General features: G+C 35.8%; 3 protein-coding genes across 4 annotated transcripts; 2 read left to right on the top strand and 1 right to left on the bottom strand.

Moving 5' to 3' along the window:
• Window positions 1–26849: 26849 nt before the first annotated feature.
• On the top strand, window positions 26850–100768 carry LOC131164878 (uncharacterized). The gene is made up of 10 exons (XM_058122402.1): window positions 26850–27386; window positions 42390–42455; window positions 69890–70070; window positions 83918–84114; window positions 84271–84321; window positions 97050–97141; window positions 97253–97317; window positions 98333–98424; window positions 100039–100143; window positions 100290–100768. The coding sequence occupies exons 1-10, from the start codon at window positions 27093–27095 to the stop codon at window positions 100425–100427; spliced, it is 1281 nt and encodes a 426-aa protein (XP_057978385.1). The 5' UTR covers window positions 26850–27092; the 3' UTR covers window positions 100428–100768.
• On the bottom strand, window positions 59381–61047 carry LOC131164879 (uncharacterized). The gene is made up of 3 exons (XM_058122403.1): window positions 60360–61047; window positions 60150–60268; window positions 59381–60046 (listed from the first exon to the last, which is right to left on the bottom strand). Exons 1-3 carry the CDS (start codon window positions 60997–60999, stop codon window positions 59543–59545), a joined length of 1263 nt encoding a protein of 420 aa, XP_057978386.1. The 5' UTR covers window positions 61000–61047; the 3' UTR covers window positions 59381–59542.
• An 8849-nt stretch (window positions 100769–109617) lies between the features above and the next one.
• On the top strand, window positions 109618–115743 carry LOC131164877 (serine carboxypeptidase-like 18). 2 transcript variants are annotated; one of them, XM_058122401.1, is made up of 15 exons: window positions 109620–109908; window positions 110010–110146; window positions 110476–110552; window positions 110669–110791; window positions 111178–111280; window positions 111396–111433; window positions 111557–111658; window positions 111844–111930; window positions 112034–112186; window positions 112356–112427; window positions 112521–112639; window positions 112806–112919; window positions 113024–113078; window positions 113174–113232; window positions 115363–115743. In XM_058122401.1, exons 1-15 carry the CDS (start codon window positions 109754–109756, stop codon window positions 115376–115378), a joined length of 1410 nt encoding a protein of 469 aa, XP_057978384.1. In that variant the 5' UTR covers window positions 109620–109753; the 3' UTR covers window positions 115379–115743. The 2 variants fall into 2 exon arrangements, with proteins under 2 accessions (XP_057978382.1, XP_057978384.1); XM_058122399.1 differs by lacking the exon at window positions 115363–115743 and having other exon boundaries at window positions 109618–109908; window positions 113174–113502.
• The last annotated feature ends 19562 nt before the right edge of the window (window positions 115744–135305 follow it).

Genomic DNA, 135305 nt, shown 5'->3' with positions numbered 1-135305 from the left:
AAGAGTAGAGGCCATTTGTTGAAATGGACCATCCATGGGTTTCCTAGGAGCTGGAGGTGGTGCATTTTGTTGAGTAGGAACTAAATATTGAGGTGCACCAACTCTGGAATGTGCTGAATTTGTGGGATGATCATTTCTCCAGTTGAAGTTAAGATGATTTCTTTAACCTGCATTATAAGTGTCAGGATATTGTGTAGAAAATGTCTCAAAAATCATATTAACGGGGTAAGAAGAATCAGAAAAATATTCCTTAAAAGTTGGAATAGTGGGGCATTGGGATGTCACATGGCCATCCTCTTCAGAAATATTACCCTTTTTTTTTACTTTGAAATACCCTGAATTGCATGCACTTTATTTAACTCAATTGCCTCTAATTTCTTTCATAATAAAGCAAATTTAGCATGCAAATCATCTTCCTGATTCAAAGTATACTTACCTCCCCCACTTATGGTCCTCAATGGTTCACCTCGATCATAAGCACAAGAGGTGTCCCATGATTGAGCATTCTCAGCCAAATAATCAAAGTAGGTGAATGCTTCTTTAGGTTTCTTCTTAAAAAAATTCTCCATTACACATGGTTTTGACAAATAAGCGTATCTTAGGTTTCAAAGCTTCATAGAAAAAACTAATAATACGCCAATCCTTGTAACCATGGTGTGGGCAAGCATTTAAAAGGTCTTTGAACATTTCCCAACATTGATAAAAGGTTTCGGTTTCATTTTGAGCAAAATTCATGATTTGTCTCTTTAAAGCATTGGTTCGCTGCATTAGGAAAATCTTTTTCAAAAATTTAGTTTGCATTTCTTGCCATGTGCCAATCGATCTTGGTCTCAGTGCATTTAACCATGTTTTTGCTTTATTCTTAATAGAAAAAAGAAACAATTTCAATCTAAACATCTTCTCTATGCAATTTTAATCCAAAAATGTATAACACACTTCCTCAAATTCCTTAAGATGTAAATAAGGATTTTTAGATTCCATCTTATGAAAATAGGGCAACAATGGTATCATGTTAGGTTTAAAATTGAAATTATGAGCATTCAGCGGTGTAATGATGCATAATGGGGTGGGGATGCTAATGGGATGCAAATATTCTCTAAGTGTTCTATTCGGATTACCCCCCCTACATGTTCTAATTCCTGTCCATGATGCTACAAGTTTCGGATGAATGTTTAGATGTTGAATCCAAAAATACCAATGCTAACTCAAATGATAAATCAAAAAATATAAAAATTAGTGTCTGCAACGTATTGATTTCGAGCCAAATGACCAAAATTATTCTGAAACCAGACAAACATAAACAGTAGCAACAATCATATGAAATGGTAAGAATCAAAAACTAAAACAAAAATAGAAAAGAAAAAGGAAAACAGAGAAAAAAAAAGGATTAGATGTCATCAAATCTGTGAAGAGGTTCATAGTATTAACACTTTGACTTCTTTAATTAAACAAATAATGCATCATAAAACGCCAATTGTCCCCGGCAACGGCGAGAAAAACTTGACCAGCTAATGTTATTGACTTCCAAGCGCAGAAACTATCAAAGTAATATACAAGGGTGAGTCCCAGGTTCGAATTCACAGGGATAATGGGAAATATGTAAGCATTAAGGTTTCAATTATACCACATGAAATCAAAATTATTATTTATGGTGACAGAAATTCCAAAAACAAATAATTAGTTAACGGGTTAAAACAATAATCAGGAAAACGAAAGATAAAAATAATTAGGTTTACGCACAAATAGGATTTGAAGGTGATAATGAGTCTAAGAATCTAAAATTCCACTAGCTAAGCAATTCAAAGGGAACACGTAGAAATTAAATTGCAATTGTAAAAGACAATTAATTAAACACTTGAGACACAAGTTTCGTCCATTTTCGATTTGGTAATGAATGTTCCTCTAATTCCCTCTTCTCTCAATCACTTTCTCATTCCGAGAGATTATGACCGGATAATATAACATTCAGCTCACAATTTTAGTACAATCCAAAACACTCAACAGGTTGTATAAATAATCTAAACAATAAAAGAAAACCATCGAAATCTTACCACAAGTTCAAGCATCAACTGTGCCTTAGTGTCTACAATTAATCATCAAGATCAAGAACATAGAATTTTAATCTTTTCTAAATATAAAATGGAATACAACCCAGAAAGTTAAACATTAAAGTTCTAGGGCAAGGAGGAAAATCCAACCCAAAATGGTCATGGGTTACTCCTGGAATCTCAAGATAAAATTTAGCCTAACATGTTTGCAATCCGAAATTTTTGAAACAAATTAAACCAAAAATAAATCATTGACAACAATAAAAATAAATGAAAATAAAGATAAAGGAAGAGAAGGAAAGAAGAAAAGAGGGAGAAAATTCAAGTCGTTGTTTCACAGTTGGTTGCCCTATGCTGTACAAACCACAACTTCACGCATGGCCTCCGAGCTCCTGGCCGAATATCACCCTCCAAAAATCCTCCTTTACGACTGCTCTTTTTTTGGCTTTTTATATCCCAAAAAGAAACCTAAAAATCTCCAAAGTGCTGGTCCAATCAATTCATCATGCTGCCCCTGGCCGAATGCATGCTTTATTCCTTTGCATGTTGCTTTTTGGCCCCACTCACGACTGCCGCATGTATACATGTTGCTTTTTGTTCCCTCCTTATTGCTGCCCTAGCCCATGACCCACTTGCAACAAGTTGTTTTTCTTCTTAATATCCCCATAAGTTGTTGTATTTGCCTGTGGTCGAGTGCTTCACGCACGACCCAATTAATCCTTTTTTAATGGCCCAATTTAATTCTTGTTGTTTTCTTTTTAGCCCATCATTCTGCATTACCCTTTTAATTTTGCTCTTTGATCAATTTGTTATCATCCAAAAATTACCTTGCAATAATTAAACACAAGTGCTCATAAATTTATGGACAAAAATGGAATAATGGTCATAATATTATTAATTGAGCTTCATTGCTAAAATAATGTGCATAACTAGGCTTTTAATCCAAATTGAAATAACCAATAAGCATATTTAAATACCAAATTATGCAATTTTGACACTTAATTAGACCCCCCAACTAGAGTTTTGCTAGTCTCTAGCAAATAAAGTGAAAGAACTCAAACAAGGGGAAGTATCAACTACAATTCCAGTATATTCGAAAATCACATGTCATGAAATAGACTTGTTGAGTTTAGGAACATTGGAAATAGATTAATTTGAATTTAGTATCAACTAAGAGATTTATATACCATTTAGTTAATCAACCAAGGTAATTGCATGTAATAAACACTACAAGAAATAAGGTTATTAGTGACCATTTTTAGCCGTCACTAATAATCAAAAAATTGCCACTAATACTACTAGTCATGGTTCTCTAAGTATTAGCAACAGTTCTAACTTTAACAGCATATCTACGTATACTATTACTTATTAGTGACGATATCTTTGAATTGTCACTAATAGTGGAGTATTAGTGACGGGAAAAAAAATCATCACTAATAGTTTACAACTATCACTATAAATTATACATGTGGTCAGTTCAAATTCGTCACTAAAGCGCTTATATTAGTGACGGATCTAATAACCATCACTAATCGTACGTTTTGGTGACAGTTATTAAAACCATCACTAATAATTAAGTATTAGTAACAATTGTAAAACCATCACCAATATTTGGCATTTAGTGACGATTTTGGCTCTATAATGTTGATTCTATAGTGACAGTTTCTAAACCGTCACTAATACTTCATCTATCATACATAAAATGAAACCGGAATTACTCACACATTCATAAATTATTTAAATTTAAAATACAAATCGTTCAAAATTAAAATACATACAAGTACAAATTCAAATTAAAATATACAAATTAATTATGTTCACTTAATAAGAAATATAGGAAAAGCAAAAACTTGCACGCATTCGACCCGACTATAGTGTCTGGCATCGTTGTAGTATTCTGATAGCCGCAAACCCGACAAAATAATAATTTCACAAGAAATTAGCTAGCTAGTATACAATATTTGAACATAAATGTACATACTATATTAAGGCATGATTTTTTGTTCATAACCAAGAAGAATCCATATTTAATCATAAAGCTTTAAGAGCCAGATACGATCTTCAGGGTTTTTGGAAGAGCCTTAATATTCAAAAAGCAACGCACGTGATGCAAATGGGTTCTTTATGCTCTTTTTCTAAGAATGGTGCTCAGCTCCTCTGTATATGTTTTTATGCATGCATTTTCAATTTAGGATGAAGATCAATTTTCATTTAGCAATCACTCATCCTTTCAATAACAATTTAACCATGCATCATATTATAAACATTTAATATTTGATTTTTTGGCTTTGATTATTTTGGGAAAAATTTTAACAAAATTTAGGCATCATGTCGTTTGTAAATAGAACATTTCTCTAATCTATAAATCAAAGAGAGTATACTAGATAGCCTAACAGTTTTCTATAGCATACAAAACATAAATCGCTGCATCAGCCATGTAGGTGGCATTCCAAATAAGGCATGCAATCTAGTAGCTCAAATAATAGTTCATACAAAATATAAACCATCCATCAAAGAAATTTAATCATTCACTCGGTTTGCAAAAATGAGACACAATTGTTCACTTGCTTATTTGAGTGGTCATCCAAGAACGCGTCTGAACTCTACAAGAACTTATGGGGCAGACGAGTTGAGGATTTTTCTCTCTTCCAATGCAAACCTCTTGTGCAGTCACTTATGATGATCTACAAACTCCACGAATAAATCCCTTAGCTCCTTAGCTATCTTATATTCTGCAGTTCCTGAATGACAGAGCTTTAATTCTTCACCAATTATAGCATTTGTGCTATGTAATTCCAGCTGCAAGATGAGAATCATAAAATCAATTATGCAATTCCACAATAAAGCTCCAACAGTAGCACAAAATCTCACTTTTATAGTTGATGATATTTCCTCAAAAAATATCAAAAATAAAAATGAAAGTACTTGTCAGGGACTTCTGTTTTAGGTTCCCAATTAACGGTTAAAACAATCTATGCCTTGGTATCTTTTCAGTTATCACCCACGGCTTGTAGAAATTGAACAAAATAATGAAAGCTAAATGACAAGGGAAATATAAGTTCTAATGAAAGCAATTACTCCAAATCCAATATAATTCAATATAGAACTAGAAGAAAAAGAGGACACTGTACAATCAATAATAATAATGCATTAAGTTGATACCTTCATGTTGAAGATGTTCTGATGTGATTTGGATTCTCTAAAAATTTCCATAATTTCTCCAGGTTTTCTTTAGAATCCAGCACAATGATTCCCCTCATATATGTCTCTGAAGACAAGCTTAGGAAAATGACGACTTGTGTTGATATGGTAGTCTGCTTATGTATGAATTCAACAACTATTCTTGGGGACAAGTTTTTCTCAAAATTTTCAACTAACACGAAATGGTCATAGTCAGTGATTCTATTCATAAATGAAGTTTTCCCTTCCATATCTAAATCTTGCTCTATAAAGTGAGACAAGCTTGACTTGTTCTTGACATTTGAACTAAATATCCTCATGGCAGGCAGCACTTCCAACACTAGAATCACCACCTTCTCTTGAATCTGAACCAAAAGCTAGTAGGGCAGTAGGCCAGTTCTCAATTGTTAAATTGTGTCTAAGAAATATATGTCCAACTCTTAACAAAGTAAAGTACATTAGTTCATAAACCGAAAAAAGAAGTCAACCTCCATACAAAATAATAAGGAGTTAATTTGTAGTTTCATTTTGACCACTAAACCCCCTTTACAAGAATATACAAAAAAGAACATCCATTATTTTTTGTTTACAAGATGTGCTGAAAAGATAAAAAACATTCACAAAAGCAATTAATCAAAGTAAGATATTAATTTATTGGATTATTATCACAAATTTTGAGACTTCATTAACCCCTACTCAGCTTAAAGCACATCCTCATCACATTTGATGAGACCATTAGTGACATTTTAATTGTCCACATTCCATCAACCAATGTAGTTTTAGTGTATTTTGGATCCTTTAGTTCAACTTACTAACATTGTACAGTAAGGGGAACAAATTGTACATTTATTTTAAACAGCTACTAATAAAAAAATTATTTATATATATATATATATATATATATATATATATATATATGACAATAATAATCATAGTACATGTTTTGGGCACCTTGAATCTCCTCCCTAATTTCTTTGCTTGCGCGCATAGGTGGGTTGCTCGTGAAGATGACTACATTTTAGTAGGGGCAAATGAAAACAATTCCTGATATTATCCTGGAAGCAAAACTGGATATATATCAGGTGATATATTGGCTAACCTCGCTAGTGTGTTTGACACCACATATAAGAATCTGGATGAATTGAAAAATAAAATAGAATGAGCAACCCATGCCCTTTTAAGTAGAATGCTTAAAGAGAAAGACCATCACTAGTAGTATTATATTAGTGATGGTTTTTACAACCGTCACTAACAATGCATTTGTTGACGGGGAAAAAAGTCTAAGAAAAAAGTCTAATAGGTTACCAAGTATAGAGGACTCGCACGCAGGCAATCTCATTGAAAAAAAATTATTCACTAGCTTCACCTTTATAAGTCAACTCAAGATCCCCCAAAGGGTGGATTATTAGTGTCGGTTTTACAAACTGTCACTAATATAGTGAATTATTAGTGATAGTTTTTTAAAACCATCGCTAATAATGCTCGTTAACGAAAAAACAATCTGTGTTAGGTGTTTGGGCGCTTGTGAGCTAGTTGGAATAGGTTGTGTAGCAAAGTATCTGCCACATCGGGTGATTATGCAATTCGAAATGCATCAATAACTTCCAGGCAAGGTTGACTTCTTGCCTGTCTCACAATGATCATTCAAAGCAGAGGTTTCCATTAGGTACTACAATTGGTGGAAGAGTCATATGTTGACTCGAGCAAATTGTAATGAAGTATGTATTTATAAAGATGAGTAATCCTAAGACTTCACAATCTAATCAAGCAAGAATGCACAGGGAAGTTTGCAATTCCTCTACATTGAGGAATCCTAGCAATCGTAGTGAAGAACCTTTGAAGATCAAGGTAGAGACGGTAAGTGAATGGAGCAATAAGGAGGATGATTTCCCTCCGGATACGAAGGTTCAACCCAGTGATGCAAGTGAAAATAATGTCGAATCAAAAGTGGCACCAATGGTTCTACCCGGAAAGGATGAAAGCAGTTGTCGAATGAGGCCTTGGGGTTGATTGTGGACAGTTGCATGTCATTCAAGGTGCTTAAGCTGTTTGGGTGCGCTCAGGTATGTTCTCTAGGAGGATGGAATGTTTCTAGAATTGGAGCCAACTTCAATCCAAGAAATTTTCACTTGCTTATTTAGGTGGCCATCCAAGAACACGTCTGAACTCTGCAACACAAAGCCAGCAAGCTCTATGAGACCTTATCCTTTTAACATCTGGCACATAAATTGGACCCTTGATCTAATGGTGTTTTCAAATTTTAATATTGTATCAAATGATTGATCAACAGTAGTATAGAGAATGTTGAATCAAGTGTAATCCCAAAAGGGGGGTGAATTGGGTATTTAAAAATTCTTTGACACTTATTTATCACTTAAATTTTTCTTATATATTTACCAATGAAATCTTGTTACTTTATTACTTATGTGCAAGGATATCCAACCTATACATGCAATATAAACAATTTAAATGCAGTGCTGAAAGTAAAGAGTAAAGGAAAGAAAGAAGACAAACACGGTTTTTACGAGGTTCAGCCGACTTGGCCTACGTCCTCGCCTTGAGCAACCACTCAAGGATTTCACTAAATCCCTGCTCCTTAAATTGGGATGGAGCTTCCCTTACAATCCGCTGCTTACAAGAGGCACAACTCCCTCCAACTCCACTGCTTATAAAAGATACAACTCTCTCCTCACACACCAGTTCACACACTGAATCGTGTATACAATAGAATCTAAAAGACAACACTCAAAAAATGCTTCTAACAAAAGCTTGTGAGTACAATTCAAATTCCTAACACATTAACATATGATATAACTTGAAGCTCATGAATGTATGAAAACAATACAATCGTTTTATGTATGATATGCTTCAACACACAAAACCTTCTTTATCAAAAACTCCCAAGTAAAGAAATATTTGAAATGCTTTGGAGTATATTAGGGTTCTAGTTCACTTTGTAAAGATGCACAAATATGTATAATGTGAACTTGTTAAAAGCTTTATCTTGAATGTTTTATCAATCTATATCAAAAATCTTTTTATCAAATATTTAATCACAACCCAATCTTTGTAATATGTAAATATATACGATATGTAATTCAAAGATCAAAATACTGAGTATATGGTTTTCAAAACAAAATATCCTTCAATAAGATAAATATTTATGAATACCAAAGATATATATTCAAGTGTTTTAATATATCCAAAATATGAATCGTTTAACTTAATACACACTTGAATCAAACCATTCAATCAATCACACAACCTTAATCAAGTAATGATCTTGTTAAAAAACAAATATGTATATGTATATGCACATCCAAGATCAACCTTTTAATACTTAATCAAAAATAGATTTTTCAATAATAAGCTCTATGAACACTATATATATATATATATATATATATACTCTTGAATCAAAAACCAATCAAACAAAAGCTAAACAACTTTCTCAAGTAATGATCTTTTCAAAAACAATTTTTATATGTATGTGCACACTCAAGATCAAACTTTTGTAATTATGTTCAATAACAAGTAACGAGATGAGAAGTTCTTGAAAATAATAACTTGAATGATCAAACCTCAATACTAGAATGAAAATTCATATGAATAAACAAGTTCCCTTCAAGATTCTGAGTTGATGTGCCCAAGTTTGATGATTAGAAATTGAAACATAGGCAATCGTATAGCAATAGGAGCAAGTTTTCCAATATTCTTTTAACAAGATGTGTTCTTCTCTTTCTTGTGTGTCTTAGTTTCGTTCAAGGGTTTAGATATTCAGTATATATAGTGTCTTACCCTTAGGATTGATCTCAACCGTTGGATCAAAGAAATAGCTCGCGAGTTCGTGTAATAAAAATTCAAATTTTAAGTTTCCTGCAGGTTCAGGCGCCTGAGGGTGAATGCCTTGGCGACCGAAGTCCCTTGACCCTTCGAAAAATTAACTTGGGATGCAGGGTCAGGCGCCTAAAGATAGGGTCAAGCGCCTGAAGTTCCAAGGTCAGGCAACCGAAGTGTCTCGGCCAACTTGCTGTGTTTCCCATTAATTCTTTAGGCTACTGAACTTAATCTTCAAGCTCCTAAAGAAATTCTTCAGGCTACTGAGGGTGAGTTCAGACTACTGAAGTCCACTTTTTCTCAAATTTCATTTTCTAATTTAAAAATCTGCTTTGCTCTTTTTCTTGGATCTTTTATAAAACATATTTTCCATGATTTTAAAAGTATTTCTAAGTCTATGAAAGTCCCCTAATGATATACATGAAATGCATGAATCCTAAAATCATTCTAAGTTTTATTGAGCCTCAAATTAAATCATATGAAAATGTAAGTACATGAGTTCTAAATACCCATTCCCAAGATGTTCTTGAACTTTGCCGCTTGCATCTTGATTCTCGTACTCTTTGAGTTCTATGGATCTTGCCAAGACATGTTAGCTTTACTTTGTCACTTCCATGACTCGTTATCCTTCCGTGCATACTTAATATAGTTCCTGTTCACAAACTCAATGCACAGATCAAATACCAAGTGATTTGTCATTATCAAAATAGGATTGGACTCGTAGAGTCAACAGAGAACAAAGTGCGCTAGGTGCCACAAGAAACATTGGTGCAGCTGTCCACAATCAACCACAAGAAACCTAAGTGCACCAAAACAGCTTAAGCATCTTCAGTGAAATGCAACACACAATCAACCCCAAGGCCTCTTTCGAAAACTGCTTTCACCCTTTTTGGGTGGAACCATTGGGGTCACTTTTGATTTGACATTATTTTCACTTGCATCACTGGGTTGAACCTCCATATCCGGCGGGAAATCTTCCTACTCGTTGCTCCATTCACTTACCGCCTCTACCTTCATCTTGGAAGGTCCTTCACTACGATTGCTAAGATTCCTCGATGCAGAGGAATTGCTACATCTCCCTGTGCATTCTTGCTTGATCAGATGGTGAAGTATTAAGCTTACTCACCTTCATAAACACACACTTCATTACAATTTGCTCGAGTCAACATATGACTCTTCTACCAGTTGCATAGCCACCCAATTTGGAAGATACTTCGCCACACAACCTATTCCAACTAGCTCACAAGTACCCAAGCACCTAATGAAAGATCGTAGCTCGTCGTCTAAACTTAACCAATCAAACACAAATTGTTCTTTCATTAATGTGCATTATTAGCGATAGTTTTAAAAAATTGTCACTAATAATCCACAATATTTGTGACGGTTTGTAAAACTGACACTAAGTATCCCCCCTTTGGGGGATCTTGAGTCAACTTATAAAGGTGAAGCTAGCGGATAATTTCTTCTCGGTGAGACTACCCTCGTGTGTGTCTTCTATACTTGGTAACCTATTGAACTTTTTTCCCCGTTAACAAATGCATTATTAGTGACGGTGGTAAAAACCATCACTAATATAAGACTCCTAGTGACGGTCTCTCTCTTCAGGCATTCTACTTAAAAGGACATGGGTTGCTCAATCTATTTTATCGTCAACTCATCCAGGTTGTCATATGTGGTGTCAAGCACACTGGCGAGATTTGCCAATATATCACCTAATATATATCCGGTTTTCCTTCCACGGATAATATCAAGAATTATTTTCATCTACCCACTACTACAAAAGTAGTCTCCTAATGACCATGCTTAAATGTAGTCATCTTTACGAGCAACCCACCCACTGCTCTTGAGGTACCTTTATTAATCCTTTCCATATTCACATCTTCTTAATTTTGATGTCTTGTGTAATTAGGTGTTCTTTAAAAGATGCCTCATTTATTTGGAACTCAAACTATCCTTATACGCCCAATATCTTTGTACTACACACCCGATATGGGATCCTTACACAAAGATCCTATATGTAAAACAACTCTTATAGGTTCATATAGTAAGTTTTTGATGCTAAATTGTTAAATGAACTCCATGAAAACTATCTACATTAGACAATTCAAGAATGGTTGAAATACAAACATCATTTTCAAAAATATTTTAGAATGCAGTATAGCATACTCATTTTAGCACATGGTTTATGGACATTTGATTATTTTGAGAAAATTCTAACAAAATTTAGACAGCTTGCTGTTTGTAAATAAAACATTTTTCCATAAAGACTACGCTCCAAAAACCTAGTTGTTTACAGCAAGTAATTCAGATTAAGCATGCGAGAACCTAAAAATATCTACCAATATGCAATACACAAGTCACTGCATCAGTCATGCAGGTGGCATTCAGTTCATTTAGCATGCACTCCTATTATCACCTATCAGCATACATTTTACAATACTACATCAGCCATGCAGTTGACATTCTAGACAAATAGGCAATCCATGATATTTAAGCGATTCAGAATAGTCCAATATAGTTCATGTGAAAATATAAACTATCCATCAAAGAGATATAATTATTTAATACAATATGGATAGTAGGTTGTCGTGCTAATATCATAAGGCATATAGGAACAGAAAGTCATAATGAATATCTCTTTAGGTTTGCTTTGAACCATTTGGAGGAATGATATGACAAATGTGGAGACTAACGTCCCATTCTTAATTAGTATGCCAAAGGTGTATAGTGAATGCATAAATCAAGATTTGCCATTTTAGGCACAAACAACTTTCTAAGCCTTTTAGTCATCACTACCCCTAATCTTAAGAACTAAGCAAGGATTAAGCAATTATGTAATTCAAATCGAAATACAAAAAAGTCAGCAAGTGTTTTATGTTTATGCAAATAGTAAACAAAATGGGAAGTACTTAAGAAAATATTAAGCATCAATCGAAATTCATGTAAAATTAATTGATGGAAATCCTATATTAAATCAAGGTTTTGTTGTGCCTAACATCAACAACAAAACAAGAAATAAGAGCAATCGATTTATCAATGATGTCTTCAATTTCCGATTTTAGCCAAATAAAAGTTTAATAATAACATTGAAGGAAACCTAATAAATCATGGAAAGCAATCGACATTGAACCACAACCCAAGTTGTAGAACATAGCCAATCATGTTCGCAACCCAAAATTTTCGGATCAAATTAATCCCACAATAAATCATTCAAAAACAATAAACTATATGGATACTAAAATTAAGGGAACAAACTAAATCACCAACAAACTATTGCAGCAATAAAATAAAAGACAAAAAGTGCATGAAACAAACCTGCATTCCACACTCACCTTGTATCAACAAAAGTCAACTCAAATAAATTCATGCTTCCAAAAATGAAATATCAGCTTCCTGCCTTTCAACATAACAACAATCCTACGTATTTGGTTACGTAGACAATATAAATTTATATAAATCTTGAAAAAATATAGTACAAAATTATATCTTCTATTTTAAAATTTTGCATAAATTTTAATTCAACTTTCAAAATCTATACTTCCAAATATATAAGGTTCCATTTGAAAGCATGAATTTTAGACTTTCAATTCAGATTTAGGTGACTTTAGACAAATTTCAATATAATTTTATATTACATCTTAGTCAAATCCATCACATTTTCAAACATAGAAAATTAGAATTTTGAATGACAATCTGTGAATTTAAGAAGGGTATTTTAGACTTAATAGAGCAAACTAAATGAATTTTAAAAACACACAAATATGAATGTAATGATTTTTATAAATGATAGTTTTGAAAGTTAGGATTTATTTAGATCAAGAATTTTAGTTGATGAAAAGAAAGAAAAGGAAAATAATGAGGACAGTCACACACTCACACACATGCACACACACTCAGAATGTCACAAACACACTCACACGCACACTGTCAAACACACACTGACGCACACACACTCACGCTCACACACACTGTCACACAAGTACTCACACATGCATAGAAAATTGCATAAGAAGAAGAAGAAGAAGAAGAAGAAGAAGAAGAAGATGAAGAAGAAGAAGAAGAAGAAGAAGAAGAAGAAGAAGAAGAAAAAGAACCTGCAAGGGAGGAGGGAGGATCGACGGCAACGGTGGCGGCAACGGTGGCGGCAGAGGGAGTAGCTCACTGTGTCGGTGGAGGTAGCAGTTGATGGCGTCAACGGTGGCTGCGGCAGGAGGAACAAACAGTGGGGGTGTCCAAAGAGGACGGGCGCAGGGAGGAGGAAATTTAGAGGGAGATCGAGAATATGGGGGAAAATTTGGGGGAAATAAGCACGAGCTAGGGTTTTAAGATTTTTGGGTATTAGTGACGATTTAAAACCGTCACTAATACTCCAAAAACCATCACTAAAAGTTCATAAAATTTTTATATATTTTTTAATAAAAAATCGATCACTATTAGTAACGGTTTATAAACCGTCGCTAATAATAGACTATTAGTAACGGTTTTGGAGAACCCGTCATTAATAGTCTATTATTAGTGACGATTTCTAAAACACCGTCACTAATATTCTACCTATGTTTCTCTTTTTTTAATATTTGTCCACTTTTTTATTTCAATAATAAATAGATGATAACATTATTTTTATGTTATCTTGTCATTTTATCTCATAACTGTCAACAACTACTCTAGATCGTCACTTGGAACATTTATTTAGCCTTAATTTAGATTATATTTTTTGTTCGAGGAAGAAAAGAAGAAAAATAACAAGGACAAATAGATTGAGGTTACTTCTATTAGGAAAAAAGTGAGAAATAATCTTCAGGATTTGATTTATTGAAGAAGTTAAAAATGAGAAATACTTCGGTGAAGCCTTTGCGCAATATATACTACAAAGTCTATCTCAAAGAAACTGGAAAAATATTCCGCAGAAGATGAAAATGGGACTTCCTTAAATAGAATGCTTAAAGAGAAAGACCTGTTGGGTTGAGTTTCCCTCCTAAGTGAGGATGGTCCAAACTTACCCAGTACGGGCCTATGTGTGGAGAGGGCCATTTGGGAGAATAGGGTTAAACCCTATCCTTTGTTACTACAAAGAGTGGTGCACAATTAGAAAATAAGAAAGAAAAAGGAGAGAGATTCGTGACCGCCACAGAGAGAGAGAGAGAGAGAGCTGTCCAATCTTGATCAACTGCTCCGATCAACAAGCATTCGTGGTCCGAATTGAGCTGAAAATTTACAAAGATGTTCATGACATGTGAATTTCATTGTGAACGGTGGAGATTGGATTATGAGCATCTAGTGTTGGTTTTCAGCCCATGAACAGTAGCCTCGTTTTTTTTCACCACCACAAAGAGAGAAAGTTATCCAATCTTGATCAACTACTCCGATCAAAGAGCATTCGTGGTCCGATCGAGCTAAAATTTATAGGGATGTTCATGACATGTGAAAATGCATTGTGAATGGTGGAGATTGGATTCTAAGCATTCGGTGTTGGTTATCAGCCCATGAACAGTAGCCTCATTTTTTTCTGCCACCATAGAGAGAGAAAGTTATCCAGTCTTGATCAACTGCTCCGATCAATGAGCATTCATGGTTGATTGAGCTAAAAATTTATAGTGATATTCATGACACATGAATATTCATTGTGAACGGTGGAGATTGGATTCTGAACATTCATTATTATTATTATTATTTTCAGCTTGTAAACAGTAGCCTCTATTTTTGTGAGATCTTTCTTTAATTCTTGTAGAAGTTGATTTATGCCAATGAATTTTCTTGAAGATAGTTGTTGATTGTATATGTCTAGTTGAGACTAGAGAAGACTCATGTATTCCAATTATCGATAATGGAATTGTTTGAGTGGACTACGGTCCCATGACTTTTCCTTCTCATATCGAGAAGGTTTTCCACGTAAAAATCATATGTCATGTGCTTGTGGTGTTTGGATATATATTTTTCGCATATATATTGCTCTATTTTATGATCATAGCAGATTCACAAAAAGAGCGAGTTTGAGTATTGTCGTTTCTCCCAACAAGACCATCACTAGTAATCTTATATTAGTGATAGCTTTAGAGTACTCATTATGCGATTGGGTCATGACAACTGTTTTCATCCTTTTCTGGTAGAACCATTGGTGCTACTTTTGATTTCACATTAGAGTCACCCTAGCACTGGGTTGAACCTCCGTATCCATAGGGAAATCTTCCTTCTCATTGCTTTATTCACTTATCGACTCTACCTTGATCTTAGAATGTCTTGACTAGGATTGCTACGATTTCTCGATACAAAGGCATTGCAACCTTTCATGTGCATTCTTGTTTTATCAGATGGTAAAATCTTAGGATTACTCATCTTCATAAACATATACTTTATTACATTTGCTCGACTCAACATATGACTCTTCCACTAGTTGTAGTACCTAATGCAAACTCCAGCTTGGAATGATATTTGCGGGACAAACAAGAATTCAACCTTCTCCCAGCTAAATTCAAGTTAGAAAAATTGCCCAGAAGTTCTTGATCCATTCTGAATTATTTTTCATTTTAGTTTTTCAAAAACATACAAAAACATAAACTAGCTAATTTTGCATTTTTATAACATTTATGAGATAAATAAATAACAATAAATAATTTTCACACTATATGCTTATGAAAATAATTTTATTTTTTCATTTTTCTTAGTTGTTGAAAATAGTTTTTGTCTCGAAATTTTCAAATTTATATATAAAATTTAGAAAATGTTTTTTAATTATTTTATAGATTTCTAACTCTTACATTGTGAATGGGACTATGAAGTTCAAATTTTGGATTTTAATTATATTGACCATATGTAAAGCTTTTTCTAATACAAAAATTCAAATCCAAATTCCAAAATAAATGATTTCAAAATTTTATTTTATATAAATTTAAAAAAATTGAAAACAAGTTATTTTTTTTGTAATTATATTGAAATCTATAAATAAATTTTTTTAAAAAAATATTCTACGCATTTAACCAAGCTATTGATTTTCTAAATATTTAATAAGAATCTTTAAAAAAAAATTTAATCAAAAACACTATTAGTGACGATTTTCATAAACCGTCGCTAATAACAAAGTATTAGTGACGGTTTTTTTTAAACCATTACTAATGTAGTTAAATAAATTCTTTTTATATTTTTTAAATAAAAAACACTACTAGTGATGATTTCGTAAACCGTCACTAATAATAGAGTATTAGTGACAGCTTTTATAAACCGTCACTAATAATAAACTATTAATGATGATTTTCATAAACCGCCACTAATATAGTTAAATAAATTATTTTTATATTTTTAAAATAAAAAACACTATTAGTGACTGTTTGGAAAATTCGTCACTAAGAATAGACTATTAGTAATGGTTTAAAAGAACTGTTACTAATAATGCATTATTAGTGACAGTTTCTATGAACCGTTACTTATATTGTTGACTTTGTCTATTAATACAATATTATTAGTGATAGTTAACTAACCGTTACTAATAAGTGTCTTTTAGTGACGACTTGAAATCGTCACTAATATCCCAAGAAACGTCGCTCATATTTTCCTGGGATAGTTTCCACGCGAAAAGTGGTTTCCCGCGATAGTTTGAGTAGGAAAACTAGTTTTTAGTGACAAATGTATTAGTGACAATTTTAAAACTGTCACTAGTAATGTTGTATTAGAAAAGACCCTAGGTCCTAGCACTTAGCATACATAGTCCCCATTATCACTTATCACATCAAGGGAGTTAATTGAAGCAAAAATTTGGACTTAATTGAAAATATTAAGAGAGGTCAGGCGACTGAACCCCAAGTGTTCAAAACACCTCGGGCGCCCGAACCACTGAGAAGTCAGTGAGTTGACCAGGTTTCGGGCGATCGAACTTATAATAAACATATCTCCCCCAGGCGACCAAACCCATGTCAGAATACTTTTCACCAACCCGGGCGCCCAAACCTTCGCGTTCAAAATGCCCTTAGGTGACCGAACTTAGGTTCGAGCACCCGAACTGCGGACAAAAATATTCTATCTTTTGTTCAGCCTACCGAACCTAACTTCGGGCACCTGAACCTTTAAAAACTGATTTTCTGATTGAGTCTATTCAGGCACCCGAACCTCAGATCGGGCACCCGAATATCGTGGGATAATTACTTTTTGTCGGGGTTAAAATTAAGTAAACTGGGTTAATTTTCTTAATGGTTTTTAAAACAAATTTAATAATACCCATGGTGTCCCCAACGGTCATAATTTTGCCTATGCCTATATATATCTCTTCATTTGCAAAATTAAGGCAAGATTAGCAAATAAGATTAAGCCAAAATTCTCTGAAAAATTCCAAATCCTATTTTCTCCTACTAAGTCCATAACTCTCAAATACCCCCATTCCTTTGATAAATCATACTTTGTGAGTGTTTATTTATTGTTTGTTATTGTTAGATACTCTCAGCACATTGATTGTTGCTTGATTTTCAAAGTGAGAGTAAAGCAAAGATTTTTCCCCCAATTTCATTTAATAAATCTGGGTGCGGGAAAAATCTTATAGTCTAGTGAGTCTTTACATTATTATTGTAAGACTCATTGAGCTTATATTTTTGTGTGCAAAAATATTTTTACAAGCATATTTTCAAACATCTCTTATACTAACATCTTGAGAAAATATTGGTTGAAATTGTTTGATTATACTTGCTAAAAATCTTTGAAACCCTAGATTGTTATTGAGAAATATTTTGTATACAAAGTTTCAAAGATTAGCTTATTGATTCACTCTTGTGCTTGATTGTTTATAGACATAACCTTGAGTGTTGATTGCACACGTAGAGCACCGAGTTTATAGTTCATACATATTGATGTGCATTGATTAATTTGTGCTGAATCGGTACATATTAGCTTGTGTAAGAAGCATTTGTTTGTACAAAAAAATTTTACATCTGTTGTATTCCAGGCATGGGCCTGAAGAAGGAGACTAGCCCTATTGAATAGTCCCGGACTGGCTTAGACCCGGCTAGAAAAGCTAGGTGCACCATCCTAGTAAGGCATGTTGGTTGACGTCAGCCCCGTTAATTGACCTGGTTGTAACCGGTGCCGCTCCACCCATTAAGTGAGCAATAGTAGAATCCTTGTGCTAATGTAGCCAAGGTAGGGATGTAGGCAGTATTGGCTGAATCCCGATAACATATTGTGTGTCTGTTTATATTTCCGCACTTTATATTTACTGCACGTGTATGTTATAGTGTTAATGATGCGCATGATTTAAATTTTGCATATTATACTTATCTGCGAATTTGGGCAGACAGACCCTAGGTTGTATAATACTACAAATGTCTGGTTAAACCTAGGAAGAAGTTTAAAATTCTAATTCACCCCCCCTCTTGGGAATACACCAAAGCTAACAAGGCGACTCCGCCTATTAAAGGAGGGTTTGTAAAAGGTTGCTCCGCCTATTGAAAGAGAGAGAGATCTCTTCGCCTACTGAAGGAGGGATAGTGAATCCTCTTAGTGGGTTGCTTGAAGTAAGGAGGTAGGCATAGTAGCCAAACTGTAACGCCCCGACCTGGCACGTTGGCCCAGGGTGCTACTTTAGTGACGTCTGAGTACCTAATACCATCATATCATACACGATATGCAGCAAAATAAATGAGGCAATCTTAACATACTATTACCGGAGTCTAAATCAACATATATATCAAGGTTTTGTATATACACATATTACATCCCAAAAATGAGTTCACATACTCAGTCCATATGACCAGCGATACAAGCATGAAGGCATACTACAATAACTACTCACAAAAAGTAACTAAACTAGTCTCTACCCCCTAGATCCCGCTAAACTCGATCTCTGGGATTCCCTAAAAAGATATGTTGTACAACGGGGTGTGACACCTCTCAGTAAGGAAGATTAAGTTAATGACGGTGCATGACAACATGCTTTTAAGTGTATACTAGAATCATACTTCTCTCTTTTATTGAACATAGTATGCCTACTCATTTCTCATAACATAAATCAATACTAGAAAACATTTACATCATTACATAAATATACAGATATGCATAAAAGATACACCTTGGAACTACTCACCATGTATAAACCTTCGTGGTTAGGGTTGTGCGGCCCCAAGGCTGGAAAAAAACCTGGGGATCAACCCAACCCAAGTCAACTCCCTACTATATACGTTAGCAGGCTTCCGCAAGCTCTCTTATGGGTCCGATTGCATTTCGGTCAATTGGCTAGGACCACACAACACCACATGCTCGTAGATGTGGGCGCACGCGATCAAATGGTGAAACTCTCTCTAGAAACTGTACCGCGCTTGCAATATTGGGTTCACAAGTTTCGTAAAGCATATCGTGCAATTTAAGTAAATAAAACTGTACTTTAAAACTCATTTCATATAACCCGGCCACTCGCCGATTAACACCACTTGGACCTCTTCCCTCTCATAAAGTACACATTTTGGGTCTCAGCCCCTCTATTATAACTCGGCTATTTAATACAAACTCTAGCCTCAAAATAAACTCTATTATTTATGAAACTCGACCTCAGTCATTTAATACAAACTCGACCTCGACCCTCTCATAAGTTCCTGCATTGCTCAAAACAATTCTAGTATTTTCGCAAACAGTTTAGTATTACACAGACATAACCATCCTGGTATTTCCATCATTCTAAAACTCATATCCACATGCCACACAATTTTCTATATTTAAAACATAGCCCGTAGGCAACCATGGAAAATACTGAATATATAGTTTGTAGGATCAAACCGAACTTTCCAGCGTTCATTTCTACTCAAATTATCATATCGTATATCCTAAGTTTAAAAATAAGCTTTTTTGAACGATTGGTTTTTAGAAGAACAGCTGAAAACATAAACATACTCACACCATAAACATTTTCACTAGTCAAAAACGATAAAACACTGCATTAAACCTAATCCTCTTACTTGATTTCGAAATAGAAACCAAAACGCTTGAAAACCAAATCCCGACCTTTATCACTAAACCAAAAATATAATTGAATAGAACTGTAGATTCTAGCTCCTTGATCCTCGTAGTAACTTTCGATTGTCGAAACAAGTGATGAACGACGAAGAACAGGAGAGAGAGAGAGAGTGAACTCGCCGGTTCTAGAGAAGAGAAAGAGAGAGAGCTTTTGGGATTTCTTAACCTTTAAGTAATGAAAAATGATATTTATAAGTCTTTTGATTCGGTCAAACTCGTCAACGAATTGGTCCCTCATCGACGAGCCATAGAAGGTTGTTTGTCGCCGAACCTCCTCCTTTGTCGACGAAACCAAGCTTGATATTTTTACTGTAGGTTGGGATCTCTGCATCGACGAAGACTCTGAATTTCGGCAACGAAGCACTGAAGAGCATTCATCGATGAGAACAATGAATTCATTGACAAAGCCTGCAAAAATCCCCTTTTTATCATTTTTCTTATTTTTTACGGGTTTGAGTCTCTATACGAACCTTGTAAAAATATGGTCTCACTTTCTACCTTATCTCTTTCATATTTCTAAGCATTTTATTTTGAAATATAATTGATGTGAATGCTGTAAATATTTTACTATCTTTGTATTGTTGGATTAATTGTTGGAATCATTACAACAACCTGCTACTGTAGTTAAGAATATTTTTATTGATAAGAATCTGTTGTAGTTAAGCATATTTTTATTGATTGAAATATGTTGTGAATACTACTGTTTTTTATAAGCTTAATTACTCTTCTAAATCATAGCATAAACCTGTTTATGTTCAAAGCATATTTTGATATACTCATTTGTTGAGAACACTGCTGTTAAAAAGTTAGATTGTGTGTGAAATAATAGCTAAAATCCATTAAGCTTCCGCATAAATTTGTAAAATACCCAATTTACCCCCTCTTAGGATCACACCTCGACTTTCAATTGGTATATCAGAGCTAGGTTGCAATAAATCCCAACAAGTAGCTGCATAAAGATCTAATGACAAACCTAGGTGTATCCCCATTTGGTGAGGGTCAATCCTCAACATGGCCTCTGATTTTCTGTGATGTTAATTACACCTTTTGGAAACAAAGGATGAGAAATTTTATTTAAACAATGGATTGGAGGGCTTGGAGAGTTATTGTCCAAGACAATTATGTGCTTACAAAATTCATTAATAATAAGGAAGTGTCTAAAACGAAGAATGAGATGAATGAAGCTGACATGAAGTTAATGCAAATTAACTCAAGTGACATAAATGCCCTACACTATGTTAGACACACATGAATGTAATAGGATAATGGCCTGTAAGAGTGCTAAAGAAATTCGGGAGAAGTCAGAATTAACTTATGAAGGAACCTTAGACGTTAGGGATAATCATATAGACGTGCTCACCAGTGAGTATGAAGCCTTTAGAATGACCCATGATGAATCTATATCTCGCATGTATACTAGGTTCACTCACATCATAAATTCTCTAAATATACTTGCAAAAACCTACCCCACATATGAGATGATTAGGAAAATTCTTAGGAAAATAAGAATTTCCTATTTGGTGATTTTAAAAAAATTATGGTCTATTTTCAATGAGTTACAAGGGAAAAAAGAATAATCTTTTGGTTGGCTAGGATTAGGGCAAAATGGCTCGGAACAAGCCGAAATAGCTCGAATAAAACCAAAATGGCTCGAGTATAGCCAAAATAACACGGGTTTAGCCAAAAGACTCAACCAATCTTCCGCCTTGCTTGATAAAAAGGTAAAAAAAGAAAAAAAGGTTGCTTGCATCTAGTCATAAGTCAAGAAAAGTAATTCCTCAGTTCTAGAGTGGGGGACAACTAATGAGTCACAAAATGTTGTCCTAAATCAAGGGACAATAATGAGGTCATTGCACAATTTCAGTTGATGCTAACAAGGGTATGAAATTAAAAACTCTTAAAGGATTTAATAAAATATTTATAACCTTCTAATAAAAGTTAGGTTAAAAGGCTAATAAAATCTTGTGTAACTCCTAGAATAAAAGGCTATAACTCCCATACAACTCCTCCATAAATGGGACAAAGATCATTAATGGGAGGGAGACTTAAACTGAAAGTTAAGGAGTTGTACCAAGAGGGGGGTGAATTAGATTATTAAAATTTCTTTTAATTCTTTTTATGAATTCTTTGACCTCTTGTTAAATCATCAAACCCTCAGCAAAGAACTTAGTTTCTTATTCAATCCACAAACCAATCACAACACAACTCAAGTAAATCAAAGCTCAAATAAGCAATCAATCAATTTAATAACTCAAATTAATCCAATCAGGAATACCCAATCAACAACAATTTGCAGCACTTGCGAAATTTCAGCTTTTGAGAATTTTTGCTTTGTTAGCAGCCCTGTGAATTTATGTAAGCCCTGTGGTTAATGGATTTGATTTCTCAATTTGCTACACAAACAACACTATTTCCAAAAGCTTAGAATTTAAATAAACTTTTAGTTAAAGAGTCTTTGGGTGTTAACTAATCAACGTACTACCTTATGGTTTCTGCAAATTATTGATCAACCAACGTACTCCCTTTCAGTTTTTGCAACCCCAAAAATATATTAAACTTCCATTTATTTGATTTCCAAACTATGTAGTATTTATGATCATAAAATTTAAAACATATATGCAGTTTATAAGTATGTTGGAATTTAAAGAGAATAGGGAAAGATAGTGACATCACATTTTTTACGAGGTTTGACTTATCCCTAGCCTACGTCCTCGCCTTTGGCCAATACCACCAAAGGATTCCACTATACCGTTCTTTTTCGGGTGGAACAAACTTTTTACATACTCCTTCAATAGGCTAGAGCAACCCCTCTTTAAGTGATAACCCACACTCGGTTACTCCTTCAATAGGCTAGAGCTACACCTCTCCAAGCGATTCCCCATGATCGATCACTTCTTCAATAGGCTAGAGCAAGACCTCTCCAAGCGATACCCTACGCTGGGTCAACAATCCAACAACCTGGAATCGTCAAGAAACAAGAAATACTAGTTCTATATAATGACACTCTCATAAAGAGCAGACTAGTACAGTTTCAAACACTATGTACTTCAATAATTAAACATCAATATGAAATACAATTGAAGCTCAAGTAAGAATTTCACCAAGTTCTTTCTAGATGAGATTTATCAACTCAAAACTCAGAGGTAGGATGGATCAGTAACTCAGAAATTCAGCAATTCGGTTGTGCGAAGCTTTAAGTAGTGGTAATCTTTAAAAGAAATTGCAAGTAGAGTGCTTGAATGCTGATTGTATGCTTGGTGATTTAATTCATTGGGTTAAAGGAGTATTTATAGAGTTTTTAGAGTGAGTTTCCTTGTTTCTCAATTTGCTTGGAGTGTCCCCCAAGTTTTTATAACGTTTAGATTTGAAAAACTAATTTTTGAAATTTTTCTGTTAAAATTCAAAATTTAGAACCTTCGCAGGTCAGTCGGCTGAGTCACTCAATTGGGCCTGTTTTGTATAGGGTCATTCGGTTGGCCAGTTGGCTGAGTCCATTCTTTTTGTCCATAAATTTCAAGGATTAATTGTCAGTTGACTGAATGAACACAGTTCCTTTAGGTCAGTCGGTTGGACAGTCCAATTAAAAGATTTAATTGTCAGTTGGCTGAGCGAACACAGTTCATTCAGGTCAGTCGGCTGGACAATCCATTTTTTTAAAACTTTCATTTTTTTGAGACTTTGATCCCTTGTTATTTGAAAAACTCAAATGTGATTTTTCGAATCATTTTCCAAGTTTTCAAAAATTGGTCTCTAAGTCTATATTGTATCCCAAAGAGCTTTAAAGTATTTCATAAGATATTTGAACATGAAGTACTTACATAAATACTTCTTAAGATTTTGACATTCTAAACACTTAAAGCCTTCATGTTTGCTTTGTCTTCAAGCTTTAATATACTTTGAGCTTTCTTTTTAATATCCCTGCTCTCATAATTTTCAAGCTTTAATATATCATATTGGAATCCATGTCTTTAATCTTCTTTTGATCATATTTCTTTGGATTTTAAGCTTTCAATAGATCATTGTGAACACTTGGCCTTACTTTCTCATAGTTGAGTCATGAAATGTCATCACTTAACCAAATATGTTAAGTTCTTCTTATTTGTTGTCATCAAAATAAGATGTTAAGTCTTGTAAGGCCAACATAAACAACTATAATAAGAGGACCTTAGGAAAAGGTAAAGCATCATACAAACACCCAATTCATGTACTATAGTCATTCCATGCTTACCTTTCTAATTCTTGACTTAAGCATTGGAGTGATCCTGCAGAGTACGCCCCGAGTCCTCCAAACCTTTTCTCTTTTCTTTTTCAAGGGATCAAGATTGTTATCAAGCTAACAAATCGTGGTTTAGATTTTAGCTACAACACCAAGTCAGTTAATATAATTTATTTGTCATCCACATAAACAACAAAGATACAAATTCAAATGTACATCAATTTTATGCACCACTTAAGCATTCAAGTTTTTATACCTTTTCTAAAATATTACCAAAATCTCATACAAGGAAATTGGAAGTGCATTCACCAATAAAACAATTATGTGGCTAAAAGTGATTAGATTTTTGCTTAACACATTTGTAATGAAAAAGTAGATTGACCCAAAAAACTAAAACATACTACTACACATGCATTGCTCATGTCATATAACTTGTTCCAAATGTTTTAATTTTTTTGGAAATAAAAATTAAATATAACATTTATTGATTGAAATTATTTAATTTAAATATTTTTACTAAAAAATAATAAGTTACCTTAGGAAAAGAAAAATGTAGTTTGTTTTAATTATAATGCAATGAAACCATCTGAAAAACATTAACTATTATTAACAAACGGATTATATCACCTCCTATTATTCTAAGACAATATTAATTTAATTTTTTTTAAAAAAAGAAAAATATTTTTTTATTTTTATTTACATTATAAAATAAATAACAATAATATTATAAAAAATAATTCCTTACATAGAATTAAGATTAAAGCTTTCACTTGTGGCTAGAAGAAGTTAGGAAATGTGTATAAAGACCCAAAAAAGGCATGTCAACACTTGAAATTCATCCACAAAATTGGGAACTCAACAACGAATAGGTTAGAAAATGATAAAATAGATCACGATAGTACTACTATTTTTTAAAGAATAAATCTCATAAAAAATTATAAGTGAATGGTCTCCAACAAAGGAAATAGGACAAAAATTGAAAACCCAAAAGTATAAAACTAAGGAATGCATTAATTTGACTTAAGGAAATGGAAATTTACAAAAAAAATTTAGAGAAACAAAATTTGAAAGTAGCTATCACAAAAAGAAACTATTGTATAGAGCAAAATTTATCAGATGGGAGAAAAAGAATAAATCGGAGTAGAGGCTACCATCACTTTACCTCGTCTAAAATAGTACAATCATAGCTTCCCATTACATCATGTCTATTGGACATCAGATTTAGTAAACACTATAATAAAGCCCTAGAATTAAAATACGCGCATGCGAGCGTTTATTCATTCATGTACATGTGTAGTTTCTTAGTAGCAAATGCTTGAAGACAAACAACAATATGATTGTTGAGAGTTGTTGAGAGGCAAAAAAAAATTGTAAGGGGAAAGATCAATCTTAAAATGATAAAAAAAAAAAAAAGCACAATTCCTAATCAATGGTTGGGTAAAATCCATTACCATTGCATTTCATGTATTACTTCTTGGGTCTTCATGAAGACAAATAGGGAAGGGAAGGTGACCTTGAACATCATTGAATGGATTATTGTTGATATAGTGGAAGATCAGAAGAGGATTTGTAGCGCATAGCTTTCCCCTCACACTTGCATGTGAATCTTATAGTACTTTTTATGTGGTTGACTTATGTATTTGATTGCTGATCACTTGAGAGATCTGAACAAAGAGAATGTTCAATTTGAGTTATTGTACTTTGACCATCACCTCCATACCTCAATAGAGAGAGGTATGCCAGTTTGAGTTTGATTTTTTAAAATTATAACATACTTTTTGGGAGAATATATGGGATAGAGAGATTGTGCAAATAGATTGGGAGGAAATATATTATACATTTATGTAATTAATTTTTTATAAATAAATATATGAATCAGGTTATAAGAATTATATATTATAATTACTAATTTAGTTAATACAACTCATATATTTCTTAATCAAATTAATAATTATCGCCAATAAATTTATAATCAACATAATTTGCACTTAATTTGAATCTCTTATAATTGTAATTAATTTATTAAAAATGTGTAAATGAGACTAGCACGATTTATTTTTGGATGAAATATGTGTAAATTTAGTTAAATTTCACTTTTTATCATAAATGGGAGTAGCTAAATATTGCTTATCATACAAGTTAAATAATAGTGGGATAAAATGGGTCAACAATTTTCTAAATTATGAACCTCTCCTACTTGTTCCACTTCAAAGTATCACATCAATCCTCAATTTCAAACTATTAACATAATTTCAATTTCCTTCTATCATTTCTTTTAATTAGAGATTTTGGATGGAGCACATACAACTAAATTGCACTAATAGTTCTCAAATTATTAATTAAATTTCATATTTGCTTCTAAATTATTGACTAGGTTTTATACAATTTCAAAATAAGGGGTTTGTAGAACTTAGTCGTTGGTGCAATTGTTTAGAGTTAGATTCTATTTTTTAAATTTTGGAATTGTTGGTGAGATGAATTGAAATTCTCATAGGACCAAGTAGTGTTATTTACGCTGATCACTGCTTATTTCCTTGCACAAACTCAAAGTAATTATGACAGGACGGTTCAAACTTTTGGCACCTGGATTCGGGTCAATTGAATTGGTTCAACTTCAAGAGTCGCTCACAGACTGTTGGCCCGGTGGTTCCAAATTTTCTCCCCCCATGGGCCGAGTCCCAGCCGGACAACTGCCCATTGCGCTCAACCTTCCGCAGGGTTTAAACCTCATATAGGGTTTAAGCATCGAACCGACCAGTGTTTCCATTTTCCAGTACTCGCCCTCTGCAGTCGCTCCCTGCACCTCCATCACTCCTCTGACATTGAAGATGGCCACCAAGCTCTTCGTTTCAAAAACTTCAGCCAAGACCCTTCACCAACTCGTTCAACTTCAACCCCGGCTCCAAAACTCCCCACTGTCTGCTCGTTCTTTGCTCTCTCAGTCGCTCGGACACCTCCATACGTTCCTTTCCCGGGAATTTGAGTCCTCCAATTTTAGGAAACTTAATTCCAGGGGCATGGCTTCTGAGCCTACCTACAATCTAGAAGATGCTGCGGCCGCTCTCAACCTTGATAATCGTGTGCCGGCCACCGTAGTCACTGGTTTCCTGGGTTCTGGGAAGGTTGGCTTTTTATTTTTTTTATTTTTTTGTGTTGCAATTGTGTTTGTTAATTTTTATCCAGGTTTGGATGGAATTCAATATTTTGATTTTGATAATTCTTTTTGGTTTCCGGAAAGCTGAAATAAAAATTTATGTCTTTTATTTTTCTTTCCTTGGCCTTTCTAGTACATACTAGCTTATTTTTTAGGTTGTTTGTTGCACCTGAGGCTTTGAAAGTGAATAATGTTGATTAAATATGAGTATGCTATCAAATTTTGTAAATGAATATGTTTTATCAAAATGTAGAAGTAAAGTTATATATTAATACAATAAAATGTGATTTAAGTACAGCATAAGTTATTAGCATGTAAGTTGAACAAGATTCTTTATACTAAAATCATTGTTGAAATAGAAATGTAGTTATGAATTTAAGCTTCATAAATTCATGAAAAGTAGAAACAACTAGTAAGTTTACTAGATTGAAGATTTTCTCCATAGCTTTGCCTCTGATGGTGAAATATTGAGTTGATCTTTATAACTTTGCTGCTTTTGGCTCTTTCAATAGCAGTTCATCTTTAATGAAATCCTCACTCAGATAAATTGATTAGGGTTCATGATCCACACACTTCACTTGCTTTTGATCTACATCAAAAGGACTCCATTTCAATTTGAATGGAGCGGCCCCAATTAGAATTAATTGAGGAGGCCAATTAGGAAAGAGTGGCCATTTGGTTGTCTGCTCTGCTAACTTGTTATATTTCAAAACTTCTAAAAAGCTTCACCAACTCTTTGAATTTTTATGAGTACATGACATGACTATTCCAAGAGCTTCAAACTCTTCCCGAACTTATCCCATCACCAATGGGAATTATTGCACTCTGTCACCCAAAATGCTTTGACTTTGAGTAACAGTCTCAGTCTTGAGATTAGGGTGTCATATTCTGCTTGTTGTTTCTCCCTATAAACTCCAGTGTTGGAGCAAAGCTGACCTTTGCTTATCTTCTTGGAGAGATCAAGATCAATCTGGCTTCACTCTTGCAGTGCCAGACGATGTGTCTGTATATAAAGTCCACCACGACTCTTGACTAATTCTTCTTGTATGTCTCCTAGTTGGTGTGCAATCTGATATCCAATAGAGCTCATTAGTTAAAATTTTAACAATAAAGTCTAGACTTTTAATCACTAAGCAAGATTGGTATTGGTTTTCAAGCCCTCTTAGCTTAACTGACCATTTGATGGTCCCCTTAACAATAAGATTTGCTTAATTGGTTAGGCAATGTGGACTACTATTTGATGTGCGTGAAAATAATTGTGGAATTTCCTTGTAGTAGTGACCAAGGTCAAGGTGTAAGCTACTTTCTCTAGCTGAGGTAATTTTGATTGGCCCTCACAAGATTTTGCAGGTGTATCCATTTTCCTCATTGTAACCTCCCTCGCCAAAATTGGGCTAATTGCTATGTCCGACTTTACCTAGTACAAGAATAGGTCATTCCTTGGTGTCACAGGTCGAATATTTCACATCTTTGCGAAAGGACCATGCGGTGCTAGCTAAAGCCCTCTTGTTTAACTTGCCAACCTAGCGTTTACCACAATTCACCAATAGAACACTTTCATTGTCATTCAAGAAAATATAAGCGGAAACAATAAGTAACTTATGAAAGTAATGACACTTAAACAGTAAACATTGAAGTGACATAATTAATTATCAACACCTCCATTAACAATTTGTGTCTAGCGAGGGAGGCAAGTAGGCTAAGCACGTTGACAATAGCTAGTGAGTATTCAAGTTGATGAACACTCACCCTCCCCTAAAAAACGTTCTATGCTATTCTTACTTTGGCACTCAGAAACATCAATATGACCAAGGAGTTATACTCCCTTTTTTAGCTTAGGGAAAAACTATCTCTGAAAAATAACCTTACACTAGTATTTACATGATGGAATCCCATCCCAAACGCATGAAACAAGCTGTCACAGGCAAGTATAATGCCCTGAACAAGCTTGGCTTGTGATGCTCCCGCACTTATGTGGTCGACGTCCTTATAGACTTTGATGCTAAGTATACTTCAACTTTGTTCACGAACGGTTGCATATATTCTCCAGAAATCCAGCTGATTTCTTTGTCGCCAAGGCCTTTCCACTTCACTAAAAACTCCCGCCGCTTCTTCCTTGAGGATGTGAACTCTTTGTCTGCAAGGATGTCTTCAAATTCTCGTTTGTCGGGTTGCACTATCTTCCATTCTGTTTTGGTTGACTGAGTTCTGCTTGGAACATCGGTGTTGGTGTTGAATGGTTTGAGGCAGTTGACGTGAAACATAGGATGCACTTTCATCCAAGCCGAAGGGTCAATTCTGTAAGAGGCCTTCCCGAATTTGGCCAAGATGGGGACTAGTCCTTCATATTTATGAAGTAGCCTCCTATCTCGTCTCCATAGTGACCTGATTTGTTCAGGATTGAGCTTAACAAGCACCAAGTCACCTACGTCAAAGTGTTGCGGTCTTCTTCCCTGATCTACCCACTTTTTCATCCGCTTAGAAGCTTTCTCTAGGTAGGCTTAGGCAATCTCTGCATTCTGTCTCCATTCTTGAAAAATCACTTCTTCCAAAACATATTTTTTTATTGAAACTCTTCTTGCCTCCTCACTATCCGAGAGAATAACCTCCTCTTTCCTATGCAAGAAAACTAACGCGCCCAAAGGGCTTGAGTTTCTAATTCTAACATCTCAAATGCTTCCTTGTTCCAAATTTTTTGTTTCTCCTTCAAACATTTCAATTTACTCATGAATCTAAAACCTCCCCAGCCTCTCTCCAATTCCTTTCACCAAGAATCTCCAACCAAAGGCTTAAACGTTACATGGCCCAACCACATATTCTCAAACGCAAAAGTAGTAGAACCCCATGACACCTTACTAGATTCCAACAAAATAGAGAAGTGATTAGTAGCCCTAGAAAGACCAATTTGGGAAAGGTTATGAAATTCATCCTCCCACTCACTACAAAATAGGAATCTGTCCAGTCTACTAGCCATTGCTCTAGCCCCCTCCACAGACCAAGTAAAAGAAGTGTCTTCCAAGGGGAGTCAAAATCAAGCATACTCATGGTAGTTCTACCTCCTACCCCCCCTTGCTTTTCTTCTCTTTGGGAAACCTAACCACATTAAAATCACCACCCACGATCCACCTAGGAGAGCAAAAACCAAAAATAGAACTTAGTTATTCCCAAAAAGAGTTCCTACGAGTAGGTCCAAAGGGCCCATAGAGTAAAGAAACTCACCATTGCCCCCCTCCTTCTAACTTCAATAATACAGAAAGAGAAAAAAACCTCGTCATAGTTTCTAGTCTAGAAATAGATCGAGAATCCCATAAGACAAGGATACCCCCTGAGGCACCATTGGAAGATAAAAATTCCCTATCCTTATAGTGACTACTCCCCCATCTATCGATTCCATCTTAGTTTTCTGGTTAAAGGATGATATGAGGGGAATTCTTGTCCAAGACCTCCTTATATCAAACTCCTCTTTCTCATGCCTCCTAACCCTCTAACATTCCAACTGATTATCTTCATCATTTGACACGGTTACCACCCTTACAAAACCTTTTCCAACTCCTATTTTTAACCGTTGAAACCATATTTTTAAGCTCTTTCTAGACTTCCTTCTTCCTTCTATTGTATGTCCTATGGCTCAAACCCATCCTCAACACATTCACAGCAGGGTCACAAATTCCAATCCTAGGTCTCCAAGGAGTTTTTGCATATCTATGCGGTCTCTCTCTCACCTCCTGTGGAGCTTAACCACAACTGTTCCCCCTAGTAAAATCCTGCCTATGGCATATTGTTTCCAGAGAAAGGTAGGAAGGGGAAGGATACTATTACTACTTTTAGATGAAGAAGGATCCTCTATAGGAGAATCAACTTTTTAGAATGTTCCCCTCCCTCCCCCCCGCCCCCCCAAAAAAAAAGCAGCACCATGAGAAGGAACAACTGAATTAATTGCAAGGTAAGAATTGAGCCCATGACCAAGGTTAAAATACAAAGATCCATCAACATTTATAGCTTTAACTCGGTCACAATTGTGATTAAAAAAATATATACCTGCTTGTGCAAAGTTTGAATCCAAATGAGGACTATCTCTCTCCAACTTCTGTGAGCTCATTAGTTGTTTCCGAAATATCGATTTTTCTGAACCATCCTCTTCAAGATCCACACAAAAGCCTTCAAACATCTCGAACAAACATTCCTTCTAAAAATTGGCTCTCATTTGGTCAACCAAAAGCCCCTTCTTTGAATTGCACATACTTCTTTTGAATCATAAATTAGCTAATCTTCTATATCCCCTTTTGATATCTTGTTTGTCTTTTGTTTTGGAGCTGAGATTAAAGGAGTAGCTTGGTTGTAGATAGCAAATTGCTTCTTGCTATTCGTAGGAGTCTCTTTAAAGTGTTTGCCTCTAATTCTTTTGGACTCATGCTGTCATATGAATTTTGCCTGGCCAAAATATCCAAACTAACTTGTTTTGGTCGAGCCTCCTCCAAATCTTCTGTAGGCCTTTGTTGCTGCAATTCTAGATTTGAACTCTTTACATCTACCTCTCCTTGGTTTGGGCTCTTACTTTTAATGATCCATGCCACCTTGGTTTTCTTCTACCCAAATGATTTGGGCCTCTCAATTATCACCCTTGCTTTAGCCAAGCCTAATATCCTGCAGCAAATTTGGTAACTTTCCTTATATCCCCATCCTTATGTGTCATGGGGCATAGTATTAATCATCGGTGCGTAATTGCTATTACAAACATTACATGACGATGGGTGGATTCTGAGGCTGTTACATGACAATATCTTGGAGTTGCAACGATTCACAACTGTAATGCCTGTTATGGTCTGTTATGGGCCATTATAGTGCCAAATTTGTGAATGACTAAAACGGGTTTTTAAGTCCTTTTTTAGCATTTTCCCCTTTCTTTTCCCTTTTTTGAAGCTTAGAAACTCAATTTTAAGTTGGTTTATTTAGTTGGTGATTTTTTTAATTTAAAAAATTCACTTTTTGGGTTTATTTTCTTTGACATTTGGTATGCATTTTGTGCTACCATTAAAATAAATCCAACTTTTTCTATCATTTAAATTACATTTGTTCATGTTCTAAATTCTCTCAATTTTATTTTTTCTGTTTTTCTTACACCTAGTTTGGAGGCTAAATATGTTCTACTGTATACATTTTTGTTCTTGTTTAGCATATGAACATTCTATATTTTATTTTTTGGATGACAAAAATTCCATTAAGGACTAAAAGAGTAGGAAAGATGGCATTCTATATTTATATTTATTCATATTTTTGATTTCCTAGTTTGAATTTCACTTATGATCAATAAAGTAGTGAAAAGTAGTCAATGCATGCTTCTCTCGCCAGTAGAACCTAAAACAACCAAGATGAAATCCCATACTTGTAGTATGTGTTATGTTTAAATTGATTAAAATTTACTAAAAATCATTTAAAGAATTAGCATATCGGATTTTAAGAAGTTTGCTAATGCAAAAAATGAATTCACAGATGTGGTGACCATTCCCCATTATGTAACATCCATGATGGCTACGACCATTGCACTGTGACCATTATTGTTACACGAACTGTTACTATTATTTAAAACCATGGCAATGGGAATTAGGGCTTGTATTATACAAGCGTCCTTCTCAATCCTTATGATTACGAGATATTTCCTTCTCTGCTTCCAGTGTCATCACTGGAGCTCGTCTTATCATGTCAGCGTAGGAGGAGTGCGTTGATAGCCACTGAAACATGCCAGTCCTCTTGCTTTTCTACTCTGCTCTTTGAATGTTCAAAGAACCGCAGCCGGAACATCGCCAACTATCGCTATTGGATTTGGAAGGCTCATTCGTGGTTGACAATAACTCCAAGAGCGCAACAAAGAAGTCTCTCTACCCTTCTTTTGGTCTTCGTCAGGAATATGTACGCCAAGGAAATTCTTGCTGTAGTCCTTCTTCAAGTATATAAACCTGCCTCTGCCATTTTCAAGAATCTTCAAAGACACTATTCTCTGCTTTTCTGAAATTAACTCCCCAATAGCACACTGTTAACCCATCATTAGCATCACATAACACCCTCGTCAACTTCAAAACCCACACATGCTCTTCCTTCTCCACAACGATGTAGGAAATGAGTTTATATGCAAATTTTGTGATGTGATGTGCCAATGCATCCAATTGGTTAACTGTAAGCACTTTCCTATTAGCTTTGAAAGTTCCTTCTCCTACTATACCTGCTTTGAGTACAAGCAAGATGACAGAGGTTGCGATGGGCCAAGAAAACGAGAGAGAGAGAGAGGGAGTCGGTAAAGTTGGTACAGGAGCTAAATGATTTTGGTAAATGAAGAAAGATTTCTGATTAACTGGGGGTTATTGACGGAAGAATTATTAATCACTTCTATTGCGGGCTTTGGTAGAAGGAAGGATAGGGCAGCTTTGTGGAAATGTAGCAAGTATGCAGTTTTATAGGGTATTTGGTTGTAACATAATGCACATATTTTTTTTTCAGGAAGAAGTTGAATTGTATTTTGTGTGGGAAAAGAGTCAATTCTTGACATCTTTATGGTGTATCGGGTTTGGAACTCTTAGAGAAGCTAGCTTGTAGGATTTAAATAAGGATTGGAAAAATTGGCTGAATTGATTTTTGTTTTTTGGTGTTTTAGTTTTTCTGGTTTGTTCTAGATTTTTTGGGAGATGCCTTTTCTCCCCGCTTTTAAATTCTCTTCCTATTATCGAATTTCTTTTACCATCAAAGAAAAAAATTGATGCTTCTCGTGACCTATCTAATGATCGAAGATAGGATTGCGCTGTGGGTGAAGGTAGTATGATGGTGTTAGGTATGCTGCTCAATTCAATTTTTGAAATAGAAGGATTTCCAGTGATTGAAGAGGAGAATTCTTTGATGAGCGATGTTTGAATAAGGTATCTTTGTGTCCAAGAGAAGAGTTCAATGAGAAGTGATGGTGGAGTAAGGAAAGTTGGTGTTTAATAGAAAATAGGAATCCATTTCAGTGATGGGATCTGCAAGAAGAGGCAATATCTGGTGGGGGGGGGGGGGTAATTAGAGGGAGGTAGTGGATAGGGGTTGGGATGGGTGTCACCATGCTCGAGGACGAGAGATGCTGAGAGAAAGAAATCATTGCCTTGGAGCCTAGAGAATTGTGGTTGATACAAGTTATAACTATATTTATGTTTTTCAATTTAAGTTTTTTATGGCAACTTTGAAGTAATAGTGACTTCGGAGTGTAAACTACTATGCGTATGATAATTTATTTGGAAAGAGATCTTTGCTCTAAAATCAACTTAAGAAAATCAATGTCAACTTCAATTGTGAAGTGATATTAGGTTTAAAATCAATTTTTAATTCCAAAAATGTGATTTACTGACCAAATTATTAAAGGCTAACCTAAAAATAAGTTGGTACCATAAAATTATGTTGATTAAAACTGTCCCAAACAGGAATTACATAGCTTAGCTAACAGAGTGGTTATTTGCTGAGTAGTTTAATTAGGACCAAACAAATAACAAATTTCAGACTCTTTGACTAAAATATTGACAATAATGAATAATGTGTTCATTGATAGTTGTACAAATGTAAATACTGCTTATTGTGAGCCACTTTTAGTTTAGTTTTTTTTGAAGGCATTCATTTTGTGTTTGCTTCATGAAATTGAGGTTAAATACTAGAGAAAAACTTAAATGAAATGTGCGCACATAGGATTTTCTATGCTGTTAATCTCGTTATTTTGTATTAGCATTTTTCGTGCTTTTGAAGGAGAATGCGGGACCTACGTTTGTTTCATAATTGTACTTACTTAAGCACCGTGAAAGAATTGATGGAAATTGGAGAATTCCCAATGGTTGCAGTGAAGGAAGAAGATCAAGCATTTTTACCCGACTCTACAACTTCTTGTGTTTACTGTTATGTCAAAAGTATACCCCCAAAAGCAATGAAACTATGGTCTTAGGGCATAGTTGAGTTATTGGAGCATGGTCTTTATTTTAAGAGTTTTTCTCTGTTTTTCTCTTTTTGTTTTTGTCCAATCCATTAATGATAAGTGTAAGTGCTGCTTGTTCTTTTCTTGTTTCTTCTTGCACAATGGTTGTTTTGTCAATTTTGTATCCCTTTTTTAACTCCTTTCAATCGTCAATTGTAATACATTTCCTCTGCTTATAAGTCATGCTTGTGATTTATGCAATATTAAAATGATATTTAAATTACATGATAAAATTTTATATCCTTAATTTAAGTTATTTCACCTCCCCATCATTGGAGGCTTCTTTGCGTGGTCTAACTCAAGGGAGAGTTTCACTCTCACTCAAGAATTGACAAGTTCCTTATTTCCTTTGATTGGGATGAACATTTTTCGAAAGCTACACAATCCTTACTCCCTTGGCACATTTTGGATCACTTTTCTATCTTACTTGGTACAGGATTAATCAAATGCGAACCCCTTCAGTTTTGAAAACATGTGGCTTAATCATGAAGGTTTTGGTGATATGGTCAAGAATTGGTGGCGAGTCTTGCAGATTAAAGGGAATGCCAACTATGTGGCTGCCTCAAAATTAAAATTTCTAAAAGAGACATTGAAATGTGGGAGAAAAATATCTTTGGCAGTATCACTCTAGAAAAGAATTAGATCCTGTTTCCTGAATGACATAAAGGAGTTGGATGACCAGGAGCTTAGAGGGAGCTTGAATGAGTTAGCCTAAAAAAGGCCCTTACCGAGATCATCACTTTGGAGAAAACAGCATGGAGACAAAAATCTAGGGCCCTTTGGTTGAAGGCAGGGGACAGCAACACTAGTTTATTCCGCTGAGCTGCTAATGTGCATCGTAGATATAGTTTGATGACGAATGTTGAAGTGGAGGGTGTGCTCCTTGTGGAGGAGGGAGATACAAAACCGGGAATTCACAATTTCTACAGAAATCTGTATACTAAGTGGGAATTTTTGAGACCAATTGTAAATGGTATCTTTTTCAAATAATTGAACTTCTCCATAGCTTGGTGGCTCAAGAGATCCTTTAAGAAAGAGGAAATTGTTTAAGCTGTCAAGAGCTGCAATGTGGACAAAGCCCAGGATCTAACGAATTTAACATGGCATTCTTCCAAAGGAATGGGGACTTTCTTGACCTAAATATAGTTGGAGTCTTCAAAGACTTCCACATCTTAGGCAGATTTGTGGCTAGCATCGATAAACCTTTGTTTACCTTGATTCCTAAAAGAGTGAGGGCTTTAAACATTAAATGCTTTCGTCCCATTAGCTTGGTTGGTAGCTTGTATAAGCTCCTCTCTAAAGTTCTAGTAGCCAGGCTCAAATTAGCAATATCAGAAGTTGTTGGGAAGCATCAACATGCCTCTGTTGCCAGCAGATAAATCATGGATGCTGTCCTTACTGCGAATGAGGTTGTGGATGTCAACAGAACAACAAACAGCAAAGCAAAAGATTTCTTTCCTTACTTCAGCCCACATTTATTTTCTTATATTTCAATTCATTATTTTGTACAGTTAGCATATATTTAGTTTACATGTATAGGGCTTGACAGATTAGAGTTTACTTGTATAGGGCTAGAATCATGCTAGACCTTATTTACTTTCCATGTATAGCATTCTTGTAAAGTCTATATATAATATACAAAACTCAAGGCCAATTCATTTGGCCATTCACAAAATATTTGACATGGTATCAGAGCCAGCTGACTGCTAGGTTTTTTTTTCCCTTTGATTTTTTTGTCTTCTCAGTTTCGTGTCTGTTGTGGTTTTATTTTCTCTTCTGGAACTTTTCTATGTTCTTTCGGTACATCTGTGGCTTCATGACTGTCGGCACAGCAGGTTTCCAGGTTGCTATTTATTCCTCCAGTTTATGTCCTTGTGATTCTCAGCAATCCGGCAACAGTTTTCTGTTGCTGTTTGTGACTTTCGGCAAGCAGGCACAGCAGGTTTCTGGTTTGCCACTTATTTCTCCAGTTTCTGTTGCTGTTTGTGACTCTCGGCAAGCAGGCAACAACTTTCTGTCACTGTTTCTGGCACTTATCTTCTCGGCACAGTGGGTTTTTGGTTCAAGATTTAATTTTTTAGTGCAGGGAGGTTGTTCTTGGTTTTTCTTTGTACCTGCGTTGTTTATTTTGGGCTTCTAGATTTTCTAATGGTCTGTTTCTTTCGGCACAGTCTATTTTTTTTGGGCTTCTCAATTTTCTCCATTATTTAGCATGGACTCCACACCTGTGTATGCCAAGTTTACGGGCAACAATTATTCTACATAGGCTTTTCAGTTTGAACTTTTCCTGAAGGGAAAAGATCCAAGGTCATATTGATGGCACGGATTGTGCACCCAATCTTGATAAATCCAAGGAGTCTGCAGCTTGTCCTTCATGGACTGTGCATGATGCTCGGATTTTGTCTTGGCTTCTTGGCTTCTTGCTAATGCAAAAAAATGAATTTAGGGATGTGGTGTCCGTTTCCTATTACACCACGACTTTTATCGGTACACGGACTATTAATATTATTTAAAATTATGACTGTAGTATAGATTTCTTTGATTGAGATGCGAAGAGATTGGAGGGCTACTCTTATGTATAGTTAGCTCCTTATAAATAATATTCTCGTTGAAAGTTAAAATCATTCCTTGAAAGTGAATCTTATTTACAAGGATTATAATTTGCAAAGTAAAGTCCTTCCTTTTATTTTGCATCAATTGTATATTGTGTTAGATTACCACATTACCAAAGAGCTTAACCTCTAAGGTTGTGTACCAGCAATGTGTGTCAAGTCTTAAGACTTGCCTCGTTAGTGCAGCCTGATGGCATGTGGAGAGGTAAACAATCAATAAATAAGGCTCGTTATGAGAAAATAAGAAAATTTTGACAAATTGATGATAAATGGACACAAATAGACTTCATGACCTTGAGGAAACTAGATACCATGTTAGATTGCCACCTTACCTAAAAGCATAAGCTGTTAGGTTGTAGGTCATCAATGCATATGAAGCCTTAATGTATTGTGTTTTCATTTTTTTATGTTATTGATTTTTTATTTTTATAAATTTTTTAAGTTGGATTACTTACATGTATCCTTAATGCAGTCTAGTTGTGTCTTTCATGTATGAAAATTGAAGTATGACTTTTTAAGATCCTAATTATCTCCTTGAACTAACAGTTATAATTATTATTGTTGAATTTGTGAGCTATTTTTCTCTACAAACCCCTTCATTTAACTATGTCATGACTTAGTAGGTGTCTTCCAAGTTTAGTCTTCTGTTCTACCTCCTAAATATCTTTTGGTGACTAGGCATCTCTTTGATGGGTTTCTTTTTGGCAAATTAATGGACTATACAACTTTACAAATATATTATATTTTGTTTTTTTTTTTATATTAAGTATATTGAATCTTATTTGTAAGTGTTGTACTTCATCGAGTAGAAGTATCCATTCTATTTTGCATTGTCCATATATTGCATATGTTTTTTTTTTTTTTTTTCAATCGGGTATAAAAAGGCAGCCCGGTGCACAAAGCACCCACGTATGCGGGGTCTGGGGAAGGGGCGTGTTGACTTTTTGAGTCCGATCCCTGTTTTGATGCTGACAAAATACAAGTATCTCATGTGTGCATTTAGTGTTTTTGAATAGGTTCATGATTCAGCACACACATGAGGTAAAGGACATGAAAGCCTGGAGGAACATAAATATCATATTTTTTGGTGTATTCCATGAAGACTAAAGAGCAAAAGATGAAGACATTCATTTTAATTTGTATATGCATTTAATTTTTATATAATGCATGCATCTGCATGATATGTCTTGTATGCTTAGATAGGCCTTAGATTGACCATAGGGAGCCACAGAACCTTAGGGATCGGTCGATCGATGCCGGATTTTTTAGGGTATATGCTCAAAAGATCTAGATTGTCCTTAGGACTCCTTATACTTCATAAAAATGTGCCCTATTAAAATTAAGTTAATCATCATATAAATAGAGACAACATTATAAAGAGAAAATGACCGAAAATGCCTAAAGTGGCATGTTCGGTCGACCACACTCAGTTATACTGAGATCTTCGGTCGACCGAACTCCCACTGGGTCAACATTTTGACCGCTCGGTCGACCGACCAGATATATATAGGGAAGCCCTGGTCGACCGAACCTCCCCGGGTCAACAAATTGACCGCTCAATCGACCGACCATTATTATATGGGCAACAATCTGGTCGACCAACGCCCACGTGGGAAATGCCAACCACCTGGTCGATCGAATCTTGTAGTTCAAATTGACCCGATCGACCGAACCACGTGGATTTGGAAAATCGCCCTTGAACCCTTCAAGTCCGGTCGACCATCCTTCTAGTTCAAATTTCTCCTGGTCGACCGAACCCAGTCACTCGGTCAACCGAACCTTAAGTTCGGGTGACCAACCTTCTCGGGTTGGCGAATTTTACTGAGGTTAAAATCACTGTTAAATTTTATTAACCTCACTTAAACCTTTTCTAAAATGACTAATATGTTCCTGACAGTCATATTTTCTAAAAAATCTATAAATACCCATTCCATAACTCTGATTAGCAACTTTGATTAATTCCAAATTCTCTCTAACCCCTTTGTTAATCAAAGTTCTCCCAAACCATTCTTATTGCAAAATTTTTCATTCATTTCAAAATCATTTTGTGAAAGAGTATATTTGTTATGGGCATTTATTTTTGTATTCACATGCTATTATCTCACATACTATTTATTTTTGAAAATCATTTTTGAGAATATAGCTTGGGTTTCTCCCGATTATTTTCATGATAAATATTTTTCAGGAGAAATTATTTATTGCACAAACATTTTCTTGGACTTAAAATCCTAGATTCTCCAAACACTTTTATTTGCAAAAATCTTTGTTGAAGAACATATTTCTCATTTATATATATATATATTCATATATATTTTTTGTGCAAAAATTATTGAAAGAGCAAAATCCTAAGTTCTCCTATATTATTATTGAAATATCTTTTTGGAGAAAATTTTTTATTCGACTTTAAATGTAATTAAGCATCCTTACTACTGAACATATTTCATATCATATTAGAGTGCATGTATTTTGAGTTTTATTGTGTACATTTCTGCTTGTATTTTAGAAACATTATTATATGTACAAAAATGTTTTTATTGAAACGGTTGGGTTCAACTCGGAATTGAACTGGGGAGTCTCTGCCCCGTAAGTGAGACCGGTTTGGTTCAGCTCGGAAATTGAATTGGGGTTTTCCTCATCCCGTAAGGAGAGGATGTAAAATGCTTTTACTCCACCCGTTTAAGTGAGTAGGGTTAGTGGAATCCTTGGGGGGTATGCCCAAGGCGGGGATGTAGGCAGTATTGGCCGAACCTCGTTAACAAATCTGTGTGTCATTCACTCTCTATTTTATTTAAATTCCTGCACTTAAATTTCAGCATGTGTATGAATGTTTAATGTCATAATTATTTGCATACACGCATTTGATTTAAATAAGATATACTACGCACGTGTATGTTTATTTTCACTGTTAAAATTATTTTACATACATGTGTGTACATTGAATGGGACTTGATATGTGGTGAATCAGCGTAAATGTTTAATTTAGTTGAAAAGTTTCTAAAACCCAATTCATCCCCCCTCTTGGGATCACACCAATTCCAACAGGGTGAACCACAATCATTGAGTGAAATACTCCTACTCTTTATTGTCCATATATTGTATATATATTTTTTTAATTGGATATCTTATATTTATTGTTAATAACATGATCTTTCTGTAACTTTCATGCCTTAAAAAAGGTGATTTTTTAAAGCTCCTAATATCAACTTGGATTACAGATCCTAATTAATATGGTTCGAATTTTCACAAGTCATTCTTTTTTTCTTAACTCTTTAGTTCAACAACTTAATCTTGTCTTTCGATTTTAGCCTACCAATTTACCTCCTAAAAGTCCTTTGGTGACTTTGTCTCTTTTTGGGGAATTTTTGAAAATTAGAAGAATACATTAATGTCCAACATGTATAGTGTTTTCTGTATTTTAACAAAGTCAGCGTTCTCATTGCTGATACTACAAAAATAACTTCTAAAAATTATTAGTTGATATTAGGATTTATTAATTATAAGTTGTCTTGCAAACTTGGTTTCTGAAAATATTATTATTTATTAGGAGTTATTTCATTGTAGAGTGTAATTTCTTGTAGGGACCACTGTAGCTTTCTTTTCACCTTTGCTTTTGTTTTTGGTGGAGAATTTCTTCTTCTCTGTTGTGTTCACTGCCTAATAAATCTTCTTCCTTTATCCAGAGAAATTATGGAATATATGGATGTCAAATTCCTTCTCTTCTCCTTTCATACATATCCTCTGCAGCCAAACATATTGTTAATCTCTGGGTCAATGATTGCAGGATTATATGTGTTGGATTGAATGTTAACTTATTATTTAGGTACTTGTTAATCACTGCATTGTTTTTTCACTGACTAGTCTTCTTCAATGGAAAGTATTTTGTGAGACGTCTTTCTGCAATTTTTTTGTTCAATTCTCCATTCGTGACAATGAATATTCTAATGTGAAGCATGTGAATGCAATATCAAGTTTTTTCAGTTAGCTTTGGAAAAAGTTTTTCTTACACTATATTTTGAAAAGGGAAACTTTTTTTGTTTTTTTCATCCAAACTGATGAAACCTTAGGAACTTCATTGGTAAATGGTCCATTTTTTGTAGCTGGAAAGGCCAGAGATTTTGATTCTTGGTCTGGTTTGAAACCCAAGGGGAATTGTTGAAGGCAAATCATAATATCATAGAATAATTGTGTACTTTTTTGGTGTGCCAGAGGGGAATCTCTGTCGTGTTAGAATCAGTAGCTCAATTTTGCTTTGGCTATCACATTAGAACTGAAATGGTTTTCCATTTTAATTTTTCATTCTCGAACTTTTTGCATCATTGTTTTTGCTTTTCCAGATTTCTTTATATTTATTTGTTTATTTGATTTTTGACAATGGCAGACCACCCTTCTCAATCATATTCTTTCTGCTCAACATGGGAAGCGAATTGCTGTCATAGAAAATGAGGTACTAAAGTTATTTGTGAAAATTTTGCTTGTATCCTGTTCTTGTTGCTATCCTTATTTTGTACATCATATGATATTATATTTTGATATATCTAATTCAATCATTAGGTGGCTTCTTCTATAATTTTATTTTCTCAAATTAAAATAAAATCATTTATAAATGTCTAAATTATGATTAGGCTCTCAAATTTGTAGCTGATTCTTTTGTATATATATATAGATATACTTTTTTTTTTTTTCATAAAAAATGAAGCCATATTAGGTAGGAAGGTTAGAGGATACAATGAGTTAGGGTAATGAGTCCACCAAATAAAACAAAAAAGAACCTCTAAAGAAAAAAATAAAAAATAGAAACTCCCTCCAAACCGTCTGATGGGCATGGATGAACATATGATAAATTCCCTATTTTTTCACAATCATTCGAAACATACCCATATTGTTTTGGGATTTCATCTAAGAACAACCCCCCACCACCGTCTAACTCACTAATATCATCACTTTTGAATCTGAAAAGTTCCCCCACTTCTTTCCTTCCTTTTCTTTACTTGCCCCATTACTACATCCAACCTCCTTCTTAGCATGAAAATCTTCCGCCATGTTAAGCTCTTCTTTAGAATCCCTCCTTAATAGCTTTGCCACTGTGATATGAGATTTTTTTTGTCTTTTCACCTTCCTCATCTTAGCACCCATAAGAGCCACCTTGCGACGAGCATAAACGTTGTTTCACTCAAATCTATTATTATTTCGACCAAAACCATTAGTTTTTCCCCGCAAGGCTTCTTATTATTATTTATTCTTTTCCATATCACCTTTTAATCCCTCTACAAAAAATGTCGCATTTTTACTCCCGTGTACTTGTTTTGAATCTGGTCTGCTAATATTCTAAGCTTGTTCCAAAACTTGATAAGTTTGACTACTAACTTGGAGAGCAATAGACTGGGAATGGATTTTGCTATCAAAGGGACTAGGGTCCTGCTTCCTAGTACTCGTTCTTTGTGTTCTAGATAAGTATTTTGGGCCTGCCCATTTTTGGTTTCCAGCAAGTAAGTGCTTGGATCACTCTTACACAAACAACAATCATGATTACCACCAAGGCCCATCTGCATAGAGCCCAAAGGCTAAGCTCCCTTTGACTCTAAATTAAGATCCAAATCAGACTTTCCTGAACATTGGGCCTGTTAAAATAAGTGGCCCAATTTGTTAAAAAAGACAAGCCTCCTTTTTAATAATTTGGGCCAGGTCCAACACAAGAAATATGCCCCCTTGGCCCAGTCCGCTTCACAATCTCCTCCCTAAATGCAACTCTAGCTGCATTTGAGAGAAGTGTAACTCCCGTTGGAACCCTAGCTTCCTTCACCTTTTGATTAATTGATGTCGATTGGTCTGTGATGTAACCTGACTTCAAAACCTTTGATCCTTCAGTTGCATCACACTTGTTAATGGTTATTTAGTCATTTAGCATTATTATTATGTGTTAAAGTTATGTTAGTAAGTGTGAGTGGGTTATTATGGTCATTGGTATTGTAGTTGACATATATTATAAATAGAGGCAGACACCTATCATTGATTCACATGTGCACACTTCAGAAGATACTAGTTTTCTTCTACTGTGGTTTGGTGTGCAGCTTGTATAGGATTGGCTGGTTCTGGGACCGAAGAGTTGAATCTTGAAGGGAAAGTTGTGGTTTAGTTTTATTGATTCACAAGTGCACTTTCTTTTATTGGAAGATCTAAGAGTCTTACAGTAATTGGGATTTGAAGTGCTCCAGTTCTCTCAATCGCCTTTGCAGCAATTACTTTCCCCTCCTGATTCCATCGATTGAGCTTCTAATCTTCAATTGGGTCTTGTTCAATCTTTCCAAGGATTCAAAATACTTTATTGCAATTCTTCATCGCTATTGAAACAAGAATTTCACTATTTCGATTCTGCTAGTCCTTGGGAACAGCTTAGCAACGGATAATTCCATATTGAAGATCACAAACTTGATATTCATCCTTCCATTTCAATTCCTTTCTGACAAGATCAACCTCCTCACAGATCCTTTAATTTGAACTGTTCATATCATCTTGATCTTCCTTTGATTTGCGATCATTTCTACTTTCACGAATCAACTTTCGAAATCTTTTCCTCAAGTGCTTTAACACAATGGAAGACGCTATCTTGTTCAAAGAAGAGATCGAATTGTAGATGAAACCCCTTGGCCCTCATCTGCCTGTAGTCTTGAGCTTCTTTGTATGTCTGAATTCCTGCCCTCAGAAACTCCATATCTGCATCGCTGTTTGTTCTGAATGCGTCGATCTGTACAGTTTGTGAGTTAGATGTTTCTCATTGCGATTCAGCCCTAAAATCATGAAAAAGCAATAAAGATTTTATGTGTTGAGGATGTTTCTTCAATACTCTTGGATTTAAATCTTAAATTTAGTTTGAAAAATTCTTGCAATCCCATGTTGCTTAAATATTTTTCGATTGATTTTCGTTAGCAACATCAAATTTCCTGTGCCAAGGGGTACTTACAATAATATTTTTCAGGCTATTGTCAATGTGTCATTACCTTTTTAGTTTTAGCCAAATGGTGAGATCTTCTCCTCTCTTGTTATTGCTTTTCTTATTACTATTATTATTTTTCCCAATAGCTGGTTAATAGTGGAGATTTTGCTTTTATGATTTGTAGGCTTAATATATGCATTTTAATGTTTTTGTGTTTTTCATTTGCTAGTCTTGGAATGTACAAAATTTTTCAAAAAGTACTATTGCATGACTTTTTTTTTTAATTTTAGTTTAGCTTGGATTTACACGCAAAATTGTATGCATTAAATTTTTTTTAATGCATTGTATTGTATGTGTTGTTTCTATTAGTTGTGGGGTGTGATTTAGAAAATTGTCTATGTGAAATAAGTTTGCAAAAAAAAAAAAAAAAAAAAGAAAAAAAAGAAAAAAGAAAAGAAAACTCAAACATGTACTTCGCCTGTGTAACACAAATTCTTGTACACATAGTCGGTCCCAAGTCTGGATAAAGGAGCAGGGTTGTGTTGGGTAGCTGATTGCTAGCATAAAACTTTGTCAGATTTTATTATCATGAATTCTTACCAAATTCACCTAGGTCAAGGGAATCGACTGGGTTAGTATATTCTTGGGAGAGGGTTAGTAAGTTAGCACAAGAAATTAAGACTAGATTAGCAACTTGGAATAGCGACTCTTGCCGACAAAAGTATGGAAATAGTGGAAATAATATTTAGAAGAAAAATTAACTTAATTTGCCTTCAAGAAACGAGATGGGTAGGAGAGATAACGAGAGAAATTGAAAATTCAAGATTTGAATTTTGGCACACTAGTAAAGAGAAGCATTAAAATGAGGTGGGAATTATTGTGTACAAAGAACTAAAAGATAATGTAGTAGATGTTAAAAGATTAGGGGATAGGATCATTAAAATCAGGACAACTTTAGGCCTGGAGATAGTGAACATCATTAGTGTGTATGCTCCCCAAATAGCCTTAGCAGAAAATCTTAAAAGACAATTTTGGGAAGATATGGATGGTATTTTATTAGAGATACCAATTTTTGAAATGACATTCATAGGAGTTGGTTTGAATGGTCACATTGGAATGGACAATATATGATATGAGAGGATACATGGAGGCCATGGATATGGAGATAAAAATGAGGCCGTTGATACAGTCTTTAGATTTTGCAATGTCTTACAAATTGGTTGTATTGAAAACTTGCTTTATAAAAAGAGAAGAACACTTAATAACCGACAAGAGTGGGTATAATAAAGCCAAATAGATTTCTTCTTAATTAGGAACGGGGATCGTCTATCTTTCAAGGGTTGTAAAGTTATCCAACTGAAAGTTTGGCTACACAACATAGAGTCTTAGTATTAGATATACATATTAAAAAATGGAAGAGGATGAGTGACATAAATCAACACGAGAGGACTAGATGGTGGAACTTGAAGGGAGATAATATTGTAAAATTCAAAGATAAAATGATCAAAGAGTGTGATTGGACATTTGGGGATAAGGTAGATACAAATACTGTTAGGACTAAATGGCTAATTCTATCCTAAGGATAGCAAAAAAGGTTTTAGGTGAGTTCAAAGGAAGATACTCGGGTATTAAAGAAAGTTGGTGGTTGGATCAAGAAGTCCAAAAAGCCATAAAGACAAAAATAAATTGGTATAAAATATAAAAAAAATTCTAGAAATAAAGAAAATCTTGAAAAATATAAAGAAATGAGGAAAAATGCAAAAATGACTATTAGTGAAGCCAAACACAGAGCTTATGATTCTTTGTCAACTAAACTAGATTCAAAAGAGGGAGAAAAAGACATTTATAAACTTGCTAGAGCTAGAAAAAGAAAATGCAAAGATTTAGGTGATGTAAAATGTATAAAGGACGAAAATGATAATGTCCTTAATTAGAGAAGAAGACATAAAAGAGAGGTGGCGAAGATACTTTGATAAGTTGTTTAATGAAAACCAAAATGAAAGGTTAAACTTGGAAGTGACAAATGAGGAGAAGAGTAAAAGTAAGAGATTTATTCGCAAAATTAGAGTCTTTGAAGTTAAGGTGACATTAAAAAAGATGAAAAGTGGGAAATCTATAAGACCAAATAAAATACCAATTGAAGTTTGGAAATGTTTAGGGGATAAAGGAAATATTTGGTTAACTAATCTATCCAACACTATTATAAAAACCAAGAAAATGCTAGAAGAATGGAGGAAAAGTACTTTAGTACCTTTGTACAAAAACAAAGACAATATTCAAAATTGTAACAACTATTGTGGAATAAAGATTATGAGTTGTACGATGAAATTATGGGAAAGGTAATTGAAAATAGAATACGACTAGAAACGAAGATTTTAGAAAATAAATTTGGTTTTATTCCTAGGAGATCAACAAAAGAAGCTATTTATATTTTAAGAAGTTTAATGGAAAAGTTTAGCGAAAAGAAGAGGGACTTGCATATCGTTTTTATTGACCTAGAGAAAGCATATGATAGACTACCTAAGGAAGTTCTTTGGTGGGTTGTAGAAACGAAGGGGGTTTGTAGTAGATATACTGAGATTTTTAAGGATATGTATGGTAAAGTAGTGACTCTCGTTAGGACAGTAGGAGGGGAATTTAGAGATTTTCCAATCATAATAGGTGTACATCAAGTTCTACTTTGAGTCCATATATTTTTCACTTTAGTAATTGATGAACTTACTAGGAATATTTAAAATGAGATCACTTGGTGTATGTTGCTTGCAAATGATATCGTGTTGATTGATAATAGTAGGAGTGGAGTGGAATCTAAGCTAGAACTTTATAGAGCCACATTAGAATCTAAAGGGTTTAGGATAAATAGGAATAGGACAATATATGAAATGTAATTTCAGTAATGTAAGGAATAATGATGAGAAGATTAAACTTGATAATCAAGAGATTAATAGCACTAATAGATTTAGAGATCTTGGATCTATTATGCAAGTTGAAGGGGAAAATGAAGAAGATGGAGTACATGGAATTAAAATAGGTTGGGTGAAATGGAGGAGCGCATCAGGTATGTTGTGTGATCATAGAATACTCTTTAAAATTAAAAGGAAAGTTTTATAAGATGGTTATAAGGCCAGCTATGCTTTATGGTTTAGAATGTTGGACAACTAAGAAACACGTACAAAAAGTAAAAGTTTCTAAAATGCGAATGTTTAAAGTGGATGAGTGGTTTAACATTAAAAGATAAAGTAAGAAACAAGCATATACGCAATAATTTAGGCATAGCATCAGTTGAAAACGAGATAAGTGAGGGGTGGCTTAGATGGTTTGGGCATTTGAAACGCAGACCTAGTAGAGCACCTGTGAGGAGGAGTGAATTAATTATTTTTTTTGGCATGAAAAGAGGTAGGGGTAGGCCTAAAATAACTTGGAATGAGATAACGAGGTATCAGAGCATAATTTTGAAACCTGAACCCTAATTGTTACAACCACCATCAAAACCGAAGACTAAAACACTAAATCTGCTGCATGTCTACCATCATAGAAGAATTTCAAGCAAGACTATAGCCCTAGAAAACAGCCAGCAGCTGCCAGCCGGCAGACCCATCGCTGGAAATTTCCTGGGCAATACTGCCAGTTTAGGAACTACTATCGATTTTGCAAAAGCAACAGCATAGTCATCCATAGACACTGCCGATTTGCGCCCCACTGAAATCCCATCGTCAGGCAGTGCCCCACATGCCCTCATGCACCGGTCGAAGGCTGCCAGGGCTGACACCATGCGCCAGCGTGTGAAGCTATTTTCAGGCATGTTTTTGACTTGAAATCATCCAGCAGTGATCAAATCCCTTAATAAACATATTAATGGAGTCTTTCATAATGTTTTTTGTCTGAAGATTTTACCTTTTTTTAATTTCTTATGTGCAGCACCCAAGGAATGGTTGTTTGATGCTTTGTGAAGCTGTTTGTCAATGGTTGTTGAGTTTATTGGGTCTTAAACAGTGGGATTTGCTGTGTTTTTGATTCAATGTTCGAATTCCTTCCATAGATCAAAATATCAAGCTGTTGGGCATGTGTTTTGCTCAAAGATCCAATCTTTGTTTTGGCCATGCACTCGTGGTAATTCGTTAGTTGTTGTTCGGCATTAGTAAAGGTCATTGGTGACTCTCTTGGAGCAGTGGTAGTGTTCATAAGCTGTTTTTGCAAGGCTGTGGCTGTGTTATATAAGTTGGTGATTTTTCCGTGTTAGTGTTATAGATTCACCTCTCCAATTGTTCCAGTGTTGTGTGTTCGTTTCTTGGTGCTGTGGGAGCCTCGTACTGATTTATTTTTGTCTCGTTCATGGTGGGTCACCTTGTTCGTGATTGTTTTGATTGTTCCATCAATTAATCTTGTTGTCATTGGTTCTAAGTTTGTGTTGGGATGGAGTTTGCAAATCCCAAAAGTATGGTTCCCTCATAAGTCACTTGTTTTAGTGAACTGCATACTATGCCTATATTAGAGGAGTATTCATGGTTTCTACAATATCAATTGTCTCAACAAGCATCTTATCACATTGCATCCTTTGCCCCAGATTGGTAACCCTATAGTCTCTATGTCATTTGATATCTTTCCCACTAGCCCTTGGGTTATCGATTCTGCTGCCACTAACCATATAGTAGGTGCAATCAACTTCTTTTATGCTCTCCAGTGCCCTAAAAATATACCTCAAGTTACTCTTGCTGATGGGTCCACTTTTGTTATTAAGGGCATAGGAACAATAAATCCTACTCATCCAATCTCTCTTTCCTTTGTTTTAAATATTGCTAAATCCGCTTTCAATCTCATGTAAGTTAGTAAGCCTACAAAGGGTCACTAAATTGTTCTATCACTTACTTTCTTGATTTTGTGGTTCTTTAGGATTTGAAGATGAGGAAGATAATTGGCACAGGACATGAGGTTCGTGGGCTTTATTACTTTGAGTAACTTTCTCCTCCCATTGCTTGCACAGCTGCAGCTACATCACTTCAAATCCATTGTCGCCTTGGTCATCCATCCTTGGACAAGTTGAAATAGCTAGTTCCCATATTGAGTTTTCTGTCTAATATTGAATGTGACTATTGTCAATTGAGAAAGCATCATTGTGTTCCCTTTGCTTCCCGGGTCGACAAATGGATGGTTAGTCCTTTAATGCTAGTTCATTTCAATATTTAGGGTCCTAGCTGTGTGTCACGGGCTAAGCTTGTTCAGGGCATTATGCTTGCCTATGACCGCTTATCTTGTGTGTTTGGGATGGGTTCCCATCATGTAAATACTAGTGTAGGGTTATTTTCTAGTATTTATTTCATTGTAAGCCAAATAAGGCAGTATGACTCCTCGGTCACTTTGATGTTTCCTAGTGACAGAGTGAGAATGGTCTAGAAAGCTCTTTAGGAGAGGGTGAGTGTTCATCAATCATTGTAAAACTCACTAGCAATTGTCAACGTGCTTAGCCTACTTGCCTCCCTCGCTAAGTACAATAGGTCAACGGAGGATTTGTTAATGAATTACGTTTGCTTCAATTACTGCTTGGTTGCCACGGCTTTCATGAATTGATTATTATTTCCGCTGCTATCTGATTGAATGTTAATGAAAGTGCTTCGTGGATGAATGTTGGTTAACAAAAGGCTGGCTAGTTAAGCAAGAGTGCTTTAGCTAGCGCCGCACGGCCCTTCACAACGGTGTGAAAAAGGCGGACCGTGACACTGTGTCACGTTGAATTTGGGGTTTCGGTAATTTGTTATATTTGTTGATGGCTACTCCAAGATCACTTGGTTATATTTAATGAAAGACTTTTATGAGTTGTTTAATTCTTTATGTCTACTGTTCTCAAATAAAGACTCAATTTGATACGCTAGTCAGGATACTTTGTAGTGATAATGCTGAGGAGTACCTCTATACCCAATTCACTACCTATATGACTAATTCTGCTATGATCCTCGTAGTCCTCTTGTGCCCACACTCCATTACAAAATGGAGTTGTAGAGCAGAAAAACAAACATATTGTTGAAGTCACTCGCACCTTATTATATCAAATGAATGCCCCAAGGTTTTTGGCGTGATGCTATCCTCACAGCTTGTTCCCTTGTTAATAAAATGCCATCCCCTGTCCTTTGTGGTAAAATCCCATATTCAGTCATCTTCCCTAAGGCTCCTTATTTCTCCTTTCGTTCTCGTATATTCGGTTATGTCATGTGTGTCCTTTGTCCATCAGTTAACTCCAGGAACGAGTAAATTGGATCATTGTGCTATCAAATGTATTTTTCTGGGCTATTCCTATACTTAAAAGGGATACAGATGTTATACATATACTTTACATCGATTCTTTGTTTCTGTTGATGTCACCTTTTTTGGGTTTACACCATACTAGTCTAATTCCTTGAGTTATGTTGACCTTGATGAGTCCCTTCCTTTGCATTGCCTTCCAGATCCCAACCTATTATCTGTGCCCAATCCTCCTACGTCTTCATCTAGTTTGAGTCCTTCTCATTGCTAGGGTCATCCCAATTTGCAAGTATACACATGACAACTCAAGGGAGGAGAGCCTCCTTTAGCTTCTACTACTACACCTGTAGTTCCCTCGTCAGATGATTTTATTTCCCATGATGTTGATCTTCCTATAGCTATTCGGAAAGGTAAACGCATTTGTACCCAACATCCAATCTCTATTTTTATTTATTATGATTTCGTCACCCTCGTATTATTGTTTTTTTTAGTACTCAGTCTTCTGCTGCTTTTCCAAAATCAATTTCTGAAGCCCTATCCCATTTTGGGTGGATTGCAATGGTTGAAACGATGTGTGTGTTGCATGATAATGATACTTGGGATTCAGAACCTTTCCATCCTGATAAGTCAGTAGTTCGTTATCGTTAAGTGTACAATGTGAAAGTCAATCTTGATGGTTCTATGGCTCCTTTGAAGGCTTGCCTTGTTGCCAAGGGATATACTCAGGTGTACTGTTTGGATTATTTAGACACATTCTCTCCGGTCGCTAAACTTGCCTCAGTACATTTGTTCATCTCTTTAGTCTCTACTTGTCATCGGTCTCTACAACAATTAGATGTGAAGAATGCTGTCCTACATGGTGATCTTCATAAGGAGGTATATATAGAGCAACCACCTGGGTTTGTTGCTTAGGGGGAGCTAGGCTTAGTGTGTCAGGTTAAGAAATCATTATATGAATTAAGGCAATCTCCCAAAGCATGATTTTGGCTGATTCATTGTGGTAGTACTTGAGTTTGGCCTCTAACGGTGTGTAGTAGATCATTTGTATTTTATCGTTATACTCCATATTGCAGGATTTTGCTTATTGTGTATGTGGACTAGTGACGATGATTGAGGCATCGAGGGCTTAAAGATTTTCTTATAAAGTAAGTTTCAGACCAAATACTTGGGACACCATTAAAGTACTCCTTAGGCATAAAAGTATCAAGATCTTGGAAGGGAATTGTCTTGTCAAAGAAGAAGTATGTTCTTGATCTTTTAGATGAGATGGGGCTGTTAGAATCCAAGCTTGTTGATACACCCATGGATCCCAATAGTAAGTTAGTGCGATATATGGGTGATTCGTTGCCTTACCTAGGTAGGTATTGGAGACTTGTTGGACAGTTGAATTATCTTAGTCATTCGACCAGATATATCCTTCACACTAGATATTGTGAGTTAGTTTCTCGATTACTTGAGAACAAGTCACTGGGATGCAGTAATTCACATTTTGAGATATCTTAAAAGTGCACCAGAGAGAGCTCTTTTATATTAGGATCAGGGGCACACTTATATTTATGAATATACAAATGCAGATTGGGCCGGGTCGTTTTCTGATTGAAGACCCACAACTGGGTACTGTATCTTTGTCGGTAGTAATTTGGTGTCTTGGAAAAGTAAGCAACAAATTGTGATGGTCAGGTCAAGTACGAAGTTAGAATGTAAAATTAGGACGCACACTACATGTGAACTTGTATGGTTGAAGAACATATTGAAAGAATTAGGTTTTCCACATTCTTAGCCAATGGAGTTGATGTGTGATAATCGAGCTGTTGTTCATATTGCCTTGCCTCCAACTTGATCTTCCATGAGCAGACAAAGCACATTGAAATTGATTGCCTTTTTATTCAGGAGAAACTTGTACAAAAGCTGATAACAACCACTCATGTGAAGTTTGAGTTTCAGCTTGTTGATTTGTTCACCAAAGCCTTGGGAGGTGCGCATATGAAATTCATTTGTAACAAGTAGGAGCATATGATATGTACGCTTTAGCTTGAGAAGGGGGGGGGGGGGGAAGTGTTAATGGTTATTTAGTCATGTAGCATTATTATTATGTGTTAGAGTTATGTTAGTATGGGTTAGTAAGGGTATTATGGTCATTGGTATTGTACTTGACATGTATTATAAATAGAGGGCCATTGAAGTTAGGTCTTCCATTTTACCCAATTATTCGACAATTCCTTCACATAGACAATGTTTTTCTTCTCTCCTAGCCATCATACCTAGATTTCGAGAAAGAGATTGATTACTGTGATCCACACCTTTGTTTTTTTTGTCTTCCGACACCACTTGACTCCACGACCTAGAACGTGAAGGTCATCTGCAATTGGACCAACAGAGCCCTTCCAAAAGTCCTTAGAAATCTCGCAAAAATTGTTTGCAAAATTTCTCCACCGTGGCCTTTGCACTGCTAGAAATGAATTTTGTAAATTTCCTTCCTTTCCACCCTAACCCTAACTCCGAAAACTTTCCCATCTTGGTCCACCTAATTGAATGCTCTAATGACCCCTTTCTATCTAGCTAAAGACCAACAACACATCAACGAACTAGAATGTTGCCTCCTTAGACAACCTAACCCATTTGTTTTGAGCAACATTAGTTTCAACTAGGAGCAAAGAAGAAATCTCCTTGATATTTTCTAAACGCAGATCAAAGGATTTTCCTTCAATCTGAATCGAATGATTCACCATAGTCTATGGCATAAGGTTCCTTAGCTTCTTATGCATGAGCTAAAGAGAGGATCAGATCACAAGAAGGAAAGAGAGAGGGAGGTGGGAGAGAGAAAGAGCGAGAATTTTTGCTAGGGGGATAGAATATGTTATTTTGGTTAGGCACTCAAGAGAAGGGGTGAGCATAATTCGGTGAAAACCGAATTAACCGGATTAACCGGCCGAAATTGGTCGGTTCGGTTTGGGAAAAAAACCCGGTTCGGTCGGTTTGGTTAGAATTCTACAAATTTTTGGTTAATCAGTTTCGGTTCGGTTAACGATAAAAAAAATATTGGTTAACTGATTAATCGAATTACTAATAGTTTGCATTTTTAATGTAATATATAATAGGGGCGGGCAGTGATTCAGTGAACGCACTGAACGCCGAACGGCAGTCGGGCTTGGGGCCTGGGGGGAAAAAGGTCTTCGTTCGCAGTGGGGATTGGGGAATAGAGTTAGGGCTAGGTTTCTCACTTTCTCTGCGCTCTGCCGATCTGCCCCGTAGGCTCGCAGCTTTCCATCGGACCACCTCTCGCCTCTCGGAGTCGACAAATCCCCTCTAGCCTCTAGCCTCTTCGAGTCTTCGACAGCTCGGCTCTCCAGAGTCCAGCCTCTCGGCCCTCAGCGTCTCAGCCACCAGCTTGCCGTGCAAACCCAGACCCCATCACCCCAGTAACTCTTCCCCTTCTCCTCCTCCTCCTCGTCCTCTTCTTCTTCTTCTTCCACCCCGTAAAATATCATTTTTATTAATAAAATTAATAAATAAGGTATATAATTAAGCTGGATTTGGTTTTTTAATTTTTTTTATAATAATCAATTTTAAATAATTTCGGTTAAATCGGTCGGGTTCGGTTCGGTTTCCTCCTCCAATTCGGTCGGTTCGGTTAATGGTATTATTTAACCGAATTTTTTGGTTAATTACCCGAATTTGGTCGAACCGACCGTTTGCTCACCCCTACTCAAGAGGGGGGGGGGGGGTGAATCAGGTGATTTTCAAAACTCAAAATTGATTCAAATATTGTTGTTTATTTGCAACAATGACAATTAACTTGAACTCATCCAGGGCAAGTCAAGATAAATTAGATGTGAGTTTAAGTAAAGTGATTATGACAAGTATGATTTTGGCCAATTAAGGAATTAAAGAAATTAGAGAGGATAATCAAAACATGAAAGAGAGAAGGAGATGAGAGTGCCGCACAAGGTTTATTGTGGTACAGTCACTTGACCTATGTCCACTCCTTAAACTAACTTGTTTGAGTATTTCTACTATGATTAATACTAGTACACTTAGTAAAATTGATAGGTTCTTGTTTTCTAATGAGTGGGAGAAGAAGTTTCCTAATCTTTCTCAAGTAGTATTAGCTAGATCCATGTCTGATCATTTCCCTATACTATTGGAATCTAGGAAAGTTACTTGGGGCCCCACCCCATTTAGGTTCCAAAATATGTGGTTAGACCATGGCTCTTTTCAATCCTTGGTTAGGGATTCATGGAGTGAGGACGTGGAAAGGGGTTTTGGGGGGGGGGGGGGGTTTACATTTATGAAGAAGTTGAAGAGGTTGAAAGATAAACTAAAAGTATGGAATAGGGATGTGTTCAGAGATATTAGGGTTAAAAAGTCAACTATTATAGGAGATTTGGAAGAGTTAGACAGAAAGGAAGAAGGAGTGACACTTTTAAGGGAAGAAGAGGCTAAAAAGGTTTCTCTAAAAAATGAATTGGAAGAGCTGATCTTTAAGGAAATAAGAAGTTAGAGGAAAAATATGAAGTATGAGTGGGTAGAGCTGATCTGTAAGGAAATAAGAAGTTGGAGGCAAAAGATGAAGTTTGAGTGGGTTAGAGATGGAGATTGTAATTTTAAATTTTTTTCATAGGATGACTAATGGAAAAATGAGAAAGGGAGATAGAGGTGGATTGTTTATGATCACGAATTCTAATAGAATTGCTTCGGTGATCACAAATTTTTTTATTATAATCTATATTTTGAGGAGGATGATAGTAGACCGATGGTGGAAGGATTAGAGTCAGATCCTTTGCCTGATGATAAGATAGCATGGTTAGTGAGACTTTTGAAGAAGAGGGATAAAGCTCCTAGGCCGAATGACTTTAATTTAGCTTTTTATAAAGATTGTGGGCTAGTGGTGAAGAACGACCATATGAAGGTTTTTAATGAATTTTATTGGAATGGGGTGTTCTTAGCAAGAGTACTAATTTACTTATATTGCTTTGGTGCCTAAGAAAAATAGGTCCATCAAGATTTCTGATTATATACCAATTAGCTCAGTTTCTAGTGTTTATAAAATAATCACCAAAGTGCTAGCTAATAGGTTATATGTGCTTGATAAGACTATGTCTAAGGCCTAGAGTGCATTTGTGGGGGGAAGAAAGATTGTGGATGCAATTTTGATTGCTAATGAAACCATTGAGGATATCAAGAGAAGGAAGAAGAAGGAGCTTGTTTTTAAATTGGATTTTGAAAAAGCTTATGATAGAATGAGTTGGAATTTTTTAGATACGATTTTAATGCGGAAACGGTTTGGAGAAAGATGGCGTTAATAGATGTGAGGGTATATGCCTAATGTGAATTTTGCGGTGATAGTGAATGGTGAGCCTAAATCTTGGTTTAGGGACATGAGGGAGATTAGTCAAAGGGATCCCCTTTCTCCATTTTTGTTTGTGTTGATGGTAGATGTTTTGAGTAGGTTGGTTAATAGGGTGGTGGATAGAGGTTTAGTGAAAGGTCTTAAAGTGGGCAGGAAGGAGATTATGGTTTCTCACCTTCAGTTTGCGGCTTGTACTATTTATTTCCTGAGGACCATGAGTCTTCTGTTCTAAATATAGTGGGTTTTTTTTTGAATTTTTGAAAAGGTATTAGAGTTGAAGATTAATTTGGGAAAGAGTGGAATTGTGACCATTAACATGTCTATAGAGAGTGTTAGGGAATTAGCCTTGGAAGTTGGGTGCGCAGAGTTGGCATGGCATGTTCTATTTAGGGGTTCCTTTGGATGGCAATCCTAGAGTAACTAATTTTTGGATCCGATGGTGGAGAGAGTGTCCAAGTAGTTAGACAGGTGGAAGGGAGCTCCTTTTTTCTCAAGGAGGGAGGATTACTCTAACTCAGGCATGTGTTTCTAGTATTTCGTTGTATTTTCTGTCTATTTTTATAACCCAAGGGAGTTTCTAGTAAATTGAAAGAATTATGAGAGATTTTTTGTGGTCAAGGGTAGGTGGTTTTAAGGATCACTTAGTGAATTGGGAAGTGGTATGTAAGACTAAGAAAGAGGATGGTTTGGGTCTTTGAAATTTGGTGTCCAAGAACATAACTCTGTTGGCCTATTGGCTTTGGTGGTGCCTGTTAGAGGTTTCCTCTTGGTGGCATGAAGTTATCAGAAGTAAAATTGGACTTGATGGGAATGGGTGGGATATACTAATTTAGGCTCTAGATATTCTTCGGAAAACTTGTGAAAAGCTATTTCCTAGATTTGTCCTCTCTTTATTCCCCACACCAAATTTGAGATGGGTAAGGGTTGCAACATACATTTTTGGAAAGACATATGATTGGGGAATGTTTTCTTGGCCACCTCTTTTCCTCAGTTAGTTCATTTGAGCTCTGGGCAAAATGATCTCATTGCTTCTTTTATTGTAGATTCGAGCAGTCTTCTACCTTGGGATTTTTGTTTTAGGAGAGCCTTGAATGTTAAGGAAACCATTGAGTTATCTTGTTTGTTGGTTATCTGAACAATTGTAGGATGCAGTTCGAGGATGATAGTTGATCTTGGTTGGATTCCTCGGGTGTTTTTTCAAATCTCTCTTTGATTTCTTTGTCAGTACTAATCATTCCTTTCCACTCTACAAAGCATTTTGGAAGGTCAAAATCCCCCATAAAATCAAAGCGTTTCTTTGGTTGGTTGTGCTTAATAGAATAAATACTAATGACTTGCTGCAGATGAGGAGACCATTAAATGCTTTATCCCCTGATGTATGTATGTTTTGTTTTGATTGTTCAGAATCTTTTTCTTATCTTTTCTTGCATTGTGGTTTTGCATGGAAGGTTTGGAATAAGTTATTTAATTATTTTGGAGAAAGCTGGGTTTGTCTGAGAACAGTGGAGGAGTTCTTGGAAATATCTTTTGTGGGGTTTGGAAGGAGGAAGGAAGGTATTGCTTTATGGAATTGTGCTTTATTTACGTAATCTATGCATTTTTTTAGGGAAGAAGATTCCATATTGGTTGGTGTGGGAGAAAGTGCTTTTTATGGCTTCTTTGTGGTGTGTGGGCAATGGAAATTTTAAGGGGATGTTTTTCATAGATGTTCAGTGGGATTGGAAGTCCCTTCTAAGGGCTTGCTGATTTGAGTTTGCTGTTTTTGTGTTTTCCTTCTTATTTTTCTGGGGATTCTCAGATTTTGTTGAGGAGATGTCTTCTCCCCTGATTGCACATTCTTTCTTTATTTGATGAATTTCTTTTTCTACTGGAAAAAAAACAAAAAAAAAAAGTAGAACACCTAACATCTATCAACCAGGATGCGCGTCCTAATGTTGTTGGGCAACACAACCAACAACTCATGCCTTAGTACCAGGGACAACACAGCTCTAACAGAGACAACACAACCCTCACCTTTTAAGGACAAAACAGCCCCCATGGGGACAATAGAACCCTATCAGGATTGCACCCTATAACAAGAAATAACAAGAACAATAAAACCTCCAAGGTCTTTGCTAGCTCACATAGAGTGAAATTCAGAATTCGTGAGCTTAGAAAGACTTAATGAAGTCCCAACCTATTAGGAAGATGTATCAATGAAGAACATTTTGAGAAATACAATGACAGTTAGCTCAACTAGGATGGTAGTCAAAGCTCCTTCAAGATGTGTATTTCGATTGATTTTCTTCAAGCAGGTTGTGCTCAATTTATAGATGATGCAGAGCCTTCTTCGATTCGCAACTTTGAACTTGCAATAAATGTCCAATGGTTAGAAGGTTCCATGTTTATGAAAAACTTGCTTTCATGGATTTAATCATCTATGAATATGGAACCTCCAATTTGTCAAATCCTTCTTGTCTTCTTCATTCAAAATATGAACGCTTAATATCGTTGTCAAGGAGCAATCACAGTTTATATTTAAGAGGAAATAAATCAAACGGATTAGTGAGTTGTAGTAGCGTGTTGCAGTGTTCGCCAGTGCATCTGCAAGTGTGTTTGCAATCACATCTGTAAGCTTATCTCTGATTGCGTTTACAAAATCATTTGTAAACTCACCCTCTTATTTTGTTGTGAGCATAGTAGTCAGAGGCGCGAGGCGAGCCGAGGCGCAAAGGGTCTTTGAAGCCGAGGCGCGAGGCGCGAGGCGAAGGCGCGCGCCTCACGAAGGTGAGGCGCACAATTATTAAAATGGTGTAAAATATCTATTTGGGGTAATTTATATATGAACATGTGAATATCTAGTCATATTAGAATTTAAAATGTCAAAACATTCAATAAAAAAATTGGAAATTTAATAAAATTGCCAAGACAAAACCCAAAAGCCTCAACAATTCAACATAGTTCAACATCAAAAGAAAAGAGTACAATAAAAGATTTCAAAATATAAAATCTAAAAATCCTCCTCAATCATCACTCATCACTCATCATCAACTAGGTCGGTGAAGATATCATCATCTTCCTCTTCATCATTAGAACTGTTTTCTCCAACATCTTTTTCCTCTTCCGTCTCCTCTGCATTATCCACTTGGATTTCATCCTCATCTACAAGTTCCAACATTGTGGTCCGACCCCTAGCAGTGGTTGCACTACTAGATGAAGCTCTTCCTCTTCCTTTAGACGATGATGGCATATTTGTACTTATTCTTGATCTAGTGTGATGCGGGGGGTTATTTAGTCCAGCGGCTCTAGCAACAGAATCCCAAGTCAAATTATCATCTTCAAACACAAGTTCATCATCCTCATCAGAATCACCATCCATCCTACCAATCAACCACTCATTACTATCATCAATGTCCTTCAGGAGGATGGGATCAATGGTGTCACGTTTGTCGTATCGACGCCTCAGAGTTCGATTATATTTCACAAATACCAAATCATTCAAGCGTTGCTGGGATAGCCTATTTCTCCTTTTGCTATGAAGCTGCAAAAAGTTTACAGTAATATGGTTAATAATGATTCTAAAAAGCAGTAGATTGGTAGTTCTTGTTCTTTAATAATTAATCCATGATATACTAATGACTTACATGTTGGAATATGCTCCAATTTCTTTCGCAGCCAGTAGCACTACACGTGAGGCTAAGAATTTTCATAGCAAACTTTTGCAAGTTTGGAGTTGTTGATCCATATGCCATCCACCATTGCGCTGTTATAAAATAAATTTTAAATGAATACCTACTAGGTAAATAGCAAAAATAATTTTCAAAAATGAAGAGGTAGTACAAATGCCACTTTACCTGGTGCTTTTGTCTTCCTTTGTCTCACTGCCAAACTAATTCCAAAGACGCCACTAGCGGCATTGTATTTTTCCAACTCATTTGAAACTTTATCTTGCATTTCAATAGTTGGCAGTAACCTTCCAACACATTTGTACAAACCCGACATAATTTCTTCATCTTGCAAAATGTTGGGGTTTGAATAGAAAAATTCTGGATTCAAGTAGTGTGCAGCTGCATGCAACGGTTGATGGAGTTGGCATCCCCACCTCGTATCAATAATTTCAAATGCCTCCTTGAATTTATCCTCTCTCTCACCAAAAGCCTTAGCTATGGCTTCCTTAGCCCTATCCATTGCTTCATAAATATATCCCATTGCAGGCTTCTTTTCCCCATCAACCAAACGGAGTACACGAACAAGTGGACCTGTTAACTTAAGAGCATAAACGATGGTACTCCAAAAAGTAGGCATCAAAACAATAGCAGCTGCTCTTTTGCCAGCCGCCTCCTTTGCCCATTTAGTAGTATTCCAATCTTCAGAAGTAAACATCTTCCTCAAGTTATTCTTTTGAAGATGGATTGAACGAAGAGTGATGAAGGCAGTTGCAAATCTTGTAACTGCAGGTCTTAGCAACTCCTTTCCTCCAGTGAATTGTCTCATCAAGTTGACAACGCCAACACGATTATAGATATAGCCATTCAAAAAAATTGCCCTTTTCAAAGTTGCATGAATCGAAGACATCTTCCCAATATCCTCCAAAATTAAATCAATGCAATGAGCAGCACACGGTGTCCAATATAAATGTGGCCTCTTTGCTTCCAACAATCTCCCTGTTGAAAAATCAAGGAATGAAGCCATTAAAATATTAAAATAAACAATATATACACTATAGAAAGTAGTTCTAAAAATAAGTTCTTACCTGCTGCAACATAGTTTGACGCATTGTCAGTTACCACTTGAATCACATTTGATTCTCCAATTTCTTCGACCATCTCATCAAGTAATCTATACATTCTATCTGCATTCTTGACAATATTAGAAGCATCAATAGACTTGATGAATACTGATCCCCTTGGAGAGTTCACTAAAAAGTTGATTATGTCTTTATTAGCAACTGAATCTCTCCAACCATCAGACATAATTGAGCAGCCATATTTTGTCCATTCCTCCTTATGGACCTTCAACAACTCTTTCATTCGACTGACTTCCTCCTTTAGGTAAGGAACTCTCACTTCATGATAGCTAAGTGGCTTTATTCCAGGACCATATTGTCCAATCGATTCAAGTGCCACTGCAAAGCTGCTCAAACGTACAGCATTAAATGGTATCCCAGCATCATACATCCACCTAGCAAAATCTCCCATTGCCTTTTTTCTAAGTTCTTTTTTGCACGCTTCATTTATTGATGTTTGCTTCATCTTCCCTTCTTTCCTAGCTTGAATCGCTTTCTTTGGATCGGGAGTAAAAAACAAGTCTATAGGCCCCTTCTGTTTTGGTTTCTTCAAGTTGGATTGGTATGATCTTTTACTTCCATCACTAGTAAACACTCTCTTGCCACGAATGTCAATTTCTTGAACTTCATCTTCTTCATTTTCACCGTAATGATCTATATCATCAAAGTCGGGCAATAACTCATTTTCCTCCTTTTCCATATCTTTCTTCAACATATACTCTTTAATCTCCTCACGTACATGAGTAGGGCACTTAGAGCATTCTTTCACATTTCGAAATCCTCCGACAATGTGTTGTTTTGCTCGAAATATTCCTCCCCTTGTGACTTTAGCACAAAAATTGCAAGTCAAATTATTTCTATTTTTTTGATCCTCCAAATGTGCATACTTCCATGCGGGATCTTTCTTTGACGAGGCCTCACATCCAGAACTAGAATCCATTTAAGATTTTAGACTTGGTATCCCGTATCCTAACTGAAAAAACAATGCATCATATATTTATAATTTAAGACTTACATAATGCATTTCCAAATAAATTAAAAAACAGTACCTAAATTTCAATAAAAAGAATAAATATAATGTATTAGTTATAATTTATAAACTTACATTAATTAAACTAAATATTATAAATTAAAAAACAGTAGCTAAATTTCTGTAAAAAAAATAAATATTATGTATTAGTTATAATTTGTAAGCTTACATTAATTAAATTTAATATTATAAATTAAAAAATAGTAGCTAAATTTCTGTAAAAAATATACATATTATGTATTAGTTATAAATTGTAAGCTTACATTAATTGAAGTTAATATTATAAATTAAAAAACAGTAGCTAAATTTCTGTGAAAAAAATAAATATTATGTTATTAGTTATAATTTATAAGCTTACATTAATTAAACTAAATATTAAAAATTAAAAAACAGTAAGCTTACATATAAAGAAGAAGAAGAAGAAAAAAAGCAGGCAGCCGTCAGCAGCACGCAGCAAGCATGCAGCAGGAAGAAGAAGAAGAAGAAGAAGAAGAGAAGCAGCAACAGAAGAAGAAGAAGAAGAAGAAGAGAAGAGAAGCAGCAGGCAGCGGGACGCAAGCAACAGCAGCAGCAGAAGAAGAAGAAGAAGAAGAAGAAGAAGAAGAAGACTTACAAAGGTTCGAAGTGTTGAAGGCGACGTGACGAACTCACGTCGTGCTCGAAGGCAGTCAGACGAACTCACGACTGCTTCGAAGGCAGGCAGACGAACTCGCGAGGGCTCCGGCTGGTTCGAAACGAAGTTGCGCAGGTCGTGCTTCTTCAAAATGTCGAAGATGAACTCACGATCCTGGTCGAAGCTCGAAGACGAAGTCGCGAAGGCTTCCGGCTGGTTCAAAGGCTCGCAAACGAACTCACGAAGGGCTTCGAAGGGTCGAAAGGGGCTAGGGCTCTGTTCGTTTGTCTCCTTTAAATGGCTTAAAAATACCCAAGGCGCGCCTCACTGCGCCTCGCGCTTCACTGCGCCTCGTCTCGCCTCGTCTCGCCTCTTGCAGGTCGCCTCGCCTCACCTGATATGAGGCGGCGAACTCATCGCCTCACTGCGCCTTGCGCCTGAGGCGCGCTTTTAACTACTATGGTTGTGAGATAAGTAGAAGCTCATTTTCTAAGCATTGGACCTTCCAAGACAAATGAACTTCCAAAAATATAGTAATTCCAATGTCAAACCAGCTTTGGTTTAATTTCCATGTCCAAAAAAATCCTTCAAGATATGGAATCCTAGAGTTCACTGAATTCCAAGGATTTGATCTTTCGTGAATATAGTAACTTCAATAATGTCAAGTCAAACCAAAATTTAAATTTGAATTGTATTCATTAAAGCTGTTGTCATTAGCTTAATAAGAAATCTAATTGAGATTGTAATCAAGTTATAATATAGGAAATATATTCAAATCAATCTAAATACAATAAATTTATTATAATCGTGTGTTTAAAATGGACATCTGTTGATTCATCTGTAAATGTATCTGTTGATGCATCTGTCATTGCATCCGTCAATGCATCTTTAAATACCTCTGTCAAAGCATCTGCAGGTTTGTCTGTCCGAGCATCTGTAATTACAACTGTTAAATCATCATGCATTAGTCAAACATATAAGTTTTGACACTTGCCAATACCTAACATGAACATTCTCCCCCTTTTAATGATGGCAAGAGCTTTTTATGCATTATGCTCTCCTTTACAATATGCAGTGGATATACGAATCTCCTCCTTACAACCATTTCATAGTAGGACGTCACATAATTGGAAAGTTTCCAAATTTATCCAGTCAACTGTCCTTGATTTTAGGAGAAATTTCTATAATTATGTAAATATTCTTAGGAGATATTCTAGGATATATTTGTAGGAGATATTCTAGGATATTTGTTAGCAATTGTCATTCTTTCCATGTTATTCTTTCCTTTATTATTCTTTCCTTTTAGATTATACTTGTAGTCTATAAGACATTCAGATTGTACCTTATTTTAAAATAATAAGAAATACTATTTCGATTCTTCTCCACTTCTGGATGGTATCAGAACCTGGTTTTCTTTTCCTTTTGGCAGTCATAGCCTCTAAAACCTAGGCCTTATTGCCTTAACCCTATTCAGCCACCATTATGTCTGAAATTTCTGAAACTTCTACCATGGCCAGACTTGAACCTGTGGTCAACACCAAAACTGAAACCAAAGTAGCCCATACTGAATCCCATTCAGTCCAAATCACAAATATCCATCTCAATGAAGCCAACTTCTTGAGGTGGTCTTAGTAAGTTCGAATGTATATCCACGGGAGAGGTAAGATTGGGTACCTTACTGGTGAAACCAAGGCCCCTGACAGAGCAGACCCATCATATGCTATATGGGATGCTGAAAATTCCATGATTATGGCTTGGCTTGTGAATGCAATGGATGAAGATATTAGTGCTAATTACATGTGCTATCCTACTGCAAAAGAACTTTGAGATAATGTTAGTCAGATGTATTCTGACCTGGAAAATTATTCTTTGATTTATGAATTGCAGCAAAAAATTGGCATGACCCAACAAGGGGAAGATAGTGTGACTAAGTATTTTAATGTCCCTAAAGGAACTGTGGCAGGACTTGAATCTATTCAATGATTATGAATGGAAGAGCCCTGGTGATTGCAACTACAACAAGAAGATGGTGGAAAATGCTAGAATTTTTAAATTCTTGGTTGGACTCAAAGATGAGTTTGATGAGGTCAAGGGGAGGATTCTTAGTAGACAACCTTTGCCTCCAATCGGAGAGGTATTTCTGAAGTGAGATGTGAAGATTGTTGTCGGAATGTTATGCTAAAGAAAAAAAGGGCTGATGCTGCTAATCCTACTATTTTGGTTGTTGCTAATCGTACTATTTTGGTTGTTGCTTATGCCTTTGTACAATGATCATATCCCAATCAAAAATCTCAAGTATGGTGTGACTATTGTAAGAAGCCACACCATACCCGAGAAACCTGCTAGAAACTACATGGAAAACCAGCAAATTGGAAGAGCAACAAACTTGGACCTGGAAACAACCAAGTGATTCCTAGAGCAAATGAAGCCCAGACCAATGTTCTAAGTTCAGAGCAGATGGATCAACTTCTTCAATTGCTGAAATCCAATCCGATATCCGGTACTTCTATTGGTTCCTTGGCCCAAATAGGTAATATGCCGAGTGCCTATTCCAGTTTTTTAGCCTTTGCACAATGGATTATTGATTCAGGTGCATCCGACCTTATGACCAGTATATCTCAATTGTTTCAATCTTATCATCCTTGTTCGGATAATAAAAAGGTTAGGATTGCAGATGGGAGTCTTTCATCCATTGCAGGAGTAGGTTCAATTAGAATTTATTGGAAAATAGAATTAAAATCTGTCCTTCATGTTCCTAAACTCACTTGCAATTTTCTGTTTGTTGGTAGATTTTCCTATGATTCTAGCTGTCGTATCATATTCTTTGATTCTCACTGTGAATTTCAGGACCAGAACTCGGGGGCGATGATTGGTATTGCTAGGATGATCGATGGCCTTTATTATTTTGATGATACCCTATTTAGCAATAAACAAGTTTAGGGCTTGAGTGGTAGTACTAGTTCAATCCCCGTGCGTGATAATGCTTTGGCATCTTAGATTAGGGCATGCTATTCTAACTGCTTGTTACCTTATTAATAGAATGCCTACCCATGTGCTGTAGTATATCACTCCTTCGGCATGCCTAAAAAATCCTTTCCTGATAATAGGGTAATTTCTGGTCTACCTCTAAAGGTATTTGGATGCATTGTTTTTGTTCATATTCCAGCTCATCTTAGATCTAAACTTGATCCTAGGGCTGAAAAATGTGTGTTTCTTGGATATGCTCTCAAGAAGAGAGGGTACAAATGTTTGAACCCAAAAACAAAAAAAATTCACATCAGTATGGATGTCGTTTTTGTTTAAAATTAGTCATACTTTAACCAAACTTATCTTTAGGGGGTGAAAGAGAGTAGTGAAGATCAGTTTTGGCAAACTTCTATACCAACGCCTAATGTTTTCCTTGACCTTGACATCCCTTTGCAAAACATTCAAGGAACTGAAATTTTAAATAGTTCAAAAATGGAAATCCCAATCTGCCTGTACAATGGATAAGGGAATCACAAACAGGGGGAGAATTGCTACAGAATAAAACCTCATCTGAGCTTCGTGTTTATACTAGAGGCAGGTATCGTTCTAATACTAAGGATCATCCCACAATTTCAGAGCAGAATCAATCATCACCTCCAAAAACTGGTCATTTGAAAATCCTAGGTAATCCTTCTACTACACTTCTAGGTTGATCAATCTACTGACCTTGATGTACCTATAGCCATTAGGAAAGGAGTTAGAAACTGTTCCCCACACCTCATTGCCAAATATTTATCATACCATAGACTCTTTCATAATCATAAGGCCTTTACATCCAATATTTCTCACCTATTTGTTCCAAGGACCATTCAGGAAGCTATGGATCATCCGGATTGGAAGTTAGCAGTTCTTGAAGAGATGAATGCACTACAGGACACAGTACTTGGGAAATTGTTGATTTACCAAAATAGACTATCAAGAAACTTTTGCTCCAGTGACCAAGATAAACTCAATCCAAGTGTTACTCTTCTTAGCTGTACATTCTAACTGGCCCTTACACCAGTTGGATGTAAAGAATGCTTTTTTAAATGGAGATCTAGAAGTGTTTATGGAATTACCACCAGGTTTTTGAAAGTAATCTTGGCTGAGATAAGGTGTGTAAATTGAAAAAATCATTGTATAGGCTCAAGCAATCTCTGAGAGCTTGGTTTGAAAGCTTTGGGAAGGCTATAAAGGGTCATGATTACAGCCAAGGTCAAGCTGCTCACACCATGTTCTATAAGCACTCAAGTGAAGGGAAGGTTGCTATTCTAATTGTCTATGTTGACAATATTATTTTGACATGTAATGACAGCAAGGAACTTGAGAAATTAAAACAGATGCTTGCTAATGAATTTGAGATTAAAGACTTGGGTGACTTGAAGTATTTTCTCGGTATGGAATTTGCAAGGTTAAGAGAAGGTAATTTTGTTTCACAGAGAAAATATGTGCTTGAATTGCTTGGAGAAACAAGTTTACTGGGGTGTAAAGCAGCTGAGACATGTATAGAGCCTAATCTTAAACTACAACCTGCCAAGCCTGAAGAAGTAACCAATAGAGACCAGTACCAAAGATTGGTTGGAAGGCTACTTTATCTATCACATACACGTTTTTACATAGCCTTCGCTGTCAGTATGGTAAGCCAATTCATGCACTCACCAGGACCTGACCACTTTGATGCAGTTTATAGAATCCTGAGATATTTAAAGGGAACTCCTGGAAAAGGTCTATTGTTTGAAGACCATAGACATTTACAAGTTGAGAGGTATACACTGATGCAGATTGGGCTGGGAGTATAACTGATAGAAGATCAACTTCTGGTTATTTTGCCTTTGTTGGTGGAAATATGGTTACATGGCGAAGCAAAAAACAAAATGCGGTAGCTAGGAGTAGTGCAGAAGCAGAATATAGAGCAGTTGCTCATGGAATTTGTTAAGTGTTGTGGATTAAAAAATTATTGGAATAATTGAAAGTCACTAATCCACTACCTATGAGACTGTATTGCGATAAAAAATCTGCCATAGCCATTGCTCACAATCCAGTGCTTCATGATAAAACAAAACATGTTGAGGTTGACAAGCATTTTATAAAGGAGAAGCTGGATAGTGGACTGATTTGTTTACCCTATATCTCTACTATTGAACAAGCAGCAGATATACTTAACAGGAGGACTAAGAAAGAAGCAATTTGAAAATTTGATTGGCAAGCTGTCTATGGAAGACATCTTCAAACCAGGTTGAGGGGGAGTGTTGGAAAGTTTCCAAATTTATCCAGTCAATTCTCATTGATCATAGGAGAAATTTCTATAATTATGTAAATATTCTTAGGAGATATTCTATGATATATTCTTAGGAGATATTCTAGGAGATTTGTTAGCAATTGTCAATCCTTCCTTTTTTTATTCTTTCCTTTTAGATTATCCTTGTAGTCTATAAGACATTCAGATTGTACCTTATTTTTTTTTAAAAAGAAATACTATTTCAATTCTTCTCCACTTCTAGACACATATAGCATAATCACAAAATATCAGAGCGCAAAGGAGAACAACACAAACATAATTTAATGATTATCTCAATTAAGCACATGATATATGTTTTGTCATTCATCATGTCTCACACATGTTCTGTCAATCATCAAAATCCAATTCCAACATAATATTATTCTGGCATTGACGAATCCATGCTCCTGATTCTTTTAAATATCTATGCCTTTATATGCAAGATGGGATCAACATGGCCTTTCTTTGTTTTTTGTTTTTTGTTTTTTTTTTTTTGTTTTCTTTAATTGTTTTTGGTGGGGGGGGGGGTGTTGTTTAATATTCTCTGATTCTGTCTGGGTCAATCAGATATATTGTTCCTGCTTTTGGATAGTTGGCATGGATGATTAGTAATGGATATTTACTGCCATCTAAGGAGTAAAACATCCCTTTTAATACTGGTTGAGCATAGCCCTGTAGCTCAGTCCACAGGGAGGACCAGTGTTTGACATCCCTTATGCCCAAAGGGAAGGGATGCATGTGCATGTGGTTTTGGAGTTTGTGCGTGTTTCCTAATAAAAAATATTTGGTTGCCGAAAGTTCTTATGCATTATATTTATAAACTATAAATTTCCTTGGATGGCTTTCATGTGTGATAACACTGATGATTGTTATTTGAGGCAATGAAATGGGCCACTTAAAGTTCCTACAGTGACAGAGTGCCAAAAAGGATGCATATCTGGCAGTGAGAAAAGATGGGATATTTTTTGTTCTGTATTCCAATGGTTAAGATATCAATGAATAGAGTACTGTAAAAAAAATATCAATGAATGGAGTAGAATGGTTAAACATATTTCTATATATTAAATAGGATTGACATTCTGTACATAAATTGAGTCTTTATTTCTTTTAAATATTTCTAATTTTTGTCTCTAGATATTGATTGTATGACCATGAATCAACACAAATCAGGACTCAAATTGTGCATTGATGCTTAGTTGTTCCATCTTTGCAAGTTGTACAGTTGTACCTCAACTTGTGTGCAGATTCTGTTTCAACTTTGCAAGTGGGTTTGTTTGTGTGTGCGTTTTCCTGTTTGTACATATTTTCATAAATGTGCTTTTGTATAGGAATTATTTTAATTTTTATTTAATAAACTGGCTCTGCTTAACCAACAATAGTTGAGACATCATTAAGGTGAATTCTAGTAAACAATGGCTGATAGGCACAAGATTTGGTATATGGTGACTGCATTTGCTGAAACTTGCAAATTAATCTATATTTTCTCATTTCAGACATGTTCATTCTTTATATTGTTGGCCAGCATGACATGAAGAACGCACATTGAAGCTCTTGATGATTGATCTGTGTAATCCTTATCTATTAGTTTATTGAAGCATTGTTGCTTTTTCATTACAATGCTTATAGCTTTTTTAACATTTATTTACTAATACTTTCATTCATGTTTGGCAGTTTGGTGAGGTGGATATTGATGGTTCATTGGTTGCTGATCATTCTTCTGTCAGTGGGGAAATTGTAATGGTCAATAATGGTTGCCTGTGTTGTACTGTGAGGGGAGATCTGGTCAAAATGCTGTTGGAGTTGGTTAAGAAAAAGCGAGACAAATTCGATCATATAGTAATAGAAACCACAGGTTCATTTTCAAAGTCTGAAGCTCTGACATCAAGATTTTTCTGTTGTAACATTTGTGTTCTTTCTACTGTGAAATCCTACATTGTGAATCAAATAAGCTTATTATATCTGAACATAGATTTAAATCCCAAGTTAATCATTTGGTGTAGCTGCAGGGTGGCCCTTGAATTATGAGTATGGGTTGGCTTGCCAAGGATGGTGGGAGGATAGTTCTGCAAATAAAAAGATTCTATTAACAGCCTGGAAAACTAATCTTGGCCTTTTACTAAAAGTTAATTAAAATTTAACAGAGAAGACTAAAAATTCTCACTCATTTGTTGTACATTAATGCAAATAACACCGTGGTAATATGAAAGTAACATGCTTCTGCCCATTTCAGTCCCATCATGGCTGTAGCACTATCCCATATGACTCTGGACCAGCTGCAGCTGATTAACAAATGATGCACTGACTCTACTTGCTCTTACACAAAAAATAGCGAGAAATTGCATAGATCCCCCTCTTTTGCTTATTATCAAGAGTCAAGATTCTTTTTGAAGCATCTTGCTAGCCAATGAAAGCAATTTTGGGAGGTGCAAATGTCTTCCAAACAGCTTTCCAAGGAATATAGATCTCAACCTGTCCTAAAGAGTCATTGCTGCATATCTGATAGTTGGATCTGACTTCAAAATCCTTTTTCTTGGTTTTAATCTCTCTCACCACATTATTCCACCACTTATGCAACTCCTATGCCAAGCCAAAAAAAGGGAAAAATGCGTGAAAAAAAAAAAAAAAAAATCCCAACTCCTGATCAATGGCTCTTCTCCTGAATATCACCTCCCAGACAGCCCCCCCAGGTCCCATCAACCACTGAGAAGTTGGAACTGAACAAGACTTCCTTGTTTAATGGTTGAATAAATCTGGAAACTGCCTTAAAAATTTAAAAAGGGATTTCCCTGCACCACTGTCCAAAAAAAAAAAATCTAGAACCCCCCCCCCCCCCCACCTCAAATATGATCTGATCAAAGAGAAAAAATCCTAGTATTTCCTAATGTATTTCCACATCCCAACTTATGCTCCCATTGGCTGCTTCATGATCCAACCATTATGCTTCAGTGTGATTTTTTGTGTAATCCCAAGGAGAGAGGGGGGGGGGGGGGGGGTGAATTGGAGATTTTAAAAATTCTAGGTCAAACTAAGATCAAGATCAGTATTTCCCAACCTAAAGTCTTTCTAATCCAAACACAAAATCAACAGTTATATGAATGTCAAAATAATCTAAGCAAATATAACAGTATCAGTATTTCCCAATCAAACTCAAATTAATAGTTAAGTGCACAAGCAGTAATATCAACAAGTAAAATAAGCAAGCAAGTGCAGGAATGTAAAGAGTATAAGGAAAGAGTGACACAGGGTTTTTATAGAGGTTCGGCAAATAGTGCCTTCGTCCCCACCTCAAGCCTATCCACTTGAGGATTCACTATATGCTCACTTAACGGGCGGAGCAACGCCGTTTACAACTTCTCCTTACGGGGCGGAGGCTCCCCAGCCCACTTACGTAGTGGGGCTAAACCTACACCTTACAGGACCATGCTTCCTAGCTTGGTTACTTGAGCCACACTGGTGTACCTTATAGGTTAGTGCCTTCCTCTTCCGACCACATGTTGGGAATACAAAGATGAAAATTTTTGTGTACACGTATAATGCTTCTACAACAAGCAAATGATGTACAAAATGAAGCTCAATGCACTTTTGTATGATGGGAGTTTAATCTTAATAGAGTTTATATGAAATCTTTCTAAAAAGTTTATATATGTAAGAGAATGTGTGAGAGTACTATAAAATGATCTTTGATTCAAGATATATAATGTGCACTAAGTGTATTATCAAAAGATCCCACGAACCCAAAAAATATCTCAAAATATTTTTCAAATAAGAATTGTGAGAGATATTAGGGTTTAGCTTGCCAAAATTTTTTTTTCCAATAGGACATAATTCAAGCCTTTGAATCTTGCAATAACAATGCAAAGATTCACAAGCTATGGAGAGTCTTCCCAAAAATATTTATGAATCAAATAATATGGGAAGAACTCAAGCTTACTCTCTGAAAAGTAATTTCGAAGATGAATGCATGAGTGAGAGTACAAGCTTTGAAATGAATGTGAAATGCTCTCTAGAATCAGTACTCAACCTCTCTTCAAGTTGTAATCAATATGCAAGTGAAGGAGATGAGTTTAATGCTCTTTTTCAAAATGGATTTTGCAAACAAGTATGAGAAAGAGAGTGAAATGAATGCTTCGATTTTGCAAGAAATTTTTTAATCCCTTTCTTATTTCAATATCATCCTTATTAAACTTTTTAGAGAAGGGATTGGACTCATCAAACACTACATGGATGGACTCTATAACAGTCAATGTTCTCTTATTATACACCTTGTAGGCTTTACTAACTAATGCATAAACTAGAAAGATTCCCTCATCAGATTTCGAATCAAAGTTTCCTAGGTTCTCATTATCTCTTAGAACAAAACATTTACAGCCAAAAACGTGGAAGTAGGAAATATTAGGTCTATGGCCATTCCACAATTTGTAAGGGGTTTTGTTGAGAGTGGACCTGATCAAAACTCTATTCATTACGTAGCAAGTAGTGCTCACTGCTTCAGCTTAGAAATATTTGGGTAATTTATGTCCATTAAGCATTGTTTAACCCATTTCCTGTAAAGATCTATTCTTTCTCTCAACTTCTCCGTTCTGTTGGGGAGTCCTAGGTGGTGAGAAGTTATGGGAATTACCAAGATAATCACAAAATTCTTCCATATCCCTATTTTTAAATTCTTCTCCTCTATCACTCTAGATATGTGAGATTTTATACCCTTTATCATTTTGAATTTTTCTACATAATCTAGCAAGATTTTCACATGCTTCATCTTTGTGTCCTAGGAATAATGCCCATGTGAATCTAGAATAGTCATCAACAATTACAAAAAACATATGATTTTCCTCCTATACTCTGAATTTGATTAGGACCAAACAAATCTAGATGCAGCAGTTGAAGTGGCCTAGTAGTGGAGATGATTTTTTTTTTCTTAAAGCTAGATTTAGTTTGCTTACCCAATTGACATGCATCACAAATTTTATATTTCACAAACCGTGTCTTTGGGTAGCCTTTGACTAATTCATTTTTGACTAGTTTTGATAACAAATCAGTGCTGGCATGCCCTAGTCTCCTATGTCAAAGCCAACTAGCCTTATTTATAGCGGAAAAACATTTCACATGCTGAGAAGCTAAATGATCAAAGCTAGTAGTATACACTTTTTCATATCATTTAGCAGTAAATAGCACTTTATTTTCTAACATGTTTTCTACTAGACATTTATCATGCTCAAAGGACACCCTATATCCTGTATCACATAATTGACTTATACTCATTAGATTATGTTTCAAACCATCTACGAGTAGAACATTATCTACAACAATAGAAGGTTCCTTACCTATCTTACCTACTTTGATGATCTTGCCCTTTGCATTGTCCCCGAAGGTCACGAATCCTCCATCTTTGGGTGTAATGGAAGCGAACCTGGCCTTATCACCCGTCATGTGTTGTGAGCAGCCGCTGTCCATGTGCCACTTGTCCTTGGTGGAGGATGACCTCAAGCACACTTGCAAAAAGCATTCGAGTGACTACTGTTGGTACCCAATTTCTCTTGGGCCCATAGGGATTAGTGAGTGAATCTCCCTTAACTCTCTAGACCTTCTTAGTTTTAACATTTCTATTCTTAAATGGACAATCAAATCGTATATGGCATTTTCTTTTACATTTGAAACACGTTGTATGACTATAGGAGTTTTTAGATGGAATAAATGATCTTGATTCTTTTACAAAATATCCCATATAAAGATTTTTCTGCCTCCTATTTTCTTTTCCATTAAACCCAAGGCCTTCTTTTTCTAGAGAATTTCTTTGGGACCCAAGGAGTTTTTCAAAGTTGTTTTGGCCCTTCGTGAATTTATCAATTATTTTGGTGTTATCTTCCAATTTTCTCTTTAGACTGACAATTTTCAAATTTTTTCTTTCAATAGAGAGGACCAAGGTTTCTTTTCTTTTTCAAATGCATTTGACAAATATTTATATTTGATTTTCAAATCATCATTTTTCTTAGTCATTTTATTAAGCAATTTATGAACACAAATATACTCAAGTTGCAATTCTTCATATGTAGGCATGCTATCAACATCAGAATTATCACTAGAATAATAAGACAATAAAGAGCATGAAGAATGTACCTCGTGGTCACTGTGTGCCATTAAACATAAGTTTGTGACTTCAGTGTCGCTGGTTTCTGTGTCTGAGCCACTGGTACAACGTCTATCCCAAGACGTGCCGGCCTTCATTGCCATCTTCTTCTTTTTCAAGTCCTTTTTTAGTAGCGGGCAATCTGATCTAATATGTCCGGTTTCATTACAATTGTAACAAATGAGAGGATCTGATTTTTGCTTTCTTCTGCTTGACTCTCCCTTTTCAGATTTTGAGCTCGGAAACTTTCGGGATGATTTCCTGTTTTTCTTAAAGAACTTGTTGAACTTCTTGGTTAGCAATGCCATGTCCTCTTCTGACTCCTCATCACTATCTTCACTGGAGCTGCTGGTAGAAACTTTTAGAGCAGTCACTTTCTTTGCTTTGTTGTGCTCGCTTAACCTCTCATTTACTGTCATTTCATATGTGATGATCGATCCAATAAGCTCATCCAATGTCATTGCCTTTAGGTTTCTCCCCTCAGCTATAGTAGTGGCTTTTGCCTCCCAGATTGGCGGTAGACCCCTAAGAATTTTCGTAATCATTTCATAAGTTGGGTAAGTCTTACCAAGTGCATGCAAAGAGTTGGTGATATGTGTGAACCGAGTGTACATGCTTTGTATGGATTCACTAGAGTTCATTTTAAATGCCTTATATGCACTAGTTAACATGTCAATGCGACTATCCTTAACATCTCTAGTGCCTTCATACGTAACCTCTAGTTTATCCCATATTTCTTTCGCAGATGTACATGTCATAACCCTATTAAATTCATTAACATCTAGAACTTTGTATAGGGCATTCATTGCAGTAGCATTTACATTAACTCCCTTCATATCATCATCAGTTTATTCATCTTTAGTTTTAGGTTCACTCTTACCCTCTACAGTTTCCATTGGGACAAAATCTCCTTTGGTGACAACCCTCCACACCTTCCAATCAATATTTTGAAGAAAAATGCGCATTCTTTGTTTCCAAAAGGTGTAATTAATGCCAATGACAATTGGAGGACGTGTGGAAGACTGTCCCTCACCAAAAGGGGTTACACTAGTATGAGCCATTGCGATCTTTTACAAAAATGTTTAAGTCTATGCAGCGAGACTCTGATACCAAATGTGATTTTTGGTGTAATCCCAAGAGGGGGGGGGGTGAATTGGAGCTTTTAAAACCTCTAGGTCAAACTAAGATCAAGATCTGTATTTCCCAACGTAGAGTCTTTCTAATCCAAACACAAAACGAACAATTATATGAATGTCAAAATAATCTAAGCAAATATAACAGTATCAGTATTTCCCAATCAAACTCAAATTAACAGTTAAGTGTACAAGCAGTAATATCAACAAGTAAAATAAGCAAGTGTAAGAATGTAAAGAGTACAAGGAAAGAGTGACACTGGGTTTTTATCGAGGTTCGGAAAACAGTGTCTACGTCCCTGCCTCAAGTGAATCCACTTGAGGATTCACTAAATGCTTACTTAACGGGCGGAGCAACGCCGTTTACAACCTCTCCCTACGAGGTGGAGACACCCCAGCCCACTTACCGGGTGGGCTTCCTAGCTCACCTAATCGGGCTTAAGCCACACCGGTGCACTTTACAGGTTAGTGTCTTCCTCTTCGGACCACACGTCGGGAATACAAAGATGAAAGTTTTTGTGTACAAGTATAATGCTTCTACAACAAGCAAATGATGTATAAAATGAATCTCAATGCACTCTTGTATGATGGGAGTTTAAACTCAATAGAGTTTATATGAAATCTCTCAAAAAATGTATATATGTAAGAGAATGTGTGAGAGTATTATAAAATGATCTTTGATTCAAGATATATAATGTTCACCGAGTGTATTATCAAAAGATCTCACGAACCCAAAAAAATCTCAAAATATTTTTCAAATAAGAAGTGTGAGAGATATTAGGGTTTTGCTTGCCAAATATATTTTTCCAATAGAACACAATACAAGCCTTTGAATCTTGCAATAAGAATGCAAAGATTCACAAGCTACGGAGAGTCTTCCCAAAAATATTTATGAATCAAATAACATGGGAAGAACTCAAGCTTACTCTTTAAAAAATAATTTCGAAGATGTCTGTATGAGTGAGAGTACAAGCTTTGAAATGAATGTAAAATGCTCTCTAGAATGAGTACTCAACCTCTCTTCAAGTTGCAATCAATATGCAAGTGAAGGAGATGAGTTTAATGCTCTCTTTCAAAATGGATTTTGCAAACAAGTATGAGAAAGAGAGTGAAATGAATGCTTGTATGTGAGAGTATAACAAGAATAGCACAAAATATGTTGAGAGAATTTTTCAAGCTAATCAAAAGTGCTAATCAAGCTTTGTAATGGGGTATATATAGAGTTCTCAAAAATTATAACTGTTAGGGACACAGTGGGATATTTGGAAAAGTTTAATTAGAAATTTAAACATATTTTTGTGCTGAAAATATTGGACAACCCAAGAGGGTTGGTTGAGTGTGCAAAGCATCGGTCGATTGAGCTAGGTCAAATTTTGAATTCTCTTATGGTTCGGTCAACTGAGAAAGAGGCCGGTTTGCTGGCCATAGGCGATTTCCAAAGTTACAATACTTAGGTTGACTGAGCCTTATAAACGGTCAGTTGAGCATGAAGGTCGGTCGGTCGAGGCTAAATTTAGTTCATTTAGCACGGTTGACTGAGCATTAGATTTGCCAAGATTTTTATGGTCGGTCGACTGTCCATTTATGTTTATTTTTGGGCCAGTTGGTTGACCTTGAACAAAGTTACTATTTTTCCCTTAAGGCATGGTCGGTCAGTTAAGCTATTTTGAGCCTGAAAGGTTTGGTCGACCGAGGTCAGTGAAAAACCAAGATTTTTCCCTTGATTTTGACTTTAAAGATTTCACCCCTATATGTATGAGTATGGTTTTTTAGTTAGGGGGTTTTTTGTGAAAGGTTTTAGGACCTAAGGTCAGTCTATGGCCTTTGTTGAGCTGTCAATCCCATCATGCATGAATGCATTATTATAGACCAAACTTTAATGCAATTTACAATACAAGAATAGAAATGTCTTCAACTCTTGCTCTTCATTTTGTTAAGCCATACGCTAGATGAAGTTATCTTTTAGTTCCTCATGGCTTTGGTCGTACCTCAACTCTACGTGCCTTCAAGAGAATTACTTGTTCAAGCACTAGATGCACAAGTCAGATACCTTGGATTTGTCATAATCAAAACTGGATAGGACTTATAAAGTCAACATTCAAACCATATTTACCTCTATAACTTCCTCCAGTTCTGTTGTTTCTCCACCATGAAACTTCAGAGCCACTTACCTAGCAAAGCCTTGTTGAAAATTATCCTAATTCTCCTTGATTTCCTGGTTTTTCCACTGATTACCACCAATTCACCAAGGGAAGATTAACCTGCCCGAAGGAATATATTCTCTATAAACTTCTACTATGTTGCCAGTATACAAGGAATGGGCAGGAGAGACAAATAGTAAACTAGTAGATTAGAGTAGGTGTTCTTAGTAACATTCAACCTATCCCCTTTCAGATTTTTCCAACCCATAAGCTTCCTATCTAATCTCTCCCCCACTGGATCCTAGTTATTTTGTCCTTGAACTTCACTCCTAGAGGAAGACCTGAGTACTGGGTTCGTAGATTCCCTACCTTACAACACAATACTTCTACTAAAAAATCACATCCCAACCCTAGCTCAACGGGGATGAGCTCACTCTTACCCAAGTTTACCTTCAACTCAGAAGCTGCTTCAATTGGATCTCAGATTCACAATCTTCTCCAAGTTTGCCCTACGGAAAACAATTGTATTGACAGTGAAAGGGAGATGTCAGATTCTCCTATCAAGCTTACTGCCCTTGATTTTGAATCCATAGATCTAACTGCTTTCTTCTGTTCTAGTCAACATCTCATTGAGCACTTCCAACACCAAGATAAACAGAAAAGGCAAGAGAGGATCTCCTTGCCTTAGTATTCTTAAGGCATTGTTGAACAACAATAACAATAACTAAATCCCACTATGTGGGGTCAGTTATATGAATCCTTTTCCGCCAATTCATGTGATTGAGAGCATTTTCTTCGCCTAAATTAAGAGCCTATTAAATCCTTCCTCACTACCTCATTCCAAGTTAGTAAGAATGGAGGACTTTGGGTCTTTTTCCTTCTCCATTAAGCTCTCAAATTGCCACTTCAGCCTACCTTTCGTTGAAGGGAGCCACTAACCACCTTGCCTTTTTCTCCCCAATTCCACATCTAGGCCCTCCAGTAAAGATCTCCAATCCTCCACCTTCGAATGAAGGTTCTTGTAAAAATTACAAATTGCTTTCTTCATAATTGGCTCCTCAACTTCCTCTTATCCATTGGTACCCTATTAATCAAATAGCTTTTACAGTGGTACTTGGTTAGTGTGTTGAAAGACTTGGTGTTTCTGCCTCCTTCCATGAGCCAAAGAGCTCTAGCCTTTTCCCTCTAGATTATATTTTTCATTCCAATAATGTTGGACACTCGCCAATTCCTTCTTTACCTTAAATCTCCTCCCTCACTTCTGAAAGGATCCCACCAAAAGTATCCTTCACATCCAAATCCTTCATCAACTTGATTAGACTTTCCTTCCTTACCTTTATATCTCCAAGTGCATCACAGTTCCATATTTTCAATATTTCCTTCAATCCTTCTATTTTGGAAGACACAACAAAATTGGTATAACCCTCAACCCTAATTTCTCCTCTATTGCCTAACAAGGTCCCTCAAACCATCTGCTTTTAATCATGTGTTTTTGAATCATGTCTAACATGATGGGTTGTGGATGGAATTAGGCCTAGGAAGGAATTCTAGATAGTGTTTAGAAAGTGCTCCTCCCACTCCATAGACACTGAGAAACAATCCAATTTGGACATGATTAGTTCCTCAAATTAGACGAAATGGAACTCCATACCGAGAAAGAAAGATCCGTGAAAGTGTTCTTGCACACAAATTCTTTGAATTCCTCCATATCTCTAGTCTCTCTTCTACCTCCAGTGTTTTGTTTACCGATATAAGACAGTGTTGAAAACCCCTCAAATAACCCAAGTACACTCCCCGGATCCCTTAGCTGCCGACAACTCTTCCCGCAAAGAAGACGATGCTTCTAAAGAAGAACTGAAGGTAAAATATGGAATTTTCTACCCAATCTAGTTCAAGAATCTGTTGAGAAAGACATTCAAACTCAAAATTTGTTGGATAGCTTGGGTCTTACTTTGTTTGATCATGGAGGAAATGAAGTTGGGTTTGATGGTGGTAAATCTAAAATGAATTAGGGTTAGAAGGAATTAGTGAATTTGAAGTGTTGGTGAACCATGATGGGAAGGGATTAGTGAGGGGCTTTAATGGATAAGTTCAACTTTTTTATTTTAGTTTTATTTTTTTAGATAATAAAAGAAGGTATATTAGATTGAGAGAGAGAGAGAGAGAAGTTACAAACTAAAGGGACAAGAAGTCCATCTGACAAAAAATAAAATAAAATAAAAATAGAAAAAACAAAAAAAATAAAAATAAAAAATAAACGAAGAAACTAAAAAACAATAGACAGAAAGAACAATTAACCAAGGAAACCCCTCTTCAATCCCTTCCCATCGTAATTCACTGAGCACTTCAGATTTGCTAGCTTCCTTTGACCTTTCTTGGCTTTGAACTTACCCCCAATAAAAGGCAGTTCCATTCCTCAAGCATTACTCATTTTCAAATCCAATTTATCCATTTTTTCTTGGGCTTCTAAATCCATCCTTAAAAATCACTTCCTCTGGTGTAGGTAAAATACCATCAATGCACGGCATTTTGTTATCCAACCCCTTACTATCAAAAATCGAAACCCCCTCCAATCCTTCCAATGATGCTGGATGAACATATGAAAGATCCACAAGATCATCAGAGGATTCAGACACATCCATATTGTTCCCGAATCTCCTACAACAACAAACGCCCACTGTTAAAAAATCTCCCCATTTCTTTACCTTATTTTCTTTGCTAATTCGATTACTTCCTATACCCTTCATCCTAGCGAGTGCATCTTCCATGATACTCAAATCACCTGCAGAATCTCTCCTTAAAATTTTTGGCCTTGTCTCTCCAGAATGCTCTCTCTTCGCTTCATATACTTCCCTCATTTTTGCCCCAATTAGAGCTGCCTTTCATTGAGCATAAACCTTTGGGCCCTTAGATTTTTCTGAGTTAAAAACTGAAGCATAAGATTTTGTACCCATGCCAGCTTCTTTTTAACTATTACTCCTGTATATACCAGCCTCTAAACCCTTCTACAAAAACAAAATCAACAACCGATCTAATGCGATTTTTTGTTAGTGGGGGAGAAAGCTAGAGAAATTGATAAATCAGGATTAAAACTTTGGTACATTGGAAAAGAAAAACATAAGAATGGAGTAGACATTATTATAGATAAAAACTTAAAAGATAGTATTGTCGATGTAACTAGAGTCGGGGATAAAATTATAAAAATCAAAATGGTGTTAGGACAAGAGATAATAAATATCATTAGTGCTTATGCTCCTGAAGTCGGCTTAGTAGAAAATCTTAAGAGACAATTTTGGGAAGATATGGATAGTATTATACAAGACATACTAGGGATTGAGAAAATATTTATAGGAGGAGATCTGAATGGACACATTGGAAGAGATAATAAAAATTATGAGATGATACATATGGAGACAAAAATGAGTCTGAGGAGATGATCTTAGACTTTGCTATGTCATATGATTTTAGTATAATGAATACTTGTTTTAAGAAGAGAGAAGAACACTTAATAACCTTTAAAAGTGGACAAAATAGAAGTCAAATAGATTTTTTTCTAACTAGGAGGGTTGATCATTTATCATGCAAGGGTTGTAAAGTTATTCCAGGTGAAAGTCTAACCACACAACATAGAGTCTTAGTGTTAGATATATGTATAAAAAAATGGAAGAAAAATGATAAAATAAACTAGTGTAAGAGAACTAGATGGTGGAACCTAAAAGGAAAAAATATAATAAAATTTAAAGATAAAATGATCAAAGATGGGGATTGGACCATAGAGGATGTGATAGATACAAATATTCTTTGGAATAAATTAGCTAGCTCTATTAAAAAGATAGCAAAAAAGATTTTAGGTGAATCAAGGGTAAAATTCTCGAATAGCAAAGAGAGTTGGTGGTGGGATAAAGATGTACAAAAAATCATAAAGACTAAAAGAACTTGTTATAAAACGTGGCAAAAATGTAGAAATAGAGATAAATTTGAAAAATATAAGGAGGCAAGAAAAGATGCAAAAAAGGCCATTAGTGAAGCTAAATATAGATCATTTAATAGTTTGTATGATAGATTAGGTACAAAAGAAGGGGAAAGCGATATATTTAAACTTGCTAAAACTAGAGAAAGGAAGAGTAAGGACTTAGGAAATGTAAAATGTATAAAAAATGAGGATGATATTGTCTTGGTTAAGGACGAAGACATTAAAGAAAGATGACGAAGTTATTTTAGTAAGTTGTTTAATGAAAATCAAATAGAAGGTTTAAACTTAGAATTGTCAAATGAGGAAAAGACTAAAAATATGAGATTTATTTGCAAAATTAGAGTTAACGAAGTTAAGTTTGCACTAAAAAAGATGAAAAATGGGAAAGTTATGGGACTAGATAACATCCCAATTGAAGTTTGGAAATGCTTAGGTGATAACGGAATTATATGGTTAACTAAGTTATTTAATACAATTGTAAAAACTAAGAAAATGCCAGATGAATGGAAGAAAAGTACTTTAATACTTATATACAAAAATAAAGAAGATATTGAAAATTGTAATAACTATCGTGGAATTAAACTTATGAGTCATACGATGAAACTATGGGAAAGGATAGTTGAACAAAGATTAAGGTTAGAAATGAAGGTCTCAGAAAATCATTTTGGTTTTATGCCTGGGAGATCTACCATAGAAGCTATTTATCTTTTAAGAAAATTAATGGAAAAATTTAGGAAAAAGAAGAGAGACTTGCATATGATTATTGACCTTGAGAAAGCATATGATAGGATACCTAGGCAAGTTCTATGGTGGGTTTTAGAAAAAAAAGGTGTATGTAGTAGGTATATCGATGTCATTAAAGATATGTACGATGGAGTAATGACTAGTGTAAGGACTATAGATGGAGAAATTAGAGAATTTCCAATCACCATAGATGTATATCAAGGATCTGCTTTGAGTCCTTATCTTTTTGCTTTAGTGATGGACCAATTGACTAAGAGTATTCAAAATGAGGTCCCATGGTGTATGTTGTTTGTAGATGATATTGTATAAATTGACGAAACTAGGGACGGAGTAGAGGCTGAGTTAGAATTATGGAGAGAAGCTTTGGAATCTAGAGGCTTAAGGATAAGTAGAAATAAGACAGAATATATGAAATGTAATTTTAGTAATGATAGGCGGAATATTGGAGACAAAGTTAAACTTGATGATGAAGAAATAAATGACACTTGTAGATTTCGATACCTTGGATCTATTATGCAAGTTGAAGGAGAAATCGAAGATGATGTAATGCATAGAGTTAAAGTAGGTTGGGTAAAATGGAGAAGTGCTTCAAGTGTGCTATGTGATCATAGAATACCCTTAAAATTGAAAGGGAAGTTTATAGGACAGCTATAAGACCAACTATGTTATATGGATCGGAATGTTGGGCAATGAAGAAACATAATATCCAAAAAGTAAAAGTTGCCGAGATGAGAATGCTTAGATGGATGAGTGGTATAACATTGAAAGATAAATTAAGGAATGAACATATTCGTGGTAAGTTAGGTGTAGCTCCTATAGAAGATAAGATAAGGGAGGGACGACTCAAATGGTATGGACACTTGCAACAAGGGCCACATGGTGCACCTGTGAGGAAGAGTGACATAGTTACTGTAGGGGGTAGTAGAAGGGGTAGGGGTAGACCTAAAATAACTTTGGAAGGGATAGTAAGGATATAATATCCTTGAATCAATCAAAAGAAATGATCCATGATCTCATAAATTGGCGGAAAAAGATTCATATAGCCGACCCCACCTAGTGGGATTAAGGCTTGGTTTTGTTGTTGTCGTGTTGTTGTTGTTGTTTTCCTCATTTTCTTCCTGAATGGTTTTCGAAACCAAACTAAAATAGTCCTGATAGCACACTGAATGTTTATCCACTCTTGGTTTGTCTTGTCTAACTTAAGAGAGGTCTTGGACTTTGTTAGCAACTGTCTGATGGCCCCATCGTCCTTTTTTGGCTTCTGTGAATTTTGGCCCAGGAAATGGACCTGTTCACTAGTGGGATCAGGTATGGATGAGCCTGGTCGCCCATACCTTCACTATTGGCCTTCTTATAAACAAGACCCTACTGAGAAAACCCCTGTTGAGGAGAAACCTCTTTAGAACCCAGAGAAAGGCCCTATGAATTTTTATTTTATTTTTTATTATTTTATTTTTTCCTTTTGTTCTTCGCTGCTGTTTTTATTTTTCTTTTAGGATTTATATCCGCACTTTGATTGTACATTTTCTTTCTTTATATTTCTTCTTTTATTATAATTTTTTTTCTTGGTCGTCTCTTGTCCAGGCCTTGCTAAACCTGCTCCTGTTATTGAAACATTTTGTAGTGATGAACTAGTTTCACGTTATGTAAAACTTGATGGAGTTGTTACGTTGGTTGACTCTAAGCATGCCATGCAACATTTGAATGAAGTGAAACCTAGATTTATTGTGAATGAGGCTGTAGAACAAGTTGCTTATGCAGACCGTATTATTATAAACAAGGTAAATTTTGTTCTTGCTTTAAATGTGATAGTGATTTATTTTTTTCTAGTAATTTCTGTGTCATTTATTCCCTTCAAATTTGTTTTATCTCAGCCACCCATTTTGAAAATTAAGGATGTCTTTCTATTTACGAGCTTCTTCCTTTTGTTTTGGCAGATAGATTTGGTGACTCAGGCTGAATTGGAAAGATTGACTAAGAGAATTAAGGTAGGTCTTTTCAGTATGTGAAGAAAGTTTTCCCATGTTTGTGATAAATTAGAGGCTAACCTGGATTTAGTTTTTAGTGTGAACTTTGACATGTTTGAACAACGGATAAGATATGATAACCTGTCAGGCTTTCTGAAACCTGAGAAATAACTTGGGCATGCTTGAGCTTCCAAACTCATTGAAAATTATGCTGCTTAGGATCAACTGAAAATCTTTGTTTGGCTAGATGATGTGTCTAGGTAACCTTTAATTTCTCTTCTAATCCATAATTTGTGATTTTTCTGACTATTCAAAACATAAAATTTTTGCTTTTGCACTTTCTACTTTAAAAATTTTCTGCTCGTTTCTGCTAGGAGCAGAGATGATCTTTTAACTGAAATGGCGTTTGATAGAGAAAAATTGCAGAAAAGAACTCATGCTGCATATCAAATAGCAGTTATGGTTAAGCCTTAGTGAAGTTTGAGTTTCTTGAGATTATGTTATTACACAGTAAATGAGATTAGAATCCAAAAGTGATGTATCACAGTAGAATCTTTTTCACCAGTTCGAATATAGGTGAAGTGCATTAGTATCCATGTTCAAAGTGCTCATTTGATTAAATTGTTTGGTAAGACCTAACTCTCTCTCTCTCTCTAGTGTAAACAACTAAACAAACTGTTGGTGTTCAGTTGGGTAATTTGGCTATAGACTGTAGAATTGATTTTTCTTTGCAAAAGTGCAAACTGACACAACAATGGGCAGCAAGATGCTGTCCAGTTTTTTTTAGTAGCAATAAAAGAGAAAAAGAATAGCCAAGGAATGCGGTGGAATTGTAGAGAAAACAGGGATGATTGAGTTTCTGGGGTTTACAACCCAATAGGGAACTCATGTACGAAATTTTATTAAATTAACTTTGCGAAAGCTGGTACAACCGTACAAGAGCCTCAATAAGTGTGCATTATGATAAATGTGTGGAGAACCCTACAGCCCCAGTCCTCTATCGGGAAAAGCTTTATCTTATCCCTCTATGAGAAGACGACAACAGTTCATGTGACTTGTAAAGAAGACTAGGACAAATTAATGCAAATAAAAGAAAAATAGATGAAGTAGCCCCGAGGTGGATATGCTTTAATTAGCATGAATAGTACCTCTGCTACATGAACTGTAAAATGGCTATAGTATCATGAAGAGCATATCTTGGGTCTAATTGGACTTTATTCAGACTTGAATTCTCTTGCATCGTATTCCTTTAGTTTGACGCACAATAGAAAAAAAAAAAAAATTGTCCTTGAGTTTGAATTGATCTTCCTGTGATTAATGTGCTTTCTCACTAATCCATGCGATCTTTTTCTTCTTTGGTCTATAAAAGCAATTCTATCTGCTTCTAGGTAGTGTGAAAAGGATTATCAGCCACCACTTAGACTTGTTGAAAGTTAGACGTCAAACACCGACTCCTTGTTAGATCAAATCCCAAATAAGATGGGGGAAGTAATTGATGACAAGAGATTAGGAAATAATGATCAATGGCAATACAATCTTTGGGGAGGGGGGGGGGGGGGGAGGTGGTAAAACTTGCCAGAACAAAGTCCAAATTGGAAAATCAATAAGTTGGCTCTTAATAAACATTGATATTTCATAGACGCTTGAAAGAACATCTTAAAGTAGCATTGATATCTCAACCATTAGCACTCAACCCAAACTTACTTCTAATAACTCTATGCCAAAAGGAAGAATCTTCTAGGGAAAACGCCATACGTTTAGCCTAAAAAGCGGTGTTTCTAGGCATCAACTTACCAAGGCCCTGCTCTCCCACCTCTCCCCCCCCCCCCTCCCCCCTTTTTTTCTTTTTTTCCCTATGACCACCCACACCAAGCCACAAGAGATCTCTCATAATTCTATCATGCTTGCTAGTAATCTCCATTGGAATCTTAAAAACAGATAAGCAATACAATGTAATACTAAACAGACAAGCCTAAATAATAGAGTTTCTACCCCTAAGAGAGAGAAGAGTCCCCTTCCAACCATCTAATCGCTTCGTCACCTTTTCCACTAACAGATTCCGAAAATCTATCTAGGTTAAACACCGCATAAGCAAAGGGAATGCTAAATGAGTCAAAGGCCAATACAGTAAACCGCACCTCACATTAGAAGTTGACGCGCTCAACCGGCACACTAATATCTATTAAACCACTTTTCCTATATTATTTTTTAGCCTAGAAACTGTTGGGAATAAAGAACAAATTCCCGAAACCTGTGAGAAACAAAATAGAGGAAAAATAACGCCAAAGAAAAATCAATCACACGCACAAGACAATATTTACGTGGTTCGGCAATTTTGCCTACGTCCACGGAGTTGCAGGGATTTCAATATTATCTGGAAGAAAACACAGAGAGTGCGGTGATACAATGCTCTCCCTCTCGCTCTCTCGCAGGTACAACCACGCCAACCCTAATCACCTGAAAGCAATCCTTCGCTCCATAGACTAAGCCTTAGGATAGAAATCTCTAATTAAATAGAGGTCAGGTCGTCATCCAAATTAAAACACAACTAGGCTCCACAAAAGCCCAACAGAAACCCTCTTAAAAACTTGGAAAATACCCAAAATTATCCTAAAAGAAGGGCTATAATCATCTAAAAGTAAAAACTATCATCAACGAACTGAAGATGAGAAACCACCACTGCCTCTCTCCTCACTTCAAACCTTGTCACTAACCCACTCTCCATAGCCCTATCCACATAAAGGATTTCCTTGTCTAATACCCCTCAAGGCATTAAACATGGACTTGGGTTCACCATTCACAATTACCAAGAACAACACCTTCGACAAACAACCCATAATCCACTGATGCCAATGTTCAACAAAACCCTTCCTCACAAAGATTTTATCCAGGAAGCTCAGCTAACTTTATCGTATGGTTTCTCAAAACCCAATTTGAAAATGAACCTCTTCTTATTCCCACAGACATCCTCCACCACCTTATTAATCACCAAATACCATTCACTATTTGCCTCCCCCTCACAAATGCACTTTGAGTACTAAAGATAGCCTTACAAACACCACACTCAACCTATTTGCTAATACCTTATTGATAATCTTATAAACACTAGAGAAAAGATAATTGCTTTGAGATCGTCTACCTTGATTGATCTAGATTTCTTAGGCACCAAAGTGATAAAGGAGGAATTAATACTCTTGCTTAAAATTCCATTCACATAAAAATTGATAAAATATTTAAACAAATCACCCTTAATAACATTTTGATAATCTTGGGAGAAAGCAATATTAAATCCGTTTGGTCCTGGGGCCTTATCCCTTTCCATCCCAAAAACTACCCCCCTCACTCATCAAAAGGTCTCTCTAACTATTGACATTTGGTCTTCAAATAGTGGGTTCCACTCTAACTCCTCTTTCATCAGTCTATAAAAGACCTCCTCTGAATACAAGTTATGAAAGAAATAAGAATCATAGAGGCGACCCAACTAGGGTTAGTGATAACTCTCCCAGCCCTCGCATCTTGCTCCTTAATCAACCTCCTAATATATATAGAAAAATAAATAATTTAAGAACTAAAATTAATGAAATCACAAATAACTTCTTTTTAAATAAGAAAAAACTTATATGCTTAAGTTAAAAACAAACCCCCCACAAAAATGATCCTAATTAATTATTCCCGAGGTTATGTTTGGTCTGCAAGATGTCTATTCTTAGGAATAGAGTGTTACAATAAAAGAATTAGATGGTTACATAAAAAATATGTTATTATTGTACAGAAAATAGCAATGCAAAAATTTTGTGTATGCATGGGAATGTCTATTCCTTTCCTATTCCATGTTAGATGGAATAACACAAACTTTTGCACTAGTCATTTCTTTCAAAATTATTGCATTACTTGTATACATAATTTTCATTACATTCCCGTTGTATTCCATCCTAATCCTAGGAATAAGTATTCTGTGAACCAAATGTAACCTGAATATATTGCCTTGAGGGCCTAATAATTCCTTCGTTCAATTCTTTTGGATTGGACTTGAACAACCTATGTTCTGGCTTCTTATTCTGCATCAAATCTTCACTGGCAGCTCCTAGTGCATGAGGTGCGTGTGTTTTCTGGTGACTTGAAGTGCCAAATTTTGGCGTTGTAGCAAGTCAGAGGGTGCAAATACGGCAGTCATGATGATGCACTCAAGAAATTTTTGGCAAGATGCACAGTAAAGAAGAGGAGTGGCAGGAGGAACTTGTAGCAGCACATAATGATACTTGGGGTGGTCTGTCATAACAAACTTCAGCATGGGTATAAGTGATTTCTGTTGTTGAAGGTGGTTATAGTGTTTGCAGTTGATGATTTAAAGTGATAAAAAGGAAATTGGGCAGTGGCAGTTATGGGTTGCTGATGCTTTATTTCTTTCTTATTTTTTTATTTTGACAGGTAATGTAGGGACATTTAATGTTGAGGCCAGAGATAGAGAAGAAAGAACGAGTGATGAGCAAAGGGCCTATGATAGATATTTTGTTATGTTCCATGATGGAACTTTCTTAGGAGAACTCATCATGGTTAAGGGAGGTTGAGACAAGACTGAAAATTAAAACAAGAGAGTGAGGAATTGGAAGAATGACAGTAGGGAATATGGAAATGTGAAGGAATAGAAGAGGGAACAAGGGGAATCGAGTTTCTAGGGATTGTAATCCCAATAGCGAAATCAAATCTAAATTTTTATTGAAATGAGTGAAGCTTAAGAGGATTTTGTAATAGTGTAGAAAACTCTGCAATCTGTTAGGATCCCCAAATCAAGTGGGATTTATAGTTGATGCATTAGGATTCCCAAATCAATTGAGATTTCTGTCTAGTGTTATGATTTCCAAATCAATTGGGAATTTATTTAATTTCTTAGATTCCCGAATAAATTAGGATCGAGTCCATTAAGGACTTGGATTGGAATATTTTACATTCCTAATAGGAGTAGGGTTCCTTATCCTATATATGTAACTGGGCGGGACTTTATCATTCAAGCAATAACATAATTTATAGCCTTTGGCTAATTTGGAAGCAAATCCCCTTGAAGTGATCAACCCTATTTCTCTTTCTATTTTCTATCCTTTCAATTTCCAATTTCTCTGATAAAACCTTAGCATCTAATCATTTGGTATTAAAGTCAGTATTCTTGTGGATGTGGTTAACTTGCCGACAAAAGCAAGATCAGAATTCTTGATCTTCACTAATACACAATGGCCTAAAAAAATTCAGCAGTCCTAGATTGAAGTTAGACTAAAGGTTGAACTTAGCTATATGTTTAAGCCTCAATTTGAAGAGATCCAAGCATTGCTATTCATTACATCTTCCCACAGAGGGAAGATGATGCCTCTATGTCAGCTAATCATAGGGAGCGGCCATATGGGCATAAAGGAGGTTACCAAGGACAGAGTGATCATGGTCCTTCTTTTATGAAGGTTGAATTTCCTTGATGGGATGGTGATGGCTCTATTAATTAGGTTTCTAGGTCTGAAAAATACTTTCGGTTTCATTGCACTCAATAAACATCTAAAATTGAGATTGCTACTATTACCGTGGATGGCGATGCTATTCAATATGTCACAAGTTGAGCATTTCACATCTTGTGAAGGACTATGTGGCATTAGCTAAAGAATGCTTGCTTGACTATTCCGTGAAAGATTACTGTGGTTCACCACCAGAACACATTCACAGTAGTTGAATGAAATGTAAGTTGAAGTAATAAGCAATTCATGAAAGTAAATGGCAAGCAAGCAATAAACATCGAAGCAATGTAATTCATGAAGCAACACTTCCGTAAGCAACGTGTGTCTAGCAAGGGAGGCAAGTAGGCCACACAAGCTTATAATGACCCTAGAGAGCTTTATATGCTATTTTAGCTTTGGCACCAAGAAACATCAAAATGTCTGAAGAGTCATACTCTCATTTTTACACTAGGACAAAAATATCCTTAAAGCAATAATCCTATACTAGTATTTATATGATGGTATCCCATCCAACGCACATGAGACAAGTAGACACAAACAAGCATAATGCGCTGAACAAACTTGGCTTGTAACACTCCTCCACTTATGCTATCAACATCCTTATAGACCTTGATGCTATGTACTCTTCAGCTTTGTCCATGAATGGTTGCATGTCCTTTGCTAAAATCCATATGATATCTTCGTCTACAAGGCCTTTCCACTTATCAAGAACTTGTGTCGCTTCTTCCTTGATGATATGAACTCTGTCTACAAGGACGACTTCAACTTCCCCTTTGTTAGGTTCTGCTGTCTTAATTGGTGCTCTAGTTGACTGGCTTCTACATGGATCTTTAGTGTCAACATTGAATGTATTGAGGCAATTGACATGAAACATAAGATGCACTTTCATCCAAGCCGGAGGATCAACCGTGTAAAACAGCTTCTCGATTTTAGCCAAGATGAGGACTGATCCTTCATATTTGTGAACTAGTTTCCTTTATTGACCTTGTAGTGACTTGATTTGTTCAAGATTAAGCTTAAAAAGCACCAAGTCACCCACGTTGAAGTGCAATGGTCTTCTTTCTTGATTTGCTTTCTTTATCCACTAAAGCTTTCTCCAGGTATGCTCGAGCTATCTCTGCATTCTATCTCCATTCTTTGGTGAAGATGTATGTATTGGGACTCTTTCCTCTTTATAGATCATCCACTGTGTGAGGTATCAATGGCTGCTGGTATTTAACAAACTTAAAAGGACTCTTGTTGGTTGTTGAGCTCCTATGGGCATTGAAACAAACTTGAACCACATCAAGTAGTTGCACCCAATTCTTTGATTGGCATTGACGAAATGGCACAAATGATTTTATAGTAGCCCTTTGAATCTCTCTGTGTGTCCATTTGTCTGCATGTGGTAACTCGAAGAGATGTCAAGCTGTGAATCAAGGATTTTGAAAAGTTTTGTTTAGAATTTGCCAGTGAATCTTGAGTCTTAGTCACTGATGATGTCTTAAGGAACACCCAATGTTTCACAATATGTTTAAAAAACAATTGTATCGTTCGAACACCCTCCCATGGTTTGTTTGGTACTAGTAGGGGCTCCAGCAACCTTGCAATCTTCTTTCACTCCACCTTATCTTGTTGGCAGGTGAGACAAGTTCGGGTATAATCGATCACATCATCATGCATGTTTGGATAATAATACCTTTGCTTCAACAATGCCAAAGTGTGTTGTCATCCTAGATTTCTTGCTCATATGGTGTCATAACAATCTCTCAGCAGTGTCTTCTTAGATCTCCAGCTTGTGGCATAAAGAGCCGGCTACCCTGTGTCATCAGCAATCCACCTTCTGTTCAAAATTGGCGTGTTTTGCCCACTCATTTTAGTTTTATGAGGTTTTGGGCAATTGGATCTTTGGCAAGGTTCTCCTTGATTTGCTCCTGCATAGTCTTGGTAATTATACTTATCGTTAAGTGTGTTACCATTTGTAAGGCCACTGACTTGGCCTTCTGGCTTAATGCATTTGCAACTTAGTTCATCCACCTTACTTTATGCTCAAACAAGAAACCTAATTCCGTTAGGAATTCTTGCCAATGGCCCTTCAAACTTTGGTTGTGTAAAGAAGTGACTGATAGTTGAGTTATCTAGTTTCACCACAAACTTTGACCTAACTAGCATCTCATTCTCTTGAGTTATGTACCTACATTCAGCTTCACTAAGCTTACAACTCTCATATGCAACATGATGCCCCTCTTGTAACAAGAATTTTTCAAGGGCATAGTCGGATCCATTTGTCTATAGAGGGTTTCATGATGTTCAAAATAGCAATTTCCAGATATCTCATCATGACATCTTTTCACTTGCCAAAGGATCCCTGACACTTCTTTATCTAGGTCCACCCTTAACCTTTCTTTAGCAGTTCTGATAAAGGAGTGGTTCTCCTCAAATATCTCTCACAGACTTATTGTTGCAATTGGCCAGTCCAAGAAAGAAATGCAGCTCCTTCACTGTCGTTAGGATCGTCTAATCTTAAATAGCTCTTACTTTCTCCATATCCATCCTCATATGTCCTTGTTCAATCACATGACCATGGAATTTTATGCTCCGTTGAGCAAAAAAGTACTTCTCTTTCTTCACATACAGATTATTGTCCTTCAGCCTATTGAAGACCTTCCATAAATGTTCTTTATGTTCCTTCAGAGTGGAACTGTAGACAACAATTTCATCGAGGTCTACCTTGACAAACTTGTTGAGGTGCTCATGAAATACCTAGATCATCAAGGTGCAGAATTTTGCAGACACATTCATCAGCCCAAATGGCATCACCAAGAACTTGTATGCTTCGTACTGTGTCACATAGGTCGTTTTTGGTACATCCCCATCCCCTATTTTCACCTAATAGTAGCCTGACCTCAAGTTAAGTCTGATGAAATACTTTGCATGACTTAGCTAATCAAACAAATCAGCAATCAATGGAATAGGGTACTTATTGTGCGCTATCACCTTGTTGAGCTTGTGGTAGTTGACATATCTGCATGCTCCCATCATGTTTCCTCTAATACAAAATTGGTGCTTCGAACGGTGCTTTGGAAGGACTTATATATTCTGCATCCAATAGTTCATCAAGTTGTTTCCTCAACTCTCCTAACTTTGGAGGTGTCATCAGATATGACCATTTAGTAGGCGGCTTCACTCTTGGGAACAACTCAATATCATGCTCCACACCCTATTGTGGAGGCAAGTTGTGAGGTAAGTTTTTTAACACCACTATTTTATACTCATCCAACGCAACATGGATGGTCATAGACACTTGCACTTGGCCTAGTTTTTCATCTACAACTAGCGTGGGACGTGGGTAGATATGTTTGTTCATCCCTCATCCCTTTCTTGAGTTGCACAGTAGAAAGGAACTTCTCATTGTCACCTTTCTTTGCAATGACTTACACCATGCAAGGGTGGTCTTCCATCAGACAATGGGAAACAACAAACGACATCAGTATTGCCTTAGTCTCCTTTAAGAATTCCATTCCAAGAATCACTTGAAAATTATCCAATGACCCAACTATGAATTTTGCATCTGTTGTCCACTCTCCAAGCTTCATAGTGACTTGCTTGGCTACTCCTAGACTAGGTTGAGCTACAGAGTTAACCGCTTCATGCATCCTGAGTCCTCTTCTCCAAAAATAAGTTGAGTCTCTTCACTTTTGTTTTTGAAACAAAGTTATTGGTAGCCTAGTATTAACCATAGCATAGGTGTTCTTATTTTTGATCCACAAGTCAACAAACATTAACCCTTTTGCTCTCGTAATTTTTGGTTTTTTTTTTCCCTGCATCTCCAATGCATTCACTAATCACATTGCACCCATCCTCTGGGTTTCCTCATCCTTATCATCCTGCAGTGTACCCTCCACAATGAAAGCTTGTAAGGCATTGAGCAATGACTTGTGAAGGCACTCAAGAACTCTGTGAGGACCTTGACATAAGAAGCATGTCATGTTACCCTTACCATTGGGGGCGTTGGATGATCGAGATGACAAAGCTTCTTTTGTCGTTGGTGCTTTACTATTAGCTCCCCCACATTAGGGTTTGCGGCGTTTGCCTTTATTGAAAGACTTTTCACTGCTTCCACCCACACCACTCTCTTTGGACTTTAGGGAACTCTCTCCAGCATAGTTAGTAAAGCATTCCATGGTAGCTTGTGTGATAGATAAGTCTTGAACTCTTTATCGACGAGGTTCTATCCTTGCCCGCAATTTTAACCCCTCAAGAAAATAGAACTTGTCTTTCTCTGACATGTACTAGATATTCAACATCAAAGAAAAAAATTGTTTCACATATTCTTTGATTGACCCATGGTGCTTGAGGTCTCTGAGCTTTCACTTAGCATTATACTCAATATTCTATGGAAAGAATTGGACCTTAAGTGCTCTCTTCAAGTTTGCCCAATAATCAATGATATGATATCCATTCTCAATTTCATCGTACTTGGTACGCCACCACAGCTTAGCATCACCAACCACGTACAATGTTGCACTAGTTTCTTTCACATGTTTTGAGTCTGTCCTGATCACGAGAAAGCATTGGTCCATATCAAACCAAAAATTCTCTAATTCCTCGGCATCATAGGCACCCCCAAACATTATGGGCTCTAGCACCTTGATTCCTCTAAACTCTAGAATATTGGAGTTTCCTATAGAAAAAACCATCATGTTCACCTTTGCAGTCAGATCTGCAAGGTTTCTGTCGTATAGCAGAGGTCCCCTGACATTTCCACCATGGAACTTTGTTCAGCAAGTCGGGCCATATCTACAATCACATTGTTGTTTGTCTCAACCTGCGCCTTTGGCACTTCAATTCTTTTCGTATTAGTCGGCATAGTCTCTTACCAATGCTTAACACAATCTGACAATGAAGGCAACTGAATTCAAATAGTAATTAACTGAGCTTCGATACTAACTATCATGGGCCATGTATTTTCCACCTTAAGGGCCGTCTGACACTAGTTAAAACACTCGTACTTAATTAGTCAATCAAAGATTAATGCGGTTCATCAGAAGAACACATTCACAGAAGTTGAATGAAATATAAGTGGAAGTAGTAAGCAATTCATGAAAGTAAATGGCAAGCAAGCGGCCAATATTGAAGCGATGTAATTCATTAAGCAACACCTCCATAGGCAACGTGTGTCTTGAGGGAGTCAAGTAGGCTAAACATGTTTACAATGACTAGTGAGTTTTACAAGACTAGTGAACATTTACCCTCCCCTGAAGATCTTTATATGCTATTTTAACTCTAGCACTAGGGAACATCAAACCATTTGAGGATTCCATACTCCCATTTTTACTCTAGGACAGAAATACCCTTAAAGCAATAAACCTATGCTAGTATTTACATAATGGTAACTCATCCCACGCACATGAGACAAGCGGTCACGAGGAAGCATAATGCCCTGAACAAGCATCACTCTTACGCAATGAGGGTATCAAAGTCAGCATTCTTGTGGATGCCGTCAACTTGCCAACATAAGTAAGATCTTGGAATTCTTGATCTTCATGCATAGACAATGGCCTCAGAAAATTCAGTGAAGTCCCAGATGGAAGCTAGGCAAAAGGTTGAACTTAGAAATTTGTTTAATTTGAAGAGATCCAAGCATTGCTCGCTAAACTACTCATTACATCATCCTATAAAGAGAGAGAAGATGATGCCTCTATGTCAGCTAATCGTACGGAGTAGCCATACGTGGACGAAGGAGGTTACCAAGGAAAGTGTGATCATGGTTCTTCTTGTGTGAATTTTGAATTTCCTCGGTGGGAGTAATGACCCGATTGGTTGGGTTTCTTGGTTTGAAAAATACTTCCTCTTTCACTGCACTCTAGAAACATCCAAAATTGAGATTGCTACTATTAGTTTGGATGGTGATGCTATTTGATGGTATGACTGGTTTGAAGCTCATTATGGAATGTCTTCATGGGCAAAATGTGTTTCTAGTTTGAAGCTCATTATGGAATGTCTTCATGGGCAAAACGTGTTTCTAGATTGCTAGTCCAATTTGATCCCATTTGATATGAGAATATTTTTGGAGAGCTTGCCAAAATATGCAAACTAGTACTGTCTTGGAGTATTAGACACGATTGAGCAACTATCAAATAGAACTAAAGATTGGAATGAAAACCAACTTGTTGGTACTTCTATTGAAGGTCTCCTATTTGACATTCAGTGTAAAGTCAAATCTAGAAGTCGAGACATAATAGAAGTTTAGTTCATTGGTCTCACTTACCAACTGAAGATGCAACTTGGGAAACTTATCAATCTTTGGAGGAGAGATTCTCGGAGTTTATTGTTGCTCAGCTTTGATGACAAGGCTGATTTGAAGGAGGTGGGAATGTTAGGATTCCCAAATCAATTGGGATTTCTAATTAATGTGTTTGGATTTCCAAATCAATTGAGATTTTTATTTAATGTGTTAGGATTCCTGAATCAATTAGGATTAAATTCATTAAAGACTTGTATTGGAATATTTTACACTCCTAATAGGAGTAGGGTTTCCTATCCTATATATATGTAACCTTGCGGGGCTTTTTCAGTCAGGAAATAACACAATTCATAGCCTTTGGCTACTTTGGAGGCAGATCTCCTTGAAGTGATCAACCCTATTTTCTCTTTCCATTTTCCATCCTTTTGATTTTCCCAATTTCTCTATGATAAAGCCCTAGGGTCTTATCACAATCCTAGCACTTGTATCACGTTTAGTTTGCAGAATGCAATGGGTTGAGAATGAAATGGAATAAAAATTGAATGTAGAATATGCTAAAACAGAGTGACAAACTCAATTCAGCTCCAGTCCTACATATCAAGCATGTAGTTACTGTCTCGAAAGATTTTAATCTCGGCCCTTTATTTATTTAAAAGATCATACTTCAGTCACGTGACTAATTAAAATGACTACGACAAAATAATCTGAAGAGAAAAACATAAAAACTCCTAAAAAATAATTGAACTGTCACAACAGTGTAAATAGTACCCTGCCACTGCAAGGTGAATTGTAAAATTGTTATAGGAGCATGAACTGTAGATATTTGATATGTTTGATCTTTGTTTGAGGCTTGGATGCTTCCATATGCTTCTGCATATGGAAGTGCCACAGGACACTCTGCCAGGTGGGCCGCGTTTTGTTACCTGTTGTTCCATGCGTACTTGCATCTGTTCCACTTTTTTGCTGTGGTTTCTGCATCAGTGTTTTGGACATACTTTTTTTGAATTTTTTTTTATACATTTTGATAGCATATCAATGTGATGGCGCCGATACGGATGGCTAAGTTTGGATCCGTGGACATGGATTTTGTTTTGGGGGTGGGAGGTTACGATCTTGAAAGGTCAGTATATGTTCTCCTGCTTCTTGTAATCTTGCATTTCTCCATTTTTATTTTCTTTTAGTCAAAGTGAACTCTTATTTGCTAACCGCATTGGTACCGTTGATTTTGCAGACTTGATTCTGAAGCTCTGGTGGATAGTTTCCAATGTGCTAGCCATCCACATCAATCTGAGCATGGTCCTTTATTTTTCTCATTTTTAAAGCAACTGTAAAATATTGCTATTTTAATTAAAAAAAAAATAGAGGACAATGATTTGCTGTTGTTCTTGTGTGACATTTTTGTGAATGATTTTTCTGCATAAAAACAGTTTATATATTAGCTGCTGTCTGTAACTTCATTCTCATGCCTCAGATTACTTCTGCCAGCTCAATTTGAAAATTACTTTGATGGGGTTTGAGTTTATGATGCAGTTCATTTTTCATCTTATCAAGACGAAAAGACGACGCTCTTTTCCTCCAAATAACTTTTTTGGTTTATGATTTTTTGGGAGAGAAATGGAGAGTCGGAGAGAAGTAGAGAATAGGGTGAGCAATAATGGTAACTCCACCTTTTTTATCTCCAGAAAAGTGGAGAGATTTGGAGAGAAAAGAAACCAGAATTAACTAGAAAATTTTGTAATATTCAGATACAAAGGAATGAAATGGAATTACTTCTCTCTTTTATTTTTGTTTCTCACTAGTTATCCCAGCGAAGGAAAAGTAAGCACTATGATTCCTTTTGTTTCTGACTAGTTGTCCCAGCAAAAGGAAGAGAGAGCACTATGATTCCTTTGCATTTCTCTTCAAAGAAATTGTTATCCTCTCTTCTCTCCCTCTTGGGTATCCAATGTTCTGTAAATGCCGTTTAGTCCTTGATCTTAAATTTTTCTTGCATTCTAGTTAGGATGTTGAGGCATGTCATTATATACTGGTCTCTTGGTTTGCAGCATTTAGGCTTAAGTGAAACTTCAACTTTTATATGCTACTATTTAATTTGAAATTGTAGAAAGCTGAGTTATATGTTCAGAACAGTTTTGTTTTATTGGAGAGTGCCTGAGATTCTGAACAGCGTTTGATGGAAAGGAAAAAATGTTATAAATCTGTTTGAATACCATGTAAAAGCCTACTGATTAATATTTCATTTTCATGGAAATATTACTTTTCATCCAATATGGAGTAAAGCCATTGTGTTCATATAATTTTATGTTAACAGAGCACCATGAGGGACATCATCATAACCAGGGGCATGATTCTGCTGTGTCAAGTGTTAGCATTGTATCTGAGGGAACCCTGGACCTTGATGAGGTAATTCATATATTTATGCATCCTTAATAATTCATGACTTAATTTTAACCCTTCATTGTTCATGTGTACAGGTACACACACAAGAGTGTCACACATTTGACTATTCTAAAATGTGAAAATGCAGTCTTGTGCTGGCCAACATATTTCTTTTTTGCTCTACTAGCAAGCGAAGTATTTTTCCCCGTAATATGTGAATACAATTGTTCTATGGCCCACACAGCTGAAGTTGCTGTCTTCTATTTTAATTGAGGACTGAAAAATGGTTTGTTGTAACATAGTGTGATTTACCCTTGGAGCTAGATGAAAACTATCAAGTCCCTATGGAGAGATAGCATTTAGCATATAGTTTTTTTTTTTTTTAATTAAGCAGATTTTGCGTTTAGTTAGCTAGCTCATATTGTCATATCAGCAGAACTCTTGCACCCTCATTGATGTTGCTGAGTTTTCTTGGACTCTAATTGTTGACATCTGAAGTGGAATTTTTGTGACTATCCTTATCTTCTGAAGCATAATGGCTGCCTTATGCTGGCTTCCTTGGTGCAAATCCTTCTCACTCTCCCTTCCAAAGAATGCATGTGCACACATCCACAATCACACATAACCTTCCTTTTTCTGTTTTTCTCTCTTGTTTCTGAACCCCAGGATATGACTCGAAATCTTTGGCTGGAAAATGAGCTGGGGAGAAGAAGCTCATCATCTTTTTTCTTTTTCATTTGTCAGATTGCAAGAATTATCTGTGTTCTCTTTTTTGTTTTCTAGATTCAAGATTACTGGGGGAATACAATTGTAGATAAAATATTGGAAAAATATTTAAATATTTCTATAAGGAATGATGCTTCCTATTTAACAGTGATATGCTGTAGGTACTTTACTACCTGGACGCTGGCCTTGACACTTGACCATATATTAATACCATTTCTGGGCTTGTTTGGGATTTTTGACAAGATACGTATTTGTTATCTATCTTATGGCTTCAGCAAAATGGCTTTGGTCCTGAGAAAGGCATTGAGATGGCGCAGTAGTTCTTTGAATTATTATGTATTGTGATGTCTAACACTCCCTAATGAGGTTTAATTAAATATGGTCAGCTGGATCCTAAGTTATAGATGGATTTGTGAGCTTTGCAAATTTAGATAGGGGATGCAATGCTATAATTGTTTTATTGGATTCTGATCGTATGAATTGTGCTACGATATGCTTATTTCCTGGATTTCTGATAACATTAATTCTTTAGGTATGGAATGATTGGTTCTGTATTTGTGACTTCTTTTCTCCCTTCCCTTAGGTTAATCATAATTGAGATATATGCAATAAGAGAATACGCATTGTTCAGTTAATTATTCATGTTAAAGTTATTATGTGTTTTAGAGAATAGAGACATAATAAATGACTCCTTTTTTGGCATTAAAAGATTAAAGTTTGCTGTGATATGTTTTCTTCTTGAAAGAAGTCCCTGCTACTAGCTGTTGGCTAATTCAGAGATTGTTGTGGGTTCATAATGAGAGAAATCCCACACTTGTTGCATTATGGCTGCAATATTTTCTTTGCTTTAACGATTTTCCTACCTGGCTTTGGTGCTGACAATAGTGTTGCCTTTGGTTGGATTTGAACTAGGTGGATGATTGGCTAGAAAGACTGGTTGAAGAGAAGGGCGATGACTTGTATAGGATGAAGGGGGTCCTCTCTGTGAGTGGTTCAGATGAACGCTATATTTTTCAGGTTTAAATCCTTCATCATCCTTTCTCAGTTTTTTTTCGTCATCTCACTTGTTTTACCTTGTTACATTATTTTTGCTGTCTTTCTTTCTTTTTTAATTTTAGTCTGCTAATTTCTGTTCTGTGTTCCCATTTGATGGTGTTCCACAGGGGGTCCATTCAACTTTAGATGGTTGCCCGGGCAAAACATGGGGACCTGATGAAAGAAGGCTGAACAAGCTCGTCTTCATAGGAAGGAACTTGGATAGAACTGCACTGCAAAAAGGTTTCAACGGTTGTCTAGCATGATAAAAGAGTTGGTTCAAACCAAAGTTGTACAGGACTGCGTGCAACTCGAAGGGTTCAATCATCACCAATTTTTATACCACATGCTTATCAGTTCGGTTGTAAAAGTTCTAAAGGGGCTTTCGGACTTGTTGGCCAGGTTGTATTGGTTTCCATTTTACACAGAGAGAGAGAGAGAGAAGATCCACCTATATTGGTTGTGGCTAATATACTTAGGAACAATTGCTGAAAAATTCCCCTCCCCCCTTCCCTCTGATTTTCTTGGTAACAAATTGGACCGAGTTATTTGAAATTTGAAAAACCATCAAAACCCAAGTTATAAATGTCATGTTTTTTTTCCACTAGAAGATGCATGTCATAATTATTGTTATTAGATGATTCTATCACCAGATGTTCTTACATTTCATTTGTTGAGATCCTAAGGTGGGTCGAGCCATGCTGGATTTATAATTTGGGATTGCACCCTTGGAGGCTTCAGGTCGATGTGTTTCTTTATGTTTTGTTGAGATCATCAGAGGAAGCATTTGGGATTTCGTGTTGCATGCACAACTCGAATGATATTTTGTGTTATTTTTACGATCTTTGCCTGGATTGAGGATTGGTGCTTTTACTTGCAGAGACTTTTTAACTGTCTCACCATGTATTGCATTTAATAGGGTGGGCATGGATAAGCATGCTTTTAAATCAGACTGGTCATCGACCCAATAACGTAACTAGGCCAGTTGGATCAATAGATAATGATATATAATAGTATATTACAAAGAGAATTTAATGATGCCATGATAATAATATTATTATTAGAAGTGATTAAATATAGCGTAAGACTATTATTTGATTCAATTAAATGCTTTATGTTTTTGTATTTCCTCCATATATTTGAAATTTTATGAACATGGGTGAAATTTAATAGTTAATACAAATTTTTATTTTATGTTTTAAACCAAATTCATTCAAATCCAATATAAAGATCATACATTAAGGATTACTTAGTTTTGAAAAATAACTTTTTTCTTAAAAAAAAAATGTATTTATATGTTTGTAAATACATACATATATATACACACACACACACACACATTTATGCATTTGAGATATGCAATTTATATTATATGTTTAGAGATGCGTATAAACATACAACACACTAAAGTATGTATATATTAAGATATATATCATATGTAGATAGGATGTTCTAATCATGTCCTAGAAGCATTGTTAGCTTAGTGGTAAATGTACGCCTCTCTTTCTCTTTGGTAATGGGTGGAATTACCATTACAAACATTTTGCCTCCTTCTATATGTATGGTTTTTTTTTTCTAACAATGTAAACATTATACAAGTAGTTGTTGGGTCAACCCAATTGACTTGTAATGTTTGGTCGATTTAGATCGAGTCACCTTAATCAAATCGGGTTGATATTGGTTTTTAAAAAAATCGGTTCTCTAGCCTATTTGGACTAGCGTAGTGACCGGTTTCGATCCGACTTGGTTGAATCGACTGATTTAATTTGAGTTTCAATACCATGTTGATTAGAATCCCACCACATGGAGTGCACTTTTCCCTCTAGTTGAATGCATAACTCTTTCAACCTTGGTTTATAGTATTGCCAAATCAAACACGATCAATGAGGTCGCAAATTTGAGTATTGGCTTGTATCTTCCCATCATGTTTACGTTTGTTAAGGTGATATGTTCATGATAGGAGAAAAGTATGTACAAAAATGGAAATGAGATTGAGAACATTGTAGGGCTTATTCCAACCTCTCTCGTGCGATTTTTTTTTTCTTTTTTTCTTGTTTTCATGCAAGTAGGACTTGCTTGTATAGGTACATGTGGAATGTACAAACATTAAAAAAAAATATTTATGCAAGTGTGAGAATTTGTTTGCTATAAATTTTGTGTGCCAATGATCGAGCACTCCACAACGTGTAAAGACCCATGTTGCATTGATTGTGCATAAATTTAAATAGCTAGCCAAATGTACATTGTGGATTCACAACATAAACAAGTTGATATTCATCGAATATAAATTAAGTGGAGGTAGTAAGCAAGTAAGTTAAACATATTTGTAATAGATAGTGGGGATTTTACAATAATTAATGAATATCCACCTTCTAATATGGAGCTTTATATGTTAATCTCCCTTTGGCTCTAGGAAATTCAATATAACTAAGGAATCACTTTTTTTTTTCATTAAGGTATTACCCTACCCAAGGAATAAATTTTACACTAGTATTTTACATGATTATTATCCACCCAATGTGCATAAGATAAGTACCTCTAGGCAAGCATAAGACCCTAAATAAACTTGACTAATGACACCATGTGATGTTCTTTTTCATGGATTTTTTTTTATTGATTTAATTAAAATGGAGTTGCAAGAACATGAATATATAGGCACGTGTTGATATTTTGATTAATATTATATGTGAACTCTTTGGAGCTCTCTCTATAATTACTAATAAAATGATTTAAATTTGGTACTCTGACCATTAGGGCGTCAATGGATTAAACTAAACACACACAATCCAAAATTAAAGTTTGCATCTTTTCCCTTTCAATCTTGTCACATAACAACTATGAGCTACATTGTGATCACCTTTTGCCTCTCTACACTATATTAGGGTGGGAGCTTTACTATTATATGATAAGTAGAAGTTTTAGTTCTCAACATGTTCAAGTTAGGCCTCCCTATTATATGTCATAAATGAATAGACATTCAACCACCAAGAAGTCTATCATCACCATGGTTTATGAAGGTTGACTCATTTGCAAAGGTTGAACTTCATGTCCTTTGAAACTAACTATTTAGGCTATCTCGACTGATCTTTATGGCCTCAAAGGCTAGCCAAAACATGTTATTGAATTAGCTACCATTATCTATTAGGATCTTTTTCACCTTGTAATTTGCAACCAATAGTAATATCACCAAGTCATCATCCTGGGTTCTTTAAGCACCCTTCATGTAACGACTTTGACCCGCCACGTGGGCTCGAAGTGTTACTTTAGTGACGTCTGTGTACCTAATGCTTTATTCATCATATATATAAAACATTTATATGCAGCGGAAATAAAAAACAAAATCTTCAAATTACATTACCAGATTTCTAATTATCTTTATACACAAATATATCCATTTTTACATAACTTAATTTATTAAAATAATGTTAGTGGCGACTCCAATATTCCTATTTTTCCCGAAAACTAAAACTTTTATTTCGCCAACCCTGGGGCACATGCGCGTCCGGGACGTCGCGACAGTGTTAGGATGTAATAGAAAAATGCCAAGAATCCTCAGGCAGAGGAACAAGTGGAGCAGATTGTCACACCACTGCCTCCTACTCTAGCTCTGAAGCTTAGGAGATCTTCTCGTCTCCATGTACCAAATAGAAGGTATATAGATTACTTACTTCTTATAGATAGAGGAAAGCCCGAATGCTATGATGAAGTATGTCAGGTGGTAGATACGAGCAAGTGAGAGCTTGCGATGAAGGACGAGATGAACTCCCTCACCTCCAACAGAACCTGGGAACTAGTTGAGTTGCCCAAAGGTAAGAAGACCCTTCACAACAAGTGAGCGTACAAGATCAAAGGAGAGCATGATGGCTCCAGGAGGTACAAGGCTCGGTTTGTAGTTAAAGGCTTCGAGAAAAAGGAAGGAATTGACTACACTGACATTTTTGCACCAGTTGTGAAGTTGACAACCATTCGATTAGTCTTGAGCATTGTTGCCTCAGAGGTCGAGCAGTTGGATGTGAAGACGACATTTCTTCATGTTGATTTTGATGAGGAAATTTACATGCATCAGCAAGAAGGATTCTCAGAGAAAGGTAAAAAGAATCTAGTGAGCAGGTTGAAGAAAAGCTTGTACGGTCTCAAACAAGCTCCCAGACAATGGTACCGAAAATTTAATGGCTTTATGCATAAGAATGATTTTATAAAGTACAACACTAACCACTGTTGTTACTTCAAGAGGTATCAGTATAGCTATATCATTCTGTTGTTATATGTGGACGACATGCTAATCGAAGCACCAAATATAGAAGAGATCAGAAAATTGAAGCAGCAATTGTCAAAGGAGTTTGATAGGAAGGACTTAGGCTCTGCGAAGCAGATACTTGGAATGGGAATCTCTAGAGATAAGTGATAGGGAACGTTGCAGTTATCTCAGTTAGAGTACATTAGTCGTGTTTTATAGACGTTTAACATCAGCAGCGCCAAAGTAGTAAATACATCATTGGCAGGACACTTTTGCCTCTCCAAGGATCTGGCTCCCCAGACAGATGAAGAGAAGGACTTCATGGCTAAGGTACCTTACACCTCAGCCATTGAAAATCTCATGTACGCCATGGTTTGTACCAGACTAGACATTAGCTAAGAAGTGGGAGCCGTCAGTAGGTTCATGTCAAATCTAGGGAAGACTCATTGGGAAATAGTGAAGTGGATCTTTAGGTACCTTAAAGGCACTATTAAAAAGTGTTTATGTTTCGGCAAAGGAGACTTGAAAGTCAAAGGGTATGTAGATGCCTATTTTTCTAGCGAAGTTGATCATTGCAGGAGCACCACTCGACATGTGTTCACTGTTGGCACAAAAACTGTTAGTTGGATGTCGCAGATACAAAAGATTGTTGCCCTATCCACTATAGAAGTTGAGTATGATACAGTGACAGAAATTAGCAAAGAGATGATTTGGTTTTAAGGTTTGTTGACAAAGTTTGGATTAAAGCAGGAGAGGAATATTTTGTACAGCGACAGTCAGAGTGCGATACATATGGCAAAGAACTCTACATTTCATTCAAAAACCAATATATTGGACTGTTTTATCACTTCATCAGAGCTCTATTAGAAGATGGAGTGCTGACACTTGAAAAGGTTCAAGGTTGCAAGAATCCAGCAAACATGTTAATGAAGTTGGTGACTACAGAGAGAAGCTGAAGTTGTGCTCAACTTCAGTTGGTCTTCATGCTTGAAGACAGATATGAGCACACCATTTGCCTATACACTGGTTGAGATGGTGCCTTCATCTCCAAGTGAGAGATTGTTGAGCTGCGCATAGTATGTGGAGACGGTATCTATCGCCCGAGTAGATTATGTTGATTTTCCAGAAGAGAACAGCAGCATTTCACCAACCTTGCTTGCCATGGCTGACATTAAGCCACCGTGTTTGAATTTTTGCTAACCACTCCACCTCCCCATGGCTATATATAGTAGTGTGTCGTGAGTTGCAGTGTGTGTTGAAGTGTAAGTGCTGTGTGCATGAGTGTGTGAGGTAGAACAGAGAGTGTTTTGTGTGTGTGTGTGTGTGTGTGTGAGAGAGAGAGAGAGAGAGAGAGAGAGAGAGAGAGAGAGAGAGAGAGAGAGAGAGAGAGAGAGAGTTGAGTTGAGAGTAGTAGTATTATTTTCCCTGTTATAGTGAAGTTGTGCGTACTCCATGGATGTAGGTCAGGTTGGACCGAATCACGTAAATTTAGTGTTCCATTTCTATTATTTATTTTTGCCTGTATGAGATTGTTGCTCCTAGATCTACCCCAACATAGAGATTAGGGCCTTGCTTGCAAAGAAGTGCTAATATAGTACGAAAGAGGTTTTTGGTTTGAACTTTTTAGCAACTACTTTATGTTGCTAAAAGCGGTCATCTATTGTGAATAGTATTTATTATTGATGGTTCTATAAAATATACCCAAATAATAACTATTAGCAATGTCCATATTGATCCATTACAAATAATCTAGCTCTAAACTATAGAAATTTGCAATATGTTTTTGACAAAGATAAAAATATCTATTGCGAATAACAATTACTTGTGATGCTCTCAAAAAGTACATGTTGTTCACAATTGTTATTATTGGTGATATTTTTTCATGTGCCAATACTACTTTTTTTTGTCAGTACATATATATTGATAGTATTTTTTCACATCAATTGAATTCTTTAATTCTTTTATAAAAAAAAATAAAAAATCAATATAACATTTCTTCTTCTTTACTTCGAAAATTATAATAAGTTGGCATTTGGAGTTTGAATTTTGAGATTTGTGTTCGGTTTATGTTGATTGCAATAAATAAATAAACATAATTTTCTACAACATTTTAATCAAATCTAGTTAAATTTAAATCAAAGTCCTCAAATTTGAGCTTTCCAAGTATAAGGATACAATAATTGAAAATACAGCAACTTTTGAAAAGAAATCTGGTTAGTGTAGAGCACAAATGCATGTAAATTCATGGATAGTAATGATAATTTTTTTTTTTAATTAGAAAAAAGGTAACTCAAACTTGAAGTGGGAAAAAAAATGGATGTAATTTAGGAGAAATTATATAGGGGACCTCCCCTTTCACGTATTCATGTATCTGTTTTCTTAATTATATACTTACTGAAAATGGGTTCATCTTTCATATTAATGAATGTAGGACCAAAATCACACATACACATGGAGGGGGACGTCGCCTGAATAATTTCTCGTAATTTAGACAATGGGATTTCATTTGGTAGATGAACTCGCTAGTGGCACGTGAAAAGTGTCCTAGAATTTGCTTTTAAAGTTCTACAAAAGAAAACGAAGCTCACATGCATCTTGCATATCACACTCTCAGAGTTTTTTCCCAATTTTTTTTTTAAAGTATATTAAATAATACATTTTTTGGGAAAGTATTTTTCAGAATAACCTAATGTAATCTCGCTACTTGGTCCAGCGAGATTTAAACAAATCTCGCTGGATCAAGTAGCGAGATTTATTGTGCATGAATAAGGTAACTTTGGACTTTGGAATGTTTAAATGATTATGAATCAATAAATGCATAGGGGTTTGCATTTTAGGAATGCCATTTAATTATTTTTTTCAATTGGAGTTTACAAATGTAAATGTATATAAATATGAATTTTTTTTTGTTCTCCTTATTTATTTATTTATTATAATAATAATTAATTAAATAATTGAAGGGAAGAATCATTTATTAAAAAAATATTTTTTAACTTACTCAATAAAACTTAATTTAATTAAGAAAAAGACGTTTATGATGCTTGAAAAATTTAATTAACTTTCTACATTTATTTATTGTATGCATAAAATAACAAATTTATCCTTTTAATTTAAAAAAAATAAAAAACAAAAAACAAAAAGAATGATCTAAGGTTTGGTTGTAAAAAATTAATTAAGGGTAAAATTATTATTTAATATATAAAAAATTAAATGTGAACAGTCAATAATATTATTTGAGTGGCAATAATATTTCTGTAAAAATTTTGAATCATTATAACTTTCACAATTTTTATTATATTTCTATATTGTTCTGCTTTTCTCCAAAAACTCTACATTTGTTCCAATAATTAAGATTTGACGAGGAACACTCTTCTTATACTCGGTCAATAAGTAAGAAAAAAAAATGATTCAATATTTTGAGATTTTGTCAAAATTTTGAGATTACATTTGTATTTGAGAACACGAATGAAGAGTCTTAAATTTGAGTTTGTGTAGATTTAAATTAAATTTAATATAATTTTGTATTGTATTGAATTGTATTTAGATTCATATAAATTCAAATATGATTATTTAAAGTGCCAAAAATATAAAATAATGGTGAGATAAAATTGTTCGAGGTAGTGAGTCAAGGAATTTCATACTCATAATTCACAGATGTAAATAATAAAATATAAATATATTCTTTAACTTTCCAAACAAGTAACATTAATTTTTCCAAAGAAAATCAAAAGATACTCTTGTGAGCATGTCAATATAATTAATCAATCTTATTTTATTTAAGAGCTGGGGCGAAACAATATTTTAATGGAAATAGCCAAACGGCTCTTTAATTTATCAAAAACTTTTTATTTTTTGATTTTCAATGGAGAACTGTTAGGAGAAATTATTAAGTAGACCAAGTTTATCATGCCATTTTACTATAAAAATGTATATTCCTAATTTGGAACACTTGGAACATAATCATTATAACTTTCACAATAATATTTAATTATTTTGACAACTTCTTGTTAGAAATTTTTATATCTAAAATATATATATATATATATATATATTTTAGATTAAATCATTCATTTTGTACACATTTTTAATTAAAATCAAAATAAAATGATCATATGAATTTAAATATAATTAAAATAAAAATATGCATAATTTTTTAAAAATAAAAATAATAAAAGCCAATTTCAAAATATTTTTTGCTATTTTTCAATTGTCGTGTACAATAAGATTGTTATTTTAAAGGAAAATTTGAAAATATAACAATTAAGTAAAATTATTAAAATAGTTTTAGTATTCTTAGTTGGTATTTTACAGTTTCATTATTTTCATCATATTATTTTATTTAAATATGAAATGAATATTTTTAATTTGTTTTAACTTTACAAATATTAACATAATTTTGCAGAAAGGCGGAACAATATAGAAATATAATAAAAATTGTGAAAGTTATAATAATTCAAAAAATAGGACAAATATAGGATAAATTTGTTATTTTATGCATATAATAAATAAATGTAGAAAGTTAATTAAAATTTTCAAGCATCATAAATGTCTTTTTCTTAATTAAATGAAGTTTTATTGAGCAAGTTAAAAAATATTTTTTTTAATAAATGATTCTTCCCTTCAATTATTTAATTAATTATAATAATAATAATAAATAAATAAATAAATAAGGGGAACAAAAAAAATTCCATATACATATACATTTGTAAACCTTAATTGAAAAACAAAAAAAATTAAATGACATTCCTAAACCACTAATCCCGTGCATTTATTGATTCATAATCATTTAGACATTCCAAAACAAATCTTTCTGGATAAACTAGAGAGATTTGCCACATGTCCACAGTAAATTTCGCTACTTGATCCAGCAATAAATTTTGCTGGAAAATATTTTTCCTTTAAACTAAAAATAAATAAATTGGAAAAACTCCACACTCCCACCCAACTTTACAAGCTGAGTTTGGTAGGCAATGTGCGCCTTAGCTCCTCACAGTACATACTCAGTAAAAGGCCGTTCTGGTTCTCATCGTCACTGTCTCTCCTAACATTCTCAACAGGTTGGAAGAGCCTTGAGCCATTTTCGATTCGCTGCTTCACGTGCAGAGCTACCAAAGCTGTGCGCTGACATTCAAAAGTTAGCTCCCCAACCCAAAAAAGGAAAAAAAATAAAAATAAAAAAAAGGATTAGGTTATATAGGACTATTATTAGATGAGCTAACATACAGTCAACCCAAAGATTCAAAGTATAGAAAAATTGTTAAAAGAGGTCTACACATATTTAAGCATGCCGCCAGGATTCTGGTAAGTCTATAAAAAAAATTCAGGTGTATTGAGAGACATCCGAGAGTAGAAGAAATGGGTACTGCAGTAGCAGCTGCTGTTTACTCAAGATGGGTGTTCATGCGTTTATTGCTTCTGCTTCTTCTCTCCGCCAATGCAGCTTTCTCCGGTGAGATCGTCCGGTATCTGCCTGGCTACGCCGGGGAACTCCCTTTCAAGCTCGAAACTGGGTTGGCCTAATACCTTTCTTAAATTATTGTTGTATGTTATTTTTATAAAATTGGGATGATAGTGTTTGATGTTTTCATTTATTGCATTGCTTGTTTGATAGATACATAAGTGTTGGAGACTCGGAGTTATTCTACTACTTCATTGAGTCGCAAGGAAACCCAAAAGAAGACCCCCTCTTCCTTTGGCTCACTGGTGGCCCCGGTTGTTCTTCTTTCAATGGACTCATCTATGAAATTGGTACATTTTTCCTCTCTCTCTCTCTCTCTCTCTCTCTCTCTCTCATCTTAACCAGCTACTTTCGAAGTCAACGACTGTAGTGAGAGAGTCACAGTCAAAAGAGGAATACTCTATCAACCTTCTCGAGGGGTCAAACCTTTAATATTAAAAAAAAAAAATTCAATTAATGACATTTTGTTGTCCCTTAACCACCCATTTGTTTGTACAAATATGAAAATATAGTGCTTGCTTTTTTATTTACTTATGTGGATTATAGAATTTAATTTATATAGGTTTTGACAACTTCCTAAACCCATCTTAATATTTCACTTTGCTACTATTATATTTAGGTCCAATGGAGTTTGATATTCATAATTACGATGGGGGGTTGCCAAATTTGCTCTATTACAAGTATGCTTGGACAAAGGTGGAATATATGAATTAAAAGATACGCAAATTTTGCATTTGCCATTTTTGTTTTACTAATTCATTGTTTTCTGGCATGTTGGTTACTATAACCTAATTATTTGGATAATTTGTCAGTCTGCAAGCGTAATATTTTTAGACGCACCGGTTGGTACTGGTTTCTCATATTCTACAACAACAGAAGGTTGGTATGCGTCTGACTCAAAATCAGCAGAACAATCCTACGAATTCTTAAGGAAGGTGAGGATTTAGCTCAAAAGAAGATTTCAATTAATCCTCCGGTAGATTAAAAGATTAAAATATAGATAAGTGAACATTTGATATAAAATATTGACTTTTAAATGGAGAGAGTGGTAGAGAGGAAGGTAAGTTATCCTGAATTTGTCAGATATTCAAAGATTGTACTGTTCTGCATATTGTTGCTTATTGTACATGATACTAGCTTGAATATATGGAAGAGCACATGTATATATAAAATAGATTCCAACAAAATAGTTTGATTAACGAATGCCCATCAACAAGCACAGCATAGTTCTCTTAGCCCTACATGTTTATTACAAAAAAAACATCAACGAAGGTTTACTTTCATTGAATTGATTTTTTTTCCTTCTCCCTTTTTGATGCAGTGGTTAGAAGAAAACCCACAATATCTCCCACTTCAACTCTTCATAGGAGGCGATTCTTACTCCGGCATTACTGTTCCATTAGTCACTAAATATGTTGTTGAAGGTAACTTGTCAATATAACAGGAAATAAGTACTATAACATGAGTTTTTTCACTGTAATTTAGATTTTATTTTTTAATTGTGTTAGTGAACTCAAGCTTTGGTATATGCACTTTCAGGTATTGAAGCTGGACTCCAACCTCGAATGAATCTCAAGGTGTGAAATTAAAATTATAAAAATGGAAGCACTTTATTTATATTAAGTTTTCATGTTATTCCATCTTATCAATGCAATGTTGTTTTGGAGCTAATGAGTAAATGCTCCTTCAATTTGCTGTAGGGATATCTACTGGGAAGCCCACATACAGATTCAGTTATTGATCAAAATTCTAAAATAGTGTTTGCTCATCGGATGGCACTTATATCAGATGAGCTTTATGAGGTAATTTCAATATTCCTTTCTATCAAGATACCAACAACTCTCTTTGTATCATGTCTTATCTAAACTAAATTCAAGAAAAAATAGATTTTTGGTTATCTACTTCAAATATTGTTAGTACTAAGTAATGATTCATCATGTGCTTAAAAATGTTTGCACAGTTTTTAATAGATGATGTTCTTTTTCAGGCAGCGAAAAGGAATTGCAATGAAAATTATGTGAACATAGACCCATCCAATACAGAATGTGTACTTGCTCTTGCTTCAATTAATAAGGTGGGGACTAACAGTGTTAAATTGTATTGATCATATTATGCAATTTTTTTTTCTACCCTTAATGCTTCAATATAGAGCTTTAAGACTCTCTTTTCATTCATAGTGTGTCAAAGATTTGTTTAGCAATGATATATTGGAACCCAAGTGCACTTTTGCTTCAGCAAACCTTGTTGAGGAAACAGATAGAAGATTTATTGAAGAGAAGCACAGAGATTTCGTCCTTTCGCCGCCAAAGATTAATGAATTATGGTGTCGGGTAATTAACTATGCATTGCTTCCCTCCTCTTTACACACAAGCATAGATTCAAAAATATGCGTGTGTGCACTTGTCACTGTGGATGCAGCTATGAGATCTTAAACCAAAACTTCCTAAAATGAAAAATTTAGAAAATTTTTATTACTGAATACTTTACCTCCTTATGCAGACATTTAACTATGTACTCTCCTATGTATGGACAAATGATGAAAGTGTTCAAGATGCTTTACATGTTCGAAAGGTATGTGCAAAATGATGACATTTTTTTTTCAAGTCTGATGAATTTCTAGATTTTCAAAAGATTATATTTTGATATAAAGTTTACGATAATCAGGGAACTGTAAAAGATTGGCAAAGATGCAACAAGAGCCTTTCATACACAAAAGACATCAAGAGTGTTGTTGATGTAAATCAATACCTGAGTAAGAAAAGCTTGAATGTTCTTGTAGAGTGGTAATTACTAAACTCCTTGCGTTCTTTCTTTACACTTTAATTTTCTATGAAAGGTAAATATTATACATAACTAGACATTGAGTAGTAAGATTACATTTGCTATTTTCAATCTCGAGGAGAAAGAATACCCACTTTATCTATTGATGTTGTACTTTTTTTTCTCCAGTGGGGATCGTGACATGGTTGTTCCATATATTGGTACTGTAAAGTGGGTCACGTCTCTCAATTTAACAATTGTCAATCATTGGCGACCATGGTTTGTTGATGGTCAAGTTGCAGGGTGTGTATTAAATTCCAATATTTCTTAAAGTCATGCCAAACTTCAAGATTTAAAGTGTCTATTAATGAAATTCACATCTTAACAACATTCTTTGCTTATTGCAGATATACTAGGAAGTACTCAAGCGATGGGTTCCGTTTAACATATGCAACTGTAAAGGTAAAAGAAAGATAAGAACATCTTTTCCCTTTTCCCCCCTTGCTTTGTTTTACAAAAAAGAAATTCACTACATTCTCTTTATCTTTGTTTCACAGGGCGCAGGTCACACAGCCCCAGAGTATCATCGTAGGGAATGTTATTTCATGTTTAAGAGGTGGATCCATTATTACCCTCTTTAGTTTATTCCTGTAGATTTAAATTTACCTAGTGGCCCCAATCAACGAGTTTGGTGAACTTCTTCTATTTTGTTATGTTTCGAGGCCTTAATCATTTTCGCAGCAAAAAAAAAAATAAAAAAATGTTGAGAATTTTAAATTGTAATGATTTTAAAATTAAGGCACATGATGATTATGTTTAAAAGATCATCAACCCTAAGACATGTTTGTAGTGGCTTAAAAACTAGAAAGCAATTTTTTTTATCCAATTTCTTTGGCACTTCTTTTGCCTCTTCTTATTAGCCATGGATGATGACAACTATTTGCACTTTTTGTGGCAAAACTCTAGAAAAAATAATTTTGCGCTACAATTTTTTTTTTTTTAAATATGAAATTTCAATCATGAAACATTTACCCAAAAAAAATTGCGATGCTAATTGTATTTTCTGGGAAATAAAAGAAAAAAATCACCACAAAAGCTTACCTTTTACTAAGAAGTTTTGCAAGCACCATGAAAAGGGTAATTAACAACGGGATTTTTCACCACCAAATGGATAAATTTCAACAAATATTTATATTCTGGGCAATATTTAAAATACAAACAACTTTTGCATGGAAAATGTCAAATTGCCACAAATCATACCACAAAATATGCAAGGGAAGTGGTAGGCTTGCTAAGGCTTGGGTCCTTAACTACCAAAAATAATATTTATAATTTAACTAATCTCAAGTTCAGTAGAACGAGGAGTGAGTCGGGTATTGATCTCAGGGACTCTAGTGTAGCGGAGCACCAATTTTAATATAGTTAATTACGTTTTGAATAAGAATGAAAAGATGGAATTTTGGTTTGTTTTCTAAACTACAAAAGCAATTAAAATGAATGAAAGTACCTTACGGAAAGGCAATTCCCTGGTTATGAATCCACCCTAGTCTATACTGAGCTATAACTAGGTTCGGTCAATTATTCCATAATATGGCGTCGAATATAAGTCATTCAATTGAGTGGCATAGGGTAGCAAGGTTCGCACCAATCATTCGGAGCACGATAAGGAGAATGAGTTATAACCTATCCAGCGAACATGAATTACTTTTTAGTGCAATCCACTCGAGTGGCATAGGGTAGCAAGGTCGCTTCAATCGTCCGAAGCATGATCGGGAGATGGAGTATATCCTATCCAGCGAATATGTATTACTTTATAGCACCAACCCTATTATGCACAATTGCCTGAATCCTAGCTATGCCATTCTAAGCCTAGGGTTTCATCACAACCAGAGAATCAAACTAAATTAGCCACTCATTATGCATGAAAGTAAAAATAGGGTATTGAAAGATATAATTAAACATGACTTTTATTGAAATTGCAATTGAAAGTAAACAAATTAGTAAATTGACAATGGAATTGAAATCTACCACCAATTAGATTCGAGGTTTGTCACTGGACCTTTGAAGAACCAAGAGGGAACCAACTACTCTTGACTCACTCAAAAAATGAGCAGTTCGGAAGTTATCCCAAGTATAGGTGTTCAGTTGTGTAGTACTTAACCGAAGGGCTAAATCATCTCCTCAGGGAATGTAGTTTAATTATAAATTTTACGTAATTCCAATCAGAAAATAAGAAACAAAAAGGTCACTTAACCTAGTTCAAATTTGGGTTTTCTTGTTTGTTGAGATTTCTTTAACGAATTAAAATAATGTGCAATTTAAATTTTAAATCCTAACACGAACTAATTTTAACAATGAGAAACGGAAATTCTACGTTTAATAGCCAGATAAGAATTGAAACACGCGTTGAACTTCAAAAAAAGATTAAAAGCGATAACTTTAAGCATAAACTTAAGCATGCAATTAAAAACTCAATCGAACACAAACTCAACCAAGAAAAAAAACCAAATTTTTGCAATCAAGAACTTGAATCAAAATTAAGACTTTAACCACTAAACAATAACTAAACCGAAATCTATTAATAAAAAAATAACCCAAGCAACGTTAATCCCAATGATAAAGTAAAATAAGACAAGAAAGAAAATAACTTGATTTAAATAATAATAACCAAACAAGAATTAAAAATTAAAACTTTAATTTAAATTCTGCTAAACAAAATATAAAAAGTTATCCAATTATTTAACAGCAAGAACAAAAACTAAAGAAAAAGAGAAAGAAAGAGAAAGAGAGAAAGAAGTTCGCTGGCCGTAGCAAGTAGCAGCAGCCATGGTGGCTTCCGGTTGAAGAGTAGCAGCCAGCAAGCACAACAAGCCTTCTCGAGTCCCTCAGCAGCAATGCAGCAACAGGAGAGCAGTAACAGTGGTAGGAGGCCTTGGTTCGCAGCACACAGTAGCAGAGAAACAACACGTAAGGGAAGAGGAAGCAAGGACTTCATGGGCAGCAGCAGTAGGGAGGAAAAGAACAAGAGAGAGTGGACTGAGGAGGAGGAAGAGAATGAGGGAGAGAAGAGAAGAAGAAAAAAAACAAAGAAAACAAGAGAGGCAGAGATTTAGAGAGAATGAGAAAAGAATAGGGAAGAGAGGAGTGAAAAAAGAGTGGGAGAGTTCGGGGGGAGAGGCCGGCTGGGAAGAGAAAAATATATATAAGTTGAGAGCCCCTAAGACCTACGACCAGCGCACAAGGGAGGAGGACCCGGCTGCATGGCTTGGTTAAATCAACAAAATATTATATATATACATACATATATATATATATATATATATATATATATATATATATTTCTTTTCTTTAATTGTTTCTTCCTTTTTATTTTTCTTTGCTTCCCAACGAACAAGCCCGATTTTGACCATCCTAAAGCTCGTATCTCTCAAAACTCAAAACAAAAAAGTTGTAGCGCACTTTCTTGGCTTTTCACAACATTTTGAATTGTATCGATCGGAGCTTGGACGAGAAAGTTACGCTTAGATTATGAAGTAATATTGGTTTTAGCTTCTAATAGTTGCCCTGTAATAATAAAATACCAAAAATTCAAAAATTATTCAATGAAACCTAAATATTATAAATAGAGCACAATGTTAAAATATTAAGAATAATTAGGTATTTAATTAAAAATATAATCCTTAATGCATGAATTAAAACACCTAATTACTCAATTTATGCGCGTAATCACACCCTTAACTAACGTTTTGTTAGTCTCTAACAAATAACATGAATGAATTTCAGGGCGGTACCCACAAATATTAATTCCAACAAACATGAAATAAATGCACATGTGACCTAACCATACCATATCACATACAAAAATATAACCAAATTTCACACAAGCTCATCATATACAATGCACACAACTCCGAAGTAAGTCATTCATGTGAGTCTCATCATTATATAACTATTAAGAATAGTATACTCACATGAAGTTAACCAGAAATACAATTCAGAGTTAATGTAGTCATATAAATATGAGTATAAACAAGAGAAATCTCGAGGTATGTGTAATATGTATGACTCGTTACGCCCAGGATACCAGTGGACACCTATAGAACGGTTGTTTTGACTCGGTTTGATTGGTATATCCTAAAAAACACTCAAAAAGAATGGCCGGGTCATATCAAGTGGGTTATTATATTTTTTTTCTTTTTCTTTTCCTTCTTTCTTCTTCTTTCTTATTTCTTAGCAAACAATGGCGACTTTGATCGTCCTAGGGTCCGTATCTCTCAAAACTTGAAACACGGAAGTTGTAGATAATCTACTCATCTTTCTCCAAGATTTCAAATTGTCTCGATCAGAGCTCAGATGGGAAAATTATGCGCAAATTACGAACTGGTACTGGTTTTAACTCCCGATAATTTTCCTGTGATAAAAAAATGCCAAAAATTCATAAATTACTTAATAAAACCCAAATATTATAAGTAGGACACCGTGTTAAAATATTGAGAGTAATTAAGTATTTAATTAAAAATATAAGTCTCAATGCATGAATTAAAGTACCTAATTACACAATTTAAGCGTGTAATCAAAAAGGTTAGGGGCCACTCCATTACACCATTTTTCCCAAAAATTAAACATATAATTTTTATTTCGCCACCCTAGGGCACCCGCATGTTGGGATTTTGCGACACCTTCGTCAAAGTGTTTTGGAGAATCTTCGCTTAACTCTTTGTTTAGATGTTGGCTTCCTCAACCTAGTCACACCAAGGACTTCTCCTGGCCGCGCCATGGTCGAGGTATTTCCGTGATTCTTCAATTAATTAGCACTTTGGAGTCTTCATTGCATGACCTGGTTGCCTCTTGTGATTGCTTGGTCGCACCACATGGTTAAGCAGGTACATGTTGCTTTGGATGGAACAAGGCTTTAAAGACTTGGTCGAGCACTTGGTCAAGCCTTGTAGTTCCCAATTGCTTCCTTGGCTTCTTGCATTGCTCAACTCCTCATTTTTAACTCCAATTTCTTCAAACATGAAACAAACCACATGTAACTTTGAACAAGGATAAAAATGGATAATTACAATGAAAATAAGAACAAAGCATAGGTAAATGGGGACCTAAAATAGTACATGTTAGGAACATATCACAGCCCCCAACTTACACTTTGCTAGTTCTCGAGCAAAGCAAAGCTAAGAAAAACCTACAAAAGATAAACAGCTTCCTAACTACCTCCTCTTTCTTCGAAAACATGATTGCATTTACTACTTTAAACCCCTAGGTGGCCCTAGTGGACGAGTTGCAGTATTGTGAGGGTTTCCAAGGCAATACCCACAAACACCTATTCCAGTGAATGTCAATTAAAAGCTTAAATAAGTAACACAACTATAACCCTCCACATATAGATATATAACATCATTACAATCATGCTTTTCTACAAATAACTCCATTATAAAGACAACTCCAAAGCAACTCACTCATACATGTCTCAACAGGGTATGACCATCAAGAAAATCATAACCTTTAGAGAATCAATTAGTAATTCAAATTCAAAGTTAATATCATTGATTACGCATAAAACTTGCATAATTAGGTGTTTAAAAAGTATTAATTAAGGATTGTAAATTTACGCAAATGCCTAATTATGTCCAGTATTTAATCATTGAGCTTATTTGATAACTTTAAGATAATTATCCTATACTTGCTGTAAATTTATGAATATTCACGTTTTATTATTACAAGTGATTTTTAGGAATTAAAGTTGAAATTAAATTACACGCGAAAGCCATGCATGTAAGGGTCATAGCTTTTTGTTGAAAGAGCCGTGTATGTTGGTTTCGTGGAGGATAAAAAATTAAATGATTTTTGGAAGAAGCTCAAGCATGTGACAAGGATACAAGGAATTCACAATAAAAAGGGCCATGTGTGCTCGTGCATGAACCACATGAGGCCCAATCATTTGCATGGGCAATGCATTAATGAAAAGAAGAGGGCAGCCATACAATTCCTTAAAGAGGTCGTGCGCTTGAAGAGGAAGTTGCTGTGCAGGGGATTAAAAGAAAGCATGTGGGCCGTGAGCAGCTCCATACAAGAGAGGCCTATGCAAATGCATGCAAGCACGAGAATGAGAAGGGCAAAAGGGATCCACACTAAAAGAAAAGATGGCAGCAGCTTGCACAGAAAGGAGTCTTGGCTGGGCTGAAATCATACGTGAGGCCTATGCATTTGCATGTTTGATGACCCGATTTTCATACCTTTTTTTTTTTAAAATAAAAAGTAATATACTAGTATATGCCACGTCATAACTCTGATACCATATCAATACAACCCGACCTCAAGTGGGATACCGGGTAATTAATCCATCATATAAAATTACATACCTAACAGCGGAAGTCCATATTTACATACCATTTGGAATACAAATAACCAGAGTACTAAACATCCATAAACATCTCCAAAAATCCATAACATAACCCAAGGAATTATACAAACACATTTCATAACACAAAATGCTTACCCTGTCTATTAGGGTACTAGCTCCCCTCCATCTCGGAGCTTTATCTCCTGACCTGTTACGATTCCCTGAAATATTTAAATATTTGGGTGAGACAACTCTTAATAAGACGGAATAAATTATTCACAGTGTGTGGCAGTATGAGTTCAATTATATCATAACACATTCCCTTTTAATAAATATAACAGCTGGGAGAAAATATATATATACTCATAATCATATATGGATGTAAAACATATTTTCAAAGCTCTCTTATCATTTTCATATCATATACATACTCTCTCATTTCTCAAAATCATATTCACATTTTCTTTCTCATATGCATATTTCAATAGCTTTCATAAGCTTTTCTTTCTTGTTCTCATTTTCACATTCTAGCCCATGGATATCGTCATATAAATTTCTCAACGTGTCTGTAACCCATGGCTGTTCATTATCGCATCTGTAATGAGTAATCATAATCCAGCACATGAGTATCTGCTAGTAACAAAATCCACAACGTGTCTCTAACTCATGCTGCCCTGAGGATATTCTCCATGCCATGCTTCCTCCCATGGTCAGGGTTGTGCGGCCTGAAGGCTGGATCTAAACCGTGGTTGGCCTACCCAGTTAGATCAAAACAATGTAACCACGTGTCTATAGTACGATTGGCCTGTCTACTCCTGGTCCAGACACTAGGTGGCAAAACTGCCCTTCTCACTGGCCGAATCGAATGCCATGCCACACTCTCCACGAGACCGTGTGGTTGCACTAACACCTTGCTAGCAACGGTATCGTGCTCTCTATAAACAACAGCCCATCAGGGTACTCATTTTCACATTTCAAATTCACATTTCATTATTGTAGTGACCCGAAGAATAATAGTATTTAAATAATAATGAGGGAGAGAAATGGAAACAGAAACAGAAGGAGGCAGTAGGCTTCGTCGACGACATTGCATTTGAGAGGTAATAATAATTTCAAGAATTTCCAGACTTCGTCGATGAGTACAAGGATTCGTCGACGAAGGTCTTCAGGATTTCGTCGACGAGAAAATACCGAGTGAAGGTTTTGGGCTGCTCTGAATTTCGTCAACGAAGGGTAAGTTTCGTCGACGAATTTACTGAAGGACACGTCTGAATATCGCTGAAGGGTAAGTAATTAAAGCAGTATTGATACCTGCTTATGTAATTCTCGCCTTAGGCCTCTTTCAAACTATATTACTTTCTTTGTCTCATCTGGAATAATATACGGGGCAAAGCGAGATAATTCAATAAACCTCGCCGCGTACTGCTGCACTGTCTGTTATCCTTACTTCAGATTTAGGAACTCCTTTATCTTGACTTCTCTAGACGAGAGTGGAAAGTATCTATCAAAAAATACTTCCTTAAACCGATCACATGTCATCTCTATAGGCACTATTCTCTGCTGCTGCACCTGCACCACGCACTCTTAAAGATTTTTTGTAGCCCACACGAACCACTATACCATCATACATTGCTTTATCTAATAATGCACCTAAATTTATAATTAAACATGTGATGTCGTCAATGATACCTCAAATCCACAAGATGGATTTTGAAAGTCCTTACCAGCAATTGATTTTTTAATCAAAGAATAAAAGATTTCTTAATGAAGGTTTCAAGTGATTCAAGAAACTTTCAAATGTTTTCAAGAAATATTTCAAGATATTCACCAAGTTTTTTTCCAAAACATGTTTTGAAAACTTTTTTGGAACCACAAGTGGCTTGATTCCTCCATTAGAAGTCTACCTTAGTACAATTAACTAAAACCCAAAAAAAACTCATTATTTTCTCTCTTATGTTGTTTTCTCTTTTCATTTGATTTTTTTGTGTCTTTATTTTGAGCATTTGAGTGGGTAAAAAGTAGTGGAATTCTCATGGGGCTACTGCCTCTACACGAGTTCCATGAAAGCCCTCTCAAATGGGGAAGGGATGAGAGAAAGTTCGACCCTTTTGGAATATTGAAAATCAAATGTAACACAAATTGGTCGACCACACCGTGCAGATGGTCGACTACCTAATGCTGCAAGTACAAATTCATGGAATTGTTTGCCCTTTTCTCAAATTTTCTTTATTTTTAAAAGGAGATACGCACACATGCTATAAGTGCAACAACCATTCTTGGAATAGTTGCTTTAGGGTGCTAGGACTTCCGAACCTCAAAATGAAGAAATTTAAAAGCCTCCCTTCAATTCCTTATTCTCCATGGTTCTCCTAAATTGGACTTTGGAAAAAAAAAAATTCTTTTATTTTAACTTAAAAAAAAAAAAAAAACAAAATAAACTGAGTGAGTAAAATAACTTAAGAAAGTCAAATTGCTTGCTATGTATTTCATACTAGTTACAAAACATTGGCAACCCAAGGTAGGTCCACTAAACTCAATTTCATTAGCTTTCTAGCCTGAATTAACTAATGTGATGAATACGTGATCCAACTTGGGTAATTTGAGTCATTTAGGGCCATGAGAAGACAAAATCAATTATTCATTCATTCATTTTTTTTCCTAGTTGCATTTGGCTATCACCATGAAGTGGGTGTGCGCGCAAGCTAAAGTGTTTTATGCAAATGCTCACTTAGCACAACAAATTTTGGAAAAAATTTCTATAAATATTATTGTAGGATTGATAATATGTTGTCTTCAAATAAGATTAGACCCATCCTCGGGGTGTTCCATAAAAATCTTAACGCTCCAATCACTGCAACCCCTACCCAAGTCAAGTAGTAGCCATTTGGGTTGAACATGTAAAAATTTCATTATCACCCATGAAAATATTGGCAATATTTTTGCCTTGATGTTACCATACATTTGCAAACATATATATATCAATTCCATAGTAGGTCGTGCACTTCAAATATTTCAACCATCATATGTAGTCTTTGCTTAATTTTTCAATTCCATGCATCCCATTACCTAGCTTCCTTTGGAAGACAAAGCAAGGAAAATATGTCTGTGTCGACGGCTTGGCACTGTTGGAAGCATAGAGATTAGGATCTTGCTTGGAAAGAAGGACTAATATAGTATGAAGGAGGTTTTTGGTTTGAACTCTTTTGCAACAACTTTAGGTTGCTAAAAGTTGCCATCTATTGCGAAAAGTACTTATTATTGATTGTTCTATAAAGTATGCCAAATAATAATTATTAGCAATGTCTATGTTGATCCATTACAAATAATCTAGCTCTAAACTATAGAAATTTTTAATATGTTTTTGACGAAGATGAAAATATTTATTGCCAATAACAATTACTTGTGATGCTCTCAAAGAGTACACTCCCACCCAACTTTACCCGCTGAGTTTGGTAGGCAACGTGTGCCTTATACCCCAACAGTATATACTCTCAGTAAAAGGCTGTTTTCGTTCTCATCGTCACTCTGATCTCTCCTAACATTCTCAGCAGGTTGGAAGAGCCTTATGCCATTTTCGATTCGCTGCTTCACGTGCGGAGCTACCAAAGCTGTGCGCTGACATTCAAACGTTAGCTACCCCACCCAAAAAAGAGGGGTTGGGGGGGGGGGGGGGTGGGGGTGGAGTGTTTTTTTCCTCTTTATTTTTATTTTAAAATAATATATTAAATAATATCCTATTTAAAAAAATATTTCCCAAAATGATGCTGAAACAATCTCGTTGTTTGGTCCAATGAGATTTGCCACGTGTCAATACCAGTTTTTTTCCTAAACAAATCTCGCTAAACCAAGTAGCGAGATTTCCTTGCCACGCGTCAATACTCAATTGGGCTACCATTTAAATCTTGCTGCTTGGTCCAGCGAGTTTTATTTAAATTTCGTTGGACCAAGCTAACAAGATTTACTATGCATTCAATTTTTTTTTTTATTAATAATCCAAAGTATGTCATTTTCAAAAATATTTTTAACTACAATTTGTAACATGAATTGTTTTAATTTTTTGTATTCTCCTTATTTATTTATTTATTATAATAATAAATTAAATTTTTGGAGCGAAGAATCATTTATTAATTTAAATTTTCACATATAATAAATTAAAAGTTTTAATTTAATTAAAAATATTATTTTTATCATAAATAATAAATATAACAGACATACGTTATAAATTTATACTAATAACAACATTATTTTTAATTAAAAATAACTATTATTGAAATTGTTAACTAAAAATTTTAACAATTCTAATTTAAATTATATTTAAAACTAATAATAACACTTATTTAAATACAATCAAACGCCACTTATAATTTTCAGGGCTTTTGCAATCTAACATGTAAAAACCTAGAAAAATAATAGTGATTAAATAAAAAGGAAAGGAAAATTTAAAGGAGATAAGTTTGTCAACGAATGCTCTGGCTTCGTCGCCGAACTCCCTCATCGTGGACGAGGTTTAGTGCCTCGTCTACGAAGAGATACTGAGAGGGGGACATGCAGACTATAACGTCCCAACTTGGGTCTGTTAGGGAGCACTGCATCTCTCCTACTCCACTTGGATGCGGGTCTTATCAGACTAATGACTGGCCTCACAAACCAACACATGTCATTTTTAGTGTATTTTGTCATCACTCACACACTTTCTGAGAAAACTTCCCAGAAGGTCACCTATCTCAAGATTACTCCAAGCCAAGCACGCTTAACTGTGGAGTTCTTATGAGAAAGCTCCTGAAAAGAACGGTACACCTTGTTAATATGGGTAGTAACATTTAATTCTTTTAAGTCTTTCTACCACGGGGTATCACATTCTCCCTCACTTACAAAACGCAACGTCCTCCTTGCGAACCCATATTTCCAAACTAAGGCAATGTGAATCTCATCACACTTTTGGCTGGGTAATTGCCTTGATACCATCTTGTAACGCCCCAACCTAGGTTTGTTAGGGAGCACTGCATCTCTCCTCCTTCACCTGGATTAGACAACAGGGGCGGGCCTTATCGGACTAATGACTGGCCCTATAGACCAGAACGTGTCCTTTGGAGTTTGTTTTGTCCTCACTCACACACTTTCTGAGAAAAACTTCCCAGAAGGTCACCCATCCCAAGATTACTCCAAGCCAAGCACGCTTAATCATGGTGTTCTTATGGGAAGATTCCAAAAAAGAAAGGTACACCTTGTTAATATGAGCAATAACATCTAATCCTTTTAAGCCTTTCTTCCACGGGGTATCACACATACCATTTGGTTCGTCGATGAACTCATTATCCTCGTCGACAAACTTCCTTCTTCAGTTTGTTAATGAGTCCACGTGTCTCGTCGACAAAGCCACATGGCCAGCCATCTATATAAGCGCAAAAATCAGATTTTTGATGGGAAATTCAGCTGCTCTTCTCTCTCTCTCTCTCTCTCTCTCTCACTCTCTCTCTCTCTCCTCTCTCTTTCTATCTCTCTCTCCCTTTTTTTTTCTCCACTCTCTCTCTCTCTCTCTCTCTCTCTCTCTCTCTCTCTCTCTCTCTCCATAATTTGGTTTCTCTCACTTTTCTCTAAGATTTCGGCTTCGTTTCTTCTTGGTTTGATGATCAGAAGCTATCACGAAGATCCTAGGGAGATTCTCTACAACTTAGTCGGAGTAGAATTTTGATTTGAGAAGTTTGGGAACCATCCCAAAATCAGGGTAAGTAGGTTATTTAAGGGTTATTTGGCTTATTTAAGGGTTATTTGGCTTGTAAGTTTTTTTGAACCCAAATTTGATTTTAGATATTGTTATATTGGTGTTTGGGACGATTGAATTTGGGTGTTGTGAATTCAGAATTTTTGGACTTATACTGCAGGCAGGTTAGAGAACCTACTGGGTGTTCTTAGGAATCTAGGTAAATGATAAATAGTTTACAAATTCAAGAAATGTGAGTATGAAACTATTTTAGGAAATTCAGTTGATTGATAGAGGAATAGGAATATATATATATATATATATATATATATATGTGTGTGTGTGTGTGTGTGTGTGTGTGTGTGTGTGCGCGCGCGTGTGTGTGTGTAATTTCAGAATCTTGGTATTATGGACGTCGTGGGTGTGAGTTAGAAATTAACAGACGAGCTTAGTAGCCAGGTAAGGGAAACATGCTATGCTAGGAATTTTAGACATTTTATCAATAATATATATATATATATATATATATATATATATATGTATGTATTTGGGGTATATTCTATGGAGTATAAATTATCTTTATTATTAGAAAATACAGATTTCAATACAAGGATTTTTATTTATTTAGTTATGTGGCATGAGTTAATATCAAAATAGTTCAGAATTTATACAGTTTTTCCGAATATCCTGACATACAGTATTTTTGCACAGCAATATGCTTTACCAGATTTTACAGAATTATGAATTACAGTATATATACAGACAGATATTTTACGGACATATATTTTATAGTATTTATAGAATACCATGATTTCAAAAATTTCAAAACCATAACACTCAGATATTTCAGTTTATTCAGTTCAGATATTATAGATAAGATATTCTAGTTTATTCAGTTCAGATATTACAGATAAGATATTACAGTTATTTCAGTTCTGATAGTATAGTATTTTCAGATTAGCTTTACAGTGTTATGGTTATTTTGGAATCATGATGAAACATTAAGATAATTATATATTTTAGTATTATATAGTATCACACCTTGATGAATTATTTCAGTCAGATTCAGTCAGTAAAGCACGATATCGTTGCTATTTCAGATCAAAGTGCAACCACATATCTCAGATAGTTTGTGGATTTTAGTCAACTGTGCCTTTGAGGGATTTTAGGATCCCCTGTATTCTGGGTTGAGGTGGTCGGTTTTATAGTGAGGAGATCAGTTAGCATGCCTAGAGGGATTACAGGCTCCCAAGTATTCTAGGTTGAGGAGGTCGACCTGATGATTAATAGAGTTTTAGTTGACTTATCCTAGTGGGCCAACTAGAGTTGAGTCCCACCTACGAGCCACACAACCCTATCATAAGGGGTTAAATCATGACATTCAAATTTTTAGGATAGTTTTCACACACACACACACACACACACACACACACACACACACACACATATATATATATATATATATATATATATATATACATACAAATTTACAGAATAATAGGAGATATATTATAATACTAGAAGTATGATTAAATAGAAAGCTCAGATATTACCGATATATTTTAAGCCACGTAGATATGAGTTATATTGTGTATTATTTTACAAGCTATCCTAGTTTTAGTAATTTATCAGTAAATTATTTATGTAAACTCAGTTGTCACACACTAGTAATAGCATATTTATTCTTACTGAGTTGTCTGATCCTAGTTAATTAACATTTTTCAAGTGATCCAACTAGACGAGCAGATCAAGCTCGTAGATAGGGAGGTCGGTTACACAACCCCGTTGTAGGGTAAGTTTTTTTAGGGAGAAGTACTTTTAGGTAAACTCCAAGAATTTTGTTTGATGAAATTGGAAAGATATGTATTTATGTACGTATATTTTGGAGTAATACTGAATTTTGGTATTGTGTGTATAGTTGTACAGTATTATGTTTTCCGTTGCTTAGGTTTTCCCAGTAGTCGTTATAGGGGTATCAGAGTAAATGATTATCAGCCTATTTTATTTTTTTTAAAAAAATGGTATGAAATTTTGAGGTCGTTATATTTTAGTATCAGAGCCTAGGGTGTTAGGTTCTATAGACTCTAGAGTACAACAAAAAACAATACCAGAATATAGGAATGGAATTTTGAGAAGGATAGAATAGAGTATCAGTGACATAATGTTGGGAAATTAATATGAGAATTTAGGGTTCTGTTTTGCAGTCTGGAAGTAGAAACTTCATGGTGGTTTCTGTGTTTTTCCTAGGGTGACGATTTCAAGAAAACCATAGTAAACTATCATCGGTTTCTTTTCCATATGGTAGGACTAGACCTTCAATTAGTAATAGGTAGTATGAGGGAATTATAGTTAGATTAATGTTAGAATAGTATTATGAGGTTTGGATTCTCAGAATAATTTGTTATTATTACAAGATGGACCCTGGGTTAGTTGTAACAACTCGAAGAATAATGGTATTTAAATAACAAAAGAAAGGGAAATGGAAACCAGAAACAGAAGGAGGTAGTCGACGACGTTGCATTTTGGAAAGGATAAATCCCAGAAATTTTTCAGCTTCTCGTTGACGAGGGTATAATAGGAGCTCGTCGATGAGGATGGGATTCGTCAACGAAAATATAATTGGGCTCATCAACGAGGTGACGTGGCTCATCGACGAGGAAATACCGAGGGGATGATTTTGGGGTTTCTGAATTTTGTTGACGAAGGGGAGAGTTCGTCAACGAATTTTGTATTGACCTCGTCGACAAGGTGACGTGGCTCGTCGACGAATTCCTCAATTTAAATAGGCCTAAAGTTCATTTTCGGCTAAAATATTTTGTGCAGATCTTTTTTCTCTCCTACACTTCAGTCCCTCCTCCTTCTCTCTTTGATTTCAGGCCGGATTTTTGCCAGTTCAACGATCTGAAGCCACCACGACGCTCTTGGGAAAGTTCTCTGCAAGTCTGCCGGAGCGGATCGTTGGTGGGGCTGAGTTGGAAACCATCCCAAATCCAGGGTAAGGCTTTCTACTCAATATTTGGATTTTTGGTAATTGTAGAAAGTGTTATACGCTTAGAAATAATGAACTTTAGTTCTGGGGAATGTTGTTTCCAGGGTGTTGAGTTGGGAACTCTGCGGGTGCAGGACAGATTTTCTTAGGGGCTTTTTAGGAATTAGGTAAGGGGATAAGCTAAGCTAGTATATTATGAAAATATGTATATTGTTATAGCATTCGATTTTGGAAAATAAATATATTTATATATGATTTATATATTTGGGAAAATATTGTTAAAAATGATGGTATGTTAAATATGCGGAAAACTTGTTAGTGTGACATGAGTAGAAATTGTTATGAAATACTATTTTTTGGAAATGTGATTATGATACAGATTTTTATAATGGAAAACCAGCGTATGGGCCGAGATTTTGATATATTTTCTGATGTACGGGCCGAGTTATGTGTATGATTTGCCAGCGTACGGGCTGTGCTATGATTTGTCGGCGTACAGGCTGAGTTATGTGTATGATTTTCCAGCGTACGAGCTGTGCTATGATTTGCCGGCGTACGGGCTGAGCTATGTGTATGATTTGCTAGCGTACGGGTTGTGCTATGATTTGCCGGCGTACGGGCCGAGCTATGGTAAAATGTGAAATACCGGCGTATGGGCCAATGATTTTTCATGATATACGTATATATGCAAAACGATATGATTGATCTGATAATTAATGATATGAGATATCCATATATCTCAGTTTCAGTATATGTTATATGATATCAAAACCTGGTTGGTTTGGTCTAGGCTAGCACTTGTATGGTACGGTTGTTATGTGTTCATCGTCTTCGTGATCATGATATTTGTGTTAACGCCGCTGTACGGAGTGGTGTGGTATTGGATGGTCGAAGTGGTTTTTAAGAAGTGTGTGAGTGCCCCTAGTGTACAGACCAGGTCAGGCAGACCCATCAGACTTACAGATTGTACTTTTGACTTGGCAGTGGTCAGCCAACCATTGTCAGGTCCCGCCATCGAGCCACACAACCCAGCCATGTGGGGGTAATACATGACAACAGCCAACTAACCTACCAGGAATGTTTTTGTGTTATATTATATGAGATGAAATATGTTTATGATAATGTAGTATGTTCTGCTATGTTTTGATGATATATATGTTTTTCCAGATTTGACAAAACAGTTACTAAATATGTTCTGTATGGTATATGTATAACACAGAATACTCATGTTGCCACACACTGGTATTAGTTTATTTCCCTTACTCAGAGGTGTCTCGCCCCAAAATTTTATAAACTTTTTAGGAGCCCTAGATAGGAGAGCGAGAAAACCCCCGTTGATCTAGTACGGTAGATCTGCCCTTCTAGAAGGGTAAGTATTTTGATAGGGTTGGTTGTATTTTGTGGAAATGGCCCTAAGACATCTTTTTGGGTTGAGTGTTATATATATATATACAGTGATTGTAGTAACTTTGGTATTGTGATATATGGTATAATGAGATGTAAATGATTGTATGTTTCTTGTTGCTTAGGCTTCTGCTATATGTTCTGATATATCCCTGGTATCCACGGTTCCAGGTGGGCTATGATTTGCCAAGCCTTGTGATATTGTATTTATTATAAAAAAATATATAGAAATTAAGCAAGTCGTCACATTAGTAGTGCTTATGCTAGCAGTGATGATGGAGCAAGGCCCTCTAACATGGGTGACAGAGACTTAGATGTTGTTTTACGCAGTGTAGCTCAGCAGGTCATGACTAAGATTACACAGAGCTCCAAGGAGTAGGGAGGTCCATCTGCAGCCTATGATTGTATGACAAAGAAGTTTACTAAGATGAACCCTCCAACATTTTCAAGAGTAGCAGATTCTATAGTTGCTGAGAACTGGATGCAGGAGATAGAGAAAGAACTAATGGTGCTTCACTGTACCAATGAGCAGAGGGTCCTCTATGCCATGTATAAGTTGACAGGAGAGGCCGAGAGATGGTGGACGACTACTAGATTACTGGAGGAGCAGAGAGCTATACCAGTGCCTATGACCTAGAGCCGATTTAAAAAGATATTCTTTGACAAATATTTTCCGTTGTTATCAGAGAGGCTAAAGTGCAAGAGTTTTTGAGTTTGACTCAGGGGCCGTTGACAGTTTAGAAGTATGTGGCAAAATTCACCGAGCTGTCACGATTTGCTCCATACATAGTGCCAGATGAAGCTAAGAAGGCTATGATTTTTGAGAGGGGTTTGAGGCAAGATATATATAAGCAGGTGGCAGTTCTAAAGATGTAAGACTTCTCTGAATTAGTTGATAGAACCACAGTAGCAGAGGAGAACAAACATACATATGTGGAAGTATCGATCCATAGGAAAAGGCTAGCACCTCTAGGATATCAGGCGGGTTCCAGTCAGGGCCTATGGAGAGGAGACTAGTTCAGAGGAGGCCAGAGATAGATGACAGGACACCGAGGGTTTCAAGGTGAGTAGGCTTACCCCATTTGTCCTAGATGTGGCCGAAGGCATATGGGTGAATTTAGGATAGGATAGAATGCCTGTTATCGTTGTGGGAGACCTAGTCATACGGCTTGGTCATGTCAAGGACCGCTGGCCTAGGCACCAGTTCAAAAACTGTTCTAGGGTGGTTACTAGGCACCTCGTGGATGCCCGCAGAGGAATATAGCACCGGTGAGGGTCTATGCATTGATGCTGGGAGACGCTGAGGTTATTGGAGACGTCGTGACAGGTATTCTTACTACTTTATCATATAAAGTTGTTGTTTTGTTTGACACAGGTGCCACCCATTCTTTTGTGTCATTGGGATATGCTAAATTAGCTGGGGTTGAGGGACAATTGTTAGATGTTGAATTTTTTGTAACCACATCGATTGGATCAGTAATGAGGTGTAGGAGAGTGCTTAAAATTTTCTAGTAGGCATTTAGGAGAAAGTACTACTAGCCGATCTTGTGGTTAGATATGCAGGGGTTCGATGTGATAGATATGGACTGGTTGGCTGCTAACCACGCCAGCATAGATTGTCATTGAAAAGAAGTGATTTTTAGACCCCTAGGTGAGCAATAATTCATATTTTTGGGATCACGAGTGCACGCCTCGCCACAGTTAATATCGACAATTCAGGTGAGGAAGCTGCTTCGGGGTGGTTGCCAAGGTTATGTTGCAAATATAAAGGACATTCCAAAAGAAGAATTGAAATAGATTGATATTCTTGTAGTTAGGGAATTCTCTGATGTTTTTCCAGAGAAGTTACCTAGTTTACCACTAGATCAAGAGATTGGATTTGTCGTGGATCTACTACCAGGGTATCTAGAGCACCATATAGAATGGCTCCAGTAGAATTGAAAGAATTGAAAGATCAATTGTAGGAGTTGATGGATAAAAGGTTTATCAGGTTTAGTGTGTCGCCTTAGGGAGCACTAGTTTTGTTCGCGAAGAAGAAAGATGGGACTATGAGAATATTCATAGATTATAGAGAGATAAACAAACTGACAGTCAAGAATAAATATTCTCTTCCTAGAATTGATGATTTATTTGATCAGCTCTAGGGGAACCAGGTCTACTCTAAGATTGATCTTCGATTAGGTTACGACCAGGTGAAAGTTAAAGTAGAAGGCGTCTCGAAGATAGATTTTAAAACTAGATATGGGCACTTCGAGTTCCTAATAATGTCGTTCGAATTGACTAATGCACCGACAATGTTTATGGACCTAATGAACCGGGTGTTCCATCAGTACTTAGAAAATTTTGTTGTAGTATTTATTGATGATATACTGGTTTACTCGAAGAGTTTTAAGGAGCACGAGGATCATCTAAGGGTTGTATTGCAGGTGTTAAGGGAGAAAAAGTTATACACTAAATTCAAGAAATGTGAATTTTGGTTTTGGCAGGTCACTTTCCTCAGGCATGTGATCTCCGAGGATGGTATATCAGTTGATCCAATTAAAATAGAAGCAGTGGTGAGTTGGGTGAGACCGGGAAATGTTCAGGAGGTTAGAAGCTTCCTAAGTTTGGCAGGGTACTACCGATGTTTTGTGGACGATTTCTTCAAATTATCGAGTCCATTGACATGACTCACGAGGAAGAATGGGAGGTTTGAATGAATAGATGATTGTGAGCAGAGGTTCCAAGAGTTAAAGTGGTGGTTGGTCACTACACTGATACTATCTATTTCGTCACGAGAGGATGGATTTATGATATACAGTGACGCATCCCAGAAAGGACTTGGGTGTGTATTGATGCAGCATGGGAAAGTTATATCCTATGCTTCTCAGAAGCTTAAAGAATATGAAAAGAATTACCCAATACATGATTTAGAGTTAGCTGTAGTGGTGTATGCTCTGAAGATATGGAGGCACTACCTTTATGGTGGGAGATGCAAAATCTTCAATGACCATAAAAGTTTGAAGTATTTATTCACTCAAAAATAATTGAATATGAGGCAAAGAAGATGGCTAGAGCTCATTTAGGATTATAATTATACGATCATCTACCATCTAGGGGAAGCAAACGTGGTGGCTAATGCGCTGAACCGAAAATCAGTGAGTACAACATTGTTAGCAGAGGAGATTTAGCATCCGATTTAGATGGATATGAGGAGGCTAGGCATGGAGCTAATAGACGATGGTCACCAGATATTTATTGCCAACCTGGTGATACAACCTACCTTGTAATAAAGAATTAAAGCTACCCAAAGGAATGACGCAGAATTGGTTGAGCTAATAAAGAAAGTGCAGTACAGATAGGGGGAGGAGTTCAGTGTATCAAATGATGGAGCCCTATGGTTTCGTATCAAACTATGCGTGCCTGCAGATGCTGAGATTAGGAGGGCTATCTTAGAGGAGGCACACAGATACCGATACACAGTTTATCCTGGCAGTACTAAAATGTACCGGGATCTCTGGGAATCCTTTTGGTGGAGTGGCATAAAGAGAGAGATAACGAAATTCGTGGAGCAGTGTTTGATGTGCTACCAGCAGGTAAAGGCTAAGAACCAGAGGTCAGCATGACAGTTGCAGCCACTCCACATCCCTGAGTGGAAGTGAGACCATATATCTATGGACTTCCTTACAGGGTTACTGTCGGCACTACATGGAAAAAATGCCATTTGGGTGATTGTGGACCGGCTGACGACGACTGCCCACTTCCTACCTATTAAAGTTAGCTACCCTATAAATAGACTGGTAGAGATATACATTCAGGAGATAGTTCGACCTCATGGAGTGCCAGTATCTATAGTTTCAGACCGAGACCTGCGTTTCACATCATGATTTTGGAGAAACTTATGGGATGCTTTGGGGTCTCATTATCATTCAGCACAACTTTTCATCCTCAGACTGATAGGAAGACAGAGAAGACGATCCAAATACTTGAGGATATGCTATAATCGTGTGTGCTGGATTTTTGGGGTAGTTGGACCTAGTATATGCCGCTGATTGAGTTTGCATATAATAAAAGCTATGAGGCCAGCATTGAGATGACACCTTACAAGGCATTGTATGGTAGAAGGTGCTGTTGTCCATTACTCTTGGATGAAATGGGTGAGAGGTGTTTTTTGGGACCAGAATTAGTGCAGTAGGCATACGATAAAGTCCGACTAATTAAAGACAGAATCAGTACAACTCAAAGTCAGTAGAAAAACTATGCAAATACTCGCCGCCAGAAGTTAGAGTTTGATGTGGGAGATCAGGTGTTTTTTAAAGTAGCACCACTAAGAGGAATTGTGAGGTTTGGGAGGAAGGGTAAGCTGAGCCCTAGGTTTATTGGTCCTTTCAAGGTACTTAAGAGAGTGAGTCCAGTCGCCTACAGGCTAGTGTTACCACCAGCACTATCCAGGATACACGACGTATTTCATGTTTTCATGATGAGAAAATACATCCCAGGTCTCCCATGTGATCAGATACAAGGAGATAGAGCTCAGAGATACACTAGCATATGAAGAAACACCAGTACAGATTCTAGACAGAAAAGAACAGGAGTTACGTACTAAAAGAATTCCATTAGTAAAAATCCTCTAGAGGAATCACACAGTGGAGGAGGCCTCGTGGGAGCTAGATGAGGAGATATGACAGAAATACCCACAACTGTTTTGTGGGGATTAGTAGTAGTCAAGGGTGATAATTTAGAGAAAAGCAGTATTACTTGTTTCAGTGCAAAGTAATTAAAGTATGAATGTATATTAGATTATGGGATAGATAGTGTTTTTGATTTTGGAAGAATTTTATTTTTATGTATATATTTGTAATCTTCCAGAACCCTAGTTATAACAACGGTATTCCTCCGCAAAAAATGAGAGTAAGTAATAAAATAAATAGCCAATTTTCCTCAGAGGATAGTCTACAAAACAAATAGCAAATTTCAAGGATGAAATTTTATAAGGAAGGGAAAATGTAAAGACTTAGAAAAATAATAGTAATTAAATAAAGAGGAAAGGAAAATTTAAAGGAGATAAAGCAGGGTTCGTCGACGAATGCTCTGGCTTTGTTGACAAACTCCCTTATATGGTTCGTGGACGAGGTTCATATCCTCGTTGACGAAGAGATGCCAAGAGGGGGACATGCAAACCCTTTGGTTCATCGATGAACTTATTATCCTCATCGATGAACTTCTTTCTTCGGTTCGTTAACGAGTCCACGTGTCTCGTCGACGAAGCCACGTGGCCAGCCATCCATATAGGTGAAAAAAATAGATTTTTGATGAGAAATTTAGCTGCTCTTCTCTTTCTCTCTCTCTTTCCCTCTCTCTAGAATTTGATTTCTCTCACTTCTCTAAGATTCCAGCTTCATTTCTCTTCAATTCGACGATTAAAAGCTACCACAATGATCCTGAGGAGATTCTCTACAACTTAGCCAGACCAGAATTTCGATTTGAGAAGTTAGGGAACCATCCCAAAATCAAGGTAAGTAGGTTATTTAAGGGTTATTTGGCTTGTAGGTTTTTCTGAACCCAGATTTGGTTTTAGATGTTGTTATATTGGTGTTTGGGATGATTGAATTTGCTGTTGTGAATTCAGGGTTTTGGGGCTTATACTGCAGGCAAGTTAGAGAGCCTAGTGGGTGTTCTCAGGAATTCAGGTAAATGATAAATAGTTTATAAATTCAGGAAATATGAGTATGAAACTATTCGGGGAAATTCAGTTGATTGACATGGGAATATATATATATATATATATGTGTGTGTGTGTGTGTGTGTGTGTGTGTGTGTGTGTGTGTGTGTGTGTGTGTAATTTCAGAATCTTGGTATTATGGACGTCGTGGGCGTGAGTTAGAAATTAACAGACGAGCTTAGTACCCAAGTAAAGGAAATATGCTATGCTAGGAATTTTAGAAATTTTATCAGTATTATATATATGTTTTGGGGTATATTCTATGGAGTATAAATTATCTTTATTATCAGAAAATACAGATTTCGGTACAGGGGTTTTTATTTATTTAGTTGTGTGGCATGAGTTAATATCAGAACAGTTCAGAATTTATACAGTTTTTCAGAATATCCTGATATGTAGTATTTTTGCATAGCAATATGCTTTATCAAATTTTAGAAAATTATGAATTACGGTGTATATACAGACAAATATTTTACAGTATTTATAGAATACCATGATTTCCAAATTTTCAAAACCATAACACTCAGATATTTCAGTTTATTCAGTTAAGA

The sequence above is a fragment of the Malania oleifera genome, chromosome 9, assembly GCF_029873635.1.
Source record: "Malania oleifera isolate guangnan ecotype guangnan chromosome 9, ASM2987363v1, whole genome shotgun sequence".
In the NCBI taxonomy this organism is placed as follows: domain Eukaryota; kingdom Viridiplantae; phylum Streptophyta; class Magnoliopsida; order Santalales; family Ximeniaceae; genus Malania; species Malania oleifera.
The sequence above is the reverse complement of the archived record's forward strand: the minus strand, read 5'-3'. Positions and strand labels throughout refer to the sequence as shown.

Excerpts from the sequence above, each read along its gene's own strand:
- LOC131164879 (XM_058122403.1), bottom strand. The coding sequence starts at position 60,999 with ATGAGACAATTCACTGGAGGAAAGGAGTTGCTAAGACCTGCAGTTACA. Across the intron at positions 60,269-60,359 it reads AAGGAAGACAAAAGCACCAG|CGCAATGGTGGATGGCATAT; the intron begins GTAAAGTGGCAT and ends ATTTTATAACAG. Across the intron at positions 60,047-60,149 it reads ATTGGAGCATATTCCAACAT|CTTCATAGCAAAAGGAGAAA; the intron begins GTAAGTCATTAG and ends AACTTTTTGCAG.
- LOC131164877 (XM_058122399.1), top strand. The coding sequence starts at position 109,754 with ATGGGTACTGCAGTAGCAGCTGCTGTTTACTCAAGATGGGTGTTCATG. Across the intron at positions 111,434-111,556 it reads AACCTCGAATGAATCTCAAG|GGATATCTACTGGGAAGCCC; the intron begins GTGTGAAATTAA and ends AATTTGCTGTAG. Across the intron at positions 112,428-112,520 it reads ATGCTTTACATGTTCGAAAG|GGAACTGTAAAAGATTGGCA; the intron begins GTATGTGCAAAA and ends TACGATAATCAG.
- LOC131164878 (XM_058122402.1), top strand. The coding sequence starts at position 27,093 with ATGGCCACCAAGCTCTTCGTTTCAAAAACTTCAGCCAAGACCCTTCAC. Across the intron at positions 84,115-84,270 it reads ACCGTATTATTATAAACAAG|ATAGATTTGGTGACTCAGGC; the intron begins GTAAATTTTGTT and ends TTGTTTTGGCAG. Across the intron at positions 97,318-98,332 it reads TCCACATCAATCTGAGCATG|AGCACCATGAGGGACATCAT; the intron begins GTCCTTTATTTT and ends TTATGTTAACAG.